Source organism: Ranitomeya imitator, chromosome 1, assembly GCF_032444005.1.
Source record: "Ranitomeya imitator isolate aRanImi1 chromosome 1, aRanImi1.pri, whole genome shotgun sequence".
Taxonomy (NCBI): Eukaryota; Metazoa; Chordata; class Amphibia; order Anura; family Dendrobatidae; genus Ranitomeya; species Ranitomeya imitator.
In genome coordinates this window covers 166264093-166408271 of record NC_091282.1, presented here as the reverse complement: position 1 = coordinate 166408271, position 144179 = coordinate 166264093, and the positions used below count along the sequence as shown (strand labels likewise).

The 144179-nt window shown below is 45.5% G+C and overlaps 1 protein-coding gene across 4 annotated transcripts; it reads left to right on the top strand.

The window, feature by feature from the left end:
• Window positions 1–27972: 27972 nt before the first annotated feature.
• On the top strand, window positions 27973–137146 carry CHD1 (chromodomain helicase DNA binding protein 1). 4 transcript variants are annotated; one of them, XM_069752169.1, is made up of 37 exons: window positions 27973–28170; window positions 53250–53409; window positions 56334–56526; window positions 57498–57617; window positions 61632–61702; window positions 62422–62586; window positions 64119–64369; window positions 67857–68082; window positions 79268–79368; window positions 84792–84970; window positions 86872–86999; window positions 87837–88053; window positions 92472–92561; window positions 95959–96149; window positions 96544–96732; window positions 97072–97234; window positions 99191–99343; window positions 99438–99509; window positions 99672–99821; window positions 102824–102972; window positions 103056–103152; window positions 103234–103329; window positions 103480–103653; window positions 107604–107767; window positions 108037–108078; window positions 118901–119028; window positions 120879–121017; window positions 122687–122837; window positions 123646–123765; window positions 124694–124846; window positions 125937–126176; window positions 126278–126415; window positions 129864–130042; window positions 133595–133691; window positions 133811–133862; window positions 134132–134342; window positions 136651–137146. In XM_069752169.1, the coding sequence occupies exons 2-37, from the start codon at window positions 53363–53365 to the stop codon at window positions 137009–137011; spliced, it is 5397 nt and encodes a 1798-aa protein (XP_069608270.1). In that variant the 5' UTR covers window positions 27973–28170; window positions 53250–53362; the 3' UTR covers window positions 137012–137146. The 4 variants fall into 4 exon arrangements, with proteins under 4 accessions (XP_069608270.1, XP_069608279.1, XP_069608287.1 ...); XM_069752178.1 differs by having other exon boundaries at window positions 27982–28357; XM_069752186.1 differs by lacking the exon at window positions 62422–62586 and having other exon boundaries at window positions 27982–28170.
• The last annotated feature ends 7033 nt before the right edge of the window (window positions 137147–144179 follow it).

Genomic DNA, 144179 nt, shown 5'->3' with positions numbered 1-144179 from the left:
TTAACTCCACCTAGTTCTTTGTTCCTGGCCTCCAGTCAATGTTCCAGTATTGGTCTTGCTCTCTCCTGGATCGTTCTTGTGGCCTGTCTGCCCTGCATAAGCTAAGTTCTGCTTGTGTTACTTTTGTTTGCTATTTTTTCTGTCCAGCTTGCTATATTGGTTTGTTTTGCTTGCTGGAAGCTCTGGGACGCAGAGGGAGCACCTCCGTACCATTAGTCGGTGCAGAGGGTCTTTTTGCCCCCTCTGCGTGGTTGTTTGTAGGTTTTTGTGCTGACCGCAAAGCTATCTTTCCTATCCTCGGTCTATTCAGTAAGTCGGGCCTCACTTTGCTAAAATCTATTTCATCTCTGTGTTTGTATTTTCATCTTTACTCACAGTCATTATATGTGGGGGGCTGCCTTTTCCTTTGGGGAATTTTTCTGAGGCAAGGTAGGCTTATTTTTCTATCTTAGGGCTAGCTAGTTTCTCAGGCTGTGCCCGAGGCGCCTAGGTCTGGTCAGGAGCGCTCCACGGCTACCTCTAGTGTGGTGTGATAGGATTAGGGATTGCGGTCAGCAGAGTTCCCACGTCTCAGAGCTCGTCCTATATTATTAGTAACTATCAGGTCATTTTCAGTGCTCTTAACCACCAGGTCCATTGTGGTTCTAAATCACCAGTTCATAACAGTACTGGAGGCCCAAAGTACTAATGCTTCTCAATAGAGGGAAAAGAGAAGTTCTGAGACCATTTTTTTTTCGTTGCAGTGTGTTTTGTCTTTCTCTTCCCCTAGACATTTGGGTGGTTCAGGACACAGGTGTAGTGATGGACATTAAAGGCCTGTCTTCTTGTGTGGATCATCTCACTGCAAGAGTACAAAATATTCAAGACTTTGTGGTTCAGAATTCTATGTTAGAGCCTAGAATTCCTATTCCTGATTTGTTTTCTGGAGATAGAGCTAAGTTTCTGAGTTTTAAAAATAATTGTAAACTATTTCTGGCTTTGAAACCCCGCTCCTCTGGTGACCCAGTTCAACAAGTTAAGATCATTATTTCTTTATTACGTGGCGACCCTCAAGACTGGGCATTTTCCCTTGCGCCAGGAGGTCCTGCATTATGTGATATTGATGCGTTTTTTCTGGCGCTCGGATTGCTGTATGATGAACCTAATTCAGTGGATCAGGCAGAGAGAAATTTGCTGGCTCTGTGTCAGGGTCAGGATGAGGTAGAGATATATTGTCAGAAGATTAGGAAGTGGTCTGTGCTCACTCAATGGAATGATTGTGCGCTGGCAGCAATTTTCAGAAAGGGTCTCTCTGAAGCCCTTAAGGATGTCATGGTGGGATTTCCTATGCCTGCTGGTCTGAATGAGTCTATGTCTTTGGCCATTCAGATCGATCGACGCTTACGTGAGCGTAAAACTGTGCACCATTTGGCGGTATTATCTGAGCATAAACCTGAGCCTATGCAATGTGATAGGACTTTGACCAGAGCTGAACGGCAAGAACACAGACGTCGGAATGGGCTGTGTTTTTACTGTGGTGATTCCATTCATGCTATCTCCGATTGTCCTAAGCGCACTAAGTGGTTCGCTAGGTCTGCCACCATTGGTACGGTACAGTTGAAATTTCTTTTGTCCGTTACTTTGATCTGCTCTTTGTCATCCTATTCTGTCATGGCATTTGTGGATTCAGGCACTGCCCTGAATTTGATGGACTTGGAGTATGCTAGGCGCTGTGGGTTTTTCTTGGAGCCTTTGCAGTATCCTATTCCAATGAGAGGAATTGATGCTACGCCTTTGGCCAAGAATAAGCCTCAGTACTGGACCCAACTGACCATGTGCATGGCTCCTGCGCATCAGGAGGATATTCGCTTTTTGGTGTTGCATAATCTGCATGATGTGGTCGTGTTGAAGTTGCCATGGCTACAAGTCCATAACCCAGTATTGGATTGGAAATCTATGTCTGTGTCCAGCTGGGGTTGTCAGGGGGTACATGGTGATGTTCCATTTCTGTCTATTTCATCATCCACCCCTTCTGAGATCCCAGAGTTCTTGTCAGATTACCGGGATGTATTTGATGAGCCCAAGTCCAGTGCCCTACCTCCGCAAAGGGATTGCGATTGTGCTATCGATTTGATTCCTGGTAGTAAATTTCCTAAAGGTCGACTGTTTAATTTGTCTGTGCCTGAGCACGCCGCTATGCGGAGTTATGTAAAGGAATCCTTGGAGAAGGGTCATATTCGCCCGTCGTCGTCGCCATTGGGAGCAGGGTTCTTTTTGTGGCCAAGAAGGATGGTTCGTTGAGACCTTGTATTGATTACCGCCTTCTAAATAAAATCACAGTCAAATTTCAGTACCCCTTGCCGCTGCTGTCTGATTTGTTTGCTCGGATTAAGGGGGCTAGTTGGTTCACCAAGATAGATCTTCGTGGTGCGTATAATCTTGTGCGTATTAAATGGGGCGATGAATGGAAAACAGCATTTAATACGCCCGAGGGCCATTTTGAGTACCTGGTTATGCCATTCGGGCTTTCCAATGCTCCATCAGTATTTCAGTCCTTTATGCATGACATCCGGATAAATTCCTGATTGTATACTTGGATGATATTTTGGTCTTCTCGGATGATTGGGAATCTCACGTGAAGCAGGTTAGAATGGTGTTCCAGGTCCTGCGTGCGAATTCTTTGTTTGTGAAGGGGTCAAAGTGTCTCTTTGGTGTTCAGAAGGTTTCATTTTTGGGTTTCATTTTTTCCCCTTCTACTATCGAGATGGACCCTGTTAAAGTTCAGGCCACTTATGATTGGACTCAGTCGACATCTCTGAAGAGTCTGCAAAAGTTCCTGGGCTTTTCTAATTTTTATCGTCGCTTCATCAATAATTTTTCTAGTATTGCTACACCGTTGACTGATTTAACCAAGAAGGGTGCTGATGTGGTCAATTGGTCTTCTGCTGCTGTGGAAGCTTTTCAGGAGTTGAAGCGTCGTTTTTCTTCTGCCCCTGTGTTGTGCTAGCCAGATGTTTCGCTCCCGTTCCAGGTCGAGGTTGATGCTTCTGAGATTGGAGCAGGGGCTGTTTTGTCGCAAAGAAGTTCTGATGGCTCGGTGATGAAACCATGAGCTTTCTTTTCCAGGAAGTTTTCGCCTGCTGAGCGTAATTATGATGTTGGCAATCGAGAGTTGCTGGCCATGAAGTGGGCATTCGAGGAGTGGCGTCATTGGCTTGAAGGAGCTAAGCATCGCGTGGTGGTCTTGACTGATCACAAGAACTTGACTTATCTCGAGTCTGCCAAACGGTTGAATCCTAGACAGGCTCGTTGGTCGCTGTTTTTCTCCCGTTTTGACTTTGTGGTTTCGTACCTTCCGGGCTCTAAAAATGTGAAGGCGGATGCACTGTCTAGGAGTTTTGTGCCCGACTCTCCGGGTTTGCCTGAGCCGGCGGGTATTCTCAAAGAGGGGGTAATTTTGTCTGCCATCTCCCCTGATTTGCGGCGGGTGCTGCAAAAATTTCAGGCTGATAGACCTGACCGTTGCCCAGCGGAGAAACTGTTTGTCCCTGATAAATGGACGAGTAGAGTTATCTCTGAGGTTCATTGTTCGGTGTTGGCTGGTCATCCTGGAATCTTTGGTACCAGAGATTTGGTGGCTAGATCCTTTTGGTGGCCGTCTCTGTCGCGGGATGTGCGTTCGTTTGTGCAGTCCTGTGGGATTTGTGCTCGGGCTAAGCCCTGCTGTTCTTGTGCCAGTGGGTTGCTTTTGCCCTTGCCGATCCCGAAGAGGCCCTGGACACATATCTCTTTGGATTTTATTTCGGATCTCCCCGTCTCTCAAAAGATGTCGGTCATCTGGGTGGTTTGTGATCGTTTCTCTAAGATGGTCCATTTGGTACCCTTGTCTAAATTGCCTTCCTCCTCTGATTTGGTGCCATTGTTTTTCCAGCATGTGGTTCGTTTACATGGCATTCCGGAGAACATCGTTTCTGACAGAGGTTCCCAGTTTGTTTCGAGGTTTTGGCGAGCCTTTTGTGCTAGGATGGGCATTGATTTGTCTTTTTCCTCGGCTTTCCATCCTCAGACAAATCGCCAAACTGAACGAACCAATCAGACCTTGGAAACTTATCTGAGATGTTTTGTTTCTGCTGATCAGGATGATTGGGTGTCCTTTCTGCCTTTGGCTGAGTTCGCCCTTAATAATCGGGCCAGCTCGGCTACTTTGGTTTCGCCGTTTTTCTGCAATTCTGGTTTCCATCCTCGTTTCTCTTCAGGGCAGGTTGAGTCTTCGGACTGTCCTGGTGTGGATACTGTGGTGGATAGGTTGCAGCAGATTTGGACTCATGTAGAGGACAATTTGACATTGTCCCAGGAGAAGGCTCAACGTTTCGCTAACCGCAGGCGCTGTGTGGGTCCCCGACTTCGTGTTGGGGATTTGGTTTGGTTGTCGTCTCGTTATATTCCTATGAAAGTTTCCTCTCCTAAGTTTAAGCCTCGTTTCATTGGTCCGCATAGGATTTCTGAGGTTCTTAATCCTGTGTCTTTTCGTTTGACCCTCCCAGCTTCTTTTTCCATCCATAATGTGTTCCATAGGTCGTTGTGGCGGAGATACGTGGCACCTGTGGTTCCATCCGTTGATCCTCCTGCCCCGGTTTTGGTTGAGGGGGAGTTGGAGTATATAGTGAAGATTTTGGATTCTCGTATTTCGAGACGGAAAATCCAGTACCTGGTTAAGTGGAAGGGTCATGGTCAGGAAGATAATTCCTGGGTCTTTGCCTCTGATGTTCATGCTGCCGATCTGGTTCATGCCTTTCATTTGGCTCATCCTGGTCGGCCTGGGGTCTCTGGTGAGGGTTCGGTGACCCCTCCTCAAGGGGGGGGGTACTGTTGTGAATTCTGTGGTCAGGCTCCCTCCTGTGGTCATGAGTGGTACTTCGGCTGGTTCTGTCCATGAGCTTCCTTTGGTGGATGTGAGTGGGGCTGCGGATTCTGAGTTTCCTTCCTCAGGTGACGAGGTTAAGTCGTTAGGTGCTGCTCTATTTAACTCCACCTAGTTCTTTGTTCCTGGCCTCCAGTCAATGTTCCAGTATTGGTCTTGCTCTCTCCTGGATCGTTCTTGTGGCCTGTCTGCCCTGCATAAGCTAAGTTCTGCTTGTGTTACTTTTGTTTGCTATTTTTTCTGTCCAGCTTGCTATATTGGTTTGTTTTGCTTGCTGGAAGCTCTGGGACGCAGAGGGAGCACCTCCGTACCATTAGTCGGTGCGGAGGATCTTTTTGCCCCCTCTGCGTGGTTGTTTGTAGGTTTTTGTGCTGACCGCAAAGCTATCTTTCCTATCCTCGGTCTATTCAGTAAGTCGGGCCTCACTTTGCTAAAATCTATTTCATCTGTGTTTGTATTTTCATCTTTACTCACAGTCATTATATGTGGGGGGCTGCCTTTTCCTTTGGGGAATTTCTCTGAGGCAAGGTAGGCTTATTTTTCTATCTTAGGGCTTGCTAGTTTCTCAGGCTGTGCCCGAGGCGCCTAGGTCTGGTCAGGAGTGCTCCACGGCTACCTCTAGTGTGGTGTGATAGGATTAGGGATTGCGGTCAGCAGAGTTCGCACGTCTCAGAGCTCGTCCTATGTTATTAGTAACTATCAGGTCATTTTCAGTGCTCTTAACCACCAGGTCCATTGTGGTTCTAAATCACCAGTTCATAACAGGAGTGTTAGGTACATCCCACGGCTACTTCTAGTTGCGGTGTTAAGTTCAGGGTCTGCGGTCAGTACAGGTACCACCTTCTCCAGAGTACGTCTCATGCTGCTCCTAGGTCACCAGATCATAACAGTACAACTGGCCAACAATGAGTTAAACGCATCTCAAAAGAAAGGGTAGGAAAGTGCTGAGCCATTTTTTTTCTGTAGTCTGTTTTGTCTTTCCTTCCCTCTTTTCCTCTGGGTGGCTCAGGAGTTTAGCGCTGGCATGGAGGTTCAGGAATTGGTTTCTCGGGTGGACCAACTTGCTGCTAGAGTACAGGGTATTTCCGATTATATCGTTCAGACTCCGGCTTTAGAGCCTAGAATTCCAACTCATGATTTATTTTTTGGGGACAGGTCCAAATTTTTGAGCTTTAAAAATAACTGTAAACTGTTTTTTGCTCTGAAACCCCGTTCTTCTGGTGATTCCATTCAGCAGGTTAAAATTGTTATTTGCCTGCTGCGTGGTGATCCTCAGGATTGGGCATTTTCCCTGGAATCTGGGAATCCTGCTTTGCTTAATGTAGACACCTTTTTTCAGGCACTAGGGTTATTGTATGATGAACCTAATTCAGTGGATCATGCAGAGAAGACCTTGTTGGCCCTGTGTCAGGGTCAAGAAGCGGCAGAATCGTATTGCCAGAAATTTAGAAAATGGTCTGTGTTGACTAAATGGAATGAAGATGCCTTGGCGGCAATTTTCAGAAAGGGTCTTTCTGAATCCGTTAAAGATGTTATGGTGGGGTTCCCCACACCTGCTGGTCTGAGTGATTCTATGTCTCTGGCCATTCAGATTGATCGGCGCTTGCGCGAGCGCAGAGTTGTGCACACTGTGGCGTTGTCCTCCGAGCGGAGCCCTGAGCCTATGCAGTGTGATAGGATTTTGTCTAGAGCTGAACGACAAAGATTCAGGCGTCAGAATAGGTTGTGTTTTTACTGCGGCGATTCTGCTCGTTATTTCTGATTGCCCTAAGCGTACAATGAGAATCGCTAGTTCTGTTACCATCTGTACTGTACAACCTAAATTTCTGTTATCTGTGACCTTGATCTGCTCATTATCGTTATTTTCTGTCATGGCATTTGTGGATTCAGGCGACGCTCTGAATTTAATGGACTTAGAATTTGCCAGACGTTGTGGTTTCCCCTTGCAGCCTTTGCAGAACCCTATTCCTTTAAGGGGGATTGATGCTACACCGTTGGCTATAAATAAACCTCAGTTTTGGACACAGCTGACCATGCGCATGGCGCCAGCCCATCAGGAAGATTGTCGTTTTCTGGTGTTGCATAATTTGCATGATGATATTGTGCTGGGTTTTCCATGGTTACAGGTACATAATCCGGTGTTAGATTGGAAATCTATGTCGGTGACTAGTTGGGGTTGTCAGGGGGTTCATGGTCACGTTCCTTTGATGTCAATTTCCTCTTCCCCCTCTTCTGAAATTCCTGAGTTTTTGTCAGATTTCCAGGATGTATTCGATGAGCCCAAATCCAGTTCCCTTCCACCGCATAGGGACTGTGATTGTGATTGTGCTATTGACTTGATTCCAGGTTGTAAGTTCCCTAAGGGCCGACTTTTCAACCTGTCTGTGCCAGAACATGCCGCCATGTGGAGCTATATTAAGGAGTCTTTGGAGAAGGGGCATATTCGGCCATCTTCTTCACCATTGGGAGCAGGTTTTTTTTTTTGTTGCCAAGAAGGATGGCTCCTTGAGACCCTGCATTGATTATCGCCTCTTGAATAAGATCACGGTCAAATTTCAATACCCTTTGCCTTTGCTTACTGATTTGTTTGCTAGGATTAAGGGGGCTAGTTGGTTTACTAAGATTGACCTTCGAGGGGCATATAATCTTATTCGTATTAAGCAAGGTGACGAATGGAAAACTGTATTTATTACGCCCGAAGACCATTTTGAATACCTTGTGATGCCATTCGGACTCTCTAATGCCCCATCTGTGTTCCAGTCCTTCATGCATGATATCTTTCGGAGTTATCTTGATAAATTCATGGTTGTATATTTGGATGATATTTAGATTTTTTCCGATGATTGGGAGTCTCATGTGAAACAGGTCAGGATGGTATTTCAGATCCTCCGTAATAATGCTTTATTTGTGAAAAGGTCGAAGTGCCTCTTTGGAGTGCACAAGGTTTCTTTTTTGGGCTTCATTTTTTCTCCGTCATCTATAGAAATGGATCGGGTTAAGGTTCAGGCCATTCATGATTGGATTCAGCCCACATCTGTGAAGAGCCTTCAGAAATTCTTGGGCTTTGCTAATTTTTATCGTCGTTTCATTGCCAACTTCTCCAGTGTTAAACCTCTGACCGATTTGACAAAGAAAGGCGCTGATGTGACGAATTGGTCCTCCGCGGCTGTTTCTGCCTTTCAGGAGCTTAAACGCCGATTTACTTCTGCCCCTGTGTTGCGTCAGCCGGATGTTTCTCTTCCATTTCAGGATGAGGTTGACGCGTCTGAGATTGGGGCAGGGGCCGTTTTGTCTCAGAGGAATTCTGATGGTTCCTTGATGAAACCGTGTGCCTTCTTTTCTCTGAAGTTTTCGCCTGCGGAACGCAATTATGATGTCGGCAATCGGGAGTTGTTGGCTATGAAGTGGGCATTTGAGGAGTGGTGACATTGGCTTGAGGGGGCCAAGCACCGTATTGTGGTCCTGACCGATCATAAGAATCTGATTTACCTCGAGTCTGCCAAACGACTGAATCCTAGACAGGCTCGATGGTCCCTGTTTTTCTCCCGTTTTGATTTTGTGGTCTCGTATCTTCCGGGTTCTAAGAATGTTAAGGCTGATGCCCTCTCTAGTTTTTTTCCTGATTCCCCTGGGTTCTTGAGCTGCTCGGCATTCTGAAGGAAGGGGTGATTCTTCCTGCCATCTCCCCTGATTTACGACGGGTTCTTCAGGAATTTCAGGCTAATAAACCTGACCGCTGTCCAGTGGGGAAACTGTTTGTTCCTGATAGATGGACTAGTAAAGTGATTTCTGAGGTTCATTGTTCTGTGTTGGCTGGCCATCCTGGGATTTTTGGTACCAGAGATTTGGTTGGTAGGTCCTTTTGGTGGCCTTCTTTGTCGCGGGATGTGCATTATTTTGTGCAGTCCTGTGGGATTTGTGCACGGGCTAAGCCTTGCTGTTCCCGCGCTAGTGGGTTGCTTCTGCCTTTGCCGGTCCCTGAGAGACCTTGGACGCATATTTCTATGGATTTTATTTCAGATCTTCCGGTTTCCCAGAGGATGACGGTTATCTGGGTGGTTTGTGACCGGTTTTCTAAGATGGTTCATTTGGTACCTTTGCCTAAATTGCCTTCCTCTTCTGATTTGGTTCCGTTGTTTTTTCAGCATGTGGTTCGTTTGCATGGCATTCTGGAGAATATTGTGTCCGATAGAGGTTCCCAGTTTGTTTCTAGGTTTTGGCGGGCCTTTTTTGCTAGGCTGGGCATTGATTTGTCTTTTTCTTCCGCATTTCATCCTCAGACAAATGGCCAAACCGAGCGAACTAATCAGGCGTTGGAAACTTATTTGAGATGCTTTGTATCTGCTGATCAGGATGATTGGGTGGCTTTCTTGCCATTGGCCGAGTTTGCCCTTAATAATCGGGCTAGTTCTGCTACCTTGGTTTCGCCTTTTTTTTTGTAATTTTGGTTTTCATCCTCGTTTTTCTTCAGGGCAGGTTGAGCCTTCTGATTGTCCTGGTGTGGATTCTGTGGTTGACAGGCTGCAGCAAATTTGGGCTCATGTGGTGGACAATTTGGTGTTGTCTCAGGAGGAGGCTCAGCGTTTTGCTAACCGTCGTCGGTGTGTTGGTTCCCGGCTTCAGGTTGGGGATTTGGTCTGGTTGTCTTCCCGTCATGTTCCTATGAAGGTTTCTTCCCCTAAGTTCAAGCCTCGGTTTATTGGTCCTTATAGGATTTCTGAGATTATCAATCCAGTGTCTTTTCGTTTGGCCCGTCCAGCCTCTTTTTCCATCCATAATGTTTTCCATAGATCTTTGTTGCGGAAGTATGTGGTGCCCGTTGTTCCCTCGGTTGATCCTCCGGCCCCGGTGTTGATTGATGGGGAGTTGGAGTATGTAGTTGAGAAGATTTTGGATTCTCGTTTTTCTAGGCGGAAGCTTCAGTATCTGGTGAAATGGAAGGGTTATGGTCAGAAGAATAATTCTTGGGTTGTTGCCTCCGATGTTCATGCTGACAATTTGGTTTGTGCCTTTCATTTGGCTCATCCTGATCGGCCTGGGGGCTCTGGTGAGGGTTCGGTGACCCCTCCTCAAGGGGGTGGTACTGTTGTGAATTCTGCTCTTGGGCTCCCTCCGGTGGTTATGAGTGGTAGTGCTGCAGTCTTTGGATCGCAGCATTTATCAGGTGTGTCCACTTAATTGCAATTTGGACTGGGCTATTTAGTCTTGCTTGATCCTTTAGTCAGTGTCAGTTGTCCATTGTGTTTGGAGGATTCACATCCATACCTGGTCTCTCCTGTTTGCTGTTCATTTCATCAAAGATAAGTTCTGGCTTGGTTTTTGCTGTCCACATGCTGTGAACCTTATAGTTCAGTGCATTTTCATGTTTTGTCTTGTCCAGCTTTGTCTGTGAAGGATTTTTTGCAGCCAAGCTGTGTCTCTGGAGATGCAGATATACCCTCCATGTCTTTAGTCAGATGTGGAGATTTGTATTTTCTGTGGTGGATATTTTCTAGTGTTTTAATACTGACCGCATAGTACTGTCCTATTCTTTCTTTTTAGCTAGATTGGCCTCCTTTGCTAAATCCTGATTTCAGTCTGCGTATGTCATTTCCCTCTCCTCTCACAGTCAATATTTGTGGGGGGCTGTCTATCATTTGGGAATTTTCTCTGAGGCAAGATAGTTTTCCCGTTTCTATCTTTAGGGGAAGTTAGTTCTTAAGGCTGTGTCGAGGTGTCTAGGGAGTGTTAGGTACATCCCACGGCTACTTCTAGTTGCGGTGCTAAGTTCAGGGTCTGCGGTCAGTACAGGTACCACCTTCTCCAGAGTACTTCTCATGCTGCTCCTAGGCCATCAGATCATAACACTCACGGGCGTGTGTCACGGGCCATATGCGGCCACCAGTACGTCCTCGCCAGCAGCTCAGACGTCCTTTTGGTCCCAAAATGTCCACCCACCCTGGACGAGTGAGCCCAAGAGAGAACCTCTGGACGCAAATCTGAAGGAACAAAAGTCTTGCCCGGGGGCACAGACTCTAGAGAAATCGGAGCCACGGTTCTCAGAAGGGACAATAAGCCGAGGCTCCTCTTCCTCCTCCTCAGATGATATAAGGGAGCAAGAGCATTGGCACGAATGTTCTTCTCCCCAGATAGAAAGTGGAGAGTGAAATGGAACCGGAAGAAGAATAGGGACCATCTGGCCTGGCGAGAATTAAGCCGCTGGGCTGTTTGCAAGTAGACCAAATTTTTGTGGTCTGTGAATACTTGGAAGCGAGCCCCCTAAAAAAGATGCCTCCATTCTGAGAAAGCCCAGTTCATTGCTAGCAACTCCCTGTCCCCGATGGAATAATTCGTCTCCGCTGGTGTAAAGCTCTTGGAAAAGAAGAAGCAAGGATGCTTCTGACCTTGAGCATCCTTTTGGAAGAGGACTGCTCCAGCACCAATGGATGAGGCATCCACCTCCATTATAAATGGCTTTTCTACATCGGGGCGATGTAGGATGGGAGCGCTAGCAAAATGAGACTTAATAGAAGTGAAGGCTTTGGAGACCTCCTCAGACCACAGTTTGGGATTTGCTCCCTTCTTGGTGAGATCTACCAAGGGAGCTACCAAAGTCGGGAAATGAGGGATGAACTGGCGGTAATAGTTAATGAACCCCATAAAGCGCTGCACCGCTTTAAGAGAATGGGGTTCTTGCCAGTCCATCACAGCTTGTAATTTGGCAGGATCCATAGCCAATCCCTGGGCAGAGATGATATAGCCCAAGAAAAGTAAGGACTCCTGCTCAAACACACATTTCTCTAACTTAGCGTAGAGGAAATTCGCCCGTAAGAGGTCGAAGACTCTGCAAACATCTCTCTGGTGGGAGTCAATATCCGGAGAGTAGATGAGAATATCATCCAGATAGACTACGACCGAGGTGGAAAGCATATCCTGGAAGATATCATTAACAAAGTCTTGGAAAATGGCTGGGGCACTACAGAGCCCAAAGGACATCACTAGGTATTCATAGTGCCCATCCCTGGTGTTAAAAGCCATCTTCCATTTGTCCCCCTCACGGATGCGAATCAGGTTGCAAGTACCCCGCAGATCTAGTTTAGTAAATACCCTTGCTCCCCGAAGCCTATCAAAGAGCTCAGATATCAGGGGCAGAGGATACTTATTCTTAACGGTGATGGCGTTAAGACCCCTGTAATCTATGCATGGACGTAGTTCCCCGTTCTTCTTCTGCACGAAGAACCCCGCCCCAGCAGGTGACACTGACTTCCTAATGAACCTTCTTGTCAGATTTTCCTGGATGTTTTGTGACATTGCCTCCGTCTCCGGGAGAGATAACGGATAGACTTGACCCCGGGGAGGCTCAGCACCAGGCAAGAGGTCAATAGGACAGTCATAGGGGTGGTGAGTCGGAAGGGTCTCCGTGGCCCTTTTGGAGAACACGTCCGCATAGGGCGAATATTGCTTGGGGAGTGAGGATAGATCTGCAGGTACCTCAGTAGTAGCAACCTGAACACATTCCCTCTGACATCTACCCCCACAGGATTCACCCCATCCCAAAATTTTGCCTGTGGACCACTGAATATGAGGAGAGTGGTACCGTAGCCAAGGTATCCCTAACAGGACCTCTTCAATTCCTTTAGGAATGACGAGTAGAGATATAATCTCCTGATGAGACGGCGACATGGACAAAGTAAAAGGGATGGTCTGGTGTGTAATCTGTGAGGGCAGTGTCGACCCATTCACCACTTGTACAGTTACTGGTTGAGCAAGCATCACCAGGGGTATTGCGTGATGCTGGGCAAAGGCAGAAGACATAAAATTGCCCTCCGCCCCAGAATCCACGCGGAGCTTAACCGAATGAGTGGATGAGCCAATTGTAATTGTCCCCTTAAAGGACAATTTGGAGGCAAACGTCGCCATGTCTAGTGTACCTCCACATACTACCACTAGACGCTGAAGTTTCCCCGACTGCTGGGAACATCTGGTGGCAAGATGTCCTGACTGCTGGCAAACATGACAGACCTTGAGTGCAAGAGCGGTCCGGGACTTAGATCCCGCTCGTGACACACCCATGGCCTCAGGGGCCCGGACGGGAGATTCCAAAGGTTTGGCGAAGGTGGGAGCCAGCCGAAACCTCTGCCTACACTGGGCTCGCTCTAACCTCCGCTCGTTAAAACGGAGGTCAATATGAGTGGACACAGCTATTAGCTCCTCCAGTGTGGCAGGAATCTCTCTAAAGGCCAAAGCGTCCTTCACATGGTCAGCCAGCCCCCTCTAAAATATAGTGATGAGGGCGGTATTCGACCACTCCAGCTCAGATGCTAAGGTACGGAAGTGGATGGCAAAATGGCTGACCAAGGACGTGCCCTGAGTCAATATCAACAGTTGGAGCGCCGTATCATGGGTGACTCGAGGTCTCAAAAAGACCTGTTTCAGAGTACTCAGGAACAGCGGAGCACTCTGCACCACATGATCGCCACGCTCCCACAGCGGCGTAGCCCACTCCAACGCCCTGTCCGACAGGAGAGACAAAATGAACCCCACCTTTGCCCGCTCTGTGGGGAAACGTGCAGCCAGGAGCTCGAGTTGTATAGAGCACTGGCTCATGAAAACCCTACAAGATTTGCTATCGCCAGAAAAAAATTTTGCCAGCGGGAGGCGAGATAGAGTCGGAACAGGGGTGGCAGTGGACAAACTGGCTGCAGCTACATTAGCAGTCTGAACAGCGACTGCAGTGACATCCACGGCTGAGGTTGTGTGCTCAAGAGCCGCCAACATACCCTACAGCTGCTGGATGTTCCACAGCAGACGCTGATCGTTCGCCATTTACTAGCAAGACCCTGGCGCTAGTATTATGTTAGGGTTGGCGGAACGCACCGAGTATAAATATATGTAATAATAGGTGCGTTCGCAATCCGGGGTCCACCGTGCAGGAGAGGAACCTGCTGCTAGCAATTGGCGGCGCTATATGGCGGTATTAGCAAACTCTGTTATGTCACAGAATCGCTAGGACAGGGAAACGCTGTGCCCTGTTAACCTCACAGTGGAACACAGCTACCAAACAGAGCAAAACTGTGGTCACGCAGTCAGCATAGCACACAAACAACTCCTCACCGAAGGTGCCGGCATTCTAGGGGCTTATTTGAGCCAAGACCTGAATCCAAACACACAAAACTCCTCACCGGAGGTGCCAGTATTCAAGGGGCTTATTTCGGCCAACACTGACCTCATGCAAACATGACCACACAGTAGCAAGGCTCAAAACATAGGTTGATACTAGCGCATGGCCGTGAAGCCATGCAAACCTTTTATAGCTGTAGCAGACAAGGACCTTCCTGGTGGTCCAATAGGAGCTGCTACAGGACCTGAGCACGTGACCCCAGACCTCCAATGGGAGGTCGTCCCGTGGGCATGCTCAGTATAGGAAAAGCAGGACTTAGTCCCAGAAAGACCGGCTCGCTGCTGAACATTGCAGGCTACAATGACAGAGCCTGGAAGGGCAGTAGTAACCAGACGCTGGGACCGATATCTCCGCTGAGGAGGAGAATGGGAAACCGCAGCAGACATGGTTCGAGATTCCCTCTGTGCAGCGGCGGGAACTCGACAACTAACATTTGGTGAAGAATCAAAAAGTGGAACACAATTGTGAAGTTGAATGAAATTTATTGGTTATTTTAAATTTTTGTGGAAATTCAAAAACTGAAAAGTGGGGCATGCAATATTATTCAGTCCCTTTAACTTAATACTTTGTTGCGCCACCTTTTGCTGCGATTACAGCTGCAAGTCACTTGGGGTATGTCTCTATCAGTTTTGTACATCGAGAGACTGAAATTCTTGCCCATTCTTCCTTGGCAAACAGCTCGAGCTCAGTGAGGTTTGATGGAGATCATTTGTGAACAGCAGTTTTCAGCTCTTTCCACAGATTCTCGATTGGATTGAGGTCTGGACTTTGACTTGGCCAATCTAACACCTGGATACGTTTATTTGTGAACCATTCCATTGTAGATTTTGCTTTATTTTTGGGATCATTGTCTTGTTGGAAGACAAATCTCCGTCCCAGTCTCAGGTCTTTTGCAGACTCCAACAGGTTTTCTTCAGGAACGGTCCTGTATTTGGCTCCATCCATCTTCTCATCAATTTTAACCATCTTCCCTATCCCTGCTGAAGGAAAGCAGGCCCAAACCATTATGCTGCCACCACGTTTGACAGTGGGGATGGCGTGTTCAGGGTGATGAGCTGTGTTGCCTTTATGCCTAACATATCGTTTGGCATTGATGCCAAAAAGTTTGATTTTGTTTTATCCGACCAGAGCACCTTCTTCCACATGTTTGGTGTGTCTCCCAGGTGGCTTGTTGCAAACTTTAAATGACACTTTTTATGGATATCTTTGAGAAATGGCTTTCTTCTTGCCATTCTTCCATAAAGGACAGATTTGTGCAGTGTACGACTGATTGTTGTCCTATGGACAAACTGTCCCACCTCAGCTGTAGATCTCTGCAGTTCATCCAGAGTGATCATGGGCCTCTTGGCTGCATCTCTGATCAGTCTTCTCCTTGTTTGAGATGAAAGTTTAGAGGGACGGCCGGGTCTTGGTAGATTAGCAGTGGTATGATACTCCTTCCATTTCAATATGATCACTTACACAATGCTCCTTGGGATGTTTAAAGTTTTGGAAATCATTTTGTATCCAAATCCGGCTTTAAACTTCTCTACAACAGTATCACGGACTTGCTTGCTGTGTTCCTTGGTCTTCATGATGCTCTCTGTGCTTCAAACAGAACCCTGAGACTATCAAAGAGCAGGCGCATTTATACGAAGACTTGATTACACACAGGTGGATTATATTTATCATCATTAGACATTTAGGACAACATTGGATCATTCACAGATCCACAATGAACTTCTGGAGTGAGTTTGCTGCACTGAAAGTAAAGGGGCCGAATAATACTGCACACCCCACTTTTCAGTTTTTGAATTTCCACAAAAATTTAAAATAACCAATAAATTTCGTTCAAATTCACAATTGTGTTCCACTTGTTGTTGATTCTTCACCAAAAATGCATATTTGGCATCTATATGTTTGAAGCATGATATGTGGGAAAAGGTTGAAATGTTCCAGGGAGCCGAATACTTTTGCAAGGCACTGTATACACATGCACACTTTATGACCTTGCGTGTACATATGAATACGTGTGTGTGGTACTGTTCAGACAATGTGTAGGTTTTGCTGAGGCACATTATGATGGTATTAGTAAAGCAGTGTTCATTGGTTACTGAGGTAGTGTCCTGTTCTGTTGAGAAACTGTATGGTGGACAAGGTGTTATGGAGGTACTCTATGGTGGTGTTATGGAGGTAATGTATGGTGATGTAATGGAGGTATTGTATGGTGCTGCTATGGAGGGACCGTATGGTGCTGTTTTGAAGGTACTGTATGGTGGTGCTATGAAGGCACCGTATGGTGGTATTAAGGAGGTACTCTAGGGTGGAGTGGAGGTTTTCTATAGTGCTATTATGGAGGTACTGTATGGGAGACGGACAGCGCGAATGGTGAGCAGTGATCCACATACGAGCTGAAGATTACATGGCCTGACAAGGGGAGAGGGAAGGGAGTACTGGGCAAAGTGTTTCACTGCTAGCGCAGATACAAGGACTGTGCTGCGTGTGTGTGTCATTATACAGTGGGGCTGTGCGTATGTGTCATTAAACAGTGGGGCTGTGAGTATGTATCATTATACAGTGGGGCTGTGTGTGTGTCATTATACAGTGGGGCTGTATGTGTCATTTTACAGTGGGGCTGTGTGTGTCATTATACAGTGGGGCTGTGCGTGTGTCATTATACAGTGGGGCTGTGCCTATGTGCTGTGGGGCTGTGTGTGTGTCATTATAGAGTGGGGCTGTACAGTCATGGCCAAAACTATTAACCCCTTTCTGACATCGGACGTACTATCCCGTCGAGGTGGGGTGGGCCCCTATGACCACCGACGGGATAGTACGTCCAGCGCGATCGGCGGCGCTCACGGGGGAAGCGCGGCCGAGTGTCAGCTGCCTATCGCAGCTGACATCCAGCACTATGTGCCAGGAGCGGTCACGGACCGCCCCCGGCACATTAACCCCCGGCACACCGCGATCAAACATGATCGCGATGTGCCGGCGGTGCAGGGAAGCATCGCGCAGGGAGGGGGCTCCCTGCGGGCTTCCCTGAGCCCCCCGCAGCAACGCGATGTGATCGCGTTGCTGCGAGGGTCTTACCTCCCTCCCTGCCTGCTCCAGACACGGATCCAAGATGGCCGCGGATCCGGGTCCTGCAGGGAGGGAGGTGGCTTCACAGAGCAGGCACTGTGAAGCCTGCAGCACTGTAAGTCAGATCGGTGATCTGACAGAGTGCTATGCAAACTGTCAGCTCATCGATCTGTATTGTCCCCCCCTGGGACAAAGTAAAAAAGTAAAAAAAAAAAAATTCCAAATGTGTAAAAAAAAATATTCCTAAATAATGAAAAAAAAAAAATATTATTCCCATAAATACATTTCTTTATCTAAATTAAAAAAAAACAATAAAAGTACATATATTTAGTATCGCCGCGTCCGTAACGGCCCGACCTATAAAACTGGCCCACTAGTTAACCCCTTCAGTAAACACCGTAAGAAAAAAAAAAAAACGAAGCAAAAAAAGCTTTATTATCATACCGCCGAACAAAAAGTGGAATAACACTACCCGAAGATTTCATCCATTATAAGTTCATGCTAAAGACATACAATTCTGCCCTTCACCTCTCCAAACAAACCTACTTCAACACCCTCATCACCTCCCTGTCCAATAACCCTAAACGTCTCTTTGACACGTTCCAGTCCCTACTCAACCCAAGAGCGCAGGCCCCAACCACGGATCTCCGTGCTGACAATCTGGCCAATTACTTCAAAGAAAAAATTGACCATATTCGACAGGAAATCATCTCCCAATCTCTTCATACCATGCACTGTCCTCCCTCCCCCACTGCATCTAGTTCACTCTCTGACTTTGAACCAGTTACAGAAGAAGAAGTAAGCAGGCTCCTTGCATCTTCTCGCCCGACCACTTGCACCAGTGACCCCATTCCGTCACATTTCCTCCAGTCCCTTTCCCCGGCTGTCACCTCTCACCTAACAAAAATATTCAACCTTTCCCTCACTTCCGGTATTTTTCCCTCCTCATTTAAGCATGCCATCATACATCCATTACTTAAAAAACCATCCCTCGACCAAAACTGTGCCGCTAATTATAGACCTGTCTCTAATCTTCCCTTCATCTCTAAACTCCTCGAACGCCTGGTCCACTCCCGTCTTACCCGCTATCTCTCAGATAACTCTCTTCTCGACCCTCTTCAATCTGGCTTCCGCTCTTTACACTCTACTGAAACTGCCCTCACTAAAGTCTCTAATGACCTACTAACAGCTAAATCTAATGGTCACTACTCCATGCTAATTCTCTTGGATCTCTCCGCAGCATTCGACACTGTGGATCATCAGCTCCTCCTCACTATGCTCCGCTCCATCGGCCTCAAGGACACCGTTCTCTCCTGGTTCTCCTCCTATCTCTCTGACCGATCCTTCACTGTATGTTTCGCTGGTTCCTCCTCCTCTCACCTTCCCCTTACTGTTGGGGTTCCTCAAGGATCAGTCCTAGGCCCCCTACTCTTCTCGTTGTATACTGCCCCTATTGGACAAACAATCAGTAGATTTGGCTTCCAGTACCATCTCTATGCTGACGACACCCAACTATACACTTCTTCTCCTGATCTCACGCCTGCCTTATTAGAAAACACCAGTGATTGTCTTACCGCTGTCTCTAGCATCATGTCCTCCCTCTATCTGAAACTAAACCTGTCAAAAACTGAACTCCTCGTGTTTTCTCCCTCTACTAACCTACCTTTGCCTGACATTGCCATCTCCGTTTGCGGTTCCACCATTACTCCAAAGCAACATGCCCGCTGCCTTGGGGTCATCCTTGATTCTGACCTTTCATTCACCCCCCACATCCGATCACTGGCTCGCTCTTCTTACCTGCATCTCAAAAACATTTCTAGAATTCGCCCTTTTCTTACTTTCGACTCTGCAAAAACTCTTACTGTTTCACTTATTCATTCTCGTCTGGACTATTGTAACTCTCTACTAATCGGCCTCCCTCTTGCAAAACTCTCCCCGCTCCAATCTGTCCTGAATGCTGCTGCCAGGATCATATTCCTCACCAACCGTTACACCGATGCCTCTACCTTGTGCCAGTCATTACACTGGTTACCCATCCACTCAAGAATCCAGTACAAAACTACTACCCTCATCCACAAAGCACTCCATGGCTCAGCACCACCCTACATCTCCTCTCTGGTCTCAGTCTACCACCCTACCCGTGCCCTCCGCTCCGCTGATGACCTCAGGTTAGCATCCTCAATAATCAGAACCTCCCACTCCCGTCTCCAAGACTTTACACGTGCTGCGCCGATTCTTTGGAATGCACTACCTAGGATAATACGATTAATCCCCAATCCCCACAGTTTTAAGCGTGCCCTAAAAACTCATTTGTTCAGACTGGCCTACCGCCTCAATGCATTAACCTAACGATCCCTGTGTGGCCTATATTAAAAAAAAAAAAAAAAATTAATTAACTGGTTCATGCAGCTTTACATGAACACCCAAGCCTTACACTATGGCTGGTCCGAATAACTATAGCAATTGTTACCATCCACCTCTCGTGTCTCCCCTTTTCCTCATAGTTTGTAAGCTTACGAGCAGGGCCCTCACTCCTCTTGGTATCTGTTTTGAACTGTATTTCTGTTATGCTGTAATGTCTATTGTATGTACAAGTCCCCTCTATAATTTGTAAAGCGCTGCGGAATATGTTGGCGCTATATAAATAAAAATTATTATTATTATTATAACACGCGATCAAAAAGACAGATATAAATAACCATGGTATCGCTGAAAACGTCATCTTGTCCCGCAAAAAACGAGCCGCCATGCAGCATCATCAGCAAAAAAATAAAAAAGTTATAGTCCTGAGAATAAAGCGATGCAAAAATAATTATTTTTTCTATAAAATAGTTTTTATCGTATAAAAGCGCCAAAACATAAAAAAATGATATAAATGAGGTGTTGCTGTAATCGCACTGACCCGAAGAATAAAACTGCTTTATCAATTTTACCAAACGCGGAACGGTATAAACGCCTCCCCCAAAAGAAATTCATGAATAGCTGGTTTTTGGTCATTCTGCCTCACAAAAATCGGAATAAAAAGCGATCAAAAAATGTCACGTGCCCGAAAATGTTACCAATAAAAACGTCAACTCGTCCCGCAAAAAACAAGACCTCACATGACTCTGTGGACCAAAATATGGAAAAATTATAGCTCTCAAAATGTGGTAACGCAAAAAATATTTTTTGCAATAAAAATCGTCTTTCAGTGTGTGACGGCTGCCAATCATAAAAATCCGCTAAAAAACCCGCTATAAAAGTAAATCAAACCCCCCTTCAACACCCCCTTAGTTAGGGAAAAATTAAAAAAATGTATTTATTTCCGTTTTCCCATTAGGGCTAGGGTTAGGGCTAGGGTTAGGATTAGGGTTAGGGCTACAGTTTGGGTTGGGGCTAAAGTTAGGGTTAGGGTTGGGGCTAGAGTTACAGTTAGGATTTAGATTACATTTACAGTTGGGAATAGGGTTGGGATTAGGGTTAGGGGTGTGTCAGGGTTAGAGGTGTGGTTAGGGTTACTGTTGGGATTAGTGTTAGGGGTGTGTTTGGATTAGGGTTTCAGTTATAATTGGGGGTTTCCACTGTTTAGGCACATCAGGGGCTCTCCAAACGCGACATGGCGTCCGATCTCAATTCCAGCCAATTCTCCATTGAAAAAGTAAAACAGTGCTTCTTCCCTTCCGAGCTCTCCCGTGTGCCCAAACAGGGGTTTACCCCAACATATGGGGTATCAGCGTACTCAGGACAAATAGGACAACAACTTTTGGGGTCCAATTTCTCCTGTTACCCTTGGGAAAATGCAAAACTGGGGGCTAAAAAATAATTTTTGGGGGAAAGATTTTTTTTTTAATTTTCACGGCTCTGCGTTACAAACTGTAGTGAAACACTTGGGGGTTCACAGCTCTCCCAACACATCTAGATGAGTTCCTTAGGGGGTCTAGTTTCCAAAATGGTGTCACTTGTGGGGGGTTTCTACTGTTTAGGTACATTAGCGGCTCTGCAAATGCAATGTGACACCTGCAGACCATTCCATCTAAGTCTGCATTCCAAATTGAGCTCCTTCCCTTCCGAGCCCTCCCATGCGCCCAAACAGTGGTTCCCCCCCACATATGGGGTATCAGCGCACTCAGGACAAATTGGACAACAAATTTTGGGGTCCAATTTCTCCTGTTACCCTCGGGAAAATACAAAACTGGGGGCTAAAAAAATAATTTTTGTGGGAAAAAATTTTTGTTTTATTTTTACGGCTCTGCATTATAAACTTCTGTGAAGCACTTGGTGTGTCAAAGTGCTCACCTCACCTCTAGATAAGTTGCTTAGGGGGTCTACTTTCCAAAATGGTGTCACTTGTGGGGGGTTTCAATGTTTACGCACATCAGTGGCTCTCCAAACGCAACATGGCGTCCCATCTCAATTCCTGTCAATTTTGCATTGAAAAGTCAAATGGCAAATCAGTGGCTCTCCAAACGCAACATGGCGTCCCATCTCAATTCCTGTCAATTTTGCATTGAAAAGTCAAACGGCGCTCCTTCCCTTCCGAGCTCTCCCATCCGCCCAAACAGTGGTTTACCCCCACATATGGGGTATCAGCGTACTCAGGACAAATTGTACAACAACTTTTGGGGTCTAATTTCTTCTCTCACCCTTGGGAAAATAAAAAACTGGGGGGCAAAAAGATAATTTTTGTGAAAAAATGATTTTTTATTTTTACGGTTCTACATTATAAACTTCTGTGAAGCACTTGGTGGGTCAAAGTGCTCACCACACCTCTAGATAAGTTCCTTAGGGGGTCTACTTTCCAAAATGGTGTCACTTGTGGGGGGTTTCAATGTTTAGGCACATCAGGGGCTCTCCAAACGAAACATGGCGTCCCATCTCAATTCCAGTCAATTTTGCATTGAAAAGTCAAATGGCGCTCCTTCGCTTCCGAGCTGTGCCATGCGCCCAAACAGTGGTTTACCCCCACATGTGGGGTATTGGCGTACTCAGGACAAATTGTACAACATTGCTTGGGGTCCATTTTCTCCTGTTACCCTTGGTAAAATAAAACAAATTGGAGCTGAATTAAATTTTTTGTGAAAAAAAGTTAAATGTTCATTTTTAAACATTCAAAAAATTCCTGTGAAGCACCAGAAGGGTTAATAAACTTCTTGAATATGGTTTTGAGCACCTTGAGGGGTGTAGTTTTTAGAATGGTGTCACACTTGGGTATTTTCTATCATATAGACCCCTCAAAATGTCTTCAAATGAGATGTGGTCCCTAAAAAAAAATGGTGTTGTAGAAATGAGAAATTGCTGGTCAACTTTTAACCCTTATAACTCCCTAACAAAAAAAAAATTTTGTTCCAAAATTGTGCTGATGTAAAATAGACATGTGGGAAATGTTACTTATTAAGTATTTTGTGTGACATATCTCTGTGATTTAATTGCATAAAAATTCAAAGTTGGAAAATTGCGAAATTTTCATAATTTTCGCCAAATTTCCATTTTTTTCACAAATAAACGCAGGTACTATCAAAGAATTTTTACCATTGTCATGAAGAACAATATGTCACGAGAAAACAATGTCAGAATCACTGGGATCCGTTGAAGCGTTCCAGAGTTATAACCTCATAAAGGGACAGTGGTCAGAATTGTAAAAATTGGCCCGGTCATTAACGTGCAAACCCCCCTTGGGGGTAAAGGGGTTAACACCCCTGCAATTCTGTCAGATAATACTCAGTTTCTTCCTGAAAATGATCGCAATCACAAATTCTTTGGTATTATCTTCATTTAATTTGTCTTAAATGAAAAAACACAAAAGAGAATGAAGCAAAAAGCAAAACATTGATCATTTCACACAAAACTCCAAAAATGGGCCAGACAAAAGTATTGGCACCCTCAGCCTAATACTTGGTTGCACAACCTTTAGCCAAAATAACTGCGATCAACCGCTTCCGGTAACCATCAATGAGTTTCTTAAAATGCTCTGCTGGAATTTTAGACCATTCTTCTTTGGCAAACTGCTCCAGGTCCCTGATATTTGAAGGGCGCCTTCTCCAAACTGCCATTTTTAGATCTCTCCACAGGTGATCTATGGGATTCAGTGCTGGACTTATTGCTGGCCACCTTAGAAGTCTCCAGTGCTTTCTCTCAAACCATTTTCTAGTGCTTTTTGGATTGTGTTTTGGGTCATTGTCCTGCTGGAAGACCCATGACCTCTGAGGGAGACCCGGCTTTCTCACACTGGGCCCTACATTATGCTGCAAAATTTGTTGGTAGTCTTCAGACTTCATAATGCCATGCACATGGTCAAGCAGTCCAGTGCCAGAGGCAGCAAAGCAACCCCAAAACATCAGGGAACCTCCGCCATGTTTGACTGTAGGGACCGTGTTCTTTTCTTTGAATGCCTCTTTTTTTCTCCTGTAAACTCTATGTTGATGCCTTTGCCCAAAAAGCTCTACTTTTGTCTCATCTGACCAGAGAACATTCTTCCAAAACGTTTAAGGGTATGTGTCCACTTTCAGGATGGCCGGCGGTATCGTCGAAGCAGCTTTGCCGCTCTGCGCTAAGCCCCGCCCCCTTCTGGGACGCGATGATGCCGGATGTGTTCACAGCACACATCCGGCATCATCGCACCCATCGCATAGGGCCCTGTGCTATATCTTGTGGCGCCGCAAGATATACGGACATGCTGCGATCTGAAAAGACACGCAGCATGTCCGGAGTCGCAGGGCCGCCGCGTGCGTGTTACCACGCATAGTGGAGACGGGATTTCATTAAATCCCCTCCACTATGCTGTAACATCTGGACGCTGCGTGTCTGACGCTGCGGCTCTATGCAGCGTCAGACACGCAGCGTTTCCTGCACGTGGAAACATACCCTTAGGCTTTTTCAGGTTAGTTTTGGCAAACTCCAGCCAGGCTTTTTTATGTCTCGGGGTAAGAAGTGGGGTCTTCCTGGGTCTCCTACCATACAGTCCCTTTTCATTCAGACGCCGACGGATAGTACAAGTTGACACTGTTGTACCCTCGGACTGCAGGGCAGCTTGAACTTGTTTGGATGTTAGTCGAGGTTCTTTATCCAACATCCGCACAATCTTGCGTTGAAATCTCTTGTCAATTTTTCTTTTCCATCCACATCTAGGGAGGTTAGCCACAGTGCCATGGGCTTTAAACTTCTTGATGACACTGCGCATGGTAGACACAGGAACATTCAGGTCTTTGGAGATGGACTTGTAGCCTTGAGATTGCTCATGCTTCCTCACAATTTGGTTTCTCAAGTCCTCAGACAGTTCTTTGGTCTTCTTTCTTTTCTCCATGCTCAATGTGGTACACACAAGGACACGGGACAGAGGTTGAGTCAACTTTAATCCATGTCAAGTGGCTGCAAGTGTGATTTAGTTATTGCCAACACCTGTTAGGTGCCACAGGTAAGTTACAGATGCTGTTCATTACACAAATTAGGGAAGCATCACATGATTTTTCGAACAGTGCCAATACTTTTGTCCACCCCCTTTTTTATGTTTGGTGTGGAATTATATCCAATTTGGCTTTAGGACAATTCTTTTTGTGCTTTTTTTTTTTCATTTAAGACAAATTAAATGAAGATAATAATACCAAAGAATTTGTGATTGCAATCATTTTCAGGAAGAAACTGAGTATTATGTGACAGAATTGCAGGGGTGTTAATACTTTTGACCATGACTGTATGTGTCATTATACAGTGGGGCTGTGCCCGTGTGTCATTATACAGTGGGGCTGTGCCCGTGTGTCATTATACAGTGGGGCTGTGCCCGTGTGTCATTATACAGTGGGGCTGTGCCCGTGTGTCATTATACAGTGGGGCTGTGCCCGTGTGTCATTATACAGTGGGGCTGTGCCCGTGTGTCATTATACAGTGGGGCTGTGCCTGTGTGTCATTATACAGCGGGGCTGTGCGTGTCTGTCATCATACAGTGGGGCTGTGTGTGTCTTTATACAGTGGGGCTGTGCGTGTCTTTATACAGTGGGGCTGTGCGTGTCTGTCATCATACAGTGGGGCTGTGTGTGTCATTATACAGTGGGGCTGTATGTGTCATTATACAGTGAGGCTGTGTGTGTCATTATACAGTGGGGCTGTGCGTGTGTCATTCCATGTGACTGCAGACTTGTGAATCCTCACATTGCTCGCAGTGCTGTGGTTATTCGGCGGGTTTGTGATTTGCATACATGCAGTCACATGCCGACTGGACTTGCATGGCCTAATGCAACTGTATTGAACAAGGCCAGAAAGTCTAGTCGGAATGTGGCTGGGAATACATAGATCGCAGACTTGCCCTCAGAAGACCACCTGTTCCCGCTGCCGGTACCAGAGAATCTTCACAGCGCACACAATATGAGGATTCACACATAGTGACGGTAGACATTTAGCATAAGATCTGACAATCCCTTTAACCCTCCGTCAGGGGCAACTGATCTGACAGGCGCAGCTCACTTAGTTTCATTTCTCTATTTTCAGTGGTTTGTCTGGGAAACACCCTCCTCCCAGTACAGTCCTAACTTTAAAGGCTGTGTGAAACCTGGGAAGCCTCTTGTGCTGCAGAGCTGCAGGAGATCAGATATCAGAGTTTCGGCTTCTCAGGCTCATTGCCCCTGAATGCGTCACACCTTTGACGATTAGAATTTGCTGTTTTTATTCATCCCTATTGTTTTTTTAGCTTGTTTTATGAATAGCTAGTGCTAAATGTGTGGATTTGTCATAGGTTTTGTTAGAAATAAGAGTGTGCTTCTCAGGCACATTGCGCCCTAACACACATTCTCTCTCTTGCTTCTGCTTTTCTTATGAAATGGCGAGGAGAATATTTGACTTGTCCAATGCCCTTCATGTTGAGCAAGTGCAAAATATACTGCTGATGATGAGACAGACCCCTTACAGCTAGAAGATTTAGGGGAAGAAAGTGACATTGATTCAGAAGATGACGTGGAAGAATGTCCAGATGTGTCTGATACAGATCAGGATGGAGAGAATGAGGAGGATGCTCAAGACAGAGAAACATATTACCTTTCTGGTTATTAAACTTTTCTTTTTTTTTTACACCTGATTACGTGTATTCTCATTTATTACATTCCTATTACGGTAACTGATTACTTTTAGAGCATTGACATTTAAAAAAAAAAGGAAAATAAAGCCAATTTTCTAGCCTGTGCCGGACAGGCGCAATGCCCCTAAACTCGTTATGAAACATATTGCCCCTGACAGAGGGTTAAGGATAGGCCGTTACTCATTGGCCACTGCTGTGTGCTGGCCCGCCAGCCCCTGCCTGTATGGCTACTTTCACATTAGCATCGGACTCGGCCCGTCGCAGTGCGTCGGGCCAAGGTTCCGACGCTAGCAGCGAATGCGCCGCACAACGGAGGCAGCGGATGCATTTTTCCAGCGCATCCGCTGCCCCATTGTAAGGTGCGGGGAGGTGGGGGCGTAACGTTTTTTGCTCCCGGCGGACCGCCACAACACGGCACAACCGTCGCACGACAGTTGCGACGTGTGCCAATGCGTCGCCACTGTAAGGGTACTTTCACACTAGCGTTTTTTAAAATCCGTCACAATGCGTCGTTTTGCAGAAAAAACGCATCCTGCAAAAGTGCTTGCAGGATGCGTTTTTTCCCCATAGACTTCTATTGACGACGCATTTGCGACGGATTGCCACACTTTGCATCCGTCTTGCGACGATGCGTCGTGCTTTTGCGGACCGTCGGGAGAAAAAAACGCTACATGTAACGTTTTTTTCTCCTGATGGACCGCTTTTTCCGACCGCGCATGCGCGGCCGGAACTCCGCCCCCACCTCCCCGCACCTTACAATGGGGCAGCGGATGCGCCGGAAAAATGCATCCGCTGCACCCATTGTGCAATGCAGCAAACGCTAGCGTCGGAATCTCTCCCCGACGCATTGCGACGGGGAGATTCCGACGCTAGTGTGAAAGGAGCCTCAAGTCTATGGGGCAAAAACGCATCCTGCAGACAACTTTGCAGGAAGCGGTTTTCCCCCTAAACGACGCATTGAAAAAAACGCTAGTGTGAAAGTAGCCTTAGGCTACGTTCACATTAGCGTTGCGCCGCTGTTGCGTCGGCGACGCAGCGGCGACGCGCCCCTATGTTTAACATAGGGGACGCGTGCGTTTTTTGGGTGGCGTTTTTCGCCACGTGCGTCGTTTCCGACGCTAGCGTCGGACGCAAGAAAATGCAACAAGTTGCATTTTCTGTGCGTCCGATTTTCGTCAAAAATGACGCACGCGTCGCAAAACGCGCGCGTTTTTGCGCGCGTTTGCGCGCGTTTTTCCGTGCGTCGCGCGTTGCGTCGCCGACGCAGGGCGGCGCAACGCTAATGTGAACGTAGCCTAACAGACAGTATTGCCGCCAATCACTGAGCGGCCTGAGATCTTGAGTTGCCCTCATAGCTCACACTGTGGTAGAGCCCTGTGAGCAGAGGCCTCCGTGCTGCGCCTGCACTCCCTATGGGGACATTACACAAGCGCCTGGTCACACCAGACTACCCTGGCTAGGCAGCTGAGCGCCCGTCACCCCTCCTGCTGGCAGCGGCCCCTGCATTTCCGCCTGACAGAGACAAGCCCAGAGTACAACATTGCTCGACAGCTGCGCCAACGGTAATGAACTTCCTGCCGGAGTCACGGCGGCTGAGCAGCTCCATCCAGGCACAGCTTCCTGTCAGACAGCCGCGCGCAGGCGCCGGAAGTACGCCGATTACGTCACCCCGAGCCGCCACTGTCTAGGATTCGCCTTGTGTGTACACGCCCTTTTGATAACTCCGCCTCTCCTCCATTCTCACTCACCTAGACTCACAAGCTAGCCACGCCTCCCGGGTGACGACGAACACGCTGCTGCCGAGTGCGGGGCGGAGTCAGCGGCTTTCGTGTGATTCTACGGCCTGAGCTGCGCGCCCTGCAGCGCTCCCGTGACGTCACGCCTGGGGTTTCCATCCATCGTGAGTTTCGGAGGAGCTCGGCGGCGTCATGGCGGCTGCCAGGAGATAAGGGGAAGGTGGCCGGGAAGAGGCGTGTGACCCGCGGTAACCTCAGCTGTCGCCGCGCTCCGGTGAGACTCGGCCGAGGGTGGCTGCGCGGCCGCCGCGTCCTGTAAACAAAGACGATAACTCTCCTTGAGCGGGGATTGGAGGGAGAGTCGGAGCCGGAAGGAGGCCCAGGCCTCGGGGCAGCGCGCACGTAGCGGCCTGTGTGCGCCCGGGACTCTCCGTGACTGGAGACTGCCGAGAACGCGGCAGGTGAGAGCGCGGCGGGAGGTGGAGGCCCGGGGGAGGGACGGGAGAGCAGGCGTAGAGCCGGGGGAGCAGGCGGAGCAGGCCGCGGTGAAGGACTCCAGCAGGGCGCAGGAATGCGGGCGGCTCCACTGCCGGGGCCTGAGCTCCTGGCGGCCGCGGGATTGAGCAATCGTGTGAACACAGCCATGTTACGTGTGAGCGGCGCTGTGCCCGCTGCTGCCGGGAATGTGATCGTACAGGGAAACAACCCGCTGCTGCCGGCTACATCGCCATAATAGTGCATTATACTCTCCTCTGCTGTACAGGAGGCTGTAATAACGGGGTGATGCTGTACATTATACTCTCCTCTGCTGTACAGGAGCCTGTAATAACGGGGTGATGCTGTACATTATACTCTCCTCTGCCGTACAGGAGCCTGTAATAACGGGGTGAGGCTGTACATTATACTCTCCTCTGCTGTACAGGGGCCTGTAATAACGGGGTGATGCTGTACATTATACTCTCCTCTGCCGTACAGGGGCCTGTAATAACGGGGTGATGCTGTACATTATACTCTCCTCTGCTGTACAGGGACCTGTAATAACGGGGTGATGCTGTACATTATACTCTCCTCTGCTGTACAGGAGTCTGTAATAACGGGGTGATGCTGTACATTATACTCTCCTCTGCCGTACAGGAGGCTGTAATAACGGGGTGATGCTGTACATTATACTCTCCTCTGCTGTACAGGAGCCTGTAATAACGGGGTGATGCTGTACATTATACTCTCCTCTGCTGTACAGGAGCCTGTAATAACGGGGTGATGCTGTACATTATACTCTCCTCTGCCGTACAGGAGGCTGTAATAACGGGGTGATGCTGTACATTATACTCTCCTCTGCTGTACAGGAGCCTGTAATAACGGGGTGATGCTGTACATTATACTCTCCTCTGCTGTACAGGAGCCTGTAATAACGGGGTGATGCTGTACATTATACTCTCCTCTGCTGTACAGGAGCCTGTAATAACGGGGTGATGCTGTACATTATACTCTCCTCTGCCGTACAGGAGGCTGTAATAACGGGGTGATGCTGTACATTATACTCTCCTCTGCTGTACAGGAGCCTGTAATAACGGGGTGATGCTGTACATTATACTCTCCTCTGCCGTACAGGAGGCTGTAATAACGGGGTGATGCTGTACATTATACTCTCCTCTGCTGTACAGGAGCCTGTAATAACGGGGTGATGCTGTACATTATACTCTCCTCTGCTGTACAGGAGCCTGTAATAACGGGGTGATGCTGTACATTATACTCTCCTCTGCCGTACAGGAGGCTGTAATAACGGGGTGATGCTGTACATTATACTCTCCTCTGCTGTACAGGAGCCTGTAATAACGGGGTGATGCTGTACATTATACTCTCCTCTGCCGTACAGGAGGCTGTAATAACGGGGTGATGCTGTACATTATACTCTCCTCTGCTGTACAGGAGCCTGTAATAACGGGGTGATGCTGTACATTATACTCTCCTCTGCTGTACAGGAGCCTGTAATAACGGGGTGATGCTGTACATTATACTCTCCTCTGCTGTACAGGGGCCTGTAATAACGGGGTGATGCTGTACATTATACTCTCCTCTGCCGTACAGGAGCCTGTAATAACGGGGTGATGCTGTACATTATACTCTCCTCTGCCGTACAGGGGCCTGTAATAACGGGGTGATGCTGTACATTATACTCTCCTCTGCTGTACAGGGACCTGTAATAACGGGGTGATGCTGTACATTATACTCTCCTCTGCTGTACAGGAGTCTGTAATAACGGGGTGATGCTGTACATTATACTCTCCTCTGCCGTACAGGAGGCTGTAATAACGGGGTGATGCTGTACATTATACTCTCCTCTGCTGTACAGGAGCCTGTAATAACGGGGTGATGCTGTACATTATACTCTCCTCTGCTGTACAGGAGCCTGTAATAACGGGGTGATGCTGTACATTATACTCTCCTCTGCTGTACAGGAGCCTGTAATAACGGGGTGATGCTGTACATTATACTCTCCTCTGCCGTACAGGAGGCTGTAATAACGGGGTGATGCTGTACATTATACTCTCCTCTGCTGTACAGGAGCCTGTAATAACGGGGTGATGCTGTACATTATACTCTCCTCTGCCGTACAGGAGGCTGTAATAACGGGGTGATGCTGTACATTATACTCTCCTCTGCTGTACAGGAGCCTGTAATAACGGGGTGATGCTGTACATTATACTCTCCTCTGCTGTACAGGAGCCTGTAATAACGGGGTGATGCTGTACATTATACTCTCCTCTGCTGTACAGGAGGCTGTAATAACGGGGTGATGCTGTACATTATACTCTCCTCTGCTGTACAGGAGCCTGTAATAACGGGGTGATGCTGTACATTATACTCTCCTCTGCCGTACAGGAGGCTGTAATAACGGGGTGATGCTGTACATTATACTCTCCTCTGCTGTACAGGAGCCTGTAATAACGGGGTGATGCTGTACATTATACTCTCCTCTGCTGTACAGGAGCCTGTAATAACGGGGTGATGCTGTACATTATACTCTCCTCTGCTGTACAGGGGCCTGTAATAACGGGGTGATGCTGTACATTATACTCTCCTCTGCCGTACAGGGGCCTGTAATAACGGGGTGATGCTGTACATTATACTCTCCTCTGCTGTACAGGAGGCTGTAATAACGGGGTGATGCTGTACATTATACTCTCCTCTGCTGTACAGGAGTCTGTAATAACGGGGTGATGCTGTACATTATACTCTCCTCTGCCGTACAGGAGGCTGTAATAACGGGGTGATGCTGTACATTATACTCTCCTCTGCTGTACAGGAGCCTGTAATAACGGGGTGATGCTGTACATTATACTCTCCTCTGCTGTACAGGAGCCTGTAATAACGGGGTGATGCTGTACATTATACTCTCCTCTGCTGTACAGGGGCCTGTAATAACGGGGTGATGCTGTACATTATACTCTCCTCTGCCGTACAGGGGCCTGTAATAACGGGGTGATGCTGTACATTATACTCTCCTCTGCTGTACAGGAGGCTGTAATAACGGGGTGATGCTGTATATTATACTCTCCTCTGCTGTACAGGAGACTGTAATAACGGGGTGATGCTGTACATTATACTCTCCTCTGCCGTACAGGAGGCTGTAATAACGGGGTGATGCTGTACATTATACTCTCCTCTGCTGTACAGGAGGCTGTAATAACGGGGTGAGGCTGTAATAACGGGGTGATGCTGTACATTATACTCTCCTCTGCCGTACAGGAGGCTGTAATAACGGGGTGATGCTGTACATTATACTCTCCTCTGCTGTACAGGAGACTGTAATAACGGGGTGATGCTGTACATTATACTCTCCTCTGCCGTACAGGAGGCTGTAATAACGGGGTGATGCTGTACATTATACTCTCCTCTGCCGTACAGGGGCCTGTAATAACGGGGTGATGCTGTACATTATACTCTCCTCTGCTGTACAGGAGGCTGTAATAACGGGGTGATGCTGTACATTATACTCTCCTCTGCCGTACAGGAGGCTGTAATAACGGGGTGATGCTGTACATTATACTCTCCTCTGCCGTACAGGAGCCTGTAATAACGGGGTGATGCTGTACATTATACTCTCCTCTGCCGTACAGGAGGCTGTAATAACGGGGTGATGCTGTACATTATACTCTCCTCTGCTGTACAGGAGCCTGTAATAACGGGGTGATGCTGTACATTATACTCTCCTCTGCTGTACAGGAGCCTGTAATAACGGGGTGATGCTGTACATTATACTCTCCTCTGCTGTACAGGGGCCTGTAATAACGGGGTGATGCTGTACATTATACTCTCCTCTGCCGTACAGGGGCCTGTAATAACGGGGTGATGCTGTACATTATACTCTCCTCTGCTGTACAGGAGGCTGTAATAACGGGGTGATGCTGTACATTATACTCTCCTCTGCTGTACAGGAGTCTGTAATAACGGGGTGATGCTGTACATTATACTCTCCTCTGCCGTACAGGAGGCTGTAATAACGGGGTGATGCTGTACATTATACTCTCCTCTGCTGTACAGGAGCCTGTAATAACGGGGTGATGCTGTACATTATACTCTCCTCTGCTGTACAGGAGGCTGTAATAACGGGGTGATGCTGTACATTATACTCTCCTCTGCTGTACAGGAGGCTGTAATAACGGGGTGATGCTGTACATTATACTCTCCTCTGCTGTACAGGAGCCTGTAATAACGGGGTGATGCTGTATATTATACTCTCCTCTGCTGTACAGGAGACTGTAATAACGGGGTGATGCTGTACATTATACTCTCCTCTGCCGTACAGGAGGCTGTAATAACGGGGTGATGCTGTACATTATACTCTCCTCTGCTGTACAGGAGGCTGTAATAACGGGGTGAGGCTGTAATAACGGGGTGATGCTGTACATTATACTCTCCTCTGCCGTACAGGAGGCTGTAATAACGGGGTGATGCTGTACATTATACTCTCCTCTGCTGTACAGGAGACTGTAATAACGGGGTGATGCTGTACATTATACTCTCCTCTGCCGTACAGGAGGCTGTAATAACGGGGTGATGCTGTACATTATACTCTCCTCTGCCGTACAGGGGCCTGTAATAACGGGGTGATGCTGTACATTATACTCTCCTCTGCTGTACAGGAGGCTGTAATAACGGGGTGATGCTGTACATTATACTCTCCTCTGCCGTACAGGAGGCTGTAATAACGGGGTGATGCTGTACATTATACTCTCCTCTGCCGTACAGGGGCCTGTAATAACGGGGTGATGCTGTACATTATACTCTCCTCTGCCGTACAGGAGGCTGTAATAACGGGGTGATGCTGTACATTATACTCTCCTCTGCTGTACAGGAGTCTGTAATAACGGGGTGATGCTGTACATTATACTCTCCTCTGCCGTACAGGAGGCTGTAATAACGGGGTGATGCTGTACATTATACTCTCCTCTGCTGTACAGGAGGCTGTAATAACGGGGTGAGGCTGTAATAACGGGGTGATGCTGTACATTATACTCTCCTCTGCCGTACAGGAGGCTGTAATAACGGGGTGATGCTGTACATTATACTCTCCTCTGCTGTACAGGAGACTGTAATAACGGGGTGATGCTGTACATTATACTCTCCTCTGCCGTACAGGAGGCTGTAATAACGGGGTGATGCTGTACATTATACTCTCCTCTGCCGTACAGGAGGCTGTAATAACGGGGTGATGCTGTACATTATACTCTCCTCTGCCGTACAGGAGGCTGTAATAACGGGGTGATGCTGTACATTATACTCTCCTCTGCCGTACAGGAGGCTGTAATAACGGGGTGATGCTGTACATTATACTCTCCTCTGCTGTACAGGAGCCTGTAATAACGGGGTGATGCTGTACATTATACTCTCCTCTGCTGTACAGGAGCCTGTAATAACGGGGTGATGCTGTACATTATACTCTCCTCTGCTGTACAGGAGCCTGTAATAACGGGGTGATGCTGTACATTATACTCTCCTCTGCTGTATAGGAGCCTGTAATAACGGGGTGATGCTGTACATTATACTCTCCTCTGCCGTACAGGAGGCTGTAATAACGGGGTGATGCTGTACATTATACTCTCCTCTGCTGTACAGGAGGCTGTAATAACGGGGTGAGGCTGTAATAACGGGGTGATGCTGTACATTATACTCTCCTCTGCCGTACAGGAGGCTGTAATAACGGGGTGATGCTGTACATTATACTCTCCTCTGCTGTACAGGAGCCTGTAATAACGGGGTGATGCTGTACATTATACTCTTCTCTGCTGTACAGGAGTCTGTAATAACGGGGTGATGCTGTACATTACTCTCCTCTGCTGTACAGGAGCCTGTAATAACGGGGTGATGCTGTACATTATACTCTCCTCTGCTGTACAGGAGCCTGTAATAACGGGGTGATGCTGTACATTATACTCTCCTCTGCTGTACAGGGACCTGTAATAACGGGGTGAGGCTGTAATAACGGGGTGATGCTGTACATTATACTCTCCTCTGCTGTATAGGAGTCTGTAATAACGGGGTGATGCTGTACATTATACTCTCCTCTGCTGTACAGGAGCCTGTAATAACGGGGTGATGCTGTACATTATACTCTCCTCTGCTGTACAGGAGCCTGTAATAACGGGGTGATGCTGTACATTATACTCTCCTCTGCTGTACAGGAGCCTGTAATAACGGGGTGATGCTGTACATTATACTCTCCTCTGCTGTACAGGAGTCTGTAATAACGGGGTGATGCTGTACATTATACTCTCCTCTGCTGTACAGGGACCTGTAATAACGGGGTGATGCTGTACATTATACTCTCCTCTGCTGTACAGGAGCCTGTAATAACGGGGTGATGCTGTACATTAATACTCTCCTCTGCATTCATACTGCAAAATGTCGCCATGATGTTCTTGAACCTCCACTGCTCTTTATTTTTTGCTCTTATTGGGCACATAACATTACTGGATCCTTCCCAGGCCAGCACCACTCCTTCAGCTTCAGGGCAGTGTCTCCTGTTCTGTGAGAGATCGTTGATTGCCTGCAGTTGTCAGGGACCTCGTGATTAAGATTGGATGAATGGTGCTGGTCTGGGGGGTAAGTCTACAATGCAGCATAAAATATTGGCTGTATACTTTCCTCCTAGAACGGCGCCACCCCTCCAATCTCAGTGATGTATTCTCTGACACGTATTCATGACACTTGACCGCCAGCACCACAGCGCTTAGTTTGGAGAATCTGCACCATTTTAGGCAGTAAATATATAGGTTTATAGAGCGCTGTGGAGCTATAAATGAGAGATTGTCCAGTAGTCTTATCTACTATATAATTGTCTAAGGCTAGGTTCACATTGCGTTAATGGGTTAAAGCTAACGGACTGCGTTGCACGGCGAAAATGTCGCAATTAACGCCGTGCAACAGGTCCGTTAGCGCACCCATTGACAGCAATGTGATTTCTGCCTGTAGCGCATCACTAGCGCATGCCATTTTCGGCACACGCTAGCGATGTGCCGTTCTTTTGTGACGGACCTCGGACGCTGCTTGCAGCGTCCGAGGTCCGTCCCTTGCTGGCGCAGATCGGGGACGCCGAACGCTGACCCTAAACAAACATTGCTTTAGCGCAATCCGCTAGTGCTATGAGCTTAACGGATTGCCCTAATGCAATGTGAACCTAGCCTAAGGGTCAGTTCCGTCTCTGTCTGTCCTTCTGTCTGTCCTTCTGTCTGTCCTTCTGCCTGTCCTTCTGCCTGTCCTTCTGCCTGTCCTTCTGCCTGTCCTTCTGCCTGTCCTTCTGTCTGTCCTTCTGTCTGTCCTTCTGCCTGTCCTTCTGCCTGTCCTTCTGTCTGTCCTTCTGTCTGTCCTTCTGTCTGTCCTTCTGTCTGTCCTTCTGTCTGTCCTTCTGTCTGTCCTTCTGTCTGTCCTTCTGTCTGTCCTTCTGTCTGTCCTTCTGTCTGTCCTTCTGTCTGTCCTTCTGTCTGTCCTTCTGTCTGTCCTTCTGTCTGTCCTTCTGTCTGTCCTTCTGCCTGTCCTTCTGCCTGTCCTTCTGCCTGTCCTTCTGCCTGTCCTTCTGCCTGTCCTTCTGCCTGTCCTTCTGTCACGGATATTCATCGGTCGCGGCCTCTGTCTGTCATTGAATCCAAGTCGCTGATTGGTTGTGGCAAAACGCCCACGACCAATCAGCGACGGGCGCAGTCCGGCGGCAACATGGCCGCTCCTTCCTCCTCGCAGTCAGTGCCCGCTCCGTACTCCCCTCCAGTCAGCGCTCACACAGGGTTAACGGCAGCCCTAATGGACCGCGGTGTAACGCGCGCGCTCCATTAACGCTGCTATTAACCCCTTAATCCCATATGACGTACTATCCCGTCCAGGTGACCTGGGACTTAATTCCCATGGACGGGATAGTACGTCATATGCGATCGGCCGCGCTCACGGGGGGAGCGCGGCCGATCGCGGCCGGGTGTCAGCTGCCTATCGCAGCTGACATCCGGCACTATGTGCCAGGAGCGGTCACGGACCGCTCCCGGCACATTAACCCCCGGCACACCGCGATCAAAGATGATCGCGGTGTGCCGGCGGTGCAGGGAAGCATCGCGCAGGGAGGGGGCTCCCTGCGGGCTTCCCTGAGACGATCGGTACACGGTGATGTGCTCACCGTGTACCGAGCGTCTTCTCCCTGCAGTCCCCGGATCCAAAATGGCCGCCGGGCTGCATCCGGGTCCTGCAGGGAGCACTTCCGGGTCAGGATCAGGCTGCAGCTGCAGCTCTAATCCTGCCCGGCTGTATGTCAGATCACCAATCTGACAGAGTGCTGTACACACTGTCAGATCGGTGATCTGTGATGTCCCCCCCCGGGACAAAGTGAAAAAGTAAAAAAAAAAATTTCCACACTTGTAAAAAAAAATTAAAAAAAAATTCCTAAATAAAGCAGAAAAAAAAAAATATTATTCCCATAAATACATTTCTTTACATAAAAAAAAAACAAAAAAAACAATAAAAGTACACATATTTAGTATCGCCGCGTCCGTAACGACCCGACCTATAAAACTGGCCCACTAGTTAACCCCTTCAGTGAACACCGTAAGAAAAAAAAAAAAAAAAACGAGCCAAAAAACAACGCTTTATTATCATAACGCTGAACAAAAAGTGGAATAACACGCGATCAAAAAGACGGATATAAATAACCATGGTACCTCTGAAAACGTCATCTTGTCCCGCAAAAAACGAGCCGCCATATAGCATCATAACCAAAAAAATAAAAAAGTTATAGTCCTGAGAATAAAGCGATGCCAAAATAATTATTTTTTCTATAAAATAGCTTTTATCGTATAAAAGCGCCAAAACATAAAAAAAATGATATAAATGAGATATCACTGTAATCGTACTGACCCGAAGAATAAAACTGCTTCATCAATTTTACCAAACGCGGAACGGTATAAACGCCTCCCCCAAAAGAAATTCATGAATAGCTGGTTTTTGGTCATTCTGCCTCACAAAAAATCGGAATAAAAAGCGATCAAAAACTGTCACATGTCCGAAAATGTAACCGATAAAAACGTCAACTCGTCCCGCAAAAAACAAGACCTCACATGACTCTGTGGACCAAAATATGGAAAAATTATAGGTCTCAAAATGTGGAGACGCAAAAACTTTTTTGCTATAAAAAGCGTCTTTTAGTGTGTGACGGCTGCCAATCATAAAAATCCGATATAAAAAACTCGCTATAAAAGTAAATCAAACCCCCCTTCATCACCCCCTTAGTTAGGCTAGGTTCACATTGCGTTAATGGGTTAACGCTAACGGACAGCGTTGCACGGCGAAAATGTCACAATTAACGCCGTGCAACGGGTCCGTTAGCACAACCATTGATAGCAATGTGATTTTCGGGTGTAGCGCATCGCTAGAGCGTGCCATTTTCGGCTCGCGCTAGCAAGGTGCCGTTCTTTTGTGGCGCGCCTCAGACGCTGCTTGCAGCGTCCGCGGCGCGCCCGAGGTCCGATCCCCGATCTTCCAGAGCGGGGACGTTAACGCGACCACTAAACACGACACCTAAAAAGACATTGCGTTAGCGCAATCCGCTAGTGCTAAACGGATTTCCCTAATGCAATGTGAACCTAGCCTTAGGGAAAAATAATAAAATTAAAAAAAATGTATTTATTTCCATTTTCCGGTTAGGGTTAGGGCTAGGGTTAGGGTTAGGGTTTGTATTACATTTACGGTTGGGATTAGGGTTGGGATTAGAATTAGGGGTGTGTCAGGGTTAGGTGTGTGGTTAGGGTTACAGTTGGGATTAGGGTTAGGGGTGCGTTTGGATTAGGGTTTCAGTTATAATTGGGGGTTTCCACTGTTTAGACACATCAGGGGCTCTCCAAACGCGACATGGCGTCCGATCTCAATTCCAGCCAATTCTGCATTGAAAAAGTAAAACAGTGCTCCTTCACTTCCGAGCTCTCCCGTGCGCCCAAACAGGGGTTTACCCCAACATATGGGGTATCATCGTACTCGAGACAAATTGGACAACAACTTTTTGGGTCCAAGTTCTCTTGTTATCCTTGGGAAAATAAAAATTTGGGGGGCTAAAAATCATTTTTGTGGGAAAAAAAAGGATTTTTTATTTTCACGGCTCTGCGTTATAAACTGTAGTGAAACACTTGGGGGTTCAAAGTTTTCACAACACATCTAGATAAGTTCCATGGGAGGTCTAGTTTCAATATGGGGTCACTTGTGGGTGGTTTCTACTGTTTGGGTACATCAGGGGCTCTGCAAATGCAACGTGACGCCTGCAGACCAATCCATCTAAGTCTGCATTCCAAATGGCGCTCCTTCCCTTCCGAGCTCTGCCATGCGCCCAAACAGTGGTTCCCCCCCACATACGGGGTATCAGCGTACTCAGGACAAATTGAACAACAACTTTTGGGGTCCAATTTATTCTGTTACCCTTGTAAAAATACAAAGCTGGGGGCTAAAAAATCATTTTTGTGAAAAAAAAAAAGAATTTTTATTTTCACGGCTCTGCGTTATAAACTGTAGTGAAACACTTAGGGGTTCAAAGTTCTCACAACACATCTAGATAAGTTCCTTGGGAGGTCTAGTTTCTAATATGGGGTCACTTGTGGGGGGTTTGTACTGTTTGGGTACATCAGGGGCTCTGCAAATGCAACGTGACTCCTGCAGACCAATCCATCTAAGTCTGCATTCCAAATGGCGCTCCTTCCCTTCCGAGCTCTGCCATGCGCCCAAACAGTGGTTCCCCCCCACATATGGGGTATCAGCGTACTCAGGACAAATTGGACAACAACTTCTGGGGTCCAATTTATTATGTTACCCTTGTGAAAATACAAAACTGGGGGCTAAAAAATAATTTTTGCGAAAAAAAAAAAAAAAAATTATTTTAACGGCTCTGCGTTATAAACTGTAGTGAAACATTTGGGGGTTCAAAGCTCTCAAAACACATCTAGATAAGTTCCTTATGGGGTCTAGTTTCCAAAATGGTGTCACTTGTGGGGGGTTTTAATGTTTAGGCACATCAGGGGCTCTCCAAACCAACATGGCGTCCCAACTTAATTCCAGTCAATTTTGCATTGAAAAGTCAAATGGCGCTCCTTCCCTTCCGAGCTCTGCTATGCACCCAAAAAGTGGTTTACCCCCACATATGGGGTATCGTCGCACTCAGGACAAATTGCACAACAACTTTTGTGGTCTAATTTCTTCTCTTACCCTTGGGAAAATAAAAAATTGGGGGCGAAAAGATCATTTTTGTGAAAAAATAAGATTTTTTTATTTTTACGGCTCTGCATTATAAACTTCTGTGAAGCACTTGTTGGGTCAAAGTGCTCACCACACATCTAGATAAGTTCCTTAAGGGGTCTACTTTTCAAAATGGTGTCACTTGTGAGGGGTTCCAATGTTTAGGCACATCAGGGGCTCTCCAAACGCAACATGGCGTCCCATCTCAATTCCAGTCAATTTTGCATTGAAAAGTCAAATGGCGCTCCTTCCCTTCCGAGCTCTGCCATACGCCCAAACAATGGTTTACACCCATATATGGGGTATCAGCGTACTCAGGACAAATTGGCCAACAATTTTTGAGGTCCAATTTCTTCTCTTACTCTTGGGAAAATAAAAAATTGGGGGCGAAAAGATCATTTTTGTGAAAAAATATGATTTTTTATTTTTACGGCTCTGCATTATAAACTTCTGTGAAGCAATTGGTGGGTCAAAGTGGTCACCACACATCTAGATAAGTTCCTTAGGGTGTCTACTTTCCAAAATGGTGTCACTTGTGGGGGGGTTTCAATGTTTAGGCACATCAGTGGCTCTCCAAACGCAACATGGTGTCCCATCTCAATTCCTGTCAATTTTGCATTTAAAAGTCAAATGGCGCTCCTTCCCTTCCGAGCTCTGCCATGCGCCCAAACAGTGGTTTACTCCCACATATGGGCTATCAGCGTACTCAGTACAGATTGTACAACAATGTTTGGCATCCATTTTATCCTGTTACCCTTGGTAAAATAAAACAAATTGGAGCTGAAATAAATTTTGTGTGAAAAAAAGTTAAATATTCATTCTTATTTAAACATTCCAAAAATTCCTGTGAAACCCCTGAAGGGTTAATAAACTTCTTGAATGTGGTTTTGAGCACCTTGAGGGGTGCAGTTTTTAGAATGGTCTCACACTTGGGTATTTTCTATCATATAGACCCCTCAAAATGACATCAAATGAGATGTGGTCCCTAAAAAAAAAATGGTGTTGTAAAAATGAGAAATTGCTGGTCAACTTTTAACCCTTATAACTCCCTAACAAAAAAAAATTTTGGTTCCAAAATTGTGCTGATGTAAAGTAGACATGTGGGAAATGTTACTTATTAAGTATTTTGCGTGAGATATCTCTGTGATTTAAGGGCATAAAAATTTAAAGTTGGAAAATTGCGAAACTTTCTAAATTTTCGCCAAATTTCCGTTTTTTTCACAAATAAACGCAAGTTATATCGAATAAATGTTACTACTAAAATGAAGTACAATATGTCACGAGAAAACAATGTCAGAATCGCCAAGATCCGTTGAAGCGTTCCAGAGTTATAACCTCATAAAGGGACAGTGGTCAGAATTGTAAAAATTGGCCCGGTCATTAACGTGCAAACCACCCTCGGGGCTTAAGGGGTTAACCCTGTGTGACCAACTTTTTTACTATTGAGGCTGCCTATGCAGCCTTAACCCCTTAGTGACAGAGCCAATTTGGTACTTAATGACCAGGCCAATTTTTGCAATTCTGACCACTGTCACTTTATGAGGTTATAACTCTGGAACGCTTCAACGGATCCCGCTGATTCTGAGATTGTTTTTTCGTGACATATTGTACTTCATGTTAGTGGTAACATTTCTTCGATATTACTTGCGATTATTTATGAAAAAAACGGAAATATGGCGAAAATTTTTACAATTTTGCAATTTTCAAACTTTGTATTTTTATGCCCTTAAATCAGAGAGATATGTCACAAAAAATAGTTAATAAATAACATTTCCCACATGTCTACTTTACATCAGCACAATTTTGGAACCAAAATTTTTTTTTGTTAGGGAGTTATAAGGGTTAAAAGTTGACCAGCAATTTCTCATTTTTACAACACCATTTTTTTTAGGGACCACATCACATTTGAAGTCATTTTGAGGGGTCTATATGATAGAAAATAATGAAGTGTGACACCATTCTAAAAACTACACCCCTCAAGGTGCTCAAAACCACATTCAAGAAGTTTATTAACCCTTTACGTGCTTCACAGGAACTGAAACAATGTGGAAGGAAAAAATGAACATTTAACTTTTTTTTGCAAACCTCTTAATTCAGAACCATTTTTTTTATTTTCACAAGTGTAAAAACAGAAATGTAACCATAAATTTTGTTATGCAATTTCTCCTGAATACGCCAATACCCCATATGTGGGGGTAAACCACTGTTTGGGCGCACCGCAGAGCTTGGAAGAGAAAGAGTGCCGTTTTACTTTTTCAATGTAGAATTGGCTGGAATTGAGATCGGACGCCATGTCGCGTTTGGAGAGCCCCTGATGTGCCTAAACAGTAGAAATCCCCCACAAGTGACCCCATTTTGGAAACTAGACCCCCCATGGAACTTATCTAGATGTGTGGTGAGAACCTTGAATGCCCAAGTGCTTCACAGAAGTTTATAATGCAGAGCCGTGAAAATAAAAATTTTTTTTTTTTTCCACAAAAAAGATATTGTAGCCCCCAAGTTTTTATTTTCACAAGGGTAACAGGAGAAATTGGACTGCAATAGTTGTTGTGCAATTTATCCCGAGTACGCTGATGCGCCATATGTGGGGGTAAACCACTGTTTGGGCGCACGGCAGAGCTCGGAAGGGAAGGAGCGCCTTTTTGGAATGCAGACTTTGATAGAATGGTCTGTGGGCATTATGTTGCGATTGCAGAGCCCCTGATGTACCTAAACTGTAGTAACGCCCCACAAGTGACCCCATTTTGGAAACTAGACCCCCCAAGGAAATTATCTAGATGTGTGGTGAGAACTTTGAATGCCCAAGTGCGTCACAGAAGTTTAGAATGCAGAGTCGTGAAAATAAAAAATATTTTTTTTTTTCACAAAAAAGATATTGTAGCCCCCAAGTTTTTATTTTCACAAAGGTAACGAGAAATTGGACCCCAGAAGTTGTTGTTCAATTTATCCCGAGTACGTTGATGCCCCATATGTGGGGGTAACCCACTGTTTGGGCACACGGCAGAGCTCAGAAGGGAGGGAGCACCATTTGACTTTTTGAGCGCAAAATTGGCTGTCGTGTTTGGAGGACCCCCTGATGTACCTAAACAGTGGAAACCCCCCAATTCTAGCTCCAACCCTAACCCCAACACACCCCTAACCCTAATCCCAACCTGATCCATAATCCTAATCACTAACCCTAACCATAATCACAACCCTTACCCCAAAGCAACCCTAATGTCAACCCTAACCATAACCCTAATCAAAACCCTAAATCCAACACACCCCTAATCCTAATCTCAACCCTAACCTCAAACCTAACCCTAATCCCAATACACCCCTAATCACAACCCTAACCTTAACCCTAATCCAAACCCTAACCCTAATCCCAGCTCTAACCCTAACTTTAGCCCCAACCCTAGCCCTAACTTTAGCCCCAACCCTAACCCTAGCCCTAAGGCTACTTTCACACTTGCGTCGTTTGGCATTCCGTCGCAATCCGTCGTTTTGGACAAGAAACGGATCCTGCAAATGTGCCCGCAGGATGCGTTTTTTGCCCATAGACTTGTATTGCCGACGGATCGTGACGGATGGCCACACGTCGCGTCCGTCGTGCACTGGATCAGTTGTGTTTTGGCGGAGCGTCGGCACAAAAAAACGTTCAATGAAACGTTTTTTTGTACGTCGCATCCGCCATTTCTGACCGCGCATGCGTGGCCGTAACTCCGCCCCCTTCTTCCCGAGGACATAGATTGGGCAGCGGATGCGTTGAAAAACTACAGCTGCTGCCCACGTTGTGCACAATTTTCACAACGTGCGTCGGTATGTCGGGCCGACGCATTGCGACGGCCCCGTACCGACGTAAGTGTGAAAGAAGCCTAACCCTAAATTTAGCCCCAACCCTAACCCTAAATTTAGCCCCAACCCAAACCCTATATTTAGCCCCAACCCTAGCCCTAACCTAACCCTAACCCTACCCCTAACCTAACCCTACCCCTAACCCTAACCTAACCCTACGCCTAACCCTAACCTACCCCTAACCCTAACCTAACCCTAATTTTAGCCCCAACTGCTGTTCTCCTGCCGGCCGGCAGATGGAGACAGATGGCGGGCGCACTGGGCATGCGTCCGCCATGTTCTTCTGCCGGCGGCCAGGAGGAGCAGCAAGAGGATCCAGGGACACAGGTGAGTATTGTAGGGTCCCCGAATCCCCCTATTTCTCTGTCCTCTGATGTGCGATCACATCAGAGGACAGAGAATTACACTTTACTTTTTTTTTTTTTTTTTGCGGTCGCCGGTAAACAGTTAATTACCGGCGATCGCAAAACAGGGGTCGGTAAAACCGACCCCGATCATGCTCTTTGGGGTCTCGGCTACCCCCGGCAGCCGAGACCCCAAAGATTCTCCCGGTGCCGGCCGGTGGGCGCACTGCGCATGCGCCCACCATTTTAAAGATGGCGGCGCCCACCGGGAGACACGAGGAGCATCGGGGGAGCTAGGTGAGTATTGGGGGGCCACCTGGGACCCCTTTTCTCTGTCCTCCGATGTGCGATCACATCGGAGGACAGAGAAATTAAAAAGAGATCGCTTTTTTTTTTTTTTGCGATCGCCGGTAAACGGTTAATTACCGGCGATCGCAAATGCGGGGTGGGTTAAAAACCCCCCGAATCATGTTCTCTGGGGTCTCGGCTACCCCCGGCAGCCGAGACCCCGGAGAAAATCGGCCTGTGGGGGGCGCTATTGACTTTTTCCACAGCGCCGTTAATTAACGGCGCTGTGGTTTAAGTACCCTTAGCGGCCGCCGTTAAAAGGCGTATCGGCGGTCGCTAAGGGGTTAATAGTAAAAAGATCTAATGTTACAAATAATAATAATAATAAAAAAAAATCATCATATACTCGCCCTCCGGCGCCTTTACCGATCCTCGCGATGCTCCGATGACCGCTCCATGCAAGCGTCAGGTTTCGGTGGCAAGGATGGTATGCGACAAGGACCTTCCATAACGTCACGGTCATGTGACCGCGACGTCATCACAGGTCCTGTGCCCATACCAACCCTGCACCGCACAAAGGGCCAGGACTTCAACGGAGGGTGAGTATATGTTTATTTTTTATTTTACGTCTGTGTACTACATGGCTCTGTGCTGTATTCTCCGTCTCTGTGAAATATACTATGTGGCTGGGCAATATACTACGAGGCTCTGTGCTGTATACTCCGTCTCTGTGAAATATACTACGTGGCTGGGCAATATACTACGAGGCTGGGCAATATACTATGTGACTGGGCAATATACTACTTGGCTGGGCAACATACTACGTGGCTGGGCAACATACTACGTGGTTGGGCAATATACTACGAGGCTGGGCAATATACTACGTGACTGGGCAATATACTACGTGACTGGGCAATATACTACGTGGCTGGGCAATATACTACGTGGCTGGGCAATATACTACGTGGGCTGGGCAATATACTACGTGACTGGGCAATATACTACGAGGCTGGGCAATATACTACGTGACTGGGCAATATACTACGTGGCTGGGCAATATACTACGTGGCTGGGCAATATACTACGTGGCTGGGCAATATACTACGTGGCTGGGCAATATACTACGTGGACATGCATATTCTAGAATACCTGATGCATTAGAATCGGGCCACCATCTAGTATACTGCTAAAGCTTAAATGGAATCTGTCAGGTGACTATTGCTGCCCAAACCAAGGGCATCATGAGTCAGAGCCTGGCTGCATGATTGCACCTAGGTTTGATCTTATCTTCACCATGCCACAGAGAGCCTAGATTGAGTGACAGGTGTGTGTACATGGGGAAAGACGTGGTGATCAACCAGAGCGGTGCTAGTAAAAGCCGTCCAGGTATCTCCCTATAGCCCCCGGCAGGCTCTTCAAACCATGGCTTCTCCAACAGTGGACCATTTCAGAGAAAATATACCTGCCTGCAATCGTTCAGTGTCTGATCCGTGCTGCCTGTGCTTTGGGCAGCATGAATTGACTGACAGGTTTCTTTTTAGGGGGTTGCTCAGCCACCTAACATTTTTTTCGAAAATTTGGTATGTTATTATTACTTATAAATAAGACTATTACTTGCCTTCCCAATTCTGTGAAGCCAGAAGGCTAGAGACTGTCAGGAGACTGGGGCATGTGAGTGTCGGGGATCATGAAGATGTGGATTACTACTTTTATTAGTTTATAGTAACGACAGTTCTTCCGGGGCTTAATATAGCTTGTGAAACCCTGAGAGAACTGTCATTACTACAAATCCGAGGTTTTGCTGTCTTGTAAATCAGGAAATGTATCTTGTGTATTTGCATGTCACGCACGGTCTGTCATAGCAATAATGGTGCTCTCCGTAAGTCGCCATGTACCTGCTATACATGACAGCGCTGTCTTACTGATGGAGGGACTTGATCTTCAAGTTCTGAAACTGTAAAACGATTCCATCTCAGATTGACCTGTCCCTTACATTTACAGAATTAATTACAATTTTCGGTGTTTACTGATGAGACCTAATGGTCTGAGATGGCAGTGCCTCAGTGTGTACCTTGCGTCTTCAGTGCTACCTAGGGCAAATTACAGCACTTTATGGACCGCTTAATCACAATGGACCCCCTTACAAAATAAAATCAGCTGTACTGGCTCTCCCAGGGCTCTGGTGACATTGACATCTTTGTCACTTAAGCCTTGCAGTCAGTCAGTGGCCGCTTCACTCTCCCCTCCATAATAATTGAGATGGGGTTGTCCGGGTAGTGGGAATCCCCTTTAAGGCTTTGTTCACATTATACAGTGCTCTCCACCAAGCGCTATGTCTGGGTTTTATCAGGAACCCCCAAACTGTAATCCTAATGAAGCCGACACTCACTTCTGCCAGACACAATCTGGCAATATTTCTCTTTTTCAGACATGCACTAGATGTGACAAACCATATTTTTGGGGGTTCTGACATAGTCTTCTATGGGGCTTTTCTGTTACTCTGCGAAATAAACTCGTATGTAGCTGGTGTGGTGCTGGTCTCACCATGTGGTTCACCAGTACAACATACTGCATCACACAAAATATCTGCCACTGCGTATTGCAGAGCGATACTCTTCATCTTGCCATCCCTTTCTGCCCCCTTCTCTTCCATACCTGTGAGACCACAGAATGTGTTGAGTATGACTTTCAGTTATCTTATATTAACCCCTTCAAGACCCAGCCTATTTTGACCTTAAAGACCTTGCCGTTTTTTGCAATTCTGACCAGTGTCCCTTTATGAGGTAATAACTCAGGAACGCTTCAACGGATCCTAGCGGTTCTGAGATTGTTTTTTCGTGACATATTGGGCTTCATGTTAGTGGTAAATTTAGGTCAATAAATTCTGCATTTATTTGTGATAAACACGGAAATTTGGCGAAAATTTTGAAAATTTCGCAATTTTCACATTTTTAATTTTTATTCTGTTACACCAGAGAGATATGTGACACAAAATAGTTAATAAATAACATTTCCCACATGTTTACTTTACATCAGCACAATTTTGGAAACAAAATTTTTTTTTGTTAGGAAGTTATAAGGGTTAAAATTCGACCAGCGATTTGTCATTTTTACAACGAAATTTACAAAACCATTTTTTTTAGGGACCACCTCACATTTGAAGTCAGTTTGAGGGGTCTATATGGCTGAAAATACCCAAAAGTGACACCATTCTAAAAACTGCACCCCTCAAGGTACTCAAAACCACATTCAAGAAGTTTATTAACCCTTCAGGTGCTTCACAGCAGCAGAAGCAACATGGAAGGAAAAAATGAACATTTAACTTTTTAGTCACAAAAATTATCTTTTAGCAACAATTTTTTTATTTTCCCAATGGTAAAAGGAGAAACTGAACCGCGAAAGTTGTTGTCCAATTTGTCCTGAGTACGCTGATACCTCATATGTGGGGGTAAACCACTGTTTTGGCGCACGGCAGGGCTTGGAAGGGAAGGAGCGCCATTTGACTTTTTGAATCAAAAATTGGCTCCACTCTTTAGCGGACACCATGTCACGTTTGGAGAGCCCCCGTGTGCCTAAAAATTGGAGCTCCCCCACAAGTGACCCCATTTTGGAAACTAGACGCCCCAAGGAACTTATCTAGATGCATAGTGAGCACTTTGAACCCCCAGGTGCTTCACAAATTGATCCGTAAAAATGAAAAAGTACTTTTTTTTCACAAAAAAATTCTTTTAGCCTCAATTTTTTCATTTTCACATGGGCAACAGGATAAAATGGATCCTAAAATGTGTTGGGCAATTTCTCCTGAGTACACCAATACCTCACATGTGGAGGTAAACCACTGTTTGGGCACATGGTAAGGCTCGGAAGGGAAGGAGCGCCATTTGACTTTTTGAATGGAAAATTAGCTCCAATTGTTAGCGGACACCATGTCGCGTTTGGAGAGCCCCTGTGTGCCTAAACATTGGAGCTCCCGCACAAGTGACCCCATTTTGGAAACTAGACCCCCCAAGGAACTTATCTAGATGCATATTGAGCACTTTAAACCCCCAGGTGCTTCACAGAAGTTTATAACGCAGAGCCATGAAAATAAAAAATAATTTTTCTTTCCTCAAAAATGATTTTTTAGCCTGGAATTTCCTATTTTGCCAAGGATAATAGGAGAAATTGGACCCCAAATATTGTTGTCCAGTTTGTCCTGAGTACGCTGATACCCCATATGTGGGGGTAAACCACTGTTTGGGCGCACGGCAGGGCTCGGAAGGGATGGCACGCCATTTGGCTTTTTAAATGGAAAATTAGCTCCAATCATTAGCGGACACCATGTCACGTTTGGAGAGCCCCTGTGTGCCTAAACATTGGAGATCCCCAAGAAATGACACCATTTTAGAAACTAGACCCCCAAAGGAACTAATCTAGATGTGTGGTGAGGACTTTGAACCCCCAAGTGCTTCACAGAAGTTTATAACGCAGAGCCATGAAAATAAAAAAAAAAATTATTTTCTCAAAAATGATCTTTTAGCCTGCAATTTTTTATTTTCCCAAGGGTAACAGGAGAAATTCTCCTGAGTACGCTGATACCCCATATGTGGGGGTAAATCACTGTTTGGGCACATGCCGGGGCTCGGAAGTGAAGTAGTGACGTTTTGAAATGCAGACTTTGATGGAATGCTCTGTGGGCGTCACGTTGCGTTTGCAGAGCCCCTGATGTGGCTTAACAGTAGAAACCCCCCACAAGTGACCCCATTTTGGAAACTAGACCCCCAAAGGAACTTATCTAGATGTGTGGTGAGCACTTTGAACCCCCAAGTGCTTCATAGAAGTTTATAATGCAGAGCCGTGAAAATAATAAATACGTTTTCTTTCCTCAAAAATAATTATTTAGCCCAGAATTTTTTAATTTTCCCAAGGGTAACAGGAGAAATTTGACCCCAATATTTGTTGTCCAGTTTCTCCTGAGTACGGTGATACCCCATATGTGGGGGTAAACTACTGTTTGGGCACATGCCGGGGCTTGGAATTGAAGTAGTGACGTTTTGAAATGCAGACTTTGATGGAATGCTCTGCGGGCGTCACGTTGCGTTTGCAGAGCCCCTGATGTGCCTAAACAGTAGAAACCCCCCACAAGTGACCCCAGTTTGGAAACTAGACCCTGAAAGGAACTTATCTAGATGTGTGGTGAGCACTTTGAACCCCCAAGTGCTTCATAGAAGTTTATAATGCAGAGCCGTGAAAATAATAAATACGTTTTCTTTCCTCAAAAATAATTATTTAGCCCAGAATTTTTTATTTTCCCAAGGGTTACAGGAGAAATTGGACCCCAAAAGTTGTTGTCCAGTTTCTCCTGAGTACGCTGATACCCCATATGTGGGGGTAAACTACTGTTTGGGCACATGCCGGGGCTTGGAATTGAAGTAGTGACGTTTTGAAATGCAGACTTTGATGGAATGCTTTTGCAGTTGCAGTTGCGTTTGCAGAGCCCCTGGTGTGCCTAAACAGTAGAAACCCCCCACAAGTGACCCCATTTTAGAAACTAGACCCCCCAAGGAACTTATCTAGATATGTGGTGAGCACTTTGAACCCCCAAGTGCTTCACAGACGTTTACAACGCAGAGCCGTGAAAATAAAAAATCATTTTTCTTTCCTCAAAAATTATGTTTTAGCAAGCATTTTTTTAGATTCACAAGGGTAACAGGAGAAATTGGACCCCAGTAATTGTTGCGCAGTTTGTCCTGAGTATGCTGGTACCCCATATGTGGGGGTAAACCACTGTTTGGGCACACGTCAGGGCTCGGAAGTGAGGGAGCACCATTTGACTTTTTGAATACGAGATTGGCTGGAATCAATGGTGGCGCCATGTTGCGTTTGGAGACCCCTGATGTGCCTAAACAGTGGTAACCCCTCAATTCTAACTCCAACACTAACCCCAACACATCCCTAACCCTAATCCCAACTGTAGCCATAATCCTAATCACAACCCTAACCCCAACACACCCCTAACCACAACACTAACCCCAACACACCCCTAACCCTAACCACAACCCTAATTCCAACCCTAACCCTAAGGCTATGTGCCCACGTTGCGGATTCGTGTGAGATATTTCCGCACCATTTTTGAAAAATCTGCGGGTAAAAGGCACTGTGTTTTACCTGCGGATTTTCCGCGGATTTCCAGTGTTTTTTGTGCGGATTTCACCTGCGGATTCCTATTGAGGAACAGGTGTAAAACGCTGCGGAATCCGCACAAAGAATTGACATGCTGCGGAAAATACAACGCAGCGTTCCCGCGCGGTATTTTCCGCACCATGGGCACAGCGGATTTGGTTTTTCATATGTTTACATGGTACTGTAAACCTGATGGAACACTGCTGCGAATCCGCAGCCAAATCCGCACCGTGTGCACATAGCCTAATTCTAAAGGTATGTGCACACGCTGCGGAAAACGCTGCGGATCCGCAGCAGTTTCCCATGAGTGTACAGTTCAATGTAAACCTATGGGAAACAAAAATCGCTGTACACATGCTGCGGAAAAACTGCACGGAAACGCAGCGGTTTACATTCCGCAGCATGTCACTTCTTTGTGCGGATTCCGCAGCGGTTTTACAACTGCTCCAATAGAAAATCGCAATTGTAAAACCGCAGTGAAATGCGCAGAAAAAAACGCGGTAAATCCGCCATAAATCCGCAGCGGTTTAGCACTGCGGATTTATCAAATCCGCAGCGGAAAAATCCGCAGAGGACCAGAATACGTGTGCACATACCGAAACCCTAACCCTAACCCTACCCCTAACCCTACCCCTAACCCTACCCCAAACCCTACCCCTAGCCCTACCCCTAACCCTACCCCTAACCCTAACCCTATTCTAACATTAGTGGAAAAAAAAAATTTCTTTATTTTTTTATTGTCCCTACCTATGGGGGTGACAAAGGGGGGGGGGGTCATTTATTATTTTTTTTATTTTGATCACTGAGATAGATTATATCTCAGTGATCAAAATGCACTTTGGAACGAATCTGCCGGCCGGCAGATTCGGCAGGCGCACTGCGCATGCGCCCGCCATTTTGGAAGATGGCGGCGCCTGGGAGAAGACGGACGGGACCACGGCTGGATCGGTAAGTATGATAGGGTGGGGAGGGACCACGGGGGGGGGGGGGGATCGGAGCACGGGGCGGGGAATCGGAGCGCGGGAGGGGTGGAACGGAGCGCGGGGGGCGTGGAGCGGAGCACGGGGGGGCCGGAATAGAGCACGGGGGGGTGGAACGGAGCACGGGGGGGGGGGTGGATCGGAGTGCAAGGGGGGTGATTGGAGCACGGGGGGGTAATTGGAGCACGGGGGGAGCGGACACGAGCACGGGGGGGAGCGGAGCACTGGACGGAGGGGAGCCGGAGCAGTGTACCAGCCAGATCGGAGGGCTGGGGGGGCGATCGGTGGGGTGGGGTGGGGTGGGGGCACACTAGTATTTCCAGCCATGGCCGATGATATTTCAGCATCGGCCATGGCTGGATTGTAATATTTCACCCGTTATAATGGGTGAAATATTACAAATCGCTCTGATTGGCAGTTTCACTTTCAACAGCCAATCAGAGCGATCGTAGCCACGAGGGGGTGAAGCCACCCCCCCTGGGCTAAACTACCACTCCCCCTGTCCCTGCAGATCGGGTGAAATGGGAGTTAACCCTTTCACCCGATCTGCAGGGACGCGATCTTTCCATGACGCCGCATAGGCGTCATGGGTCGGAATGGCACCGACTTTCATGACGCCTACGTGGCGTCATGGGTCGGGAAGGGGTTAAAAGGACAAATTGCTGAAGATTACCGTATATACTCGAGTATAAGCCGAGATTTTCAGCCCACTTTTTTGGGCTGAAAGTCTCCCACTCAGCTTATACTCGAGTCATACGCAGGGGTCGGGAGGGGGAGCGGGGGCTGTGAAATTATACTCACCTACTCCTGGCGCGGTCCCTGCAGGTCCCTGGCGCCGGCAGCAGCAGATTCTTCCTGTTCTGAGCGGTCACATGGTACCGGCTCCACCTCCCATAGAGGTGGAGCCGCATATTCATTACTGTAATGAGCGGTAACAGTGACCGCTCAGTACAGGATGAAGCTGCGGCGTCGGGGAAGCAGGGACTGCACCGCGCCAGGACCATGTGAGTATACGGGGTGGGTCATAACGTTTGTGCAGCACTATATGGGGCCATAGCGTTTGTGCAGCACTGTATGGGGCAAGTGTCTGTATGGGGCCATAATTAACGTTTGTGGAGCATTACGGTATATGGGGCAAGTGTTTGTATGGAGCATCTTATAGGGCCATAATCAAGGTTTGTGCAGCACTATATGGGGCAAATATCTTTATGGAGCATCAATCAGCATTTGTGCAGCATTATATTGGGCAAATGTGTCTATGGAACATCTTATGGGGCCATTATTAACCTTTATGCAGGATTATATGGGGCATATTTTAATATGGAGCATCTTATGGGGCCCATCATAAACTGTATGGAGCATTATATGGGGCTCCTGATTCAATATGGATATTCAAAAACACTTAACCTACTGATGTCTCAATTAATTTTACTTTTATTGGTATCTATTTTTACTTTTGACATTTACCGGTAGCTGCTGCATTTCCCACCCTAGTCTTATACTCGAGTCATTAAGTTTTCCCAGTTTTTTTGTGGCAAAATTAGGGGGGTCGGCTTATACTTGGGTCTGTTTATTCTCGGGTCGGCTTATACTCGAGTATGTACGGTAATTGTTCCTCAGCTTGGCTTCTTAAGGATTTTGTGATTTTTTTTTTTTTTTTTTTTTTTTTTATCCCAAATTTTTGATAATTTAATTATTGTTCTCTGAGCTGATTTAATTAAAAGGGTTGTCGAGTGAAAATAAGTTATTACCCAACTTCTTGATTGATTGGTGCAGGTGACAGCAGTCGGACTCCGGTCTTTTATCCACATATGAGTGGAGCGACAGTTCATCCTGCCATGCCTTGATGCAGGGTCCAATGGTGGGACAGCCTCCATTCAGCGTGTTCTCACCTATCTGCGGCATAACTCAGGCGCACTGCATTGTATGTTGCAGCTTCTTTTACGGTTTACAGTTACATCTTAATTTTACTTTTTTTTTCTTTTCAGATTAAATTTCCTTAGTATTTTTTAAAAGGAAGAAGCTTAATGTGGAAGTATTAATATCCATCTCCTCATCTTCAATTTGTACATATTTGTTTTAAATCTGTGAAAGTTTGACAATGAACGGGCAGAGTGATGACGAAAGCAATAGCAGTGGAAATTCAAGGTGAGATTTACTTTGTTACGCAGGCATTATTGAGGAGGTTGTCTACTACTAGTCCAACTCCTTCCTATATCCTATGTTCTCTGTTATCAAATAAAAATGCCTCACGCTCTCCTCTCGTACTGGAGCTGTGGCAGCGATGTCAGTTCCCTCTCCCTATTCTCGACGGACATTCTGCCTTGTGGGTCCTGCAGCAAGACTGTGGCCACTATCGAGCTTCTGCGCTTTCACTTCCTTTGGATGAACCTCCCGCGGGGAGGCGGCAGCGCTTTAGCGGCAGCTGATTGCTGGCAGCGCTGACATTGCTGCAATGGTGCCGGTATGGGAGGTGACTATAGGGGATTTTCATTTTTACAAGTGACAATATAGTATTTAAGTAGGGGCTGGCCACGCAGTGGAAAACCCTTTAAAAAAAAAAAAATGTAAGGCATCCATATTTCATTCATTTTTTAATCTTGCAACATTTGCACATTTCTAGTGATCTATTAAAAAGAAAAGCATTCTCTTAAGGACAAAGATGCTGAAATTCAAAGATATTTCTTAGTTTGTTACATAATGTATATCTTCATACACATATGGATGGTCTACCTTTTTCCCACCATCTGTCTTAGACATCTACCTCTTTTTGGTTAGAAAGCTGCATGGTGATATGTTCTCCGTGGAGTGGACTCATTACATGACTGTCATCCGCTGTCATCAAGGAAGTTGGGTCCTGTTCGCTGCTGTCATGGAGTCTCATATCACCGTAGCTTTCCAAACAGTGGGGGCAATGGAAGTATAGTAAGCTAAGTATATTATGTAACTGCCCCAGACAATCCTTGTTAAAGGGACTCTGTCACCCCCTCCAGCCGTTAGAAACTAAAAGAGCCACCTTGTGCAGCAGTAATGCTGCATTCTGACAAGGTGGCTCTTTTAGTTATTGGTGCAGTCAAAGCAGAAATAAAGTGTTTTATAATTTCGCAAAAATACCTGTCTTTAGCCGTGGAGGCAGGTCTTAACCCCCCTGCTGCACACGCCACACTTCCGTCACTCAAGGCTTCTTCGGCGCCGGGCACCGCCCCCTCCGTGCTGTTTTCAAATCAAATCCGGCGCCTGCGCTGTTTTATTCTGCCTGGGGCAGGCGCAGTGAGCCAGAACAAAACAGCGCAGGCGCCGGATTTGATTAGAAAACAGCACGGAGGGGGCGGCGCCCGGCGCCGAAGAAGCCGTGAGTGACGGCAGTGTGGCGTGTGCAGCAAGGGGGTTAAGACCTGCCTCTAGGACTAAAGACAGGTATTTTTACGAAATTTCTGCTTTGACTGCACCAATAACTAAAAGAGCCACCTTGTCAGAATGTGGCATTACTGCTGCACAAGGTGGCTCTTTTAGTTTCTAACGGCTGGAGGGAGAAACAGTCCCTTTAAGGTATTGTTAATATCGGTAGTTGGAGGATGTCCAAAGCTTTCAAAATCACATGTACTTGTGTGTTAAATGGATAAAATCCCAGAACCTCTTTTCTATTTAACGGTTTAGCCCATAACAGCTTATATATGCCGATTGTGAAAATCTTTTTCCTATCTAGTCCCAATTGTTTTTTATGATGATTTCATGCATTGACTTTCTAGTGAGCTTGAGTATGTTTACATGTTTGTTTCTGCAGCTGAAAAGTATATACAGAAGTAAGAAGTATCTGTCTTTCCTTTGTATGCTTTACCAACCAAGAGTATGTACAGAAAAGACTCCTTCAGTAAAAGCCTTAATGTGGTGCTCGAGTGCTAATAGAGTATCTTCGGCGTGCTCTAATACTATTTTCGAGTCGCCGTGGCTGTAAGGCAATCCCTGCATGTGTTGCAGCTGCCGCACAGCCGTGAGACATGCAGACACGGCCACTCCAAAATAGTTAGAGCACGCCGAAGAAACTCTATTAGCACTCGAGCATGCTAGGATAACACCTTATCCGAGCACACTCGCTCATCACTATTCGGCAGTTATGCCCCGTCAACGCAGAAGAGGACCAGCTGTTCTGTTGACGTGATGTTGGCAGAAAGCGCAGAATCGCCGGCAGTAGAGATCTGTGGCCGCCCTTAGTTGGCAGATATTGGCAGCGGGCAGAATAAGTTCATAGCCCCGTAGTGAAATAAAAAAATAATAGTCACGGATAACCTCTTCACCACCTTTGATGTATATTACTCCAAAGGTCGTGTCCCTGCCTTTGATGCAGGCTCGCATGCTGAGCCCACATCTTTCCCTGCACATGATGACTAATATAGGCAGTCATCATGGGCCTTCAGCATCTGCAGGTGGAGCTGTGCTTCCCCCTTGGCTGTTAACGTATTAAATCCCACTGTCAGTTACCGACGGCGGGATTTACCATGCATCAGATAGAAGCTCGTCATCCCACCCATTGACGCCCCAGGGTGCAGATAGGGTTGTCATTGCAGCTGGGAGTAAGCTGAAGATCCCAGTGCCTGTCATTATGATACTTCTGTGAACACCGGCATTCATAAGAGATCGTGATTTCTGCTATGCATAGTAGCGCTGTTATGTATAGCACAGGCAATTGGACGATTGCAGCTTCAAGTCTCCTAAGGGGACTATTAAAGGGAACCTGTCACCAGAACAACCGCTGTTAACCTGCAGATATGGGTTTAGTCTGCAGGTTAACAGCGTTACTAACTTGCCCGTCGTCCGCACTTAGCCGAACGGCAGCGTCTGGAGTTCAGTCACTGCTCTGAGTATCCAAATAACAAGCCAACGTTTATAATTTGTATATGATTTGGGCCTGCACATCAGAGTTAAAGACCATAATCTTGTTCTGTGGCCATACTTGGTGTCCCCTATAGTTATGCTAGATATGTGATAAAATTGTGGTTACTTTCACTTTGAAATTGCTATGTCTCTGACTAAATAAACATCTCCGCTGAATATTTTCTTTCCTTTATCAATAGCCGATCAGATGATGAATCTGGCTCAGGATCTGGTTCCAGTTCAGGGAGCAGCAGCGATGGAAGCAGTAGTCAGTCTGGAAGCAGTGACTCTGATAGTGGGTCAGACTCAGGGAGCCAATCAGAATCGGAGTCTGACACCTCGAAAGAAAAAAAAGCTGTGCAATCAAAGCCACCGAGAATGGATGGAGCAGAGGTAATATTGCAATGACTAGATGGTGGCCCGATTCTAACGCATCGGGTATTCTAGAATATGCATGTCAACGTAGTATATTGCCCAGCCACGTAGTATATTGCCCAGCCACGTAGTATATTTCCCAGTCACGTAGTATATTGCCCAGCTACATAGTATATTGCCCAGCCACGTAGTATATTACCCAGTCACGTAATATACAGCACAGAGCCACGTAGTATATTGCCCAGCCACGTAGTATACAGCACAGAGCCACGTAGTATATTGCCCAGCCACGTATGTAACAGGTTAAAAAATAAAAAAATAAACATATACTCACCTTTCGAGGGCTCCTTGTAGTCCTAGCGCCTGTGTGCGGTGCATGCGGCAGCTTCCGGTCCCAGGGTTGGTATGAGCGCAGGACCTGTGATAACGTCGCGGTCACGTGTCCGTGGCATCATGACAGGTCCTTCTCGCATAGCATCCTTGGCACCGGAACCTGCCGCTTGCGCTGCCGAGGACAGCGTGACGTCGGAGGGTGAGAATAACATTTTGTTTTTTTATTATTATTATTTGTAACATTAGAACTTTTTACTATTGATGCTGCATACGCAGCATCAATAGTAAAAAGTTGGTCTCACAGGGTTAATAGCTGCATAACCGGAGTGCATTACACCGCGCTCCGGTAACGCTGGCATTAACCCTGTGTGAGGGCTGACTGGATGACTGGAGGGGAGTATGGAGCGGGGAGGAAAGGGCGGCCATATTGCCGCCGGACTGTGGGCGTTTGGATTCCATGACATACAGAGGCCGCGACCAATGAATATCCGTGACAGACAGAAGAACAGACAGAAAGACGGAAGTGACCCATAGACAATTATATAGTTAATGGTGTGGAGCCATGTAATAATGTATATCATTAATCACATACACAACAGATACATTTTTATTAGAACTTGAATTTTATATTTGTGTTTTTCATGTTGCTTCCACAGTTCTGGAAATCGAATCCCAGCATTTTAGCTGTGCAGAGATCTGCTATGTTGAGAAAGCAGCAACAGCAGCAACAGCAATTGCAGCAGAGGCAACCAGCATCTTCTAACAGCTCAGATGAGGCATGTTGAAACTTTATTTTTTATAGTTTTCAAAATGTACACATTTTTATTGTGTGCAAATTAAATAATTACATAAACACCTTTTATGTTTTGTTGTTGCTGAAGCAACTGTCATACCTGTAGATTTGTCGCTTGAAGGGAAGTTGTCACCAGAAAAAATGCTATTAACTTGCATATATAAAATTAATCTGCGGATTAACAGCGTTAACCTGCCTGGCGCCTGCTCTTAGCCGGACAGTGTCAGGAGAAAATGAACTTTATTCTGCTTGGCAGCTTTCCGGTTTCAGTCATGTGGGCGGCGCTGGGGCTGGTTCAGTCACCATTCTGAGCATACAGAGCGGCGGCTGTAGCCGGACAGCCGGCCCCAGCCAAAGTGAATGTCCATCAGGGCCGGGGGCGCAGTAACTGCAGGAGTTCTGTACACTCAGAGCGGTGATTGACCCTGCCGCGGAGCTTTTTACCTGAATTTCCATCTCATGTTTATTAGCATATCCACATCGTGGTACGCATGGCCCCCACAATCCCAGTCGTGGTAAAGATGGCCCCCACAATCCCCCGTCGTGGTAAGCATGGCCCCCACAATCCCCCGTCGTGGTACACATGGCCCCCCACAATCCCCCGTCGTGGTACACATGGCCCCCACAATCCCCCGTCGTGGTACGCATGGCCCCCCACAATCCCCCGTCGTGGTACGCATGGCCCCCCACAATCCCCCGTCGTGGTACGCATGACCCCCTTCAGAAAAGCATAAAAACGTGAATAATAAACTTCTTGAATAAGGTTTTGTAAATTTTGGTGTAAAAAGTAGAAATTGCTGGTCGACTTGTAACTTCTAGCTTTCTAACAAAAAAATTGTTTTGAAAATTGTGCTGATGTCAGGTAGACATGTGGGAGATGTTACTTATTAACTATTTTTTGTGATATCTCTGTGATTTAAGGGCATAAGAATTCAAAGTTTGAAAATTGCCAAATTTTCGCTTAATTCCTTACCGACCTCCGCCGTTCTAGTACGGCGGAGGTCAGATCCCCTGCTTTGATGTGGGCTCACCGCCGGAGCCCGCATCAAAGCCGGGACATGTCAGCTGTTTTCAACTGCTGACATGTGCCCACAATAGCGGCGGGTGGAATCGCGATTCACCTGCCTCAATTAACTAGTGAAATGCCGCTGTCAAACGATGACAGCGGCATTTAACTACCGCTACCGGCCATGAGGCCGGAAATGAGCGCATCGCCGACCCCCATCACATGATCGGGGGTCAGCGATGCATCGGCATAACAACCAGAGGTCTCCTTGAGACATCTATGGTTGTTAATGCTGGAGTGCTGTGAGCGCAACCCTAACCTGATCGCTAAACGGCGTAGCGAGATAAAAATTGAAACGCTTACGTTTTTTTGGTTGCCGCGACATTGCATTATAATCTAATAACGGGCGATCAAAAGAACATATCTACACCAAAATGGTATCATTAAAAATGTCAGCTCAGCACGCAAAAAATAAGAACTCACCCAACCCAAGATCACGAAAAATGGAGGCGCTACGTGTATTGGAAAATTGCATTGTTTTTTTTTTACCACTTTGATTAAAGGGAACCTTTCACCTCCAAAATGGAAGTTGAGCTAAGCCCACCGCCATCAGGGGCTTATCTACAGCATTCTGGAATGCTGTAGATCAGGGGTGTCAAACTGCATTCCTCGAGGGCTGCAAACGGGTCATGTTTTCAGGATTTCCTTGTACTGCACAGGTGATAATTTAATCACCAACTCATTATTTGTGTAGGTGATTAAATTATCACCTGTGCAGTACAAGGAAATCCTGAAAACATGACCTGTTTGCAGCCCTCGAGGAATGCAGTTTGACTCCCCTGCTGTAGATAAGCCCCCGATGTAGCCTGAAAGATGTGAAAAAGAGGTTAGATTATACTCACCTGGGCGGGTGGTCCGGTCTGGGGCCTCCCATCTTCTTACGATGACGTCCTCTTCTTGTCTTCATTCTCCGGCGCAGGCGTACTTTGTCTGCCCTGTTGAGGGCAGAGCAAATTACTGCAGTGCGCAGGTGCCGGGAAAGGTCAGAGAGGCCCGGCGCACTGCAGTACTTTGCTCTGCCCTCAACAGCCTGTGCCGGAGCCGCAGCGTGAATACAAGAAGAGGACGTCATCCTATGAAGATAGGAGGCCCCGGGACCGGATCACGACACCCATCGGACTGGACCGCCCCTGGGTGAGTATAATCTAACCTCTTTTTCTCATCTTTCAGGTTACATCAGGGGCTTATCTACAGCATTACAGAATGGGCTTAGCTCACCTTCCATTTTGGGGGTGACAGCATCCCTTTAAACATAACCTAGACATGTTTGGTGTCTATGTGCTCGTAATTACATGGAGAATCATAATGGCAGGTCACTTTTAGCATATATTGAACCTAGCAAAAAGCCAAACAAAAAACAAGTGTGGGATTGCACTTTTTTTGCAGTTTCACTGCCCTTGGAATTTTTTTCCCGGTTTCTAGCACATGACATGTCGTTCAAAAGTACAACTCGTCCCACAAAAAATAAGCCCTCACATGGCGATATTGACGGAAAAATAAAAAGGTTATGGCTCTGGGAAGGAGGGAAACGAAAACGCAAAACCGAAAAAAGGGCAAGGTCTTGAAAGGGTTAATTAACATTTTTTTCAAATTTCCATTTTTTTCATAAATACACGCAAGTCATATTGAGGAAATTTTACCACTATCATGTATGTCACGAAACAATGTCAGAATCCGTGGGATACGTTGATGTGTTCCAGGCTTATTACATAAAGTGACACTCTTCAGAATAGTAACATTTTGACTTGGTCATTAAGGTCAAAATTGACTCGGTCACTAAGGGGTAAGCCTTCACAGTATCTAAATAATATAGATTTACTCACTGTCCGCCCTCCACTGCTTGCTCTCTGCCCAGCATTTGTCCTGACAGACTGCAGCAGTGACATCATAACTACAGTGCACATGACTGATACAGCCAATCACTGGGCTCAGTGGTCTTGTCATCAACATGACCGCTGAGGCTGGTAATTGTCTGCAGCGGTCATGTGCACTATTGTCCCGATATCACCATCGCTAGCCTATCAGCAAAAGTCAGACAGGCAGCGCTGGCGCACGGGAGCTGTTAAGGTACCGTCACATTAAGCGACGCTGCAGCGATATAGGCAACGATGCCGATCGCTGCAGCGTCGCTATTTCGTCGCTGTGTGGTCGCTGGAGAGCTGTCACACAGACAGCTCTCCAGCAACCAACGATGCCGAAGTCCCCTGGTAACCAGGGTAAACATCAGGTTACTAAGCGCCGGTCCGCGCTTAGTAACCCGATGTTTACCCTGGTTACCATTGTAAATGTAAAAAAAAAACAAACACTACATACTTACATTCCGGTGTCTGTCCCCCGGCCTCAGCTTCCCTGCACTGTCTCAGCGCCGGCCGGCCGTAAATCAGAGCGGTGACGTCACCGCTGTGCTTTACGGCCGGCCGGCGCTCACAGTCAGTGCGGGAAGCTGACGGCGAGGGGACAGACACCGGAATGTAAGTATGTACTGTTTTTTTTTTTTTTTTTTTTTTTTTTTTAACATTTACAATGGTAACCAGGGTAAACATTGGGTTACTAAGCGCGGCCCTGCGCTTAGTAACCCGATGTTTACCCTGGTTACCAGTGAAGACATCGCTGAATCGGCGTCACACACGCTGATTCAGCGATGTCTGCGGGAGAGCCAGCGACGAAATAAAGTTCTGGCCTTTCTGCTCCGACCAACGATGTCACAGCAGGATCCAGATCGCTGCTGCGTGTCAAACACAACGATATCGCTATCCAGCACGCTGCAATGTCACGGATCGCTAGCGATATCGTTAAGTCGCTCAGTGTGAAGGTACCTTTACTTTTAAACAGTTAAAGCTTTTGGGGTCAAAAATGTCATTAGTGGGAAACAACTGTAATGCATTTGCCATTGAAGAACACTTGTGAAGTATCATTAATTCTGTCTCCCAGGACTCATCCAGCAGTGACAATGACTCGGACGAGGATTCCTCAAGTGATCATAAAAAGAAAAAGCCCAAAGAGTAAGTTTTATGTTGTGTGATGAGCTGTTGCTTCTCAAATAATACGTGCTGATGCCTTGTCTGTCGTTTCAATGCTTCTTGGTGCTGGTGTAATTTTCATTGCTCTTTCCAAAGTGTTTGTCTACCTCCAAATGTAGTACTTGTTTATCCTGTCCCGTTCTCCCTCTAAAGTGTGTGCTGATCTTCCCGGTTGGCATAATGCTGCCTGTTCTCCTGTTGATAGGATTAGCCTCCCCGCCTTTTTGGGTTTAAATAGGAGGGGCAAGTTGAATTTGTTTTCTTCCGGTTTGATCTTCCATCCTGGCGTTAGTGTAAAGTTTCTGGCCTACATGTTTCTTTGGTATTGCAGCTTCTCTGTCCCAGTCTCTGTTCTGCTAGTCTTAACCACCCGATTGTGCTTGCATCTCTGTGGATAAATTTCTAGCCGCTTCTTGCAGTGTGCGTCTTGTTCTGCTTCATGGTATATAGTATGTGATCCCCTTATGTGCTATCCTTCATGATAGAAAAGTTAATTTTCTGGTTTTATGCTTGGAGAATTTAAAAACTCAATCTTTAGCTACATGGGATTTAATTGTATAGTTTGTGGTGTCCTATGCTACGTTGCCGGATAAAGGGTGGGGGCTAATGATTGGGATGATGGTCCCATATTTCGGGTTTGTTTGTGAGGTGAGCATGCATGTTGTAACTTCTCATCATTTCCACCCTCTCAATATATCCAGTGAAGATTGGCAGATGTCCAGCTCAGGTTCTGATAGTGACTCTTCATCGGCCAGTTCCAGTTCAGATTCCGACACTGGGGGGGATAGACAGAAAAGCAGCAGTAGGGACAGCGAATCTGATTATGATCCCAGCCATAAAGTAAAAAACAAGAAATCTCAAAACAGGTAAGGGCTAGACTCTAATGTTGGTCTTCTTGTAACGTGATGTAATTTCTGCGCATGTAGTCCCTTTCAGAGCTACCGTGCAGGCGTTGGTTACATCTGGTGTTAAGAATGCAACCATCTTCTATTGTATTATTCACTTTCATCTAATGGAAATACATCAGCACATGGACGGAGCAGTCGTTTTTCTTTAAAATAGGTGTTTCGTTGTTCTGGTTTTCATAATGCCCATTAGTAAATGGTTTGCAGAAAGTGAAAATCTGTTTAGAGTAAAACATTGTATCATGTACAAAGGGGTTTTGATGAGCTGTGTACAGTTTATATCTCCTGTGGTGTTGGTCAATTTCCTTTTTATGACATTTCAGACTTTATAGGTTCCCCTAATTTTTCTGAGATTTCTATTTGTGATGTTTATTGCAAGCAATGCAGTAACTTGCTTCTTCTCGTCATCTTGTGGCACCTGGAATTGTCTTTGGATAATATGTTTATTAGAGAATTTTACACATAGGGATTACCTGATCTGTTAATAAACCTACCTTTGCTCTAATTACCTTCTAAATACATAGCGCCATTTGAAGGGTACCAATTATTTTAACAAACTCCATCAAGAAATTTCAACTCGCAAAAGAAGGCACAGAAGAACTTGGTTGAGCGTTCTGTCTCTTAATTTCGGTTTGGCTCTGCTCAGGGAGCGCAATTCGTGGTGTGAATATTCATAGTCTAGAGACCTTAGGTGAATCCATAAATCACAGGCTTGGTTGTCCTCAGAACGAAGGGGCACAGCTCTCAGCTGACATTTAGTGATTGGGGGGGTCTGTACATCAAGCTGAGCCAATTAAAGATGATGGGGCTTAGTACTCAGGTAAGCATGTTCCCCTTTTTTTTTTAATTCAGCACCCACAGATCAAAGCTTATGGCAAATATAAAGTTTGGTAAAATCATAGGCATCAATATAGTTATTCCCATCCCAGGCACTATGGAAGCTGATGAGTGCGGCTGTGCTACTCTGTTCTCTAATCCCTATAGAATTGAATGGGAGTTACAGAAAAGCTGTAGCTTGGCTGCTCCACTCCACCATCAATGGTCAGCACATGGATGGATGGTCCTCGTCTGAGCCCCGGTTGGCTAACATGGGAATAATCCTTTAAGGCAACATCCTGGGAAGCAGTTGACAACCATTGTATATTAAGTAATTTGTGTCATCTGATAGGGAATCTTTCCTCTCATTATATCTTTCTATAGTCCGGGTGTTTGTGGAGTGTGTACTCTGTTTGTGATGACTTTGCCCATCTTAGGAGACTCTGTTTGTCGAGTTGGTGGTATGCACCACCATTGTAGACATCGCGTAGATGTCCGCTCGGCATCCATTGTCTTCTATGAGTTGTTATAATAATCCTATTGTTGGGTAATTGTGTGCAAAAAAAAAATACATTACAAAGTAATGAAACAACATACATTGATGTAATCATGTAAAATATCAGATATCCACATTATATTGTATGCTGTGATTGTTAATCATGTGATTTTCTTTTTAGGTCCAAAGCTAAAAATGGTAAGAAGATTACTGCCCAGCAGAAAATGGGTGCAGACTCCTCTGACGAAGACTTTGATAAGAGAGGATCTAGGCGGCAGGCCACAGTAAATGTAAGCTACAAGGAACATGAGGAAATGAAGACGGACTCTGATGACTTGTTGGAAGTATGTGGGGAAGACGTCCCACAACCAGAGGAAGATGAGTTTGAAACAATTGAGAGAGTAATGGACTCAAGACTTGGGCGAAAAGGAGGTAAAGTTTATGTAAAATATTCAGCATGTTTCAGGTTAATTATTGCCTTTTATAGAAAGCCATATCCATGTTTGTGTATTTTGGTTGTATGTGTTTGTCTCGGTAGATTACTCATTCTATTTTAGATGCTTATTAACTTGTTAATCTTTTTCACACCGTGGCCATTTTCCATTTTTTCCTCTACTACTTCAACGAGCCATAACGTTTTTATTTTTCCGCCCATACAGCTGTGTGAGAGCTTGTTTTTTAGCTGGGCAAGTTGTGGTTTTGAATGACGCCATTCATTTTCTCTTGTGATGCGCTGGTAAGGTGGGAAAAAATTCAAAGTGCTTTGAAATGGAAAAAAGTTTACAACTTTTCTCTATATGGTAAAAATCTCTAGGTCAGTACGACTACGCAGATACAAAACATGCTTAGTTTGGTGGGTTTTTTTTTTGTTTAAGTGGCTAAAAAAATTTTTTGGAAATTTAAAAGAAAACATACAAACTAATCAACAACTTTTCTTGTCACCTTTTCCGAGACCCGAAACACATTCAATTTTCAGGATATGGGGATGTGTGAAGGCTTATTTTTTTCCGCCCTGAGCAGACATTTTTACTAATACCATTTTGGTTAAGACATAATGTTTTGACTGCATTTTATTGCAATGTTATGGCAGCCCAAAAACATACATAGTTTTGGCATTTTGATTTTTTTTATTACACTGTTTACCAATCGAATTAATTTATTTTATATTTTGGTAGATCTGACATTAACAAACACGGTGATACCAAATCTGTGTATCTTTTATCTTTTTTAATGGTTTTATTTTTAATGGGGCAAAAGGGGTTGATTTGAACTTTTTGTAGAGGGTTATTCTTTCATATTTTTTTTTCTGTTTTACTTAATAGTTTCTTTAGGGGACTTGAAGCTGTGATCGTCTGATCGGTTGTGCTATATTTAGAAGTGCATCAACACTGATATGTATAGGGGAAATCACAATCTCCTATGAACCTTAGGAGGATCGTAATGACGGGCAGTGGGGTCTTCAGCAGACACCCAGCAGTCATGACAACCCTTCGGTGCCACGCGATCATGTGACAGGAGTGCCAATGGGCAGGGTGAATGGCGTTCTTCCGTCCGGCACATTAACAGCTGCGGTTGCACCGATGGCTGCCTGCATGTGTTAAATGCCGCTATTAGAGATTGACAGCGGGATTTAACAGTCGCAGGCTCCTCTCCACTCCACCCGGGACTGTTAATGGCACGTGATAGCTGATTATATCAGCAGTCGTGACGAGAAAGATGCGGGCTAAGCGTGCGAGGCCGCATCCAAGTCAGTGAGCCAGCATATGATGTACCAGTCATATGTCAGTTTGAGTTTAATTTAGCACTCCAGCAATGTTTTTATTACATAGATTTCTTTTTCTTATCATATTGTTTGTCTTAAGGTATGTGCACACTATCAGTAATCGCTTTGCGTTTGACGCTGCGTACTTATACAGCGTCCAACCCGCAGCAGCCAGCTGTTACAGCATAGTGGATGGGATTTCAAGAAATCCCATGTCCGTTATGCATCCACAGACGCCTGCAGATCACCAGTGGAGACACATATGTCAGTTTCTCTTGTGGAGACGCCAGTCTCCGCAAGAGAAATTTCACCAATAGAATGTATTTGACATAATAAATAATAATCTTTATTTTTATATAGCACTAACAAATTAACGCAGCGCTTTACAGTTTTGCAAACATTATCATCGCTGTCCCCAATGGGGCTCACAATCTAAACTCCCTGTCAGTATGTCTTTGGAATGTGGGAAGAAACCGGAGATCCCGGAGGAAACTCACGCAAACACGGGGAGAGCATACAAACTCCTTGCAGATGTTGTCCAAGGTGGGATTAGACATGGCGAATATGCACGATTCAGTGAAAACATCTGTGCGTTTAATAGACGGCAGCACTTTGGACGAACATGTGCTGCGTCCAAAACGCTACTAGGTCCGGATCTTGTGCTCCCGGCCTAATGCAGACTAAATTTACTATGATGCATATTGTTTTTCAGATGGAACGCAACTTTATTACATTTACCCTGCCTCATGCTTGGGATAGATTTTTCCTGTCAGCTCTCACAAGCAGGAGGCAGGAGATAGACAATCTTTCTCGCAGGATACACTAATGAACCTTCACACAGCACTTACAGGTAGAGATATGTAGTTTGAGTCAGAGGAGACCCAGATCTGTAGTTAATAATTCTAGGACTCGCCTACTTTATCACTGCTTTCTTGTATAGGACAGACATTTATACCTTCAGCTGCACAGAAGTCATACAAAGGGCTGGGATTCGATAGGTGACCATGTCATCGTGTAATTCACAGGGTATCAGAGACTGACATCCTGTGTACACAGAACTTTTACTAGGACGGTAGTGGACTATCGATCACATGACGCAGCACCAATAGTTAAGGTTTCAAAATGTTGAGATATAACGGAGAGTGTATACAACTTGCAGTTAGAATAGTGCTGGTGAGTTCTGATATATTATTATTTATTTATATAGCACCATTGATTCCATGGTGCTGTACACGAGAAGGGTTACCTACAAATTACAGATCTCACTTACAGTAAGCAAACTAACAATTACAGACTGATACAGAGGGGCAAGGACCCTGCCCTTGCGGGCTTACGGTCTACAGGATTATGGGGAAGGAGACAATAGGTTGAGGGTTGCGTCGCCGCAAGGTAAACAGACATGCTGTGTTCTAAAAAGACGCACCGCATGTCTGTAAACGCAGGGCCGCCGGGTGTGTGTTCGCACGCATAGTGGAGACGGGATTTCATAAAATTCCCTCTACTATGCTGTAACATCTGGACGCTGCGGGTTGAACGCTGCGGTTGTATGCAGCATTCAATCCCACCTGAATTGCACTGTTTGATGTGATTTTATTCTATAATAATTTTGTGAGGTGTCTCAAACTCCAGGGCTGAGCATGTCTCCTTTTCAGGACAACAGATAGATGGCGCAGATCAATTTGCAGGACCCCGGTCCAGCAAAAAGGTCAGTATTCTGTGGCCATCTGACGAGAACCCTACAAACTGTCTCTTACCTGATGGCATCCACGGCTCCCCTTTTGATTCAAAAGAATAGCCGCGGATGCAGGGAGATAGAAGGCGGCTCGCAGGGCTATTGTCCAGAGTCTGCAGAATATTGATCTAGCTACTGGATTGGGTCAGTCGGATTGATTCTCACAAATTCTATATGCAGCTTTTCATTATCACTGCAATCTAGCAACCTGTACCACTGTGGGAGAAACCTAGCATTGTGCGGACATCTAAATTGTCTTCTAATCTAGAAGTGTAACGATATTGGGTGTGTACTATGATTAGGTGCCATACTGGTATTGATGATGTGGTTATGCATTGTTGCACGTCTGAATGTTGCTTTTTTTCCTTTACGAGTAAGTGCTCTGTATGGAAAATATTAGTAATTTGATATTTCCTCATTGGCAGTTACTGGTGGCACCACAACGATATATGCTATTGAGGCTGATGGTGATCCCAATGGTAATTTCGACAAGGCAAACGAAGCCGGAGAGACACAGTATTTAATTAAATGGAAAGGTTGGTCCCACATCCATAATACTTGGGAAACCGAAGAAACACTGAAGCAGCAAAATGTGAAGGGAATGAAGAAACTGGACAATTACAAGAAAAAGGAGCAGGAAAAAAAAAGATGGTAATGATCAAGTTCTGTAATAGTGACCTTCTAGGTTAACCCCTTTAACCCATGGCTATAGTCCAGTGTTTTTTCCTCCATAAAAGCCATAACTATATTCCCATCAATATAGCCTTATGAGGACTTGTTTTTTGTGGGACTAGTTGTACTTTTGAATGGCACCATTGATTTTACCATAGTATGGAAACGGGAATAAAATTCCAAGTGTGGTGAAATTGCAAATAAAGTGCAATTCCACAATCTTTGTGTTTTTTTTTTAATCTACCATGTTCACTGTATGGTGAAAACTGACCTGGCAGTAATTGATTCCCCAGGTCAGTACGAGTACGCAGATACTAAAAGTGTACCGGTTACTTTTTGTCTATGTGGTGAAATTTGTATGAAAAAACAAACCATTTTTGCGTTTGTTGCCATGTCGCTGAGACCCGTAGCATTTTCATTTTTCGTGATCTGGGGCTAGATGAGGCCTTATTTTTTTGCGCTCCGAGCTGACATTTTTATGTATACCATTTTGGGGACAATACGATGTTTTGATCACTTCTTATTACATTTTATTGCAGTGTCAAAAACTTAAAATTCTGGAGTTTCTCCTTTTTTTTCTCGTTACACTGATTACCGATCGTATTTACTTTTAGATTTTGATAGATTAGACATTTCTGAATTCGGCGATACCAAATGTGTTTTTTTTTTTTTCAATAGGCAAAAAGGTGGAAGGATTTCAAGGTTTCTTTTTCCCCATATTTTAAAACTTTTCTTCTCACTTTTTACCTAATTTAATAGTTTCCTTAGGAGATTTGCAGCAGCGATAGTCTGTGCTATGCATAGTAGGGCAATTACGATCGGTACTTAACTTTTTAACAGCCGTGTGTGGAGCTGTTATCCACTCTGAGGTTGTTAAAGGCACATGACATGATTAAATCTGCTATCATCTGTGGGGAAAGATGTGGGCTGAGCGTCGGAGCCCGCAACAGTCATGGACAATAACATATCATGTAAATATACGTCATATGCCATGCAGGGGTTAAAGAGGTTCACTACTACTTAACCCCTTCCCGACCTTTGACGCATACGCTGCGTCATGAAAGTCGGTGCCATTCCGACCCATGACGCAGCATATGCGTCATGGAAAGATCGCGTCCCTGCAGATCGGGTGAAAGGGTTAACTCCCATTTCACCCGATCTGCAGGGACAGGGGGAGTGGTAGTTTAGCCCAGGGGGGGTGGCTTCACCCCCTCGTGGCTACGATCGCACTGATTGGCAGTTTCACTTTCAACAGCCAATCAGAGCGATTTGTAATATTTCACCTAAAAAAATGGTGAAATATTACAATCCAGCCATGGCCGATTCTGCAATATCATCGGCCATGGCTGGACACACTAATGTGCACCCACCCCACTCCTCCGATCGCCCCCCCAGCCCCCCGATCTGTGGTCTGCTCCCCTCGGTCCTGTGCTCCGCTCCCCCGTCCTCCTGCCCGCTCCCCCCGTGCTCCAATCACACCCCCCGTGCTCCAATCAAACCCCCCCGCACTCCGATCCCCCCCCGCCCAGCGATCCCCCCCCCCCCGCACAACGATTCCCCCCCCGTGCTCCGATCCACCCGCCCGCACAGCGATCCCCCACTCCCTGCTCCAATCCACCCCCCCGTGTTCCGATCCCCCCCCCCCCCCCCTTGTGCTCCGACGCCCCCCCCCCCCCCCCGTGCCCTGATCTCCCCCCCCCTTATACTTACCTGGCCTCCCGGGGACCGTCCGTCTTCTTTCCTGGGCGCCGCCATCTTCCAAAATGGCGGGCGCATGTGCAGTGCGCCCGCCGAATCTGCCGGCCGGCAGATTCGTTCCAGAGTGAATTTTGATCACTGAGATAGGTTATATCTCAGTGATCAAAATAAAATAAAAAAAGTAAATGACCCCCCCCCCCCCCCTAGGTTGGGGTAAGAACTAGGGTTAGGGTTAGAGTTAGGGGTAGGGTTAGGGTTTCGGTATGTGCACACGTATTCTGGTCCTCTGCGGATTTTTCCGCTGCGGATTTGATAAATCCGCAGTGCTAAACCGCTGCGGATTTATGGCGGATTTACCATGTTTTTTCTGCGCATTTCAATGCGGTTTTACAACAGCGATTTTCTATTTGAGCAGTTGTAAAACCGCTGCGGAATCCGCAGAAAGAAGTGACATGCTGCGGAATGTAAACCGCTGCGTTTCCGTGCAGTTTTTCTGCAGCATGTGTACAGCGATTTTTGTTTCCCATAGGTTTGCATTGAACTGTAAACTCATGGGAAACTGCTGCGGATCCGCAGCGTTTTCCGCAGCGTGTGCACATACCTTTAGAATTGGGCTATGTGCACACGGTGCGGATTGGCCGCTGCGGATCTGCAGCAGAGTTCCATCAGGTTTACAGTACCATGTAAACATATGGAAAACCAAATCCGCTGTGCCCATGGTGCGGAAAATACCGCGCGGAAACGCTGCGTTGTATTTTCCGCAGCATGTCAATTCTTTGTGCGGATTCCGCAGCGTTTTACACCTGTTCCTCAATAGGAATCCGCAGGTGAAATCCGGACAAAAAACACTGGAAATCCGTGGTAAATCCGCAGGTAAAATGCAGTGCCTTTTACCTGCGGATTTTTCAAAAATGGTGCTGAAAAATCTCATACGAATCCGCAACGTTGGCACATAGCCTTAGGGTTAGGGTTAGGTTGGAATTAGGGTTGTGGTTAGGGTTAGGGATGTGTTGGGGTTAGGGTTGTGAATAGGGTTACGGCTACAGTTGGGATAAGGGTTAGGGGTGTGTTGGAGTTAGAATTGAGGGGTTTCCACTGTTTAGGCACATCAGGGGGTCTCCAAACGCAACATGGCGCCACCATTGATTCCAGCCAATCTTGTATTCAAAAAGTCAAATGGTGCTCCCTCACTTCCGAGCCCCGACGTGCACCCAAACAGTGGTTTACCCCCACATATGGGGTACCAGCATACTCAGGACAAACTGCGCAACAATTACTGGGGTCCAATTTCTCCTGTTACCCTTGTGAAAATAAAGAAATGCTTGCTAAAACATCATTTTTGAGGAAAGAAAAATGATTTTTTATTTTCACGGCTCTGCGTTGTAAACGTCTGTGAAGCACTTGGGGGTTCAAAGTGCTCACCACATATCTAGATAAGTTCCTTGGGGGGGTCTAGTTTCTAAAATGGGGTCACTTGTGGGGGGTTTCTACTGTTTAGGCACACCAGGGGCTCTGCAAACGCAATGTGACGCCCGCAGACCATTCCATCAAATTCTGCATTTCAAAAGTCACTACTTCCCTTCTGAGCCCCGACGTGTGCCCAAACAGTGGTTTACCCCCACACATGGGGTATCAGCGTACTCAGGAGAAACTGGACAACAACTTTTGGTGTCCAATTTCTCCTGTAACCCTTGGGAAAATAAAAAATTCTGGGCTAAATAATTATTTTTGAGGAAAGAAAACGTATTTATTATTTTAACGGCTCTGCATTATAAACTTCTATGAAGCACTTGGGGGTTCAAAGTGCTCACCACACATCTAGATAAGTTCCTTTCGGGGTCTAGTTTCCAAAATGGGGTCACTTGTGGGGGGTTTCTACCGTTTAGGCACATCAGGGGCTCTGCAAACGCAACGTGACGCCCACAGAGCATTCCATCAAATTCTGCATTTCAAAATGTCACTACTTCACTTCCGAGCCCCGGCATGTGCCCAAACAGTGGTTTACCCCCACATATGGGGTATCAGCGTACTCAGGAGAAACTGGACAACAACTTTTGGGGTCAAATTTCTCCTGTTACCCTTGGGAAAATAAAAAATTGCAGGCTAAAAGATCATTTTTGAGAAAATAATTTTTTTTTTTTATTTTCGTGGCTCTGCGTTATAAACTTCTGTGAAGCACTTGGGGGTTCAAAGTCCTCACCACACATCTAGATTAGTTCCTTTGGGGGTCTAGTTTCCAAAATGGCGTCATTTCTGGGGGATCTCCAATGTTTAGGCACACAGGGGCTCTCCAAACGTGACATGGTGTCCGCTAATGATTGGAGCTAATTTTCCATTTAAAAAGCCAAATGGCGTGCCATCCCTTCCGAGCCCTGCCGTGCGCCCAAACAGTGGTTTACCCCCACATATGGGGTATCAGCGTACTCAGGACAAACTGGACAACAATATTTGGGGTCCAATTTCTCCTATTATCCTTGGCAAAATAGGAAATTCCAGGCTAAAAAATCATTTTTGAGGAAAGAAAAATTATTTTTTATTTTCATGGCTCTGCGTTATAAACTTTTGTGAAGCACCTGGGGGTTTAAAGTGCTCAATATGCATCTAGATAAGTTCCTTGGGGGGTCTAGTTTCCAAAATGGGGTCACTTGTGGGGGAGCGCCAATGTTTAGGCACACAGGAGCTCTCCAAACGCGACATGGTGTCCGCTAACGATGGAAATAATTTTTCATTCAAAAAGTCAAATGGCGCTCCTTCCCTTCCGAGCCTTACCATGTGCCCAAACAGTGGTTTACCCCCACATATGAGGTATCGGCGTACTCAGGAGAAATTGCCCAACACATTTTAGGATCCATTTTATCCTGTTGCCCATGTGAAAATGAAAAAATTGAGGCTAAAAGAATTTTTTTGTGAAAAAAAAGTACTTTTTCATTTTTACGGATCAATTTGTGAAGCACCTGGGGGTTCAAAGTGCTCACTATGCATCTAGATAAGTTCCTTGGGGCGTCTAGTTTCCAAAATGGGGTCACTTGTGGGGGAGCTCCAATTTTTAGGCACACGGGGGCTCTCCAAACGTGACATGGTGTCCGCTAAAGAGTGGAGCCAATTTTTGATTCAAAAAGTCAAATGGCGCTCCTTCCCTTCCAAGCCCTGCCGTGCGCCCAAACAGTGGTTTACCCCCACATATGAGGTATCAGCGTACTCAGGACAAATTGGACAACAACTTTCGTGGTTCAGTTTCTCCTTTTACCATTGGGAAAATAAAAAAAAATGTTACTAAAAGATAATTTTTGTGACTAAAAAGTTAAATGTTCATTTTTTCCTTCCATGTTGCTTCTGCTGCTGTGAAGCACCTGAAGGGTTAATAAACTTCTTGAATGTGGTTTTGAGTACCTTGAGGGGTGCAGTTTTTAGAATGGTGTCACTTTGGGGTATTTTCAGCCATATAGACCCCTCAAACTGACTTCAAATGTGAGGTGGTCCCTAAAAAAAATGGTTTTGTAAATTTCGTTGTAAAAATGACAAATCGCTGGTCAAATTTTAACCCTTATAACTTCCTAACAAAAAAAAATTTTGTTTCCAAAATTGTGCTGATGTAAAGTAAACATGTGGGAAATGTTATTTATTAACTATTTTGTGTCACATATCTCTCTGGTTTAACAGAATAAAAATTCAAAATGTGAAAATTGCGAAATTTTCAAAATTTTCGCCAAATTTCCGTTTTTATCACAAATAAACGCAGAATTTATTGACCTAAATTTACCACTAACATGAAGCCCAATATGTCACGAAAAAACAATCTCAGAACCGCTAGGATCCGTTGAAGCGTTCCTGAGTTATTACCTCATAAAGGGACACTGGTCAGAATTGCAAAAAACGGCAAGGTCTTTAAGGTCAAAATAGGCTGGGTCATGAAGGGGTTAAACAACCCCTTCTGACGTGTCATCCCCTTGTAGTTTAATAAAACCGTATAGCTTTCTCCTAGACTGGCACTGTATTGCGGATGTTTGAGCTATGTCTGCCGGTTGCAGATTGGCTGCAACACTCGCCCTTCCCCCACATGACAGCGCCAGCATAGTTGAAATACCGCAGACCCTGGAGGCGAGTATATATTTTACGTGGGAGGATGGGGTAGGACTAGAGTATTTGAAAATGTGTTGTAATTTCAGGAGAACCTGCAGCAGACTGTCTGTGTCTGCCTCTTCCTCATCCTCCTTCCTCTGTAGAGCCTTATAAGCAGCAGCTGTCATCTCCTATCTCAGTAATAGGAATATCTCTTCACCGAAATCAGATTGACTCTCAATTTGTGGGTAAAATTGCACAAAGACCAAACGTGGGGGGAGAAGATAAAATGCTAATTTCACTGATTAGGTACCGTATATATTACAAAGTTTCTCATTTTCACTTGTATTAGTCATTTATGGGGAAAAATAACGGATTACACTTTAAAACGGTTCTGTTTGTCATCTATTCGGACAGAACTGCAGAGCTTGGCTAGTAGCGATGGCCTCACACTGAGAATACTGCAGCCAGTCAGTGAGCTCAGGGGCCCGTGTCATCTATACAGGCAGAACTGCAGAGCTTGGCTAGTAGCGATGGCCTCACACTGAGAATACTGCAGCCAGTCAGTGAGCTCGGGCTCGTGTCATCTATCCGGACAGAACTGCAGAGCTTGGCTAGTGGCGATGGCCTCACACTGAGAATCCTGCAGCCAGTCAGTGAGCTCAGGGGCCTGTGTCATCTATACAGGCAGAACTGCAGAGCTTGGCTAGTGGCGATGGCCTCACACTGAGAATACTGCAGCCAGTCAGTGAGCTCAGGGGCCCGTGTCATCTATACAGGCAGAACTGCAGAGCTTGGCTAGTAGTGATGGCCTCACACTGAGAATACTGCAGCCAGTCGGTGAGCTCGGGCCTGTGTCATCTATACAGGCAGAACTGCAGAGCTTGGCTAGTAGTGATGGCCTCACACTGAGAATACTGCAGCCAGTCAGTGAGCTCAGGGGCTCGTGTCATCTATACAGGCAGAACTGCAGAGCTTGGCTAGTGGCAATGGCCTCACACTGAGAATACTGCAGCCAGTCGGTGAGCTCGGGCCTGTGTCATCTATACAGGCAGAACTGCAGAGCTTGGCTACTAGTGATGGCCTCACACTGAGAATACTGCAGCCAGTCAGTGAGCTCAGGGGCTCGTGTCATCTATACAGGCAGAACTGCTGAGCTTGGCTAGTGGCGATGGCCTCACACTGAGAATACTGCAGCCAGTCAGTGAGCTCAGGGGCCCGTGTCATCTATACAGGCAGAACTGCAGAGCTTGGCTAGTAGTGATGGCCTCACACTGAGAATACTGCAGCCAGTCAGTGAGCTCAGGGGCTCGTGTCATCTATACAGGCAGAACTGCAGAGCTTGGCTAGTGGCAATGGCCTCACACTGAGAATACTGCAGCCAGTCGGTGAGCTCGGGCCTGTGTCATCTATACAGGCAGAACTGCTGAGCTTGGCTAGTGGCGATGGCCTCACACTGAGAATACTGCAGCCAGTCAGTGAGCTCAGGGGCCCGTGTCATCTATACAGGCAGAACTGCAGAGCTTGGCTAGTAGCGATGGCCTCACACTGAGAATACTGCAGCCAGTCAGTGAGCTCGGGCTCGTGTCATCTATCCGGACAGAACTGTAGAGCTTGGCTAGTGGCAGTGGCCTCACGCTGAGAATACTGCAGCCAGTCAGTGAGCTCAGGGGCCTGTGTCATCTATACAGGCAGAACTGCAGAGCTTGGCTAGTGGCAATGGCCTCACACTGAGAATACTGCAGCCAGTCGGTGAGCTCGGGCCTGTGTCATCTATACAGGCAGAACTGCTGAGCTTGGCTAGTGGCAGTGGCCTCACGCTGAGAATACTGCAGCCAGTCAGTGAGCTCGGGCTCGTGTCATCTATCCGGACAGAACTGTAGAGCTTGGCTAGTAGCGATGGCCTCACACTGAGAATTCTGCAGCCAGTCAGTGAGCTCAGGGGCCCGTGTCATCTATACAGGCAGAACTGCAGAGCTTGGCTAGTAGTGATGGCCTCACACTGAGAATACTGCAGCCAGTCAGTGAGCTCAGGGGCCCGTGTCATCTATACAGGCAGAACTGCAGAGCTTGGCTAGTAGTGATGGCCTCACACTGAGAATACTGCAGCCAGTCAGTGAGCTCAGGGGCCTGTGTCATCTATACAGGCAGAACTGCAGAGCTTGGCTAGTGGCAATGGCCTCACACTGAGAATACTGCAGCCAGTCAGTGAGCTCAGGGGCCCGTGTCATCTATACAGGCAGAACTGCAGAGCTTGGCTAGTAGCGATGGCCTCACACTGAGAATACTGCAGCCAGTCAGTGAGCTCGGGCTCGTGTCATCTATCCGGACAGAACTGTAGAGCTTGGCTAGTAGCGATGGCCTCACACTGAGAATTCTGCAGCCAGTCAGTGAGCTCAGGGGCCCGTGTCATCTATACAGGCAGAACTGCAGAGCTTGGCTAGTAGCGATGGCCTCACACTGAGAATACTGCAGCCAGTCAGTGAGCTCAGGGGCCCGTGTCATCTATACAGGCAAAACTGCAGAGCGTGGCTAGTAGCGATGGCCTCACACTGAGAATACTGCAGCCAGTCAGTGAGCTCAGGGGCTCGTGTCATCTATACAGGCAGAACTGCAGAGCTTGGCTAGTGGCAATGGCCTCACACTGAGAATACTGCAGCCAGTCAGTGAGCTCAGGGGCTCGTGTCATCTATACAGGCAGAACTGCAGAGCTTGGCTAGTGGCAATGGCCTCACACTGAGAATACTGCAGCCAGTCAGTGAGCTCAGGGGCCCGTGTCATCTATACAGGCAGAACTGCAGAGCTTGGCTAGTAGCGATGGCCTCACACTGAGAATACTGCAGCCAGTCAGTGAGCTCAGGGGCCTGTGTCATCTATACAGGCAGAACTGCAGAGCTTGGCTAGTAGCGATGGCCTCACACTGAGAATCCTGCAGCCAGTCAGTGAGCTCGGGCTCGTGTCATCTATCCGGACAGAACTGCAGAGCTTGACTAGTGGCAATGGCCTCACACTGAGAATACTGCAGCCAGTCGGTGAGCTCGGGCCTGTGTCATCTATACAGGCAGAACTGCTGAGCTTGGCTAGTGGCGATAGCCTCACACTGAGAATACTGCAGCCAGTCAGTGAGCTCAGGGGCCCGTGTCATCTATACAGGCAGAACTGCAGAGCTTGGCTAGTAGCGATGGCCTCACACTGAGAATCCTGCAGCCAGTCAGTGAGCTCAGGGGCCCGTGTCATCTATACAGGCAGAGCTGCAGAGCTTGGCTAGTAGCGATGGCCTAACACTGAGAATCCTGCAGCCAGTCAGTGAGCTCAGGGGCCCGTGTCATCTATACAGGCAGAACTGCAGAGCTTGGCTAGTAGCGATGGCCTCACACTGAGAATCCTGCAGCCAGTCAGTGAGCTCGGGCCTGTGTCATCTATACAGGCAGAACTGCAGAGCTTGGCTAGTAGCGATGGCCTAACACTGAGAATCCTGCAGCCAGTCAGTGAGCTCAGGGGCCCGTGTCATCTATACAGGCAGAGCTGCAGAGCTTGGCTAGTAGCGATGGCCTCACACTGAGAATCCTGCAGCCAGTCAGTGAGCTCAGGGGCCCGTGTCATCTATACAGGCAGAGCTGCAGAGCTTGGCTAGTAGCGATGGCCTAACACTGAGAATACTGCAGCCAGTCAGTGAGCTCAGGGGCCCGTGTCATCTATACAGGCAGAACTGCAGAGCTTGGCTAGTAGCGATGGCCTAACACTGAGAATACTGCAGCTAGTCAGTGAGCTCGGGCCCGTGTCATCTATACAGGCAGAACTGCAGAGCTTGGCTAGTAGCGATGGCCTAACACTGAGAATACTGCAGCCAGTCAGTGAGCTCAGGGGCCCGTGTCATCTATACAGGCAGAGCTGCAGAGCTTGGCTAGTAGCGATGGCCTCACACTGAGAATACTGCAGCCAGTCAGTGAGCTCAGGGGCCCGTGTCATCTATACAGGCAGAGCTGCAGAGCTTGGCTAGTAGCGATGGCCTCACACTGAGAATACTGCAGCCAGTCGGTGAGCTCGGGCCTGTGTCATCTATACAGGCAGAACTGCAGAGCTTGGCTAGTAGCGATGGCCTCACACTGAGAATACTGCAGCCAGTCAGTGAGCTCGGGCCTGTGTCATCTATACAGGCAGAACTGCAGAGCTTGGCTAGTAGCGATGGCCTCACACTGAGAATACTGCAGCCAGTCGGTGAGCTCGGGCCTGTGTCATCAATACAGGCAGAACTGCTGAGCTTGGCTAGTAGCGATGGCCTCACACTGAGAATACTGCAGCCAGTCGGTGAGCTCGGGCCTGTGTCATCAATACAGGCAGAGCTGCAGAGCTTGGCTAGTAGCGATGGCCTCACACTGAGAATACTGCAGCCAGTCAGTGAGCTCGGGCCTGTGTCATCTATACAGGCAGAACTGCAGAGCTTGGCTAGTAGCGATGGCCTCACACTCAGAATACTGCAGCCAGTCAGTGAGCTCAGGGGCCCGTGTCATCTATACAGGCAGAACTGCAGAGCTTGGCTAGTAGCGATGGCCTCACACTGAGAATACTGCAGCCAGTCAGTGAGCTCAGGGGCCCGTGTCATCTATACAGGCAGAGCTGCAGAGCTTGGCTAGTAGCGATGGCCTCACACTGAGAATACTGCAGCCAGTCGGTGAGCTCGGGCCTGTCTCATCTATACAGGCAGAACTGCAGAGCTTGGCTAGTAGCGATGGCCTCACACTGAGAATACTGCAGCCAGTCAGTGAGCTCAGGGGCCCGTGTCATCTATACAGGCAGAGCTGCAGAGCTTGGCTAGTAGCGATGGCCTCACACTGAGAATCCTGCAGCCAGTCAGTGAGCTCGGGCTCGTGTCATCTATACAGGCAGAGCTGCAGAGCTTGGCTAGTAGCGATGGCCCCACACTGAGAATACTGCAGCCAGTCAGTGAGCTCGGGCCTGTGTCATCTATACAGGCAGAACCCAGGGAGAGGAAGAAAAACACAATGTGTTTTAAAAAACAGATTGCAGCCGGGGAGAGGTTTTCTGAATCTTTCCTGACCTGAGCGGAAACAACGTTTAGAGGGAACCTGTCAAGGAGATTAACCCCTATAATAAATTAGGAGCCCGTCCTCTGCCTCCGAATAAGATGCTCAGTGATCCCTTTATTCACCAATTTGATGCTACAGTGTGTGTTTAATCACAGTTTGCTGGTTCACACAGTGGCGTGATTGACAGTCCGGCGTGAGCAAGAAAATGAGATGAGGGTCTCTCCTGCCTCCTCCTCCCACTAATCTACTTGTACCTTTAGTAAGATTGACTTTTGGACTTCTCACTGCGATTGCCTTTAACAATTTTTTCAGATTCCTAAGAAGTAAGATTAAACTGATTTGTCCTTTACATTTTGCAGGTTGAAAGCTGCTTCTCCAGAAGATATAGAGTATTATAACTGTCAGCAGGAGCTGACAGATGACCTTCATAAACAGTATCAAATTGTGGAAAGAATCATTGGTGAGAACGTGACTCTAGGCCTTATACTGTGCTTTTGGCATACATTTTTCTGTTATACGTATTGTGAACCAGGGGGATGAAGTCATTACTGTGTGCCAATAAACACCCAGCATGCGGTATACATGTTTTCACCGCAGTCTTCATTAGATGTATTCAGCTGTATAAGGATACAGTGAAAGCTGTCTGTGGCATATACAGAATTGTGATCACATAATATGATGAGAACCTAACTTTGAGTCCATTTTTCCGCTATTGCCCTATTCTTGAGGCTTGCTGACCTGCATGCTCTGCAGGGGGCCTGTACCTACTCCATACTGCCTGTAGTGGGCAGCAGTAATGTGATGACCTTAACCCTGCTGTTCTGTTGGTCAAAAATGACCGACTTTGAACTTCAATATTCTTTAAAATATTCAAGATGCGGCTCTGAAACCCGTGGCCGACCGACCCATCCTCATTTAAGTCAATCAACCACAAGGTTCAGAACCGCATCTTGAACACCCCAAAAAATACCAAAGTTCAAAATAGGTCTCCCCAGACCGAACAGAACAGCAGGGTTAAATGAAAGTTGGGTTATGTTCACATTCGTATTCAAGGCTCTGTTTGCAACATCATTTGCAATTCATCAGATTTGATGGCAAGGAAAGCCCAACATGCATTACTGTTTGCTGTCCTATTGAAAACAACACTTCTTCCCATGGAAAGTCCTTCAGACAAAGAATCTGCCGCTATGGCACGCGTGAGCTGAGCCGTGATAAAGAAGATTCTGTCTTCTGTAACAGTCTTTCTAGCAAGTGTTGGTGAATGGTTTAAATGTCTTTTTAGAGCTTCATTTTTCCTCATTGTAAAGTGCTGTGGAATACGTTGGAGTGCTATAAAGTATGAGGGTATGTGCACACGTCAGGATTTCTTGCAGAAATTTTCCTGACAAAATCCGGACATTTCTGCCAGAAATCCACATGCGTTTTTACCGCGATTTTGACGCGTTTTTGGTGCGTTTTTTGTGCGTTTTTTCCCAAATGCATAGAATTGCGGGAAAAACGCAGAAAATCCGCAAAAATAATGAACATGCTCATTTTTTTACCGCATGCGTTTTTTTCGCGGAAAAAAATGCATCCATGTGCACAAAACATACAGAATGCATTCTAAATGATAGAATGCATAATGTATGCGTTTTTAATGAGTTTTTATAGGGTTTTTAGCGTGAAAAAACGCAAAAAAACCTGTACTTTTTATTATTATTATTATTATTATTATACATTTTTATAGCGCCATTTATTCCATGGCGCTTTACATGTGAATACGGGGCAAATATAGACAATTACATTAAACATGAGCAGATAACAAGGCACACGAGTACATAAGGAGGGAGGACCCTGCCCGCGAGGGCTCACAGTCTGCAGGGGGTGGGTGAGGATACATTAGGAGAGGGAAGAGCTGGCTGTGCGGCTGTTCAGTAGGTTGAGGATCACTGCAGGCTGTAGGCTTGTCGGAAGAGATGAGTCTTCAGGTTCTTTTTGAAGGTTTCTATGGTAGGCGCAAGTCTGATGTGTTGGGGTAGAGAGTTCCAGAGTATGGGGGAAGCACGGGAGAAGTCTTGGATGCGGTTATGGGAAGAAGAGATGAGAGGGGAGTAGAGAAGGAGGTCTTGGGAGGATCGGAGGTCGCGTGTAGGTAGGTACCGGGAGACCATGTCACAGATGTATGGAGGAGACAGGTTGTGAATGGCTTTGTATGTCAGTGTGAGGGTTTTGACCTGGACTCTCTGGGCGATAGGAAGCCAGTGAAGGGCTTGACACAGGGGAGAGGCTGGGGAATAGCGGGGGGACAGGTGGATTAGTCGGGCAGCAGAGTGTAGGATGGATTGGAGTGGTGCCAGAGTGCTAGAGGGGAGTCCAGAGAGTAGGAGGTTGCAGTAGTCGAGGCGGGAGATGATAAGGGCATGCACTAGCGTTTTTGCAGTGTTGCGGTCAAGGAAAGCACGGATCCGGGAAATATTTTTGAGTTTGAGACGACAGGAGGAGGCAAGGGCTTGGATATGTGGCTTGAAAGAGAGGGCAGAGTCGAGGATCACCCCGAGGCACCGGGCGTGTGGGACTGGGGATAGTGAGCAGCCATTGACATTGATGGATAGATGTGGTGGAGGGGTAGAGTGAGATGGGGGAAAGATGATGAATTCTGTTTTGTCCATGTTCAGTTGTAGAAAGCGAGCAGAAAAGAAGGCTGAAATGGCAGACAGACAGTGCGGGATTTTGGTAAGCAAGGAGGAGAGGTCAGGTCCGGAGAGGTAGATCTGCGTGTCGTCGGCGTAGAGATGGTACTGCATACCGTGGGATTCTATGAGCTGTCCCAGGCCGAAAGTGTAGATGGAGAAGAGTAGGGGTCCTAGAACAGAGCCTTGAGGAACACCGACTGACAAGGGGCGAAGTGAGGAGGTGGTGTGGGGGAGGGAGACACTGAATGTTCGGTCTGTCAGATATGACGAGATCCAGGAAAGGGCCAAGTCTCTTATGCCAAGGGATGAGAGGATTTGTAGCAAAAGGGAGTGGTCAACAGTGTCAAAGGCAGAAGACAAGTCCAGGAGAAGGAGGACAGAGTAGTGTCGCTTGCTCCTGGCAGTTAGTAGGTCATTGGTGACTTTAGTTAGGGCAGTTTCAGTTGAGTGATGGGAACGGAAGCCTGATTGTAACCGATCAAAGAGGGAGCAGGAGGAGAAGTGGGAGGACAGTTCAAGATGGACGTGTTGCTCCAGCAATTTGGAGGCATAAGGGAGAAGAGATATTGGGCGATAGCTAGACACAGAGGATGGGTCGAGGGAGGGCTTTTTGAGGATGGGTGTGATCTTGGCATGCTTGAAGGATGAGGGAAAGACACCTGTTGTGAGTGAGAGGTTGAAGAGGTGCGTTAGGGTTGGGATGAAGACCGTGGAAAGGTTAGGGATGAGGTGGGATGGGAGCGGGTCAAGCGTGCAGGTGGTGAGGTGTGATCTTGACAGGAGGGTGGAGAGCTGATCTTCTGTCATGGTGGAGAAGCTGGTTTTGGAGGAGCAGGGTTAAGCAGCTAAGAGGGGCAGTGGGCGCTGTGGGCCAAAGCTTTCTCTGATCGTATTGATCTTCTGTTTAAAGAAAGAGGCGAAGTCATCAGCAGAAATGAGGGGGGAGGGAGGAGGTGCGGGGGGACGGAGTAGAGAATTGAAAGTGTTGAAAAGCTGTTTAGGGTTGTGAGACAGGGAGGATATGAGGGATGAGAAGTAAGTTTGTTTTGCGTCAGTGAGCGCAGACTTGAAGCTGGCGAGGGACTGCTTGTATGCAGTGAAGTGGTCGGCAGAGTGGGATCGCTTCCATCTCCGCTCAGCAATCCTGGAAGCCCGTCTCAATTCTTTGGTCAGGCTGGTCAGCCAGGGCTGCCTGTTAATTGTACGAGTTTTACTATGCATGAGTGGGGCGGCCGAATCGAGTGTTGTTGTTATTGTGGTGTTATAAAAAGTGGCAGCAGCATCTGTGTCATGAAGGGAAGCTATGTCTGTGAGAGGGGGAAGGGACTCAGAGAGTGATTGTAAGTTGAGATGTTTGAGATTTCTGCGAGGGTGAGTGAGTTTGTGGAGTGGGGGTTGCACACTAGGAGAGGAGAGGGACGAGAATGTCAGTAGGTTGTGGTCAGACAGGGGGAGGGGTGTGTTAGTGAGATTAGTAAGGGAGCAGAGGCGGGTGAAGATGAGGTCCAGCGTGTGGCCATCTTTGTGAGTGGCCTCAGAGGACCATTGAGTGAGGCCAAAGGAGGCAGTCAGTGATAAAAGTTTAGAGGTAGCTGAGGTGAAAGTGTCAATGGGGACATTGAAATCACCCATGATGATAGTGGGGATGTCAACAGAGAGGAAATGAAGTAGCCAGGTGGTGAAGTGGTCGAGAAAGGTGGAGATGGCTAGTTCTGGGGGGCGGTAGATGACAGCCAGCTGGAGGTTGGAGGGGGAATAGATGCGGACAGAGTGCACCTCAAACGAGGGAAGAGTAGCGGAGGGTGGTAGCGGGATTGGAGTGAAGGAGCAGGTGTCGGACAGGAGCAAGCCAACTCCTCCACCGCGTTTGTTGCTGGGGCGAGGGGTGTGAGAGAGGTGGAATCCGCCATAGGAGAGCGCAGCTGGAGAGGCCGAGTCAGAGGGGGTGAGCCAGGTTTCAGTGAGGCCGAGGAAGGAGAGTTTGTTGGTGATGAAGAGGTCATGGATAAATGTCAGTTTGTGGCAGATGGAGCGTGCGTTCCATAGTGCTCCAAGTAGGGGGAGCTGGGGAGTGGGGGCTGGATGAATGGGTATGAGGTTGTCGTGGTTGGGAAAACATGCGGAGGATCGTGGCAGGGGGTTAGAAACGAGTGTGGGGATGAATTGGGGAGGGCCGGGATTTGGGGATATGTCACCAGCAATGAGGAGTAACAGACAGGTCATTAGAAGGTGGGAGCAGGATAGGACATGATGCGGCCGTGTGTGTCTGGATAAAAAGGATTGTATGTGGAGGAACAGTTCTGAGGAGAAGGTGAGATGGCTGGGGAGTATGGAGGAAGAAATGACTAGTTCCTTACTAGGAGGAGGGATTGCAGGAGATTGTAAGAAGGAAAGTAGTATGGGTGTGAAAGAGAAATGAAACCGAAACATTGTAGTGGTTGGTGTTCTGTTACCTTCCAGTCAATTCCAGTCCAATTCAGTCTAATTCAGAATCATAATTAAAAAGATGTAATTCAGTCTAATTCAGAATCATAATTAAAAAGATGTAATTCAGTCTAATTCAGAATCATAATTAAAAAGATGTAATTTAAAAGATGGAAGTTAAAAGATGATTTGCAGCAGACTGAGTCTATAGCAGACTCCTGCATGTGAATATATCCCCAGTTAGGGGCAATCAGGTGTGAATGAGGGGGTGGCTGGGTATGGGAGACCAGATGTAGAGAGTTAAGCAAAGGTCATAAAGTGAGGGAGGGGTAAGACTGACCACTCAAAGAGATGCCAGGATCACACAATGGGATACATGAAAACAGGTCATGGAAACAAGCTCATAGGTGAGAAAGCATACTAAAAGGATTATATGTGCTGCACCAAGACACTCAGATCCAGGGGAAGCATAGAAAAGCCAGTGCAGTATACAGAGACATTCAGAAGCCAGGGAGAGCTGGGTAAAGTCAGTGCATACCTGTGGGAAGAGGAGAACAGCTCGATTAGATGGTGCAGATGATGATAATATTGTAGTAGTGATGAGTAGCCAAATGCATTCTAGAATTCAGTCTAATTCAGAATCATAATTAATACTTGTGCACATAGCCTAATAGTAAGTGTATTTTAACCCTTTGTGCGCTTCAGTGATCAGTGCTTTCATTGTTCTTCTACAGCTATAAAATGTGTAGATGCTTTGAGCTCACAGTACATTTTTTTTTTTCCCCAGCTCATTCCAATCAGAAATCTGCAGCAGGATACCCAGATTATTTTTGCAAGTGGCAGGGGCTTCCGTATTCAGAGTGCAGTTGGGAGGATGGTGCACTTATTGCAAAAAAATTTCAGGCACACATCGATGAATACTTCAGTAGAAATCAGTCCAAAACCATTCCTTTTAAGGATTGCAAGGTAAGAGTTAATAGATGCAGAGGACTGCCTCGCGTCTTCCCTGCCTCGCGTCTTCCCTGCCTCGCGTCTTCCCTGCCTCGCGTCTTCCCTGCCTCGCGTCTTCCCTGCCTCGCGTCTTCCCTGCCTCGCGTCTTCCCTGCCTCGCGTCTTCCCTGCCTCGCGTCTTCCCTGCCTCGCGTCTTCCCTGCCTCGCGTCTTCCCTGCCTCGCGTCTTCCCTGCCTCGCGTCTTCCCTGCCTCGCGTCTTCCCTGCCTCGCGTCTTCCCTGCCTCGCGTCTTCCCTGCCTCGCGTCTTCCCTGCCTCGCGTCTTCCCTGCCTCGCGTCTTCCCTGCCTCGCGTCTTCCCTGCCTCGCGTCTTCCCTGCCTCGCGTCTTCCCTGCCTCGCGTCTTCCCTGCCTCGCGTCTTCCCTGCCTCGCGTCTTCCCTGCCTCGCGTCTTCCCTGCCTCGCGTCTTCCCTGCCTCGCGTCTTCCCTGCCTCGCGTCTTCCCTGCCTCGCGTCTTCCCTGCCTCGCGTCTTCCCTGCCTCGCGTCTTCCCTGCCTCGCGTCTTCCCTGCCTCGCGTCTTCCCTGCCTCGCGTCTTCCCTGCCTCGCGTCTTCCCTGCCTCGCGTCTTCCCTGCCTCGCGTCTTCCCTGCCTCGCGTCTTCCCTGCCTCGCGTCTTCCCTGCCTCGCGTCTTCCCTGCCTCGCGTCTTCCCTGCCTCGCGTCCTCCCTGCCTCGCGTCCTCCCTGCCTCGCGTCCTCCCTGCCCCGCGTCCTCCCTGCCCCGCGTCCTCCCTGCCCCGCGTCCTCCCTGCCCCGCGTCTTCCCTGCCCCGCGTCTTCCCTGCCCCGCGTCTTCCCTGCCCCGCGTCTTCCCTGCCCCGCGTCTTCCCTGCCCCGCGTCTTCCCTGCCCCGCGTCTTCCCTGCCCCGCGTCCTCCCAGTGTTTATCAATATGACAGAGCTTGTTTAGTCTAAAAGAGTTTCTCTGAAAACAAATGGCCATAGCTGCTTTCTTCCAAAGACAGTGCCACACCTGTACTCGGGTTGTATGTGGTGTTGCAGCTCTGCCTCATTCACGTCAATGGAGCTGAGCTGCAATACCAGACAGTACAAATAAAAATTATATGGTCTGCTTTTAGATGAAACCATTAATGATTTAATCACTCCTAACAACCCCTTTACTAAAGAAACGAGACTTTGCTTACTTTGTCCATTGCAGAAATATCTGAGAAGCAGATTCTTGTTGAAACAGGCTGCCTCCAAATGTGATAGCTGTTTGTTTTTTTTAGTTTGCTTTTATGAAAGCTGACAATACATATAAGCTTAGTTTCAGCTACGCTTCCAGCTGTAGTTTGTTAAAAAAAAAAAAAGCAAAAAACAAACAAACCACATTGTCCTCTTTCTCCTGCCCACCGGTGAGTGTCTGCTGCTGCTTCTGGTGTCTGACATTGGTTGCAGCATTGTCGACATGACATTAGTGCCGCAGCCAATCAGTGAGCTCCGGATCATTGCCAATGTAGATGGATCTCCCTTTCGGAGTTCAGAGCCGCTGAGCTAACTGGCTGCCGCGCTGTTGATTTGATATCGGCGTCGCAGCTCACATGAGGACCCAGAGAAAGCAATCAAAGCACGGCTTATTTTTTTTTATCGAACTACACCAGATGTGGAACATTATCTGACAGCGAAGAACCCCTCTAGTTGCAAATCAGTGTTATAGGACCAAAGCCCACCTGTAATACAGCTGCACAGGTGGGAATTACTAAGCGGGGAGTATATATTCCAAGTATATTATGCGCAGTATTTCTTTAGCATTTTTAGACATCAGTAGCATTAGTGTGTATGTAATTACACTGGTCTCCATATGTTAATGCTTTATGCTACATGCTGGATTGTATGAACAGATGTAATATTTGTCCCAGGTTTTAAAACTAAGGCCGAGGTTTGTGGCTCTGAAGAAGCAGCCATCCTACATTGGAAGGACTGATACACTGGAGCTAAGAGACTATCAATTAAATGGCCTAAACTGGCTGGCACACTCATGGTGCAAGTAAGTGCTGCATTATTCTCTTTGCTAGTTACTTGCATGTGTTTCTTGCATGCAAATTATATTACTGCTACTTTAAAGGGCTTGTGCCATGACAGTTATTTATTAGGCAATCACAGGCTAGGTGACATATCTCTGATCAGCAGGAATCAGTGGCCTGCTGCTGATAGCAGCACCCTTATAATTTGGGAAACCCGCTGCTGAATGACCCTGTACTCCCCCTCCAAGTCACAACTACAAAAGCATCTGCAACCTCAGGCTGTGGCTGTGAAGGGCATTATACTGTGAGTGGAACTGTGGGGGTATCATTCCGTGCATAGGGCCCATTTTGGGAAGCAACATACCCCTTTCATGGTCTTTAGCATATTGTAGTGGGTGAGAACACTAAAGTGCTTCAACAGTGGAAATATTGCTGTGCAAGTGCTTCAGTAATGTCTGTCTGCAGGGAGATCGTGAGCTATGCCTTTCTGAGATTACACCTATGCTATGTGGCATGACACCACTAATAACATATATAACATTTTTTGGAGGCAACGGGGGATTTTTATTGCAGCACATGTGTAATGGGGTACAATTAGAACCTATGCTTTGGGGCCCTATGATTTCTATGTACACTTCTGGTGGGCACCTGACTGTTGCTCCCCCTATTCACCCGTGCCAATATGTGATAAATGTATGTTGGAAGAACCCCTTATGACCAGGTTTACGCTTAGTGCACTTTAATGCTGCATGCCATTTTGCTTTTATGTTGGCGCACATTGACAATGAAAATGAATTGCAACTGCAATTGTGCTTCTGTTGGGCAGCAGAAATAATTGAAATTGTGTCATTTTTCTACAGAGGAAACAGTTGCATCTTGGCAGATGAAATGGGATTGGGAAAAACCATTCAAACCATTTCTTTCTTAAATTATTTGTTCCATGAACATCAGCTTTATGGGCCATTTTTGATTGTGGTTCCCCTTTCTACTTTAACGTCCTGGCAAAGAGAAATCCAGAATTGGGCCCCATTAATGAACGCTGTGGTGTACTTGGGGGACATTAATAGTAGAAATGTGGTAAGTTGAACTTGCAGTTATATTGGTATTTGTTTTATGTCCAAGATTTTCCACAAGAAAAATTATTTGTTAACGTGGGCAGCTTTTGCTTAATTTTTAGCTTTATTTTCTAGAGCTAGTTGGAATTTTTTTTTTAGTATCCAGTGAAGGCTGCAGCCCCAGGCACAGAGAAAAGAAAAGGGACCCTTTTTCATAATTCTGGACAAGTCTTTAACCCCTTAATCCCATATGACGTACTATCCCATCAAGGTGACCTGGGACTTAATTCCCAGTGACGGGATAGTACGTCATATGCGATCGGCCACACTCACGGGGGGAGCGTGGCCGATTGCAACCGGGTGTCAGCTGACTATCGCAGCCGACATCCGGCACTATGTGCCAGGAGCGGTCATGGACCGCTCCCGGCACATTAACCCCCGACACACTGCGATCAAACATGATTGCAGTGTTCCGGCGGTACAGGGAAGCATCGCGCAGGGAGGGGGCTCCCTGGGGGCTTCCCTGAGACGATCGGTACTAGGCGATGAGCTTACCTTGTACCGAGCGTCTCCTCCCTGCAGGACCCGGATCCAAAATGGCTACTTCCGGGTCCTGCAGGGAGGTGGCTTACCAAGTGCCTGCTCAGAGCAAGCGCTGGTAAGCCAGGAACAGTGCACGTCAGATCTTTTAAATGTGTAAAAAAAAAAAAAAAAAAGTTACGGTAATAAATAAAGAGAAAAAATATATATATTGTTCCCATAAATACATTTCTTTATCTAAATTAAAAAAAAAATAAATAAAAGTACACATATTTAGTATCGCCGCGTCCGTAACGACCTGACCTATAAAACTGGCTCACTAGTTAACCCCTTCAGTGAACACCGTAAAAAAAGGCAAAAAACGCTTTATTTCATACCGCCGAACAAAAAGTGGAATAACACACGATCAAAAAGACAGATGCAAATAACCATGGTACCGCTGAAAACGTCATCTTGTCCCTCAAAAAATGAGCCACAATACAGCATCATCAGCAAAACAATAAAAAAGTTATACTCCTCAGAATAAAGCGATGCAAAAATAATTATCTTTTCTATGAAATAGTTTTTATTGTATAAAAGCAGCAAAACATGAAAAAATAATCTAAATGAGGTATCGCTGTAATCGTACTGACCCGAAGAATAAAATTGCTTTATTCATTTTAGCAAACGTGAAACGGTATAACCCCCCCCCCCCCCCCAAAAAAAAAAAAAGAAATTCATGAATAGCTGGTTTTTGGTCATTTTGCCTCACAAGAATCGGAATAAAAAGCGATCAACAATTGTCACATGCCCAAAAATGGTACCAATAAAAACGTCAACTTGTCCCGCAAATAACAAGACCTCACATGACTATGTGGACCAAAATATCGAAAAATTATAGCTCTCAAAATGTGGTAACGCAAAAAAATATTTTTTGCAATAAAAAGCGTCTTTTAGTGTGTGACAGCTGCCAATCATAAAAATCCGCTAAAAAACCCGCTATAAAAGTAAATCAAACCCCCCTTCAACACCTCCTTAGTTAGGGAAACGTAAAAAAATTAAAAAATGTATTTATTTCCATTTTACCGTTAGGGTTAGGGTTGGGGCTAGGGTTGGGGTTAGGGTTGGGGCTACAGTTAGGGTTAGGGCTACAGTTAGGGTTAAAGCTACAGTTAGGGTTGGGGCTAAAGTTAGGGTTAGGGTTTGGATTACATTTACGGTTGGGATTAGGGTTAGGGGTGTGTCAGGGTTAGGGGTGTGGTTAGAGGTGTGGTTGGGATTAGGGTTAGGGGTGTGTTTGGGATAGGTTTTCAGTTAGAATTGGGGGTTTCCACTGTTTAGGCACATCAGGGCTCTCTAAATGCGACATGGGGTCCGATCTCAATTCCAGCCAATTCTGCGTTGAAAAAGTAAAACAGTGCTCCTTCCCTTCCGAGCTCTCCCGTGCGCCAAAACAGGGGTGTACCCCAACATATGGGGTATCAGCATACTCAGGACAAATTGGACAACAACTATTGGGGTCGAATTTCTCTTGTTACCTTTGGGAAAATAAAAATTTGGGGGGCTAAAAAAAAACATTTTTGTGGGAAAAAAATTTATTTTTATTTTCACGACTCTGCGTTATAAACTGTAGTGAAACACTTGGGGTTCTCACAACACATCTAGATAAGTTCCTTGGGGGGTCTAGTTTCCAAAATGGTGTCACTTGTGGGGGGTTTCTACTGTTTAGGTGCATCAGGGGCCCTACAAATGCATCGTGACGCCTGCAGACCAATCCATCTAAGTCTGCATTCCAAATGGCGCTCCTTCCCTTCCGAGCTCTGCCATACGCCCAAACGGTGGTTCCCTCCCACATATGGGGTATCAGCGTACTCAGGACAAATTGGATAACAACTTTTGGGGTCAAATTTCTCCTGTTACCCTTGGGAAAATACAAAACTGGGGCTAAAAAATTTTTGTGAAAAAAAATAATAATAATTTTTATTTTCACGGCTCTGCGTTATAAACTGTAGTGAAACACTTGGGGGTTCAAAGCTGTCAAAACACATCTAGATAAGTTCCTTAGGGGGTCTACTTTCCAAAATGGTGTCACTTGTGGGGGGTTTCAATGTTTAGGCACATCAGGGGCTCTCCAAACACAACATGGCGTCCCATCTCAATTCCAGTCAGTTTTGCTTTGAAAAGTCAAATGGCACTCCTTCCCTTCCGAGCTCTGCCATGCGCCCAAACAGTGGTTTACCCTCACATATGGGGTATCGGCATACTCAGAGCAAATGGCAAAACAACTTTTGAGTTCCAATTTCTTCTCTTACCCTTGGGAAAATAAAAAATTGGGGGCGAAAAGATCATATTTGTGAAAAAATATGATTTTTTATTTTGACGGCTCTGTATTATAAACTTCTGTGAAGCACTTGGTGGGTCAAAGTGCTCACCACACATCTAGATAAGTTCCTTAGGGGGTCTACTTTCCAAAATGGTGTAACTTGCTGGGGGTTACAATGTTTAGGCACATCAGGGGCTCTCCATACGCAACATAATAATAATAATCTTTATTTTTATATAGCGCTAACATATTCCGCAGCGCTTTACAGTTTGCACACATTATCATCACTGTACCCGATGGGGCTCACAATCTAAATTCCCTATTAGTATGTCTTTCCGGAGGAAACCCACGCAAACCTTGGTGGGGTTTGAACCCAGGACTCCAGCGCTGCAAGGCTGCTGTGCTATCCACTGCGCCACCGTGCTGCCCGATGGCATGGCGTCCCATCTCAATTCCAGTCAATTTTGCATTGAAAAGTCAAACGGCGCTCCTTCCCTTCCGAGCTCTGCCATGCACCCAAACAGTGGTTTATCCCCACATATGGTGTATCAGCGTACTCAGAACAAATTGTACAACAACTTTTTGGGTCCATTTTCTCCTGTTACCCTTGGTAAAATAAAACAAATTGGAGCTGAAGTAAATTTTTTGTGAAAAAAGTTACCGTAAATGTTCATTTTTTTTTTAACATTCCAAAAATTCCTGTAAAACACCTGAAGGGTTAATAAACTTCTTGAATGTGGTTTTGAGCACCTTGAGGGGTGCAGTTTTTAGAATGGTGTCACACTTGGGTATTTCTATCATATAGACCCCTCAAAATGACTTCAAATGTGATGTGGTCCCTAAAAAATATTGGTGTTATAAAAATGAGAAATTGCTGGTCAACTTTTAACCCTTATAACACCCTTAACAAAAAAACATTTTGGTTCCAAAATTGTGCTGATGTAAAATAGACATGTGGGAAATGTTACTTATTAATTATTTTGTGTGACATATATCTGTGATTTAAGGGCATAAAAATTCAAAGTTGGAAAATTGCAAAATTTTCAAAATTTTCGCCAAATCTCTGTTTTTTTCACAAAATAAACGCATGTTATGTCTAAGAAATTTTACCACTATCATGAAGTACAATGTCACGAGAAAACAATGTCAGAATCGCAAAGATCCGTTGAAGCGTTCCAGAGTTATAACCTCATAAAGGGACAGTGGTCAGAATTGTAATAATTGGCCCGGTCATTAACGTGCAAACCACCCTTGGGGCTTAAGGGGTAAAAGAGGTCATTAGTGAATCTCAAAATTGATTACCTATCCATAGGATAAAACATCTATGTTTGATTTGCGAGCTTTGACTGTCTGCGTTCCCGCTGGTCAATAAAGTCTTCAATGGGACCATGCAGCACAACCCCTTCTACTAAGTAGGTGGGGAAAATATAACAAAGTGACTTTGATTACCATCAATCACAACAGCCCCTTTAGACAGCTAATTAGGGGGGTTGCCGAGAGTCTGATCCCTGCCCCCACCGATCAGTACTTGTTGTTTTTATTGGCGCAGCATCCATTCTGCTGATTCATGTTACCTAAACCAGATTTCTTTGCTTCAGATCCGGACACATGAGTGGATGCACCTACAGACAAAGCGATTGAAGTTCAATGTTGTATTAACTACCTATGAAATTTTACTTAAGGACAAAGTAAGTGTAACATTCTATCAAAAGTTTTACCCCTTTTTTAGGACAAAAATATGTGAACACCCCAAGATCACATCCCCTTAAGCACTTATATGATATTCATTCCCTTTTGCCTTTCTTTAAGGGTTATTCTCAGGTTAATTGTTGTTTTTAAATGACAAAGTTCTTATGAAATCAAGAAACTTTGTCGTTGTCTTCTTATTAAATATCCTTTTAGTCATCAATGGATTGTTAATTTTATGGTTTACTGCTCATTGTCTACATTACTGGCCACCTCTGTCGTCTATCAGTCTGTCCTAGGCAAGGAACATGGTACATAAGCCCTGTGCTATAAAGGTTGTAAAGCGCTGCTGTGAAATTGGTTGGGTCCAGCCAGCTTCAGTGCCCCTGGGTGTCTATAAGACACCTATCTATTACTAATCCTATAGTTATATTATAAACAAAGACACAGCCAGAATAAAGTCTTTTATTTGAAATAAAAACAAGCGACACTTTCCCTTTTTATTTAAGAATAACAAACAGTTATACTCTCCTAACGCCAATTCCATTGAATCCCTAGTCTCCACTAATAAAACAAAAATTAAACACAACAATATCCCTCACCTGTCCGTTGTTCTGTTCCATGCGGTAATCCATGACTGGGGATTAATAGTTTTCAACCTGAACGGTGCCAAGATGCGACCATCCATGCTTTGAACCACTCATGAATAATCAGTGAGCTGCGGTGACCTCATCATGTTACCTTCAGTCACTGAGGCTGCGTTCCCAGCCGGGCAAATGAACTGCGTTGATCTCCCACCGGTGAGATCACCGATAGCACAGTGAGAAAAAGTCTCACGGTGCAGAGTTGAGTTTACCACAGTTCACCGGGAGCATTTCACTGCGGTGAATTTGAGTTGCGGTAAACTCGCAGGATTTAGGTGTCTTGGAGAATGTCGAAGGCAACATCCGTACATAAGCCAGAGATCCTGAATGGAAGGATAGGAATTGTCCTACACTGAATAGGGAGATGGCTAGATGAGAAAAACCTTAATGGCTGGAGTAAAGCCATGCAAAGCATGGGAAGGAGATCTACCAACTCCCTGGAGAGGTAACCATGGAGAGGTCTGAACCTAGAATCCAAGTACTGACAACAGTACAACAGTGTGAAACCGAGCTGGAAAGGGCGTACGTGGTGAAAAGAATGTTACTGATGAGGAACGACTGGTCCAGCGTATTGGAAAAAATAAGTACTGACCCCCTGAGGCTTCTTGGGTAACCCTTGTCCAACCCGGACCTTCTAGGCAGGAAGGGGACCAGGATCCTCAAATGTGGGACCGCTTACTTTGGGAAGAACCGCAACAGGACAAGATCGTTAAAAGTAGGCTGCTATAAGAAGAAACACAAAGTGTGCAGTCTATTCAGTGATGTCTAACCATCTGGGGGAGGGTGATCCCTGGGAAAATGCCTGCTCCCGGCAACAGGGTGCTTTGTGTAGGCAACAGAGGGTGGAGGGTGACTTGCAAACCCAACCAGCTGGGTACGAGTGCTGAACCTGTGAACCACATGGCTACATAGCCAAAGATTCCATAACTTGGAATGGTCTGTCCGTGTGAGACAGTTCTGTACCTGGAAGTCAAAATGTAATGACCGGGAGAGGAAAAACAAACGGACTCTAAATACCAAGAAGGATACAACATCTGATCCTGGACTGAAGCGGCTCTCAAACTATGGCTGTGATTTACGATGTTGGAGAAGGGAATTGCGTGACTTCAGGAACCGAATCCCAGGGCTGAAGAGACTCTCCATAATGTGGATTAGACTGTTGGAATAAAGAGTCTTTAATCAGCCAGGAACCGGCCCAAACACTGTAATAGTAGAAGCAGTAGTTGCAGATCACCTTTCCTCATGTAACGGTTGGTGCAGGCTTCTGGGGAAGAAAGATTGCGCCGTCGGAGAAGAGCGTCCTCAGTCAGAAAAAGGCGTGCTCTTCTCCCCTGTATCCAGGGAGCAAGGCGCACTGTAATTGGCTGAGGATGGTGGACTGGAAGTACAGAAGAGCCAGTGTGACTGATTGGCTGTGAGTGCGGGGACGTGTCACAGCCGCAGGAGAAGGCTCCAAACTAAGCAGGGGGGCTAAATTTGAGAACTAGGCCTCCACGAAGAACCAGGACGACGAGGAAGACGAGGCTGGGCTGAAAACAAAAGGCTAGTAAGACACCTCCAATGCACTGCCCTTGATCCATCACACACTAATAAAGAGCCCCACATGTACATCTACACAATAAAGAGCCCCTGTATAGTGAATCCTGTGAGTAACAATGTCCAGTCATCTTCCTGGGGAACAGGGGGAGGTGAACCTGCAGGATAAAAAGGGGTAACTCTTCGTCCCTAAAGATATCTCCGATATAAGATCAAACGTCCAAACCTCATCGGATTGCTGGATGTCTGTACTTTCTGACACTATCTGGCTCTGGTGGGCACGAGTGGGGACCTGGACCCTTCCTGAGATCACCTGAATACTTTTGATGTGTTATGTGTTAGGGGCTATGTTCCTGCCGGATAGACAGAAGAGGATACGGGCTGTCTGTCTACGCCGTACTCTGTTTCTACATGGGATATCAGTGTGACTGTTGATACTGTTTCCCTTCATGGGATAGAAGAGAAAACCAAGGTAAATATGGGTCTAATAAAAGACCCGTGTCTGCCTCTTACTGACACTAATCTAAACTGGTCGTCTTGTTTCCAGTCGGTGGGTGTATACTACTGAGGAGAAGCTAATTTTTTGTATTGTCTAGTCACAGCAGGATACACCCCCATGGTTTCCTGTGTCCCCCAATGAAGCGATAGAGAAAACAAATTGCCAGCAGCTTATTAAGTTCATTGTGACTTAAAGAAGTTGCCCACTACTTGGACAACCCCTTCTCACATATAAGCTTTGCCCCTATAAAGTAAAAAAAGCTTATTTACCTCCCGTGCTGGCACTGTTTCAGCGATGTTGGCATTCAGGTTCCTGGGACTCTCATGTGGTTGTTACGATATGTGAGCATTGGCGTCACTGACCCCACCTTCAGACAAATCGAGCATGAAGAGGGAGTCAGCGCTGCGGCTGCTCTTCGTTCCTATTGATGCTCAATTTGTCCGAAGGCACGGCCAGTGACGCCAGCACTGATTGGGCGCCAGGCTCACGTTTCATATCAACCGCATGAGATCCCTGAGAACGCAAATGTCAACACGGCTGGAACAGCGCCGACATGGAAGGTGAGTGAGCTTTTTTTTTTTTCATCTGCACCAAACATTTAGATCAAGAAGGGGAGTTGTCCTAGCAGTGGACAGCCCCTTTAATTTTCTTGAATATGAGCGTTCAACTCTAGTCAGTCACAGAATCTATTAACTGAGTTGTTGGTTTTCTTTTCCCTAGTCTTTCCTAGGTGGTGTTAACTGGTCTTTCGTAGGTGTTGATGAAGCTCATCGGCTGAAAAACGATGATTCTCTGCTGTACAAGACCCTGATAGACTTCAAGTCAAATCATCGTCTCCTCATCACTGGAACGCCTTTACAGAACTCCCTTAAAGAATTGTGGTCCTTGCTTCACTTCATTATGCCAGAAAAGTAAGAGCTTCAGATATGAAAGCATTAATACCTAGAATATTGGGCCTGTTTTACACATCCATGTTTCGTGGGCCGAGTACGATGCACAGACTGTCCATAAGTGTCTCCTAACCTGAACTCCACAGCCTTGGAGGCATATTCGAGCCTGTCCAGTTCGGGTCAGGAAAACTGCCAACCATTCGAACTCGGACCACGAAGCCTTAGAGATGTTGTATTCAGTATAAGATGTCCTTTTCCATTACAATATTTGGGGAATCCTCTGTTTTACACACTTGTTTTTAGTATTATGAACCCTTTTGTCTTGTGCCTTCTGCAACTCTTAGAGGTACAGTTTCTTCCATAGAGCAGACTAAACAAAATATATATTTTTTTGTGTGTATATATTCTATAATAGGTTCTCCTCCTGGGAGCACTTTGAGGAGGAGCATGGTAAAGGCAGAGAATATGGCTATGCAAGTCTTCACAAAGAACTTGAGCCATTCCTTCTAAGAAGAGTAAAGAAAGATGTGGAGAAATCTTTACCAGCTAAAGTAGAACAAATTTTGAGAGTTGAGATGAGTGCTCTGCAGAAACAGTACTATAAGTAAGTATACTTGCCGTGGGTTGTTTCTGAACATTAACTTATGCATGCAATTTTGGACCACAATGAGTATTAATAACATTACTATTTTATATTGGGTTTGCATCTCAGATCCTACTAGCCCTTACTATTCCTGTGCTAGGCAGGAAAATTTCATGTGATTTGGCATCCAATAGTTATGCCAAGAGTTTATCTTATGCTGCCTTGTTATACCGCCATGTGAAAATATAACTATACAAGGCCCCATTGAATTATATCAGTACCTTATCCAGGATATATTTAATATGGATCTTGAATATGTTCTTGTAAAAGATCTCGTCATTGTTTCTGTCCTTTCCTCAGGTGGATCTTAACACGCAATTATAAGGCTTTGAGCAAAGGCGGGAAAGGAAGTACCTCAGGATTTTTAAACATCATGATGGAGCTTAAAAAGTGTTGTAACCATTGCTACCTCATTAAGCCTCCGGAAGATAATGAATTCTACAACAGGCAAGAAGCTTTACAGGTTAGACATAATGCCGTCTCTTCATTCAAAAGTACTGCAGCAATAAAATCAATCATATGTTTTAAGCTGCAGTCACACGTTGTGGATTTAGTGTAGGTTTTGCGCCAATTTTCAGAAACAATCGCAATCCCATTGCGTTTTTGCACAATGCAGTATATACTGGTCATGGCAATGTCCCGCGCATAGGAGACTGTGCATGGGCAATTGCCATCGGGTGTCAGCTGATTCTGGCACTCGCCTGCCCCGCTCCTGGCATTTTAACCCGCTAAAAGCTGCTATCGAAATACATCGATAGCATTTATCAGGCATGCAGAGGGAGTGAATGTAAAAAAAAAAAATAATAATAAAAAAAAAAGTGTGTTTATATATTACATTGTACCCATAAATAAATATTTTTATAAACAAATCTGTTTTCTTTATCGCCTCTCATTGGGGGACACAGGAACCGTTCCTGTGTCCCCCAATGGAGGCTTCAAGAAACAGATTTTACGGTAAGCAACCAAAAATCCTGTTTTATCATGATATCACTGAACAAAAAGTGGAATAAAACACGATCAAAAAGCGATGCAAAAATTTGTTTTCATATAAAATAGTTTTTATTGTGTAAAAGCGCCAAAACATTAACTATATATTAAGTGTGGTATCGCTGTACGTATATTGACCCAAAGAATAAAGCTGCATTTAACAATTTTACCACACGAGAAATGACAAAAAAAATGTTCCTGAATTGTTGGTTTTGGTTTATTCTGCCGCTGAACAGAAAACGATCAAAAAATGTCATGTGTTTGAAAATGATACTGATAAAAACGTCAACTCGTCCCGCAAAAAACAACCCCTCACACGACTCTGTCTGCCGAAATATGGAAAAATTATAACTCAAAATATGGTGATGCAAAAACAGTTTTTTTGCAATGAAAAGCATCTATTAGTGTGTGACAGCAGCCAAGCATAAAACGATATAAATCTGGTATCTCTGTAATCGCACTGACCCGAAGAATAAAGTCGCCATATCACTTATGCTACATGAGGAACGGCGTACAAAATAAATGAAACCAATTCCTGCTGTTGATTTGTTCATTCTGCCTCCCAAAAACAGCAGTGTCCATCTTTTTAGATGTGCAAAAAAGTGCACCGCTGAACAGAGGCCAGACTGTGTCCAGAGTAACTTTGCTGCCTCAGTATAATGAATGGATCCCTCTGGGGGGTTTCATCTGAATCACGTCACACCTAAACCCCTATCCTATGTAAGTGCTCAGTGTAAAGCGCAAGATAAATTTGATCTAAAAGGTTCCTAACAAAGGCTTCAAGTCAATCCACAAAAAAAGCAAGTCCCCAATCATGTTCGGCATCTAAAGCACCTGAAGGGTTAATAACCTTTTTGAATGTGGTTGTGAGCACATTGAGGGGTGCTTTTCTTAGAATGGTGTCACTTGGGTATTTTCAATTATATAGACCCCTCAAAGTGACTTCAGATGGAATGTAGTCCCTAAAAAAAAAAAAGTTACTGATCAGTAAGTTATCACCTATACTATGGATAATCCATGGACATCCACAAGTATAATCAACACATCACTGCTGCAGCCAGTCACAGTGTAGGACGTGTAGCGGCGGGCATGTTGGTAAGACTTATTTTTTATTTTTTTAAAGAAATCTGGATGATTTCAGGAAGTGATAGTCTTTGATCCCCAGGGAACGTGACACTTCATGCAGGAAATAAATCCTCGCTTCCTGGCAGCCATCCTCCTGTTGCCCAGGTGCTGTGGTCCAGCATTGTGGATGATGCACAATAGCTGTGCATTGTATAATACAGAATATGACATACTAGGTTTTGCTAATATTCAGAGCTGTAGATGGCCATGCCATTGTGTAGCTACACCTTAACAATGATGGAAACTGGATCATTTTCAGTTATTCATTTTTTTTTCTTTTGTTTTACTGTTTGTTTTTGCTCTTTAGCACTTAATTCGCAGTAGCGGGAAGCTGATTCTTCTGGACAAGTTGCTAGTACGTCTGAGAGAACGCGGTAACAGAGTCTTGATATTTTCTCAAATGGTTCGGATGCTGGACATCCTTGCAGAATACCTAAAGGCTCGACAGTTTCCTTTCCAGGTAAATTTCAGCTTCAGTTTCAGTGAGTTTGTAAAACTGTTTGTACTTTACAGCTATATTGTGATTGCTTAAACTTGTCATGTTTTCTTTTTAGAGATTAGATGGATCCATCAAAGGAGAAATCCGAAAACAAGCCTTGGACCATTTTAATGCGGAAGGTTCGGAGGTAAGGATGACTTTTTTTTTTTTTAAGTGATAATGACATTTTTTTGAATGATTAAGCCTCTTTTTTCCCCCCTATTTTCTCGTGAAGCTTTACTTCACTTCCATTCTAATTGCAAAAATAAAAGAAAATTACGAAAATACTTGTTCTTTCTTCTTTGCGCAGGACTTTTGCTTTCTGCTCTCTACCCGTGCCGGTGGTCTTGGAATAAACCTTGCTTCAGCTGACACAGTTGTCATTTTTGATTCCGACTGGAATCCACAAAATGACCTTCAGGCCCAAGCAAGAGCTCATCGAATAGGACAAAAGAAGCAGGTAATGTGTTTTTCCTTTTAGAATTCTGCACATTTCCGTATGCAGCAATGCACACTGACAGATAATCAGAAGCCAGCAGCTGACATTGGCGTGCACGTGACTGAGCGCATGGTGGAGACGTTGTGCGCACCAGTCGCTTGGACGCTGAAGTCAGCTGCTAGCTTCAGAAGACAAGGCAGTGCGACTGGGAGAGGAAGGAAGGGGAGTGGGAGTGTTTGTGTGTGTTTTTTTCTGTGCGTTGAACATCTGCGGCGCAGGCAGGATTGGGGGAGCATGTACAAGGATGGGGGAGCGTGTACAAGGATGGGGGAGCGTGTACAAGGATGGGGGAGCGTGTACAAGGATGGGGGGAGCGTGTACAAGGATGTGGGGAGTGTGTACAAGGATGGGGGGAGCGTGTACAAGGATGGGGGGAGCGTGTACAAGGATGGGGGGAGCGTGTACAAGGATGGAGGTAGCGTGTACGAGGGATGGGGGAGCGTGTACGAGGGATGGGGGAGCGTGTACAAGGATAGGAGAGCGTGTGCAAGGATGGATGGGGGAGCGTGTGCAAGGATGGATGGGGGAGCGTGTGCAAGGATGGATGGGGGAGCGTGTGCAAGGATGGATGGGGGAACGTGTGCAAGGATGGATGGGGGAGCAGGTACACGGAATGGGGAGCATATTCATCGATTGGGTGAGTATATATAGTGTTCACGGAATGGGGGAGCATATACCGGGATGGGGAGCATATTCCTTTTATATCTGCAGTCTAGTACCTTTCTCTCTCTGGTGCCCCCACCTGCTCTCTGCATAACCCAGAACCCCCCCGCCGCTCTCTGTGCAAGTTGTTATTCTAATCTAAAACCTCAGTGTACTGGTTAAAGGCAATCTGTCACCTACTTTTTTTGTATGTAAGCTGCGGCCACCACCATTAGGGGCTTATCTACAGCATTCTGTAATGCTGTAGATAAGCCCCCGATGTAACTGGAAAGGTAAGAAAAACACCTTAGATTATACTCACCCAGAGGCGGTCCCGATCCGGTCCGAAGGGCGTCGCGGTCCGAGTCCGGTGCCTCCTATCTTCATGCGATGACGTCCTCTTCCTTGCTTCCTGTTGCGGCTCCTGTGCAGGCGTACTTTATCTGCACTGTTGAGGGCAGCGCAAAGTACTGCAGTGCGCAGGCGCTCGGCTTCTCGGACCTTTCCTGGCGCCTGCGCACTGGACGTCATCACACGAAGATGGGAAGCGCCGGACCGCGACGTCCACCCGACCGCCCCCCGGGTGAGTATAATCTAACTTGTTTTTCTTCTCTTTCAGGTAACATCGGGGGCTTATCTACAGCATTACAGAATACTGTAGATAAGCCCCTAAAGGTGGTGGCCGCAGCTTATATAAAGTAGGTGACAGATTCCCTTTAAATTGCCATGTTGGCACTTTGCCATAAATAAGTGGGTTTTGGTTTGCAGTTTGGGCACTAGGTCTCTAAAAGGGTCACCATCACTGAGCTATACCATAAAAAGTAAAAACAAAATGTGTGGCAGCTCCTGAGTAAGATGCATTTTTGTTGTATATATGAATAATACTCTCTGCCATTATTATTTTTTTAATCTTGATGTTCCATGCTTCACATTCAATACAATATATCACATGGTGCATGTAGCATTTGATTAGTGTAACATCAGTCCGTACATCGATCATCTGATTTTCAGCCCTAATGTAAACTGTATATTTGAGCCATTCTGCAAGTCTTGCCACATTAGTTACTGACCAGAAGTATAATCATGGGGAGACCGAGCGCAGAATACAGTCCTCCATTTTTAAATGCTTAACATAGTAAAGGAATTAAAGAACGTTAACTTGAGATATTTTTTTTTACATTTCTTATACAATATTTTTGGAAAGCTCTTACACCTCTGTTAAAGGGGTTGTCCGGGCTAAAATAAGTCTGCAGTAACTCTGTGATCGCAGACTTCTGAATCTCCCTAGAAAGCACGCTGGTTTCTGAGCTGGGACTGGCGGGTACATATGAGTAAGGTATACTCCCAGGCAGTGGGTGCACCCTCCTCGCGACATACACTTTTTTAAGCGAGTCTGCGCTCTGTCATGTGGCATGGCCACACTCTATACACTTGTGGTCTATGGCTCCCGTGTTACTGTCTATTACTAACTGCAGAATGAGTTAGCGGAGAAGTGAGACGAACCTGACAGTCTGAGGGGAGTTAGTTAGAAATGCTTTTATCTGTCTTTTTCTGAGCTGCTCTTGGCTGATTTCTGACCACATCAAAGTTGATTGTGGATTAAAAAGAATGAGCCTGTATAAGCCAAATGGAAACCAATTTCAAAAATGATTTTTACCCTCAAATACATATTTAGGTTAAAAAGAAATGCTCCAATTAAGCCAAAGATCCTTTGTATTAATAAAATGGATGCAGTCCTATGGCTAATATTAATTTCAAGGATTGCTCTATAAAGAGGCCAATGTCTCAATGACATGCGGGTGGTAAATATGAACTTTTGTAGATCTAATCTCCTGTGATGGTGTTTGACCAGGAATACAGGTGTGCGTATAGATAGAATATAGATCTATCTATATTTGTCGGTCCCCTCATTGTGGGACACAGGAGCTCATAGGTGTCCTCTGATGCCACCCGGAGGCTGACAGGAAGAATTGCAACTAAGAAAAACAGTGGGGCTCCCCCCGCCTACTGACAGCCAATCTATTCAGTTTAGCGGGTCTCGATCTCCAGACCAGTTTCTTTAAATGCTGGTGCTATGGTTGAGAGTGTCGGCTCGGATGGCAGCTGATCCACCCACATGCCAGCTAGGTAGTACAGCCTGAACCTGCGTTGTTTGGAGTCGGCTCAGCACCAGACGCCTGCTACAGGCAGTGATGATGCTCGTCCCCCACACTTGTATGTCAGTAGTCCCCAACAGGTTAATGGAATATTTTATTGGGATGTTTTAGTTACAATGTGGAGGGAAGTGCACGCACAAACTTACCAGATCGCTGTGTTTTTAGGTGAATATATATCGCTTGGTCACAAAAAGCTCTGTGGAGGAAGAAATTATTGAAAGGGCAAAGAAGAAGATGGTGCTGGATCACCTTGTGATTCAAAGAATGGACACCACCGGCAAGACTGTGTTACACACTGGATCAACGCCGTCTAGGTATGTCTGCGTGTGGCGAACCCTCTGTTGGATTAATTTTCTTTTTGCATCAGCTAAATAATGGTATATGTTCCACATTTAAGCTCCACACCGTTTAACAAAGAAGAGCTTGCTGCTATTTTAAAGTTTGGTGCTGAAGAGCTTTTCAAGGAACCAGAAGGAGAAGAGGAAGAGCCTCAGGTAGAATTACAGCGCACGTTCTCCTACGTTCTGTATGTTACACAGTTTTACCTATTAACAATCCTCTGTCGTTAACTCAAGGAAATGGACATTGATGAAATATTGAAGAGAGCGGAGACCCGTGAAAATGAAGGTGGCCCATTTACTGTAGGCGATGAATTACTTTCACAGTTTAAGGTACTTTCTGTTAATATTATGCTGCCTCAAAGCTTAGCAGACTAGGGACGACTTGGCAGAATGCTGGTTCTACTTGCCTGTTAGAACATCGCTCCATTTTTGTGCCTACATTTTCTTTTCCATATAACAGGCTTATGTGTTTGTTTTAAGGTTGCCAACTTTTCAACAATGGAAGAGGATGATATGGTGGAGTCTGACCGAAATACAAAAACATGGGAAGACATTATACCTTCAGACCAGAGAAGAAAAATGGAGGAAGAGGAAAGACAAAAGGAGCTTCAAGAAATCTATTTGCTTCCCAGGATGCGAAACTGTGCAAAGCAGGTGAGTTTCTGCTTTAAAGGATAAGGACATCTTAGAGGCATTTTCTTTACTTGGCCCCTTCACACCATGGCCTTTTTTCTTGATCATTTTTTCTTCCCCTCCTTCCAAGAGCTGTAACATTTCTATTTTTCCATCAATATAACTGTATGAAGGCTGTTTTTTGCGAGATGAGATGTACTTTTGAATGGCACAATTGATTTTACCATATAGTGTACTGAGAAACGGGGGAAAAAATCCAAGCACAGTGAAATTGCAAAAAAAAAAGTGCAATTCCTCATTTTTTTTTTTTATTGACCATGTTCACTATCAGGTAAAAGTGACCTGGCAATATGAATCTCCAGGTCAGTACAAGTACGCAGATACCAAACATGTATAGTTTGTTTTGTTTAAGAGGGGAAGAGAACAAAATCAGACCCAAGTCACGGCAGTCTTCTGCAGAGCCCCAGCTTTCATGACAATCCATCAGTGCCCCCCAATTGTGATGGGCGTGGATGGGCAGAATTTGTGACGCATTTGTGGCTGCTGCATGTTAAATCCCACTGTCAGAAATTGACATTAGGATTTAACAGATTAACAGCCGCGGTTGGAGCTCTGATCCACCCGCTGCTGTGAAATGTACCTAACAGCTGATTAAACCAGCTTTCATGTCCGGAAAGATGCGGGCTCGGTGCCGGAGCCCGCATCAAAATCTGGGAGATGACATAATGACGTAAATATGTCATATGTCGTGAAGGTGTTAAATGGAATGTGCTATCCCCCTAAAATGTTTTCAACAGTTGAAAAAATGTAGTGTTAATGTTTTAATTTAAAAGAATATATATACCGTATATACTCGAGTATAAGCCGACCTGAGTATAAGCCGAGACCCCTAACTTAAGTTTGCCACAAAAACTTGGAAATCTTAATGACTCGAGCATAAAATAAAAATAGATAACAATAAAAGTAAAATTAATTGAGACATCAGTAGGTTAAGTGTTTTTGAATATCCATATTGAATCAGGAGCCCCATATAATGCTCCATACAGTTTATGATGGGCCGCATAAGATGCTCCATATTAAAATATGCCCCATATTATCCTGCACAAATGTTGATTATGGTCCCATAAGATGCTCCATAGAGATATTTGCCCCATATAATGCTGCACAAATGCTGATTATGGCCCCATAAGATGCTCCATAGAGATATTTGCCCCATATAATGTTGCACAAATGCTGATTATGGCCCCATAAGATGCTCCATAGACTATTATGCCCCATACGCTGTTGCTGCTATTAAAAAAAAATGACATGCTCACCTCTCGTCGCTCAGGCCCCCTGACTTGCTATAGTCACCTGTCCTCGTTCCACCGTCGGGCGCTGCTGTGTCTTCCGCGTCCTCTGCACTAACGTTGAGGCAGAGGGCGCGTACTAACCAAGTCATTGCGCCCTCTGACCTGAGCGTCACAGGCAGATGACGCGGAAGACGGAGCCCGGCGGTGGAACAAGGACAGGTGAATATTACGCAGTGCTCACCCTCCCCATTATACTCACCTGCTCCTGGCGCGGTCCCTGGCAGCTTCCCTGATGGTCTCTGGCGCTGGCAGCTTCTTCCAGCGTTGAGCGGTCACCGGTACCGCTCATTACAAATATGAATATGCGGCTCCACCCCTATGGGAGTGGAGTCGCCTCCATATTCATTACTGTGATGAGCGGTACCATGTGACCACTCAATGCTGGAAGAAGCTGTCAGCGCCTGGAGACCATCAGGGAAGCTGCCAAGGACCGCGCCGGGAATAGGTGAGCATGTGACAGCTGCTGCTCCCCTGCCGACCCCCTGGGGCAATGACTGGAGTATAAGCCGAGAGGGGATGCCTAAAAAAAATGCAGCCTAAAAAAAATGGGCTGAAAATCTCAGCTTATACTCCAGTACATACGGTACATTTTTTTTAATTGCATAAAAAAATGAGAACTAATTTTAAACTGTTTGATATTTTCCACTTTTAAACACTGGAGGGAGCAGTTGCTGAAATTTGCTATAAAAACCTAGTGTACAACTAGCTCGCTTTACTACTGCAGTAATAGTGGGCGCGGTTTGCTCACATGTATCTGATGGCAATCCCCTTCGCTTCTGGGTGTTACACTTGATACTCCGTTATCATTTTATTAAGATCATAAGTGATACTCAGATGTGGACACCTGTTAGAGTGGAGTGTATCACAGGCTGTGGTCTCGGTGGGCTGTATCACACATGATGGGATTACATACATGTCAGCGTATAGCCTCCTTCAGATGTCTGTAATGCAGGGACGTCTGAATAAAGCGTAATCCTGATGTAGCAGAGCTCAGTCAGTGTTTAGCGCACAGCAGCATGAGGATCACACTGCAGAAAAGTCTTAGGCTTCTTTCACACTAGCGTCGGTACGCGGCCGTTGCAAAGCGTCGGCGCGACGTACCGACGAACGTTGTGAAAATTCATCACAACGTGGGCAGTGGATGCAGTTTTTCAACGCATCCGCTGCCCATTCTAAGTCCCGGGGAGGAGGGGGCGGGGTTCCGGCCGCGCATGCGCGGTAGGAAATGGCGGATCCGACGTACGTTTTTTTCGTGACGACGGTCCGCCAAAACACGACGCATCCAGTGCACGACGGACGCAACGTGTGGCCATACGTCGTGATCCGTCCGGCAATACAAGTCTATGGGGAAAAAACGCATCCTGCGGGCACATTTGCAGGATGCGTTTTTTTCCCCAAAACGACGCAAGTGTGAAAGTAGCTCACCGCATGGCTGCAATGTTAAAGAAACGGATCAAGCAGAGATCAGTTATTTAAAAGCGCACGTAAAAGTGGTGTCTGCTTAACTAACGGATTGCTGATGATCACTACTGAACATGTGAACATAGCCTTAACACACCAGCAAATGAAAATGGCAGTCCCCAGCGGATGCAGAAAAAGATCATTCAAAAAATGTAAAACCAGTCTATTTAATTTTGTAACTAGAATAAATGATCATATAATCAATAATTATTAATACAAAAATAAAATTTCTAGCACTTTTCCTTTAAACGCATATATTTTGGGTTAAAAACAACCATTTTTGCAATTGGGATTAGTTAAAAATGGTTGTACTGTTTGCCTGTTCTAGCCTCTGTGTAACACTGTCTTATTGCTGGCTGCAGAATGAGTTATCTTAAGAGTCCGTCAGTGAGCTCACTCTGATGGAAGAGTTTAAAAGCTCTTTTATGAAAAAAAAAAAAATCCCCGATCGGAAAAGCTTTTTTTTTTTGTGTGTGTGTGCTTTTTTTTTTTTTCTTTTTTCTTTTACCTCAGACTGCATCGAAGTTTAAGTTTGTGGTCAGAAATCAGCTGAGGGGGGCTTATATGGTTGATGCTCTCGGTCAATCACGTTGTGCACTCAACCTGCATGTAAAAGCCAAATGGTACAAAATTTTCAATGAAGCCCAACTGCAACAAAATGAATTTTAACCCAAAATCCAAGAATTCAGAGGGTTCTTCTCAAAATCATTCTTTAGGCAGGTCATCTCTCCCCTGCCTCCAGGCTTCCTGTTTGATAGGTGGCGCTGCGCTCCTGTTGATTGATGACTCAGACTAGTGCCATGGTTGAGCCAATGCAGTTTTGCCTCTATACCGTCCTGGGGACTGAAGCTGGATCTTGACAGCTTCAGAGCAACACTTGCAAGGTCTGTAACTAAGAGCTTGTAAGTGCTGCGCTCCTTGCCTAGGAGACTGACCACAGCTATCCTTCCATTTTTCAGATCACAGGGATTTTTAATAACCAAAAAATTGCAGTGTTGCTTGTTTTTACAACCACATTGCAGTTTTAACCATATTGAGAACAATCCCTTTAAGTAAAATAAAAAGTCCTTAACAGTTTGCATATCCTTCAATAAAGCTTCCCATTTGTATTTGTGGATTATTGTGTTCTGTTTCTCAAGAAATATTTCTGACTTTCAGGCAAGCTTTAATGGAAGCGAAGGCAGGCGCAGTCGGAATAGAAGATATTCAGCCTCTGATGACAGTGATTCAGGCTCTGATAGAAAACGACCCAAGAAACGTGGTCGACCAAGGACCATACCAAGGGAAATCATTAAAGGTTTTAGTGACGCTGAGATCCGGAGGTATGTGTGTAGTAAAGCTGCTAGTGGACTTACCATTTCGGTAGGCTCTGATGGTCAGCTGATGGTTGTAATATTGTTTCAGCTCGTGTTTCTCATGTCTAGAGTCAACTTACAAATGCAGCTAGTATTGTTCTTGTTGTTTTCCTTTGCTCTTCTGTGAAGTATGCAAATTATAAACGAGATCTTATCAGTGTTACAATATTGCAGCGCTCAGAACTTATAATTGTTTTCTAACCTCTTTTTTTTTTTTTTTTTTTCATTCATTCTAGATTTATTAAAAGCTACAAAAAATTTGGTGGACCTCTGGAAAGGTAATTGTTCTCCCTTTGATTTGAGTTTGTGGTGTCTCTGCCGGGCATTGAGATTAATCTGGCTGCCCTTACACGGCAGTAAACCTGGCTTATACACTGCAGGTCTGGACAGTGTCTAGTTGTTTCAGTGCTGATCACCGTTATTGGAACCCCTTCATTTTTCTTCATAGACTGTACAATATCTTCAGAAATAAATGGAAATGTACCAAAGTTATATCCTCAGGATTTTTTTAATTACCGTATATACTCGAGTATAAGCCGACCCGAGTATAAGCCGACCCCCCTAATTTTGCCACAAAAAACTGGGAAAACTTATTGACTCGAGTATAAGCCTAGGGTAGAAAATGCAGCAGCTACCGGTGAATTTCAAAAATAAAAATAGATGCTCCATACCGTTCATTATTGCCCCATAAATGCTCCATATACAACTGTGCTATATAGAATGCTCTGCACCGTTGATTATGGCCCCATAGATGCTCCTTATAATGCTGTGCCATATATAATGCTCTGCACCGTTGATTATGGTCCCATAGATGCTCCTTATAATGCTGTGCCATATATGCTCTGCACCTTTGATTATGGCCCCATAGATGCTCCTTATAATGCTGTGCCATATATGCTCTGCACCTTTGATTATGGCCACATAGGTGCTCCTTATAATGCTGTGCCATATATGCTCTGCACCTTTGATTATGGCCCCATAGGTGCTCCTTATAATGCTGTGCCATATATGCTCTGCACCTTTGATTATGGCCCCATAGGTGTTCCTTATAATGCTGTGCCATATATGCTCTGCACCTTTGATTATGGCCCCATAGGTGCTCCTTATAATGCTGTGCCATATATGCTCTGCACCTTTGATTATGGCCCCATAGGTGCTCCTTATATAATGTTGTGCCATATATGCTCTGCACCTTTGATTATGGCCACATAGGTGCTCCTTATAATGCTGTGCCATATATGCTCTGCACCTTTGATTATGGCCCCATAAATGCTCCTTATAATGCTTTGCCATATATGCTCTGCACCTTTGATTATGGCCACATAGGTGCTCCTTATAATGCTGTGCCATATATGCTCTGCACCTTTGATTATGGCCCCATAAATGCTCCTTATAATGTTGTGCCATATATGCTCTGCACCTTTGATTATGGCCCCATAGGTGCTCCTTATAATGCTGTTCCATATATGCTCTGCACCTTTGATTATGGCCCCATAGGTGCTCCTTATAATGTTGTGCCATATATGCTCTGCACCTTTGATTATGGCCCCATAGGTGCTCCTTATAATGCTGTGCTATATATGCTCTGCACCTTTGATTATGGCCCCATAGGTGCTCCTTATAATGCTGTGCCATATATGCTCTGCACCTTTGATTATGGCCCCATAGGTGCTCCTTATATAATGTTGTGCCATATATGCTCTGCACCTTTGATTATGGCCACATAGGTGCTCCTTATAATGCTGTGCCATATATGCTCTGCACCTTTGATTATGGCCCCATAGGTGCTCCTTATAATGCTGTTCCATATATGCTCTGCACCTTTGATTATGGCCCCATAGGTGCTCCTTATAATGCTGTGCCATATATGCTCTGCACCTTTGATTATGGCCCCATAGATGCCCCTTATAATGCTGTTCCATATATGCTCTGCACCTTTGATTATGGCCCCATAGGTGCTCCTTATAATGCTGTGCCATATATGCTCTGCACCTTTGATTATGGCCCCATAGGTGCTCCTTATAATGCTGTTCCATATATGCTCTGCACCTTTGATTATGGCCCCATAGGTGCTCCTTATAATGCTGTGCCATATATGCTCTGCACCTTTGATTATGGCCCCATAGATGCTCCTTATAATGCTGTGCCATATATGCTCTGCACCTTTGATTATGGTCCCATAGATGCCCCTTATAATGCTGTGCCATATATGCTCTGCACCTTTGATTATGGCCCCATAAATGCTCCTTATAATGCTGTGCCATATATGCTCTGCACCTTTGATTATGGCCCCATAGGTGCTCCTTATAATGTTGTGCCATATATGCTCTGCACCTTTGATTATGGCCCCATAGGTGCTCCTTATAATGCTGTGCCATATATGCTCTGCACCTTTGATTATGGCCCCATAGGTGCTCCTTATAATGCTGTGCCATATATGCTCTGCACCTTTGATTATGGCCCCATAGGTGCTCCTTATAATGCTGTGCCATATATGCTCTGCACCTTTGATTATGGCCCCATAAATGCTCCTTATAATGCTGTGCCATATATGCTCTGCACCTTTGATTATGGCCCCATAGGTGCTCCTTATAATGCTGTGCCATATATGCTCTGCACCTTTGATTATGGCCCCATAGGTGCTCCTTATAATGCTGTTCCATATATGCTCTGCACCTTTGATTATGGCCCCATAGGTGCTCCTTATAATGTTGTGCCATATATGCTCTGCACCTTTGATTATGGCCCCATAGGTGCTCCTTATAATGCTGTGCCATATATGCTCTGCACCTTTGATTATGGCCCCATAGGTGCTCCTTATAATGCTGTGCCATATATGCTCTGCACCTTTGATTATGGCCCCATAGGTGCTCCTTATAATGCTGTGCCATATATGCTCTGCACCTTTGATTATGGCCCCATAGGTGCTCCTTATATAATGTTGTGCCATATATGCTCTGCACCTTTGATTATGGCCACATAGGTGCTCCTTATAATGCTGTGCCATATATGCTCTGCACCTTTGATTATGGCCCCATAGGTGCTCCTTATAATGCTGTTCCATATATGCTCTGCACCTTTGATTATGGCCCCATAGGTGCTCCTTATAATGCTGTTCCATATATGCTCTGCACCTTTGATTATGGCCCCATAGGTGCTCCTTATAATGCTGTGCCATATATGCTCTGCACCTTTGATTATGGCCCCATAGATGCCCCTTATAATGCTGTTCCATATATGCTCTGCACCTTTGATTATGGCCCCATAGATGCCCCTTATAATGCTGTTCCATATATGCTCTGCACCTTTGATTATGGCCCCATAAATGCTCCTTATAATGCTGTGCCATATATGCTCTGCACCTTTGATTATGGCCCCATAGGTGCTCCTTATAATGTTGTGCCATATATGCTCTGCACCTTTGATTATGGCCCCATAGGTGCTCCTTATAATGTTGTGCCATATATGCTCTGCACCTTTGATTATGGCCCCATAGGTGCTCCTTATAATGCTGTGCCATATATGCTCTGCACCTTTGATTATGGCCCCATAAATGCTCCTTATAATGCTGTGCCATATATCCTCTGCACCTTTGATTATGGCCCCATAGGTGCTCCTTATAATGTTGTGCCATATATGCTCTGCACCTTTGATTATGGCCCCATAGGTGCTCCTTATAATGCTGTTCCATATATGCTCTGCACCTTTGATTATGGCCCCATAGGTGCTCCTTATAATGCTGTGCCATATATGCTCTGCACCTTTGATTATGGCCCCATAGGTGTTCCTTATAATGCTGTGCCATATATGCTCTGCACCTTTGATTATGGCCCCATAGATGCTCCTTATAATGCTGTGCCATATATGCTCTGCACCTTTGATTATGGCCCCATAGGTGTTCCTTATATTGCTGTGCCATATATGCTCTGCACCTTTGATTATGGCCCCATAGGTGCTCCTTATAATGCTGTGCCATATATGCTCTGCACCTTTGATTATGGCCCCATAGGTGCTCCTTATAATGCTGTGCCATATATGCTCTGCACCTTTGATTATGGCCCCATAGGTGCTCCTTATAATGCTGTGCCATATATGCTCTGCACCTTTGATTATGGCCCCATAGGTGCTCCTTATATAATGTTGTGCCATATATGCTCTGCACCTTTGATTATGGCCACATAGGTGCTCCTTATAATGCTGTGCCATATATGCTCTGCACCTTTGATTATGGCCCCATAGGTGCTCCTTATAATGCTGTTCCATATATGCTCTGCACCTTTGATTATGGCCCCATAGGTGCTCCTTATAATGCTGTTCCATATATGCTCTGCACCTTTGATTATGGCCCCATAGGTGCTCCTTATAATGCTGTGCCATATATGCTCTGCACCTTTGATTATGGCCCCATAGATGCCCCTTATAATGCTGTTCCATATATGCTCTGCACCTTTGATTATGGCCCCATAGATGCCCCTTATAATGCTGTTCCATATATGCTCTGCACCTTTGATTATGGCCCCATAAATGCTCCTTATAATGCTGTGCCATATATGCTCTGCACCTTTGATTATGGCCCCATAGGTGCTCCTTATAATGTTGTGCCATATATGCTCTGCACCTTTGATTATGGCCCCATAGGTGCTCCTTATAATGTTGTGCCATATATGCTCTGCACCTTTGATTATGGCCCCATAGGTGCTCCTTATAATGCTGTGCCATATATGCTCTGCACCTTTGATTATGGCCCCATAGGTGTTCCTTATAATGCTGTGCCATATATGCTCTGCACCTTTGATTATGGCCCCATAAATGCTCCTTATAATGCTGTGCCATATATCCTCTGCACCTTTGATTATGGCCCCATAGGTGCTCCTTATAATGTTGTGCCATATATGCTCTGCACCTTTGATTATGGCCCCATAGGTGCTCCTTATAATGCTGTTCCATATATGCTCTGCACCTTTGATTATGGCCCCATAGGTGCTCCTTATAATGCTGTGCCATATATGCTCTGCACCTTTGATTATGGCCCCATAGGTGTTCCTTATAATGCTGTGCCATATATGCTCTGCACCTTTGATTATGGCCCCATAGATGCTCCTTATAATGCTGTGCCCCATATATGCTCTGCACCTTTGATTATGGCCACATAGGTGTTCCTTATATTGCTGTGCCATATATGCTCTGCACCTTTGATTATGGCCCCATAGGTGCTCCTTATAATGCTGTGCCATATAGAATGCGGCTGCAATAAAAAAAAAAAAATCACATACTTACCTCTCTTCTCAGGACGCCAGCGCTTTCAATAATTACCTGCTCCTCTGCGGCTCCGTCTCCAGCACTGACGCTCAGCAGAGGGCGCGCACTGACTACGTCACAGCGCCCTCTGACCTGAGCGTCACTGCTAGAGGACGTTGCAGACGGAGCCGCACCGGAGCGAGGAGCAGGTAATTATAGCGCTGCGCTCCCCTTACCTGCTCCTGGCGCGGTCCCTGCAGTCCCTGGCTTCTCCGGCGCTGCAGCTTCTTCCTGTAATTGAGCGGTCACATGGCACCGATCATTTACAGCAATGAATATGCGGCTCCTCCCCTATGGGGGTGGAGCCGCCTATTCATTTCTGTAATGAGCGGTGCCATGTGACCGCTCAGTACAGGAAGAATCTGCAGCGCCGGAGAAGCCAGGGACTGCAGGGACCGCGCCAGGAGCAGGTAAGTATGACTACACAGCCCCCGCTCCCCCTCCCCTGCCGACACCCGGGTATATGACTCGAGTATAAGCCGAGAGGGGGACTTTCAGCCCAAAAAAATGGGCTGAAAATCTCGGCTTATACTCGAGTATATACGGTAGTGGTCCAAAGTAATACAACAATAAAACATTGCTTTTTAACTTACACGTTGCAATTTCAAAGAAGAAACAGAATAACAGCATGTGGAGTAATAAAAGCACCCCTAATTAATGCTTGGTTGCACACCCTTTGGAATTGATGACAGCCTCCAAATGTTTCTTGCAGCCATCTGTAAGTCTCTTCCACTTCTCAGCTGGTGTTTTCTCCCACTTTTCCTTTGCAGTTTGTTCAAACTCTTGAATGTTTGCAGGGTTCTTTTTCCCAATGGCAGATTTCAGCTCGCCCTAAAGATTATCAATGGGATTGAGGTCAGAACTCATTGATGGCCATTTTAAATGGTCCATTTTTTTTTTTTCTTTTTCGACCACTCCTGTGTACTTTTGGATGTGTGCTTTGAGTCATTGTCTTGCTAGAGGACCCATGATCTTTGACTCAAAGCAAGTTTTCTTACACTGGGAAGGACATTTCGCTCTAAAATCTCTTGATAATACTCTGATTTCATGATTCCTGTGATACGGTCAAGGCCTCCAGTACCAGACGCAGCAAAGCAACCCCTCAATGTTATGGATCCTCCACCTTGCTTAACTGTTGGTAGGGTGTTGTTTTCCTTTCAAGCTTCATTGCGCCATCTATATAAAAAAAACACCATCACTTTGCATTTCCAAAAAGCTCTATTTTTGTTTCATCTGTCCATAGAACATTTTCCCAGAAGGATTGTGGTTTGTCAAAGTACTCTTTGGCAAAGATAAGTAATTCCTTTGTATTATTATTATTATATATTTTTATAGCGCCATTTATTCCATGGCACTTTACATGTGAATGGGGCAAATATAGACAAGTACAATAAACATGAGTAAAACAAGGCACACGCAAGTACAAGAGGAGAGAGGACCCTGCCCACGAGGGCTCACAGTCTACAGGGTATGGGTGAGGCTACACTAGGAGAGGGTAGAGTTGGTCATGTGGTGGTTCAGCAGACAGAGGATCGCTGCAGGTTGTAGGCTTGTCGGAAGAGGTGGGTCTTCAGGTTCCTTTTGAAGGTTTCCATGGTAGGCGAGAGCCTGATGTGTTGGGGTAGAGAGTTCTAGAGTATAGGGGAAGCACTGGAGAAGTCTTGTATGCGGTTGTGGGAGGAAGAGATGAGAGAGGAGTAGAGAAGGAGATCATGAGAGGATCGAAGGTTGCGTGTAGGTAGGTACCGGGAGACCATTCCACAGATGTATGGAGGAGACAGGTTGTGAAAGACTTTGTATGTCATTGTTTTGAACTGTAGCCTTTGGGCAATAGGAAGCCATTGAAGGGCCTGGCAGAGAGGAGAGGCTGGGGAATAACGGGGAGACAGGTGGATTAGTCGGCAGCAGAGTTTAGGATGGATTGGAGTGGTGCCAGAGTGCTAGAGGGAAGGCCAGAGAGTAGGAGGTTGCAGTAGTCGAGGCGGGAGATAAGGGCATGCACTAGTGTTTTTGTGGTTTCATGGTCAAGGAATGCACAGATACGGGAAATATTTTTTAGTTGGAATCGGCAAAAGGAGGCAAGGGCTTGGATATGTGGCTTGAAAGAGAGGGCAGACTCAAGGATCACCCCCGAGGCACCGATCGTGCGGGACTAGTGAAAGTGAGCCGACATTGATTGATAAGTCGGGTGGATGGGTAGAGTGAGGTGGGGAAAAGATGATGAATTCTGTTTTGTCTATGTTCAGTTTTAGAAAACGAGCAGAAAAGAAAGATGAAATAGCAGACAGACATTGTGGGATTTTGGTCAGTTAGGAAGTGAGGTCAGGTCCAGATAGGTAGATCTGCATGTCATCAGCATAGAAATGATATTGTAAACCGTGGGAATCTATGAGCTGTCCCAGGCCGAAGGTGTAGATGGAGAAGAGTAGGGGTCCCTGAACTGAGCCTTGGAGAACACCGACAGACAAGGGGAGAGAAGAGGAGGTGGTGTGGGAGAGGGAGACAACTGAATGTCCAGTCCGTTAGAAATGATGAGATCCAGGATAGGGCCAAGTCTGATGCCAAGCGATGAGAGAATCTGTAACAGGAGTGAATGATCTACAGTGTCGAAGGCAGAAGACAGGTCCAGGAGGAGGAGGACAGAGTAGTGTCACTTGCTCTTGGCGGTTAGTAAGTTGTTGGTCACTTTAGTTAGGGCAGTTTCAGTTGAGTGATGTGGTCGGAAGCCAGATTGTAATCGGTCAAAGAGGTAGCAGGAGGAGAGGTGGGAGGACAGTTCAAGATGGACATGCTGTTCCAGTAGTTTTGAGGCATAGGGGAAAAGGGATATCGGGTGATAGCTGGACACAGAGGATGGGTCGTGGGACTTTTTTTGAGGATAGGTGTGATTGATGCATGTTTGAAGGATGAGGGGAAGACACCGTTTGTAAGTGAGAGGTTGAGGAGTTGTGTTAGGGTTGGAATGAAGACTTTGGTGAGGTTAGGGATGAGGTGGGACGGGAGCTGGTCAAGCGTGCAAGTGGTTAGATGTGATCTTGACAGAAGGGTGGAGAGCTGATCTTCTGTTTTGGTGGAGAAGCTGGCTTTGGAAGAACAGGGCTGAACAGTCAAGAGGACGGGCATTGGGGGCTGCGGGCCAAAGCTTTGTCTGATGTTATCTATCTTCTGCTTAAAGGAGGGAGGAGGTGCTACGGGACAGAATAGAGAATTGAAAGTGTTGAAGAGCTGTTTAGAGTTGGTTTTTTTTGCGGCAGTGAGAGTGGACCGATTGTATGCGATGAAGTGCTCAGCAGAACGAGATCTCTTCCATCTCCGCTCAGCGACCCTAGAAGCCCGTCTCAGTTCTTTGGTCAGCCAGGGCTGCCTGTTGTTTGTACGAGTTTTGCTATGCATGAGGGGGGCGGCCGAATCAAGTGTAGCTGTTATTGTGGTTGTATAAAAAGTGGCAGCAGCATCTGTGTCATGGAAGGAAGCTATGTCTGTAAGAGGGAGAAGGGACTCAGAGAGTGAGTATAAATTTAGGCGAGGGTCAGTGAGTTTGTGGAGTGGGGTTGTGCTCTAGCAGAGGGGAGGGAAGAGAATCAGTAGGTTGTGGTCAGACGGGGAGGGGTGAGATTAGTAAGGGAACAGAGGCGGGTGAAGATGAGGTCCAGTGGGTGGCTATCTTTGTGGGTGGCTGCGGATGACCATTGAGTGAGACCAAAGGAAGCAGTGAGCGATAAAAGTTTAGAGGCAGCTGGGGTGGAAGTGTCAATGGGGATATTGAAGTCGCCCATGATGATAGTGGGGATGTCTGCTGAGAGAAAATGAAGTAGCCAGGTGGTGAAATGGTAAAGAAAGGTGGAGACGGCTAATTCTGGGGGGACGGTAGATGACAGCCAGCTGGAGGTTGGAGGGGGAGTAGATGTGGACGGAGTGCACCTCAAACAAGGGAAGAGTAGCGGAGGGTGGTAGTGGAATTGGTGTAAAGGAGCAGGTATCGGACAGGAGCAAGCCAACTCCACCACCACGTTTGCTGGTGGAGCGAAGGGTGTAAGAGAGATGGAGTCCGCCATAAGAAAGTGCAGCTGGAGAGGCTGAGTCAGAGGAGGTGAGCCAGGTTTCAGTGATGCCAAGGAAGGAGAGTTTGTTGTTAAAGAGGACATGGATAAATGACAGTTTGTTGCAGACAGAGCGTGCGTTCCATAGTGCTCCAGTATGTTTGTATGTCTTTTCTTTAGCAATGGTTTCTTCCTTGTCCTTCTCCCATAAAGCTCTGCTTGGTTTAGTGTGCAGCATATGGTACTTTTTGAAACCATAACCTCTGACTGTTCCAGGTTGGCATTCAGGTCTTCGGATGTTTGACGTGGTGTTTTTTCCACCATTCGAACCAACCTTTGAAGACTTCTCTTGTCAATTTTCTGCTTTCCCCCACGTCTAGAGAGGTTTTGACGGTTCCATGCTTGGCAAAGCTCTTACTAAAGGCCCCTTCACATTAAGCGACGCTGCAGCGATACCGACAACGATTCGGATCGCTGCAGCGTCGCTGTTTGGTCGCTGGAGAGCTGTCACACAGACCGCTCTCCAGCGACCAACGATGCCGGTAACCAGGGTAAACATCGGGTAACTAAGCGCAGGGCCGCGCTTAGTAACCCGATGTTTACCCTGGTTACCATGCTAAAAGTAAAAAAAAACAAACACTACATACTTACCTACCGCTGTCTGTCCTCCAGCGCTGCGCTCTGCTTCTCTGCTCTCCTCCTGTACTGTCTGGGAGCCGGAAAGCAGAGCGGTGACGTCACCGCTCTGCTTTCCGGCTCACAGCCAGTACAGGAGGAGTGCAGAGCACAGCGCTGGAGGACAGACGGCTGTAGGTAAGTATGTACTGTTTGTTTTTTTTTTTACTTTTAGCATGGTAACCAGGGTAAACATCGGGTTACTAAGCGCGGCCCTGCGCTTAGTTACCCGATGTTTACCCTGGTTACCAGTGAAGACATCGCTGGATCGGTGTCACACACGCCGATCCAGCGATGTCAGCAGGAGATCCATTGACGAAATAAAGTTCTGGACTTTCTTCAGCGACCAACGATCTCCCAGCAGGGGCCTGATCGTTGGTCGCTGTCACACAGAACGATTTCATTAACGATATCGTTGCTACGTCACAAATAGCAACGATATCGTTAACAATATCGTTATGTGTGAAGGTACCTTAACACTGCGCACTGTTGAACCTGGGATACCAAGGTCTTTGGAGATGGGTTTATACCCTTTCAAAGTGTTTGCTAATAGCAGTTCTGATGTCCTCAGACACCTCCTTTGTCTTCACCATTGTGACAAAGGAACAGGGCCTACCATGTGGCTTTTTAAAATACTGAAGTCCTTATTCATTGGCTAATTCATGTCACAGGTGATTCTCATTTGTGATTTACCATAGGGGAGTCAAAATTTGTCAAAAATGTTTCCAAGTAATGGGTGCCAACACCATTGTCACGTCAATCTTTAGGTTTTTCTATTTTTCCCTCCCATTGTTTTTGTTTTGAATTATTGTTTTATCATTTACTCTTTTGTATTTAACAGAAGTGCTCCATACAAAAGAACTGTTTAATTTGATTTCATTTTTTTTCAGGAGATATTCTATATTATGTACTTAAACTTCATGTGTGCCAATAACGATGAGCAGGACTATATTTTTTGCTTGATGTTATTAATGTAATTCTGAAATGTTATTTCTTGAAGTTTGCTATAAATGTGTATCAATTGTTTCAATTTACATAGCAGTATTTTAAGATCGTTTTCACATTTTAGTATGAAATTTTTTTCTAGGTTAGATGCTATAGCTCGAGATGCGGAGTTAGTGGAGAAATCTGAAATTGACCTGCGTAGACTTGGAGAACTGGTACACAATGGATGTATCAAAGCTCTGAAAGATAGTTCTAGCAGTGAAAGGGCAGGTATGTGATGAGATGCTTTAAAAAGGGGTTTTAATTAGAGATGGGCGAACTCGAACAGTTAAGTTCGGCGTCCGTACCGAACACCTACAGTTCGGGCATGGACACCGAACACTGACTTCATCAGGAAGTCCGTGTTACTGGTCGGGTTTGGCTGCCTGAGCACCGGGTGTTTGTCACTCTGTCATGTGTATGACAGCACGGTAAACACAGCTTCTGATCGGCATTGAAATCATCCCCGTCGGTCAGAGAGTCGCTGTTCCCACACTGTCAAAAGAGCGTGAGCACTCAGTTGTGATCGGAGGTAAAAAGTTTACCTCCGGTCACTGGTGTCAGCAGATGGGACTACAGCTCCCATCATCTGACACCTGCTGCCGCTAATAACAGCGAGAGTAGGATCAGCTGATGGGTGTATTCATTAGCCGACTCCTGCGCTGTAAATAAATAATTAAAAAAAGAACTCGGCGTTGGTTCCCTTGTGTTTTTGATAACCAGCCAGGCAAAACTCACAGCTGGGAGCTGCAACCCTCAGCTGTCAGCTTCAACAAGGCTGGTTATCAAGAATAGAAGGGTCCCCATGCCGTATTAATTATTTTAAAAAATAATTTAAAAAAAATGGCGTTGTCTCCCCATTTTTGACAACCAGCCTTGCTAAAGCAGACACGTGGGGGCTGGAATTCTCAGACTGCTAATGGGCCATGGATATTGGGCCCCCCCAGCCTAAAAATAGCAGCCCGCAGCTGCCCAGAAAAGGCATATCTATTAGATGCGCCAATTCTGGCGCTTTACCCAGCTCTTCCCACTTGCCCTGTAGCGGTGGCTGGCAAGTGAGGTTATAGGAGCATTAACATAATTACCAACATATGCTGCAACAAAGTAGCAACTCTCAAATCTGCGTGAAATGCAATATCTGTTTATTTTTTTTTAAATCTTTTAAAAAAATTGCATGGGCTCCTGCATAATTTTCGTAACCAGCAGAGGGAAAGCTGATGGCTGAGGGCTCATGTTGATATTCTGGGAAGGAGCCAATAGCCAAAGGTTCCCAGGTTCTATTAATAATATCAGCTCACAGCTGTTTGCTCAGCCCTTACTGGCTAGTTTATAGGGGAACCCAAGAAAAAAATTGACAGGGGTCCCCCTATAACATCGAACCAGCAATGGCTAGTCAAACAGCTTCGGGCTGATATTAATAGCCTGGGAAGGGGCCATGGATATTGGCACCCCCAGGCTAAAAACATAAGCTCTCCACAGAAATAGCGCATCTTATAGATGATCCAATTCTGGCACTTAGCCTCGCTCTTCCCACTTGCACTGTAGCGGTGGCAAGTGGGGTTCATATTTGTGGGCTTGATGTCACCTTTGTATTGTCAAGTGACATCAAGCCCACCTCTCCATTACTAATCTTATAGTTATATGGTAAATAAAGACACAGCCAGAATAAAGTCCTTTATTAGAAATAAAACAAAACACACTTTAACTTTTTTTTTTTTAATTGAAAAAACACCGTTATACTCACCTAATGCCTAATTCCACCGAATCCCTCATCTTCTGTAAGAAGACAAAAAAAAACAATATCCCTCACCTCTCGGTCGTTCTATCCAACTCGAAATACATGTCTGGGGGATAATTAGTTTTTAACCTGGACGGTGCCAAAATGTGACCGTCCAGGCTGAGAACCACTGGTGAATGAGTTGCTGCGATTGTAGTCTCAGTGATCGGTGGTGACGTCATGGAGGTTACCTCCGATCACTGAGGCTGTGTTCCCAGCCAGGCTGAACTGCCGTGGTCTTGGTGAGATACCCGCTAGCACTGTGAGAAAAACTCATGGTTTTCAAATTGTTTTTTCATCCAAGGTGGAAGGAGAGGGAAAATGAAAGGACCAACATTCCGTATCTCGGGAGTACAAGTTAATGCAAAACTGGTCAGTTCTCATGAAGAAGAGCTGCTTCCATTGCATAAATCTATTCCTCCAGAACCCGACGATAGGAAAAGGTGTGTGGAATTTAGCACAATGTGTTTATGGTCTAGATTAATGCTGTAGCCATTAAATTAGGTTTGGTCATAAAATCCAAAGGTATCTGCAAAGGTGACACTTTATTTCAAATCACGTAGCCTAAATTTAGCCACAGAGCAGCTGTATATGCCGATAAGATATGTTCAAGCACAGACCTCTGGGTCTCCTATGCCCTCAATATTAAAATAAGACTACTCGATTTCTCATATGATGTTAGAAATGAATTTCAAAATCTGTTATCTGCAGAAACCATTTACTGTATATACTCGAGTATAAGCCGACCCGAGTATAAGCCGACCCCTTTAATTTTGCACCAAAAAACTGGTAAAACTTATTGACATGAGGATAAGCCTAGAGTGGAAAATGCAGCAGCTACCGGTAAATGCCAAAAATAAAAATAGATACCAGTAAAATTAAAATTAATTGAGACATCAGTAGGTTAAGTGTTTTTGAATATCCATATTGAATCAGGAGCCCCATATAATGCTCCATACAGTTCATTATGGCCCCATAAGATGCTCCATATACAAATATGCCCCATAGAATGCTCCATGCCGTTCTTTATGGCCCCATAGATGCCCCATATAATGTTCCATGCAGTTCTTTATGGCCCCATAGATGCCCCATGTAATGCTCCATACAGTTCTTTATGGCCCCATAGATGCCCCATATAATGCGCCATGCAGTTCTTTATGGCCCCATAGATGCCCCATATAATGCTCCATGCAGTTCTTTATGGCCCCATAGATGCCCCATATAATGCTCCATGCAGTTCATTATGGCCCCATACATGCCCCATATAATGTTCCATACAGTTCTTTATGGCCCCATAGATGCCCCATATAATGCTCCATGCAGTTCTTTATGGCCCCATAGATGCCCCATATAATGCTCCATACAGTTCTTTATTGCCCCATAGATGCTTCATATAAAACTGTGCCACATATAATGCTCCATACCGTTCATTATTGCCCCATTGATGCTCCATATAAAGCTGTGCCACATATAATGCTGCTGCTGCAATAAAAAAAAAAGACATGCCTCTCTTCGCTGCTCCTCAGCGTCCCGTCTCTCCGCAGTGACTGTTCAGGCAGAGGGCGGCGCGCACACTAATACTTCATCGCGCCCTCTGACCTGAACAGTCACAGCAAGAGGACGGGAAGACGGAGCGGCGCCCGGCGGGTGGAATGCGGACAGGTAAATATGAAATACTCACCTACTCCCGGCGTCCCTGGCTCCTTCTCCCGGACAGATGGTCTCCGGGCACTGCAGCTTCTTCCTCTGTCAGCGGTCAGTAGGAGTACCGCTCATTACAAGAATGAATATGCTGCTCCACCCCTATGGGAGTGGAATCCATATTCATTACTTTAATGAGCGGTACCACGTGACCTCTGAACAGAGGAAGAGCTGCGGCACCCGAAGACTATGGGACAGGCAGGGACAGCGCCAGGAGCAGGTGAGTTTGCAACAGTCCTCTCTCCCCCTCACCCGCCGACCATGACTCGAGTATAAGCCGAGAGGGGCACTTTCAGCCCAAAAATTTGAGCTGAAAATCTCGGCTTATACTTGAGTATATATACGGTATTTATTTAACTTGATTTTTATGCTTTCTATGTAGTTTATACTTTTTCTCTTCCTGATTGTTAGATATGTTATTCCATGCCACACAAAAGCAGCACACTTTGACATTGACTGGAAAAAAGATGACGACTCAAATCTTTTAATTGGAATCTATGAATATGGTTATGGCAGCTGGGAAATGATAAAAATGGATCCTGACCTCAACTTAACACAAAAGGTAAAATGAACTGCTCTGTACGTGCATATTGGTCTTTGGGCGAATACAGGAACTGTATCTGCTCCAATTCCCTTTCCGTATTAGCGAGAAGGAACCAATGGCTACTGCAGGTAAATTGTACTCCCTCCTTATTTGTGGCAGCAAGTGGTGAACCATATGGCACACCCGGCCACAGTCATCTGATCTGTCAGGTAACCATTCTGTGAGGATACTCTCACAAGGGGGACATTGCTAATATTGCCAATCCATATATTGTATCAAATGAAATATGCCAGTTATTGAAATATTCAAAGTCCCTCCAAGAAAGACACTTGTCTGAATAATGCTGTGTGTCCCGTGATATGTAGCGATTCATCAAGGAGCTGACTTGTGGACCTACAACTGGAGAGCGAGTTGTGCGGTCCTTGTTTGCGGGGAGGCCCGTGATCTCGCCTGACGGGGGAGGCCCGTGATCTCGCCTGACGGGGGAGGCCCGTGATCTCGCCTGACGGGGGAGGCCCGTGATCTCGCCTCAAATACTTCCTGATAGATTCACTATAATCAGTGACCGGTATTGGTGTAACAGTTGAAGATTGACAAGAATTTTGCTTTGTGGCACATGGACAGCCCAAAGATGAGGCAAATTTATAAAACGGCATGCACCTTTTGAATTTCCCAGCAGGATTTTTTTGTTTTTTTTTTTCTTCGTAGTAAGATGATAGTGGCATATATGGAAGTTTTGTATCCCTGACTATAGTACCTAAGGGTTTGGGTGCGGGAAAAGTGACTTTAACCTCTAGTTTATAATTATGTTTGTCTCCTGTTTTAGATATTGCCTGATGATCCAGATAAGAAGCCCCAAGCTAAGCAATTACAGACTAGAGCAGACTACCTCATTAAACTGCTGAGCAGGGACCTGGCTAAAAAAGAAGCACAACGGCTTTCAGGAGTGAGTTGTTAATTATGAGTTCTTTAAAGAATCTGTAGAACTTTTGAGAATATGTACAATTTTAATTATCCTATACTAGATGGCAGCCCGATTCTAAAGAATCGGGAGTCTAGAATCCATATAATTTATTTATTTAAATGTAAGAATAATACAATTAATAAATAATAGTAAGAAAGAACAAAAATAATAGGCAGTATATGGAGAAAACACCAAACAAAAGTTCAAAATTGGTGTGAAAATGTCACTGAACCACTTCACAACTAAATATATATAGTTTTGGTAAATGGTATTATCATTTTTTTGACGAAATTCGGCAGGAGCTTGAAGAGCAACGTCACTGGGCCCGCCTCCACGCAGTAGAAACTTGCTGTGAGGTAAAAATTCAAAAATCACACCAAAATGGCGGGCGGAGTGTGTCACAGTACGGCACGTTTCTGATTGGTCGCTCGCAGCAGGCGGCAACCAATCAGACACTGGACACTGTTGACGTCACTTATCTCCGGACATTAGCTCCGGACATTATCTCCGGACATTAGCTCTGGACATTATCTCCGCACATTAGCTCCGGACATTAGCTCCGGACATTAGCTCCGGACAAAGCCACGGAAGTTGGCACAAATTGCAGGAAGTAGTATTCTAGGCAATTATATATTAGATAGCACCGTTAATTCCAATGCATTTTACAGACATAATCGCTGTCCCCATTGGGGCTCATAATATAAATTCCATATCAGTATGTCTTAGAGGTGTGAAGTGAACCCAGAGGAAGCCCATGCAAACACAGTGAGAACATGCAAATCCTTGCAGATGGATTTTGTCTCATGATGTACATTGTGTGTGCATTGAAGTTATTAGCAGTAATAATTCTGTTTGTGTTTTTGTTTTTCAAGTTGAGCTTTTTTTTCTTAACATCTCAACTTTATTGTAGGGAAGCTCAAAACGGAGAAAGACCAGAGCAAAGAAAAGTAAAACGGTGAAACCTGTGAAAATTGAAGAAGTCAAAAGTGAATCCTCACCGCAAACGTCAGAAAAATCAGAGGAAGAGGAGGAAGAAGAGGAAGATGAGGATGATGAAGACAAGGCAAGTTTAGCAAACGCACACTAATGTTTCACACAGAAGACATGATCATTGGATACAACTGACACATTACACTAAAAACTTCACCAAAACCGTGCTCAATAATAATAGTGATATTTTAGAGCTGTTAATGGTGGTCACTAGGGAAAAAAACAACCTGAATTTGATGTCTTCAAAGGGGTTGTTCTCTACCTGGACAGCCTCTTTTTAAATAACGTAGTCCCCATTCTAAAATATAAACAGAAATTCACCTCCCGCACCAGAGCCGTTCCAGCTATGTTGAAGTGCAGATGTCCTTCGGCTCTCATGACATTGGCTGCAGGGCTCGTGTGCCATAACAGTTGGTGGCCAATATTGGTCTGCTGCAATCGTACAGATCCCACTTATGAGGTTGTCCAAGGGAAGTTAGATTGCAAAATCCCTAAAGCGGGCGCTGACTGTACTGTCATGTGAGCCCTACAGGCAATGTCATGCATGCAGTGGGAGACCCAGTGCCTACATAGCTGGAATGGTGCCTACGGGAGAGGGAGATTACTTCATTTAAAAAAGGGTTGCACAATTAGTCACCAACCCCTTTACGGCTGGAATCTCACATACTACTTGTATAGTGTTTTCCAAGAGGAGTGAACTTTGACTGAAATGGAAATTTAAGGCTATGACTACTCACTTCTGGTTGATCCATTTTTTTCTTTGGCAGAAGCACTGCATGTGTGACCCCTGTCTATGATTGATGTCCCCTATAAGGTGTATCTTAAAGACCATAGTTGGCGAGGATCAATAAGTCAGAAGCACTTGCCCCGCAATGATTGTCGTCTTATCACTTTTTTCAGTAACACTGGTGGGGACTCCTGAGCCCTAAGGGTATTAGGGTTGATAACACTGGATGGTATGGGGGGGGTGGTTTATGTAAGAGGTGTTGTGTGGCTGGGGGCTATATGTAAATGTCACCAGAAATGTTTGCAACTATGGTAGCACTGGTCAGTGGTCATTTCCCATGCAGTACCTGCTCACCAGGGTAGGTACAGGGCATAAATGAATACACAGTGCTGTTTTCTACTGTGTTCTTGAAAATGATCGTCTTTTTTTGCTGCAGGAAGAAGATACTTCTGTGAAAACAAACAGTAAAAAAGCTAAAGTAGAAAAAGAAAATGAGGAACGGACCGAGGCAGAAGTCCCATTAAAAAAAGAGCCAGAAGAGAAAAAGGAAATAAAGGAGAACAAAAAAGAGGTAAAGAAAGAAAGGAAAGATCGCGATGAAAAGAAAGAGGAAAAAGACAAAAAGGAAGCTAAAACAAAAGAGCTAGTCAAAGATAAAGAAATTAAAGAAGAGAAGGTAAGTCACATTTTCTGCTCTTCTGCTCTTGGTGAATGGTACATTATTCATTTATTCGGGCTACAGATAAACATTGACAATTTATACATTTTTGATGCTAGGTAAATGATGTGAAACCAGAAAAAGAAAAGGCAAAGAAAAATATCTCAGCTGAAACCCCTGTTCATATAACTGCAAGCAGTGATCCCGTTCCTATTTCTGAAGAGGCAGAAGAACTGGATCAAAAGACGTTCAGTGTGGTAGGTTATTTCTGATTTACTTAAGAGATTAGCCACTTTGATTTCTGACTATTTAAATTTTTGTTTACAGCAAATTAATACCCATCATTTCCTCATCGTCTCTTTGGAGTTTAAAGGTTTTGGTCAGGATTAGAAAAATCCTTTTGTGTGTGTCCAAACTTTTGGTCTGTACTGTATATGTGTATATGTATGTATATATATGTATGTATGTATATATATATATATATATATATATATATATATATATATATATATATATATATATATATATATATGTATATATATATGTATATGTGTGTATATATATATATGTATATGTGTGTATATATATGTGTGTATATATATGTGTGTATATATATATATGTATATATATGTGTGTATATATATATATGTATATATATATATATATATATATACACATACATACATATATGAGGCTCCACCTAGCCAAATTAGCAAATTAGTTCTCATGCTTCGCACTGACGAGGGCCAACAGCCCGAAACACCGTGTCTGCGAATTGAGATACTAATTTGGCTTTTATCCTAAGTCATATTGCACGACTCGTTAAAGAGTTGATTGTGACTTGTAAGATCGCTACTTCCAACAGGTGGCGCTATAGAGTTAAGTCCTCTTTTTCTCAGAAGAGGCAATTTGCATATTATATTTCCCAGAGGAGCATTGCGTCCTTACCTTGACAAGCCAGAGATGGTATGTCACTCTCCATAAGGAGAAACGATACCCTTTTGCACACTCTTGGCATTTTCTTGATGAGCTTCAAGAGGTAGTCACCGGGAATGGTTTTCACTTCACAGGTGTGCCCTGTCAGGTTTAATAAGTGGGATTTCTTGCCTCATAAATGGGGTTGGGGCCATCAGTTGTGTTGTGCAGAAGTCTGGTGGATACACAGCTGATAGTCCTACTGAATAGACTGTTAGAATTTGTATTATGGCAAGAAAAAAGCAGCTAAGTAAAGAAAAACGAGTGGCCATCATTAATTTAAGAAATGAAGGTCAGTCAGTCCGAAAAATTGGGAAAACTTTGAAAGTGTCCCCAAGTGCAGTTGCAAAAACCATCAAGCGCTACAAAGAAACTGGCTCACATGAGGACCGCCCCAGGAAAGGAAGACCAAGAGTCACCTCTGCTTCTGAGGATAAGTTTATCTGAGTCACCAGCCTCAGAATTCGCAGGTTAACAGCAGCTCAGATTAGGGACTAGGGCAATGCCACACAGAGTTCTAGCAGCAGACACATCTCTACAACAACTGTTAAGAGGAGACTTTGTGCAGCAGGCCTTCATGGTAAAATAGCTGCTAGGAAACCACTGCTAAGGACAGGCAACAAGCAGAAGAGACTTGTTTGGGCTAAAGAACACAAGGAATGGACATTAGACCAGTGGAAATCTGTGCTTTGGTCTGATGAGTCCAAATTTGAGATGTTTGGTTCCAACCACTGTGTCTTTGTGCAACGCAGAAAAGGTGAACGGATGGACTACATGCCTGGTTCCCACCGTGAAGCATGGAGGAGGAGGTGTGATGGTGTGGGGGTGCTTTGCTGGTGACAGTATTGGGGATTGATTCAAAATTGAAGGCATAATGAACCAGCATGGCTACCACAGCATCTTGCAGCGGCATGCTATTCCATCCGGTTTGCGTTTAGTTGGACCATCATTTATTTTTCAACAGGACAATGACCCCAAACACACCTCCAGGCTGTGTAAGGGCTATTTGACCAAGAAGGAGAGTGATGGAGTGCTACGCCAGATGACCTGACCTCCAGAGTCACCAGACCTGAACCCAATCGAGATGGTTTGGGGTGAGTTGGACCGCAGAGTGAAGGCAAAAGGGCCAACAAGTGTTAAGCATCTCTGGGAACTCCTTCAAAATTGTTGGAAGACCATTTCCGGTGACTACCTCTTGAAGCTCATCAAGAGAATGCCAAGGGTGTGCAAAGCAGTCATTAAAGCAATAGGTGGCTACTTTGAAGAACATAACAAAAAAGTGTGAAACAACTGAACATATGTATTTTATTCTAAGTATATAATTCCACATGTGTTTGTTCATAGTTTTGATGCCTTCAGTATGAATGTACAATTTTCATAGTCATGAAAATACAGAAAAATCTTTAAATTAGTCGTCATCTTTTTTCCAGTCAATGTCAAAGTGTGCTGCTTTTGTGTGGCATGGAATAACATATCTAACAATCGGGAAGAGAAAAAGTATAAACTACATAGAAAGCATAAAAATCAAGTTAAATAAATACCGTATATTCTCGAGTATAGGCCGAGATTTTCAGCCCAAAAAAGTGGACTGAAAGTGCCTCTCTCGGCTTATACTCGAGTCATGGAAGGCGGGGGGGTCGGCGGGTGAGGGGGAGCGACGACGATCACATACTCACCTGCTCCTGGCGTTCCTGACTCGGTCCCTGCATGTCACATGGTCTCCGGTGCTGACACCTTCCTGTGTTCAGCGGTCACGTGGTGCCGCTCATTAAGGTAATGAATATGGATTCCATTCCCATAGGGGTGGAGCCGCATATTTATTACTGTAATGAGCGGTACCAGTGACGGCTCAATACAGGAAGAAGCTGCGGGTCCCGGAGACCATCTGTCCGGGAGAAGCTGCCTGGGACCGCGCCGGGAGCAGGTGAGTAATAAATATTCACCTGTCCCTCATTCCAGCGTCGGCGCCACTCCGTCTTCCGTGTCCTCTGCAGTGACTGTTCAGGTCAGAGGGCGCGATGACGTATTAGTGTGCGCGCCGCCCTCTGCCTGAACAGTCGGTGCGGAGAGACGGGACGCTGAGGAGCAGCGACGAGAGGTGAGTATGTAATTTTATTTTTTTTATTGCAGCAGCATTATATGTGGCACATTGTTATATGGAGCGTCTATGGGGCCATACTGAACTGTATGGAGCATTCTATGTGGCACATTTGTATATGGAGCATTATATGGGGCGTATTTTAATATGGAGCATCTTATGGGGCCATCATGAACTGTATGGAGCATTATATGTGGCTCCTGATTCAATATGGATATTCAAAAACACTTAACCTACTAATGTCTCAATTAATTTTACTTTTATTGGTATCTATTTTATTTTTGAAATTTACCAGTAGCTGCTGCATTTCCCACCCTAGGCTTATACTCGAGTCATTAAGTTTTCCCAGTTTTAGTGGCAAAATTAGGGGGGTCAGCTTATACTCGAGTATGTACGGTATATAATATTTACATTCACAAACACACAAGTATATTTGTGGGACTTTTCTACAAAAGCAGTACTTATTTATGAGGTGCACTCTGTTGCCACTGATTTATTAGGACAGTAGACATGTTTGTGGTCTGGAAATTGTTTCTCAGGTGAGAGATGATCTTCTTGGACAAGTATTTTGTTTTTGAAATTTTATTTAATTGCAAAAATAAAAATAGCTTTTTTTTTTTTTTTTTTTTTAGTGTAAAGAGCGAATGAGGCCAGTGAAAGCTGCATTAAAACAGTTGGATCGACCTGAAAAAGGACTCTCTGAGCGTGAACAGCTTGAGCACACCCGGCAGTGTTTGATTAAGATCGGGGACCACATAACCGAATGCTTGAAAGAATATGCAAACCCAGAACAAATAAAACAGTGGAGGAAGTAAGTGAATGGCTTTTGCCTCACATAACATTTTATAGAACATACAACTGTTTTACTGTGTTATACGTGTTTGATTTTTTTTTCAGTAATTTTCGAATTCTGCCTAATGTAAAATGTGGCACTTATTGCTCTAATTTGTTAGGTTGCACAAATTTATGACATAAGAATAGGTCTGTAGATTATTTTCTGTTAATGTGCTTTGTTTGCCCTAACTTTCAATGTTATCTGATTTTTGACATTATATGGAATTTTTAACATCAAGGGGGGGATTAATCCGCTTAGCAGTCCTGAAGTTTCACCTGCTCTCACACAGTGGAATGAGATTTCAGGCCAGAGATGTACCTGATAATTACACATGTTTAGGACCTTCTTAACCAGTTCTGGACTGCCTACAAATGTTTCCTGTCCGAGTGGTTCACACTCTACTCTAAGCTGAGATTCCAAAATGTCATTGCAGAGTAAATTGCTGCAGTGAGGAGCTGACTATCAGACTCAGCCAGTCACCCAAAGAAAAAGCAGAGATGGTTCAATACCTTCTCTGCCTTCCGGATTGCTGTATACACAGTACAAAACAAGGAACAGAGCAAGCACTGCTAGGTCCTAAGAGCAGAGGCAGACGTAACATTGGTGGAATTTGTGCAGCCATACAAGGGCAAGAGATAAGCTGGCCCACTTCAATCTCTATAGCAGGTGGAATTGTGTATTATGATGAGCTATTGGAGTGCCCATATAGTGTTCCTGCTCAGGGGCCCTCTTCTGTTTGTGTCCACTCCTGCCTAGAAGAAGCAGACTGTTATAGGGACAGGAACTTTGGCTGAATTTGCTTGAATATTACGGAAAAAATCAGCTATAAAAAGAATGTATAAAATGTTAAAATGCTAGCAATCCCCATCCCCACACCTTACCAACAAAAACCTTTTAATATCCTATGGGGGCACAGTGTGTGAAAAAATGAAAAAGAAAACAAATTGTGAAAAATAGAAATGCTGCCAAACCTGTGGAAACAGCATTGCACGTTTAAAATGTGGGGGGTTTTTTGTTTGTTTTTTTTAAGTAACTATTTGTGGTCATAGAAAAAATGTGAAAAGTGAGTACATTTTTCTTTAGAGTTTTCTATTAGAGCACATAAAAATTAAGCCCCGTGTATCGCAAAAAAGACTCCCAAATTTATTTGAATATCCAGTGAGTAAAATTTTAAGCCATTATATGCGTATGATGGATAAAATCAGATAATGTGCCTGGTCAAGAACTAAGTACTAATTCCTCCCAGCTTGTCAAGTTGTGACAGTCCAACTGTTTGCAGTACCCATTTTTCAGCTAATACAAAAGTGCCATATTGCTTGAAACATCTGCACAAATAGATGCTACCACAACAGAAAAAGTAGTAGAAGAACGGCAAACTTTCACTTCTGCGCTAACTTCATTCACTAATATTTGGCCATACACTGGTATGTAAAAGATTTAGCGCCCGGATCAAAATTACTGTTATTGTGAACAGTTAAGCAAGTTAAAGGGAACACATTTCCTTTTTTTTATTTTAGACAAAAAAAAATAAAGATTTTCATCTTTTACATTTTAAAAAGTTCAAAAAGGAACATGGGCCAATGCAAAAGTTGGGGCACACTTGGAGATTTGTGTACTCGGATAATGTTCACCAAGGTTTCAGACCTTAGTCTAAAGGTAATGGCTTGTTCACTATTATCATTAGGAAAAGCCAGGTGATTCAACCTTTATAAAACCGCAGCCTCCTCTAACATTGTGCCAAAACAGCAGCCATGGTTTCGTCTAAGCAGCTGCCTAGTACTCTGAAAATGAAAATGGTAGAGGCCAAAAAAGCAGGAGAAGGCTATAAGAAGATAGTAAAATGTTTTCAAGTTGCCCTATTTTCAGTTTAAAATATAATTAAGAAATTACAGAAAACTGTAACAGTGGAGGTCAAGATAAGATCTGGAAGACCAAGCAAAATTGTAATTAGAGCTGCTTGTAGGATTGCTAGAGTGGCAAATCAGGACGCCTGCTTGACTGGAAAAGACCTTCTGGAAGATTTAGCAGACTCTGAAGTTGTGGTACATTGTTCTGTTCAGAGACACCTGCACAAATATGGCCTTCATGGAAGAGTCATCAGAAGAAAACTTCTCCTATGTCATCACCATAAAATTCAGCGTCCGAAGTATGCAAAAGAACATCTAAAAAAAAAGCCTGATGCATTTTGGAGACAACCTGCGGACCGATAAGGTTAAAATAGAGCAAATGATCAAAGTATGTGTAGAGAAAAAAGGGCACAGAATTTCAGGAAAATAACATCTTGCTAACTATTAAGCGTGGGGGTGGACCAATCATGCTTTGCGGTTGTGTTGTAGCCAATGACACAGGGAACATTTTACGGGTAGAGGGAAGAATGGATTAAATAAAACTGCCACAGATCCTTGATGAAAACAATAACACCATCTGTAGGGTATGTGCACACGTCAGGATTTCTTGCAGAAATTTCTTGACAAAAACCGGACATTTCTGCCAGAAATCCGCATGCGTTTTTGATGCGTTTTTTGCGCTTTTTTTGTGTGTGTTTTTTCCCAATGCATTAAATAGTGGGAAAAACGCGAAAAATCTGCAAAATTAATGAACATGCTGCTTTTTTTTTTTTTTTTTACCGCAATGCGTTTTTTTTTTTCGTGGAAAAAAACGCATCATGTTCACAAAAATTGCAGAATGCAGTCTAAATGATAGGATGCATATGTCTGCGTTTTTATAGCGTTATCGCGAAAAAACGCTAAAAAACCTGAACGTGTGCACATACCCTAAAAAAAATAAAAAAGGTTGAAGATAAAAAGGATGGCTCCTACACATGGATAATGATCCTACACACACTTCAAAGTCACCAAGACGCAAGCTCAAGGTTTTCCAATGGCCTTCGCAGTCCCCTGATCTGAACATCATTGAAAATCTGTGGCTAGACCTCAGAATACCAGTGCATGCAAGACGAACTTGGAATCTCACAGAGCTGGAAGAATGGATGAAAACCCCTCAAACCAGATCTGAAAGACTCTTATCTGGCTGCAAAAAGTGTTTACAAGCTGTGATACTTTCAAAAGGGGCTATTACTAGGTACCAACCATGTAGTGTGCCCAAACTTTTGAACATCTCCATTTCCCTATTTGTAATTTAAAAAATGTATAAGATTAAATAAAATATATATATATATATATATATATATATATATATATATATATATATATATATATATATATATATATATATATATATATATATATATTCTCATCAAATACAAATTCAATTTTAGACTTTTTAGAGATCATTATATCTTCAACTTGCTTAAATGTCCTCAGTAACAGTAATTTTGACCAGTAGTGCACAAGCTTTTACATGCTACTGTAACTAATTTAATTTCTAGATAAAGTTCCTGTTTGGGTTTTCTCCTATTGGCTACAACAAGCAGGGCATTCCTTCACCGTGATGCGTTACGTCATGGCAGCTATTCTTCTATAGTATTTTTGCACTTTTATTGACTATAGCTTTATCATTTCCTTTTAGAAACTTATGGATTTTTGTATCCAAGTTTACAGAGTTTGATGCTCGTAAACTGCACAAACTGTACAAGCATGCCATCAAGAAACGTCAGGAATCTCAGGTAATCATTTACAACGCCAATCGTGTTTTTTTTCTTTGTTGTTGGTTTTAACAAGCAATTGATCTATTGGACCCTGGTTCTTGTCAGTTCATTGATCTATTCCCCCTTCCACCCTACAGCACAACGACCAGAACGTCAGCAGCAGCATGAACACAATCATTAGACACCCAGGTAAATTACTCTGTTGTTTCATCCATATTTTTAGTCCCTGTATTGTCTAGATCTGTATTGAGATTTTTCACCCTTGTATTGTACTCCTCTGATTCTTTAGATCATCTCTCCATTTTTTAACATTTCCTGGTCTCTTCTTCGCATACCATTACACTTTTCACTTTTTGGTATATGATGCGTTCATTTAAAAGTGCTTTTGCTGATAGTGACTCTACAGATATAGAAATATTTTGTATACAGTCACCATATTTCATACTACTTCCTTTCAGATGTTGAAAGGTTAAAAGAAAACACAAACCATGATGACAGCAGCAGAGATAGTTATTCCTCTGATCGACATCTGTCGCAGTATCACGATCACTATCACAAGGACAGACATCACAGTGATGCTTACAAGGGCGATTCCAGAAAAAGACCGTATTCTAACTTCAGCAACGGTAAAGACCATCGAGACTGGGATCATCATTATAAGCAGGACAGGTAAGTGTCCAGGGCTGCCGGTTAGTGTTGTGCTCTCTAGGACTGTATAGTCATCATAAGTAGTGATGAGGGAGTGTGCTCAGATAAGGCGTTGTTCGAGCACTCCAAAGATACTCTATGTTCGAGTCACCATATGCAGGGATTGCCTAAAAAACAGGCAATCCCTACATGTGTTGAGGCTGTAGAACAGCCTTGAGACATGCAGCCACGGTGACACGAACATATTATTCGAGCGCGCCGATCATACTCTATTAACACACAAGCGTCCTTGGATAACACCTCATCCAAGCATGCGCGCTCATCACTAGCCATAAGCTTTCCATTCTTTCGATTTGTTCGATGTATAAGGCTCAGAATGGTTTCCTTGCTCTGATGTCCTATGTTCAGAGATGACCAAGCATCTGAGGAAAGCTTTTATGTTCTCTTTGTTTGTGATGGTCTCACTCGTGAACCTGGTTTTCCCCGGGACTTTAAAGTCACTTCTGATGATTTGAGCCTCAATGGGGACAGGCACCGATGCCTGTGATGGCAATCTATAAAACGTCTCTGCATATGTTGAACATTATCTAAAGAAATTATTGTAAATCAGTTCAGAATTGTTCAGCATAAGGAAAAACATGGCAACTTTCTTCTAAATACAGCACTTCACATCATCTGGAATGCTGCTCAGCTCCATTGAAGTGAAAATACCAGACCTAACCTCTATGCCACTGTGGTGCTGTTTTTGGAGGAAGGTACCGTATATACTAGATTATAAGCCGAGATTTTCAGCCCATTTTTGGGGGCTGAAAGTCCCCCTCTCGGCTTATTCTCGAGTCATACCAGGGGTCGGCAGGGGAGGGGGAGCGGGGGCTGTCTAATAATACTCAGCTGCTCCTGGCGCGGTCCTGCTCGTCTTTTCCCCGGCGCCGGCAGCTTCTTCCTGTACTGAGCAGTCACATGGTACCGCTCATTACAGTAATGAATATGCGGCTCCACCTCCCATAAGGGTGGAGCCGCATATTCATTACTGTAATGAGCGGTAACGGTGACCGCTCAGTACAGGAAGAAGCAGCAGCGCCGGGGAAGCAGGAACTGCACAGCGCCAGGAGCAGGTGAGTATAACGGGGAGGGGAGCGCTGCGCTACGCGATATTCACCTGCTCCTCATTCCACCCGCCGCTCTGTCTTCAGCGTCTTCTGCAGTGACGCTCAGGTCAGAGGACACGATGACGTGGTTAGTGCGCCCCCTCTGCCTGAACGTCAGTGCAGAAGACGCTGAAGATGGAGCGGCGCCGGAACAAGGAGCAGGTGAATATTGAAAGTGCCGGGGCCTGAGCGATGGAGAGGTGAGTATGTGATTTTTTTTATTTTTTTTTATCACAGCAACAGCAAATGGGGCAAGTGTCTGTATGGAGCATCTTCTGGGGCCATAACGTTTGTGCAGCACTATATGGGGCCATAACATTTGTGCAGCACTATATGGGGCATGTGACTGTATAGAGCATCTTATGGGGCAATAATGTTTGTGCAGCACTATAATGGGGCAAGCGTCTGTGTAGAGCATCTCATGGGGCCATAACGTTTGTGCAGCACTATAATGGGGCAAGTGTCTGTGTAGAGCATCTCGTGGGGCCATAACGTTTGTGCAGCACTATAATGGGGCAAGTGTCTGTATAGAGCATCTTATGGGGCCATAACGTTTGTGCAGCACTATATGGGGCAAGTGTATGTATGGGCCATAATCAACGTTTGTGCAGCAATATATGGGGCAAATATCTTTATGGAGCATCTTATGGGGCCATAATCAACATTTGTGCAACATTATATTGGGCAAATGTGTCTATGGAGCATCTTATGGGGCCATTATTAACCTTTATGCAGGATTATATGGGGCATATTTTAATATGGAGCATCTTATGGGGCCCATCATAAACTGTATGGAGCATTATATGGGGCTCCTGATTCAATATGGATATTCAAAAACACTTAACCTACTGATGTCTCAATTAATTTTACTTTTATTGGTATCTATTTTTACTTTTGACATTTACCGGTAGCTGCTGCATTTCCCACCCTAGGCTTATACTCGAGTCATTAAGTTTTCCCAGTTTTTTGTGCCAAAATTAGGGGGGGTCGGCTTATACTTGTGTCTGCTTATACTCTATACTCGAGTATATACGGTAACCATGTTCTGAATTCCTAAGCAGCCCATTTACTGATTTCCTGTATTCTATACTTTTTCCCTTGTGGTGAATCTATTTAAAAACTATATTTTACGTGCCAGGTCTTTATACAAGTAGGGTTAATGAATTGTGTGTCTCTTTTAGGTACCACAGTGAAATCAAACACAGAAAATTAGATGACCACAGAAGCAGAGATCATAGGTCAAATGTTGAAGGAAACTTAAAGGACAGGTCACTTTCAGAACACCGATCCCATTCTGACCACCGTATACATTCAGATCACCGATCCACTTCTGACTACAGCCATCACAAATCTTCCAGGGATTACCGGTACCACTCAGACTGGCAGATGGACCACAGAGCTTCAAGTAGTGGGCCAAGATCTCCATTGGACCAGAGGTCTCCTTATGATTCTAGATCACCGTTGGGCCGCAGATCACCTTTTGAATGTTCTTCAGATCATAAAAGTACGCCGGAACATTTATGGAGTGGCCGCAAAACATAACACAGGGCCACCACAGTCCTGGACGTTAGCCATATTCCGTAAAATTATCACAGTGATTGCCTTACATGACTTGAAAGAAATGGACTGGATCTGCCCAGTGCAGACATTACTACTTTCCTGAATGCAAGGTCTAGCATCACACCAGATCAGAGAATATTTTTGTATTTAAGGTATATGCTGCACTGTGCTGCAAATGTGGCATTGTTTTTTTTTAATGAACTTAGATGTTTACTATTATGGAGACCTCAGCACTGCCCATTTAGACTGAATTTTATTAAAGAAAGGTATAAAACAAACATCTTTGAACTGTGACCACCTTTTGACCTATGATTATGATGACAAGTAATTGGAGAGGCTTTTATTGTCTGGGAAATGCTCTCAAGGACTTTATTCACTTTCCAAAGCTATTTGTTTACATTGTACACTGCACCCACCTTGCCGCTTCTCATCATATGCTTGAATATTTAAAACCTGTACCTAAAAGTGTAAAATAGCCAGTTTTTTTTTTCCTTTGTGATCAATTGTAATATTTTTTTATACAAAAACTGCTGTAAATTATTGTAAATTAATTAAATGGACATTTCTTCTTTCCTCAGGCTTTCTTTGACTGTTCCTTTCCCCACCAACTCAGGCCTTCTCATAAAGTATGGATTATATGTACATTCATTACATTTTTTTTTTATCTTTAGTTTTTATGGAATAAATGTTCAGAATGTAAAAAAAAAAAACGGGGAAAGGGAACACTAATTCCATTTTATGTTGTTTAGTGTTCCATTTTATAGTACACATTTTACTTTTTTTTTTTTTCTTATTAATTTCAAACAAATGTCAATGTTGTGATTAATCTATGGATAAAATTAATTCTTGGAGAGATTTTATGCAGCCTGAAATAGTTTAACGTATTGTTATAAAACCAGGCAACTTGTCAGACAAGCAGCTCTATTGTCCGAACCAGCCAAAATTTTATTGTTAATCCATTTGTTTTCCCTTTTTTTTTTTTTTTTTTTTTTTTTTTTTTTTTTAATGAAGAAATGGGCAATAATGTCAAATGTGCTATGCAGCCAGTATGATTTCCAGTAAATTGGTTGACTTTATATACTGTTTAAATGCACACTGATTGTATATAGATTTCTTCTATATAAGGATATTAAAGTGTAAGAACTTCTGAATCGTCTGCTTTCTCCAGCTTATTTTAGTGGCATGGCTTCTATATTATATGTATATATTTCCTACACACAGTTTCACACACTCGGGCCACTTGACCTGTTTGTATACTTCTGCATTGGGCAGGTTGCTATATGTCCCTGGGATTCCTCAAGCAAGGTCTCATTGACTCACAGGGAAGATGCTGTTTTTTCCGTGGGTCTGTGTATACAATCACTGTTACAAGTCCTTAACAGTAGGAAACTTGTCAGATAATCTGGATACTGCTAAAGATTCCTTTTTCTGTTTTTATTTTCTAATGGTTGATACTTTTTTTTTTTTCTTTTTTTGTACATGATAATGGGGATGACCAGCTTGCTTGAAATAGTCAGAGATGCTTTACAGCAGATAATAATATTAACTGAAAAGCAGCTTGTGGAAGATGTAGAACGGATTCCATGAGACCAAATATGGAGGTAAATGAAGAAGTAAGGTTCCAACTTCATCAAAATTGCAAAATTTAATTGAAAAAATATTTTAAAAGATTCCATATCATGATGGGGCGAGCAACGTGTTTCGAATGTAGGCCATAGGAGCTTGTAGAATAGGGCTGTTCATCAACTTCTATGGGAGAAGTGTTATGAATTCTGTCACCTGTGCAGAGTTCATTATTCAGGACTTGTGATTCCCAACTATCGTTTTAATTGTGGAATCGGTTACCTGTATATCTGTATATGAGTCTTACCTTTCCCTTGTAATCCTGTAATAATGAAATGACTGCTGAGGAGTGATCTGTACAAAACAGGATGTGTCGGCCTCTTATGAAAAAAATAAAAAAAATTGTGAACATTCCAGTAGATCACACGTTATTTTTAGTAAACAAAATCATATCATAGAATGTCGAAAAAGAGATGTATTTTAATCATTTATATAGTGCCATTAATTCCAACAGCGCTTTACATACATTATTGGCACTGTCCCCATTGGGGCTCACAATCTAGAATCTCTATCAGTATGTCTTTGGAATGTGGGAGAAAACCCACACAAACACGGGGAGAAGAAACAAACTCCTTGCAGATGTTGTCCTCGGTGGGATTTGAACCCAGGACCCCAGTGCTGCAAGGCTGCAGTGCTAACCACTGAGCCACCATGCTGCCAAAATTAAAAAAAGCATCCGATGAGTCTTGTCACCATGCGAAAGTGCGAACCTCAAAGTACTAACATTACCATTTCTTTCTCGCCTCATTGGGGGACACAAATAACCACGGGTGTATGCTGCTGTCACTAGAAGGCTGACACTATGCAAATAAAGAAGAAGTAACTCCTCCCCGGCAGTATACACCCTCCGACAGGCACCAGGCAACTCAGTTTTTGCTTAGTGTCTGTAGGAGGCGACCTGGATCTAACCCCAGGTCCGCATTTCTTTTACAGGGATTTGTTTTGTTTATTAACCTTTTCCCTTTCTTTTTCAGACTCTTTTTCAGGGTAATAGGGTGCAGTTTTCTCACCCTGTTTTCCCAACTTTGAGTGACAGAGAGCAGTGTGGTATCACCCACATCGCACCCTCTCGGACCCGCTGGGCAGGACCTTGTCCCCTGTCACCTTTCGGGTGTTCAGGGTGACCTTCTTCCTCGGTGGCCGGTCCTGCCCGTTTCCCCTCCTCATCCCTCTCCTCGGAGTGGGCTGAGAGAAAGACGGCAGTCACTTCCAGTGACCCTCTTCCCCCTGGTTAGGGGTCGACGACGTCTTCTGCGCCGGAGAGTTCGTGGCGCGGGAAGGAGGACTTCTTCCAGAACCCTCTAGTCTACAAGGGATCCTGATGGTTCCTCATCTCCAGGTAAGGGATCTTCAATCAACAAAGCCCCCCCCCCCCTTCCTTCCCCCACCCTGCCCGGCAGTGATTTCCATATATCCTACCAGGCTTCCCTTTTGATAGGAGAGAGGGTCGCATTTTCAGGCGCTGGGACGCGCTAAACCGCGGTGAAAGGGCTTCACATAACGCCAGCATTCTTTCCCTCTTTTATTTAAACTTGCAGGCGCGCGCCATTCTTTTCTGTCTCTCCTGTCTTTTCTCCTTCTTTTGGCGCTTGAGCGCCCTCTTGTGGCGGCCGGCAGTATTGCGGCCAGGAGTTCCCGGCTTTTTTCTTCACTTTCTTTTTGGTGCTTGAGCGCCCTCTGGTGGCGGCCGGCAGTATTGTGGCCGGGAATCTTTCAGCGCTGCTGGGGACGTTTCTTCTGCTTCCCCCTTCAGCGCTTGTGTCCACCCACAGCGTCGCGCTGTCTCAGCGCTCTTTCTACCACTTCCTGCTTCCTTTCAGTGTCTGCACACCTCGTGGGACATAAGTTTTTCGGGGGAGCACAGGCACCTGCGGCTACCGCTGTCGCTGTTTTTCAGCAAGCTCAGCGCTACTGCTCTCTCGGGCTCAACTCCTTCCGGCAGTACTTCTCCACTCCAGGACAAGGTAATATCCACCTATGTCCGACCCCACCCCGGCCTTTGCCACTACGGCCATCCATTACTCCTGCGCTCACTGTAAGAAAAAGTGGGCCTCAGGTGAGCCTTCACCCTTCTGCCCGTCCTGCGTTCCTTCCACCATGTCCTGTCCCTCAGGAAGCTCCTAAGTCCCGGGATGTGCACCCCCCCTCCCCCCGGAGTGGGCTGTTGCTATGTCTCAATCAGTGTCCGACCTGATTAAGGTTTCTCAGTCCCTGGTCCAGGCACTTGAATGTATCCCGCTTCTCTCTAATGCCATTAGTGCCACAAACGCCTCACATGGCGATTCGCTCGCACCTGTCCTAGACCCTCACAGAGGCAGGCCGGACAAAAGAGACAGAAAACAGACCTTATCTAGATCCTCATCCAGTTCCCTGGACGGGATTCCCCTATCTGCCCGTTCCCCTTCCTCGCAGGCGGACGTCGGGTCTGATCTATCCTCTGTCGGAATCTGACTCTGATGCAGATCAGACTTCCGAAACACAGGAGATGGTTGATAGCCTTATTTCGGCTATCATTCAGACGCTTGATCTTAAGGAGGATGAAGCGAGCTCTCAGTACGTCTCCGTTGCGTTTAAACGGATTAAACGTCCTTCTAGGTATTTTCCTAATCACAGGGAGTTTGACAACACTTCTTCTACACACTGGGAAAATCCTGGCAAGCGTTTCCCTGGCAGGAAACGGCTTGACGTGTTATACCCTTTTCACTCCGACCTTGTTTCCAAATGGTCCGAGTCTCCTAAGGTCAACCCGCCCGTCTCCAGGTTATCCTCGCAGACGGTTCTGTCTATCCCGGACGCGGCTTCCCTTAAGGACCCCACAGACAGGCAAATCGAGGCATTAGCAAAATCGGAGTTTGAGGCTTCCGGAGCCTCCCTCTGCCCTAGTTTTGCCTCGTCCTGGGTAGCCAAGGCTGTGTCAGCCTGGGCCAAAACCTTGCGCAGGGGCATTTTTGCCTCTGCTCCTGCTGAGGAACTGTCTGAATTGGCGAATCAGATTTCTCTTGCGGGAAAATACCTCATGAATGCCTCCTTTGATGCAGCGGCCTGCTCCACCAGGGCTAACAGCAACATTGTGGCGGATTCTCTGGCTAAAAGTGTGGAACGCTGACCCCGCTTCTAAAAAAAAATCCCTCACAGGTCTGCCCTTCCAGGGTTCTAGACTCTTCGGCACGCAGCTGGATCAAATGATCTCGGACGCTACGGGTGGTAAGAGTACCTCCTTACCCCAATCCAAGCCGAAACGTCCCTTCAACCGGAGGGGCCCCCAGTCCTTTCGGTCCTTCGCCCACTCAGGAAACCCCAACCAGGACTGTTCTTCCTCGCAAGGAGACAGAAGAAAACCTTTCAGGCCTCCACCGCGCTGGAGGGCTAAGAGCCACCCCGAAAGATCATCTGGATCTCGGGGCCACAGGTTCTCTAATAAATGACGGGTCGCCCCCACCTGGAAATCCCTCCAGGGTGGGAGGCCGACTTCTCCTGTTCTCAGAGGTGTGGCTTTCGGTAGTCGACGACGCCTGTGTCAGGGAGATCGTCACTTCGGGCTACAAGATAAAATTTTCTTCGCCCCCAGGAAGACGTTTCCTGCTCTCTCGTCCTCCCAAAAAGCCCTCCCACCTCTCAGGACTTCTCCAGGCCGTCGATTCGCTCCTCGCCTCAGGAGTCGTAGTTCCGGTGCCTCATCGCGACCGGTTTTTGGGTTTTTACTCAAACCTGTTTATGGTTCCAAAAAAGGACGATTCTCTCCGTCCAATTTTGGATGTCAAGCGGCTGAACCGCCATCTCCGGATTCGGCGTTTCAGGATGGAATCACTACGTTCGGTGATCGCGTCCATGGAACCGGGAGAGTTTCTGTGTTCCATGGATATCTGAGATGCGTACCTTCACGTCCCTATTTGCGTACGACATCAGAGATTCCTCCGGTTCGCGATCCAAGGTCATCACTATCAGTTCACGGCCCTCCCTTTCGGTCTGGTGTCTGCGCCCAGGGTCTTTACGAAGGTCATGGCAGTGGTCATGGCCATCCTATGTTCACAGGGGATTCTGGTAATCTCATACCTCGACGACCTCTTGATCAAGGGTCCTTCCCGTCGGGATTGCAGCCTGAGCCTCCAGCTTACTCTGGACACGCTTCTTCGCCTCGGCTGGATAATCAATTACCAGAAGTATTCCCTGATTCCAACTCAGCGGCTGGAGTTCCTGGGCATGGAATTTGACACCTCTCTGGCTCAGGTCTTTCTTCCCAAAGCAAAGTTCCTTTCTCTTCGTCGGGGGGTCAGGGCACTAAAGAGCCCGAATCCTCCGTCTCTCCGTCTTGCCATGAGGGTTCTGGGAAAGATGGTCGCCTCCATGGAAGCAGTCCCCTATATAACCAGTTCCACTCTCGTCCCCTCCAGCTGGCCCTTCTGTCGGCCTGGGACAGGAATCCACTTTCCCTGGATCGCCCGTTTCGCCTCTCCCCGAGTGAAACAGTCTCTCTTGGTGGACGCTGTCCACCATGCTGCGCGGGAGGTCATTCCTCCATCCCCGCTGGCAGGTGATCGCCACCGACGCCAGCCTCCAGGGTTAGGGAGCGGTTTTTCTCCACCTCACGGCCCAGGGCTGCTGGACTGCTCAGGAGGCGCGCCTCCCTATCAACCTCTTGGAAATCAGAGCCATCTTCCTAGCCCTCATCCGCTGGGAGTCTCTCCTTTCAGGTAAACCGGTCCGCATTGTCGGACAACGCCATGGCCGTGGCTTACATAAACCATCAGGGAGGGACTCACAGGACACAAGTCATGGCGGAAGTGGCAAAAATCCTGCGTTGGGTGGAGGGTCACGTTCCCTCTCTGTCAGCCGTCCACATCCCAGGAGTGGACAATTGGGAAGCCGACTTTCTAAGTCGCCAGGGCATCGTGGCGGGCGAGTGGTCTCTTCTCCCCGCAATATTCAGCCAGATTTGCCAGCGGTGGGGCGTCCCAGACGTAGACTTGATGGCCTCCCGGGCAAACCACAAGGTTCCCCAGATCTCGGGATCCGATGGCCGTCGGATACGACGCTCTCGTGATCCCGTGGACCCAGTTCCAGATGCCCTATCTGTTTCCACTTCTCCCCTTGATCCCAAGGGTCGTAAAAAAGATCAAGACAGAAGGGGTCCCCGTAATCTTAGTAGCTCCAGATTGGCCTCGCAGGGCCTGGTATGCGGAACTGGTGAACATGCTATCAGACGTTCTGTGGAGGCTTCCGGATCGTCAGGACCTTCTTTCGCAGGGGCCCCTCTTCCACCCGAATTCTCGGTCTCTGAATTTAATGGTATGGCCGTTGAGGCCGCGGTCCTGAAGGATGCGGGTTTTTCTCATAGCGTCATCCAGACTATGATAAGGGCGAGAAAACCGGCTTCCTCGCGTATTTACCACAGGTGTTGGAAGGCTTTTTTCCGGTGGTGTCAGGACAACAATCTGTTTCCTATGACCTTTTCCCTTCCATCCCTTCTCAGTTTTCTTCAAGCGGGTCTAGATTCGGGTCTTTCCCTTGGCACCTTGAAGGGTCAGAT

What these genes read in the sequence shown, in the direction of transcription:
- CHD1 (XM_069752169.1), top strand. Translation starts at nt 53,363, where the DNA reads ATGAACGGGCAGAGTGATGACGAAAGCAATAGCAGTGGAAATTCAAG. An exon ending in CACTTCATTATGCCAGAAAA is followed by an intron (nt 96,150 to 96,543) that starts GTAAGAGCTTCA and finishes ATTCTATAATAG; the next exon opens with GTTCTCCTCCTGGGAGCACT. An exon ending in TTTGGTGGACCTCTGGAAAG is followed by an intron (nt 108,079 to 118,900) that starts GTAATTGTTCTC and finishes ATTTTTTTCTAG; the next exon opens with GTTAGATGCTATAGCTCGAG.